Source organism: Notamacropus eugenii, chromosome 1 (genome assembly GCF_028372415.1).
Source record: "Notamacropus eugenii isolate mMacEug1 chromosome 1, mMacEug1.pri_v2, whole genome shotgun sequence".
Lineage (NCBI taxonomy): Eukaryota > Metazoa > Chordata > Mammalia > Diprotodontia > Macropodidae > Notamacropus > Notamacropus eugenii.
Window position 1 is genome coordinate 285,702,176 of NC_092872.1, and position 144,179 is coordinate 285,846,354.

The window sequence follows — 144,179 nt, forward strand, 5'->3', positions numbered from 1 at the left end:
GAGAAGTGAAGAGATAAGAAACTTGCCCACAGTCTCACAAGTTGTGTTAGAGTAAGCATTTGAACACACACATGTACATATGTATGCATGTATGTATGTTGTATGTATGCATGTAAGCATGTGTAATGCAATATACATAGAAAGGGTAATGGAGAGGGCAGCATAGGTATGTACAGGCCACCAAATAGCTAAAGTGAAGAATTGTGCAGAAGAAATAGCAAACAAAGATGCTGCCAGAGAAAGGGGTCACCAGAAAACAAGAATTCAAGATTAATAGGTCACATAGCCAGAAGGAGGGAGACACCCTGGACTGTCTATGAGCTCCATTGCCATCTACAAAACTTTAAGAGAGAAATGAAGACCCTGGTTTATGGAGTGGGACCCACTGATGAGATGCCATGGACTCTAGTTGCACCGGGTGGGTAGGCTTGGCTGGATTGCCATTAGAATCAGTAGAAGGAGAACCCACATTGATGAGATAGTATTCTCCTTGGATTATTGTAAAGTGGATATTTTTAAAAAGTCAGCATGGTGAAGTAAATAATGCGCTTAACATGGGGTAAGGAGGACCAAGTTTCAAATCTCGCCTCTGACGTATTCTGTATGGCCATGGGCTTCAGACAGATCTCTAAAGCCATAAGTTGTAAGTGAATTCCAATCAGGGAATGATCCTAATCCTTGCTATGTTGGTAATTTTCATATTCTTTACTAAAGGTTCATATTTAGGTAATCTATGAAGTGATAATAAAATATTTAACTTCTTTGGGCTTCAGTGTCTTCACTCCAAAATGAGTGGGTCAGGATCCCTAAAGTTCTTTCTAATTGAATTCAAAGACCCAAGTGGAAAGACCATTGGTTTAGGATAATTTGTGGCACCCAAAATTTTAACCTCATAGGTGATCTAGCATCTCTTAAAATTAAAGTTGGAAGATTCTCTGTCCCAGTAGGACAACATTATAAACAATATTAAATTAATTCTTTCACAAGGATTCATAAGCCCAATTTCTCCTTTAAAAATCATTCTCTGATATCACAGCATACAGTTAAATTAACCCTGAGTTTTCAAGGGGTAGGCCCATGAAGCCCAAGCTCTAGATGATTATATCATACAGAAAAAGTTTCAATGGCAGAGTCAATGACAGAACATAGATACTATCTAAGGACCAGTCAATCTGAGTATAAAGAATTAATCATTAGAAGGTTGGTCCATTTAGCAATGCTTTCTTTGGTCATGGCAATTCACAAAACAAAGAAAATTGTAAAATTACAATAAGTCTTATGGACCCTTTCTACATAGGTAGGAAGGATAGTGTAATGGTGGAAAATATTTTGCAGTTTTTTACATCTTTAAACATTAATTTAGAGGTGATATAAGTATTAGATCTTTGTCCATTGACCAGTATGTTCTCCAGGAAGTAACCCATCTTAATGTTCTCACTATGATTGAAACCTAAAGACAAAAGGAAACTGCAGAGAAGTGAAAGAATGGCTCCTAAATTTGACTTGGAAAGTAACCAAAGACAGGGAGATAGGAATTTAAAGGTAAAAGCAATCAGAAGTATCATTTAATAGGACCCTCACTCATCTTGCTTCACAATATTCATGATGCACATTTGCAAAACCACCACAATCAAGATAAATACAGCCCATATGCCAACATCCACTTCAGAAAATGCAGCTGTGGAGATATTCTGTGAAGAACATTAGCAGGTCATTCAAAACAAAGTTCATGTAGATCATTATTGATTATGGTACAAAGGCAGGAGCATAAAAATGTGTAGGAAGATATGACTCAGAATCAATGAATGAAAGGAAATAAATATTTTGAAAATTATTTGGAAACTTAAGCTTGCAAATTATTCAGAAATCTGGTTCTTGATCCAGAGAAACTGGGCATGTTTGGCACTGAGCGATATCACATGCACAGAAATAAAATTTCATTTTAATAGACAGGAAATTGTGGGTATAGACAGGAAATTTGTCTCTGAATCTGCGTACAGGCAGACTATCAATTAGTTAGAACAAAGGTCAAAATTAACATTAATTTAGAGGAGGGGAGAGAGATGAGACAACACTACTTGCAATTACAACAGTGACTTACTCAGCTGCTCCTGCTAAAAACTGGGAAACGGATAATGGAAAAGGCCTGGATCCTATTCATCCTCATTTCTTTAGCGCATCTTCGCTAGTATATAGTAGGTATGACATTAAGGGAATGTGAAAGTCCCAGAAACCATGGCAGACGACAAACAGTTGATCTCTTTGACAAGCAGAGGGATATGGTCACAAGCAAAATTTGTTGAAGGAGAAATTCATTTTTTAAATTCTGGGATAGAAGCTAATAAAAGATTGCTAGAAGGAATGTCCCACAAAACAGTGAAAAGCAATGCAAAGGGAAAAAAAAGTCTAGAAAAAAATTTCTGTGCAAACCAACCAAATAAGATCATTCCACAAAGGACACACAGATAAGTAGACACAAAGTGAAATAACTAGACTCAAAATTAAACAAGTTTACTAATATTTTTAGAGCAAGTTCCTCTAATTATCACTGAAAATACAATTACCATATTTAGGCACCTAAGATTTCAGTACCCAAAATGCCTTATGAGGAAGCAGAAATATTAATAAAGAAAGTGATGTTTGGGAGAACATCTGGACCACAGAGAAGAAAGCTGACCCAGAACAAGTGTAAACCATCATCACTGTCATCACACATAAAGTTAGCACCTGGTGGATATCTAGAAACTCATGATCAGTTTGGCTAGAATTATGTACCAGAAGCTCAATGATTTTGTTTGACAGACTACAAATGCCTATAAATACACACATCAAAATAATCCATGAGAACACAATAAATAAACAGTGCTGAAATCAGTCCATGATCACACACACACACACACACACACACACACAAAACCACTACCATCACAACAACAAAGACATGTCACCTCTAATCATCTGGACCTAACATTGACCCACAAAAATTCACCAACAACATAAGATACCAGAATGAAAACTTTACAACCAATCTATGTGGAAAGAGGATGCCTTCACCAGCATCTTGTGTACTACTAGAATAGTCTTGAAGATACTTCAAGTGTGTCTACAGAGAATGAACCTACATCATGGTATTTTCATTCAGCTGCCAAATTAACCATTTGGTTAATTTGGTTAACCATTAACCAGTAACCTCCTGCAAAAGAGCTGAATGAACTCCAAATGCAGAATGCTAGCAGCATAACAACTTGTGGCAAAACCGAACTCCATCTAGCATGAAATGGAGAAGGAAACCAACAAATGACTCATGTAGCAAGATTTAAAGCTCTCAGATTCTTCTGCATACATGGTGTTCTGGTGAGCTAACGTGAGGGATAGGTTAGCCCAAAGGGCCAATGGTTATCGCTGAAGTCAAAAAGCCTTGGATTTGTGTCCTGCTTCTGACACATTAGCTATCTCACAATAGGCATGCCACTTTAGGTGTCAGGGAATCTGTTCATCCTCCTTTCCTATTCAGAGAGGACCAATGACATCACGATGTCAGTGCCTCTAGGCAATGTCTAAGGCTGTAAGTCTCAGACAAGAGGCTCATCTGCCTTAGCAGAGGAAATTTCATTTGCATGGGCCTAGACAATGCTGCTGGAGATAGCCTTAATGAGCTTACTATCCCTAACTCTTCCACATTGAGCACAGGATAGGGTGGTTACCATCTGGCAACATTAGATGGAGTTAGACCTTGACTTCAATAGATGACCATGAAGGATTTAATGAGGAGCTTTCTTGACTGGCTCAGATTTAGTTGGGGTTTGGGTCAGGTTAGGTTACTAAAGTATGAACTCTTCTCAACATCATTAACCAGGGAATCGAGAGACAAAAACACCAAAGTTGTGGAGGCTGAGGAACTGGAAGGAGAGGTTGTTTGAAGTGGATGAAGATTTAACCTTATTTGGGGAAGGAGGCAGAGTGAGCTGGATATTCAGAGATAATAGAGCAAGGAACTGGAGAGAATGGAGGGAAGTTTGAAAGAGGAGAGGCAGCTGCTGAGAGGGAGGGGCAAGGAAAGCCAGGATAGTGGAAGGGGGAGGCAAAGAATGCAGAATTTTCATTCCTGGTAGGGTTTGTTGGACAGTACAAGGAATGGAGCAGCCTGAAACAGTGCTGCCAGGAGAAAAAGTGTCCCTGGAGCTGAAATTCCCTGAAATGTGAATAGGAGGAGGGGGGGGTGATACAAGCTCAGGTAACCCATCCTATGCAGCTCGTCTTATCCCAGTCAGCCATCAGGAAAGGAAGCCAACATCTCCCCAGACATGATACCATCTGCCCTGCCCCTACACAGATACCCTTCACAGTTGCTTCTCCCATTCCCCACCCACTCACAGGATGGAACAATAATAAAATCAGCTTTGTCTTTGCTTCTGGACAGCTGATGACGATGGACTAGCCTATGGCTCCACTACTTCCTGGTGATCACTGAAATCCAAACTCTCATCACCGTGCCTCAAATGTGTCTGCCCTGCTAATGGAATGTAAGTTCCTTGAGGACAGGGACTATCTCCCTTTTATCTTTGGCTCCCCAGTGTTGAGCAAATTACTAAGCAAACAGTAAGTGTTAAATAAAGATTTATTGGTTAATTAATTGATCAGTAGGCTTCATTAATGGCAATTCATCAAAGTTGCCTTAAGTCAGAAGACTCAGAGCAGAACCTGTTTATTGTGGACTTTAAGAAGGGATTCTGGAGCATGGAGTGGCATTAGTCCATTGTCTGTGTTCCCCAAGAGTCATGAGTTTCAATTGGTGCTCAGCATGTGCAGCAACTTTGTAGACTCATAGTCTGAAATCTTAAGTGATACATGAAATGAAGAATTCCTCTCCATCTAAGATAGCAAATGCAGGCTGTGATTGCCCATCCCTGCTCAGAGACAGGCTCTGACATGACTTGCAGCTCTGAGGCAACCACTGGAAGTCACTAACTCCCTGAAGGAAACCTCTTTTATGATGGTTTACCTCTTCAAACCGTCAGCGAACTCAGCATTTTCTATTCACTGCTAAGAGAAGACAGCAGCAACACTCATTCAGCTCCTTCAGCAAACTTCAACACACGAAAAAAGAAGAAAAAAGGTCTCAAAGTGTCTGTAAATGTGGATACATGTGGCAGAGATGTGAAGCTATCCTGGGAGGATGGGAAATCCTCTGGATTAATAGATGTGTGTGTGTGTGTGTGTGTGTGTGTGTGTGTCCATAGGGAGAAAGGAGAGGGGTAGTGTAGGATATTGGAAGAATGTTGTACTTGGAGGCAAGAAAACTGCAGGGGAAAATTTCTTCTGATTACTAGGTACACGAATCAGACTAAGCCACATAACCCCTATATGCTTCGGACACCACTTAGGACTTACCTATTCAATCATCGATGGGATGTGATATGCCTTGGTTGTGGTGGTTACCATAACAAGAGTTCCCCACACAAATAAAATCAAAAGCCTTTTAGAGCATTCTGTAACTATTAATTAACAGTAGATGGGTAAGTGGAGAGATAAATGATAGCTAGGAAGAGAGGAAGGAAGGAAGGAAAGAAGGGAGGGAGGAAGGGAGGAAGGGAGGAAGGGAGGAAGGAAGGAAGGAAGAGAGGACTAATTCAGAAGAGTAGGAAGCTCACTGAATTTGTCTAGATATACAGTATGCACATATATACAAGTGTTCATGTGTATGTATATATGTTTATATCTACAAAGGGAGAGACAGAGAGACAAAAAAAGTGCAGTGAAGAGAAAAACAAGTCTGCAAGTGAGGGAGGAATAGGGAAGGGGGTAAAGGGGGAGGAGGGAGGCAGTGTGATACAATGGGAAGAGACCTAGTTTCCAACCCAATGTCTGATGTTTGCTAACTGTATGAACTTGGACAAGAAACAGCCACTCTGGACCTCAGTTTCTTTACTTGTAAAATGAAGGGCTGGACTAGAGGTTCTCAGAGGTCCCTTCAAGCTCAAATTCTGTGACCTTTTGAGACAAGGATAAGGTTCTGCCCCAGATAATTTCTGGTCATGGGACTCTGGATAGACAGTTTAACTCCTCAGTGCCTCAGGCAGCTCTCTGAGATGGAGTTGTGGCCCAGGTGTCAGTCTTTCATGGAAGAAAGAAATCTTCCCTAGGATCTCCCTACACAGAAGAAATTACAGATCTCTCAAAAAAGTAAAGAAGGAGTGGGTGAGGACACATAAGGGCACTTTATTATGTAGCAAGTGCTTGCTAGGCATTTTAGTCTAGATTGTGATTTCTTCTCTTTCTCCTCCTCCTCCTCCTTTTCCTTCTCCTTCTCCTCCTCCTCCTCCTACTTTTTCTTCTTCTTCATTATTATCATCATCATCACTAGCATTTCTAAAGCTCTTTAAGATTTTCAAAGCACTTTACAGCTATTATCTCATTTTATTCTCACAATAACCCTGGAAGGTAGGTATTATAACTATCCCAGTTTTATGTGGTCTTTCTCTGAGGAAACTGAGGCAACCAGAGATAAAATGACTTGATCAGGTTGGTGCAGCTAGCAAGTATCTGAGGAATCATTTGAACTCAGGACTTTTGGATTATAAGTCCAAATTTCGGTTTCCTTGCGCCTCATACCTGCCCATTTCAACAGTGTGGAAATTATCCATTTCCCAGTAGGGAAACTCCTTCCAAAAATAATTCAGATGTAACTTATAGTTTTGGAGAGCTGTAAGAATCCTAGGAAGGTAGGGAGAGGAGGAAGTATTCTACGAGCTTCTCCCTACTCCTCATGCGAAATAATACAATTTAAAAACCCCAAATATGAAAAGTTCAGCAGTGACCGGAAGAGGAAAAGTGAACAAATTCCACATTCATGGTAATTCCTATGGAGAAACATAAGAGAACTTAACCCAGTAGCCCTTGAATCTTGGCCTTCCAATGGGGCTTGATCCTCTCCTCCCAGCCTGGGCAATTGGGTACTCCTATGACTCCCATGAGGGCTGACATACTGAACTTCAGTCTTTGGAGTGAGTCCTTGAAAGAATCCCTAGGGAAACCCTAGCACCATAGGAAGCTGAGGTGGGACTAAGTGACTCAGATTGGACCTTAGGATTCAGAAGGTAAGGGAGCAGTTGTAGAAGAGTGTGGACCCTGGGTACAGGCAGAAAGTCTATGTGTTTGGAGGCTAGAAAAGAGGCAGGTTGTAAGAATTTAATACAGCATAGGAGGGAAGGAACCAGTAGGCATCTAAGAAACATAGAGAAGAGGTCCAAGTGCAAAGACAACTAAGAGCTCCTTCTTTTAGCAATGTCCTGTGGGACACAATGAAGATGACTAGATGCTGGAGGACAGGCAGAAAAAAGCCAGATGCAGAAATAGCTGTGGAGTCCAGATATGTGGCACTGTGAAGGAGCAATCGAGGCCTACTCTCTATAGTCCCTCAGGGTTCACCTGCAGCAGTGTCCCAATGGGTCCCCCTTCCTTCAGAGTCCCACAAACCAATCCTAGGGGTACAAGAGAAGGAAGGGTTGGGGCCCAGCAATACTGGCCAGCCCAGATAGCAAGAATATCTGTGGCAAAGACACAATAGTCCATTCAGCAGTGCTTGATCAAGGTGAACAGAAGTAACCAGCAAGGAGATATGAGCAAATGTTATGAACACAGAGGCATCTATGCTCAAAAGTGTTTTATAACAAAAGAAAGTGAGTCAAAATCTCATAAGAAAAAGGAAGATAGAATAAACAATTCTTCAAGACTCCTGAAATAACAATAAGAAAACTTCCTGTACCTCTAGAATGGTTCAGAAGAATGATCTAAGAAGTGAGAATGTTCAAAGCCTAAGGATAGGAACCGAGCTCTCAAGGTGCCAAGTCCTGTTGATGTCAGCTTCATAGGGTCTCTTGTGTGAGTCCCTTCTCTTCTCTGACTCTGACACCACTTCATTCCTTCAAGTGATGCCTGGACTCCTGGAATAGCCTATGGGTTGGTCGACCCTCCTCCATCTCTCCCTGTGCCAATCCATTCTCCATTCAAGGATCTTCCTAAAGTGCAGATCTGACTGTATCACTTCCCTCCTCAATAAACTCCAGTGGCTCCCTATCAACTTCAGAATCATACACAAAATCCTCGGTTTGATTTGGTGTCCAACACTCTCCACAACTTGGCCCCCTCCTCCCTTTGTTGCCTGACTTAAAGATGAAATACACAAGTGTAACCATAAATGAGAGAACTTCTAACAAAAGTCAGAACCACTGTCCCTAAGAGTGGATTATCTGAAGAAAAGAGGAGGAAATCAGATACAGAAGGAAACAATGCAGTTGCAGAAAGAAAAAATAAGGGAGCTTTGTTTTTAAAAGACTGAAAGAATACATCTGAGTTGTATAAAACAAGAACACTGAGGTTGAAGAGAGGATGCCAAGAGGTCACCAACAGAGCAGAGGCCTCCCAGGAAAGAAAAGAAAACAAAATCATAAATAGAAAGCCTGATTGCTAAAGTTCAAGAAATCCTTCAGAAAAATGACCCAGAGGAAGGGCTGGGACAGCCCTAAGGGATCTGTTGCCCCCTCCCTCCCCCCTCCCTTTATCTCCTTCTCCCTCTCTTCATCCTTCCTCTTCTCTCCCCTTCCTTGTCCCTTTCTCTCCCTACCCTTCCTCCCTCCTCCCTCTTTCCCTATCCTCATCCTTCTCTTCATCCTTTCTCCTTCCTCTCTTCCCCAGCCTAGACAATGTCATTGTGGAGATGGCTGAAGAGGCCATGGAGCTCGCCAAGTGGGACATCATGAACCTGGGCAAGACATTCTCCAAAATGATCATGTCTCTGATAGGCGAGCTGACAGCCACCAGTGAAGACCATAAACTTCTGGACATATGAAAAAAACTGACTCACTTGAAATGTCTAGAAATGAAAGATACTGGGGGTGGAGCCAAGATGGTGGAGTAGAAAGACGCACATACACATAGCTCCGAACCCACAACCCATAGAACAACTACAAAGAAGTAACTCACGGTGAATTCTGCACCCAGAGGACACAGAACATTGCAGCAAGGGAGATTTCTGTTCCAGAGAGACCTGCAAACCTCTCGCAAAAGGTCCTTTGCACTGTGGACTGGGCGCCGGGACTGGGAGCTGAGTACAGCCCTGCCGCGGCCGAGGCACCGAGAGGAAAAGATCCAAGCGGGCTTCAGGGACGGGATCTCCAGAAGCCACGCAGGTCCCTCCACCCAGAGAAGGACCTGCAAACCTCTCGCAAAAGGTCCATCACGCTGCAGACATGGAGCCCAGCCCAGATCTGCCACGACTGTGGCACCTAGAGAAACAGATCCAAGCAGGCTTCAGGGATGAGATCTCCAGAGGCCTCACAAGTCCCTCCACCCACAGGTGACAGGGGTCGGTGAGAGGGTCTCTTTGGCGGGTCAAGGGGGGGGGTGGGGTGCCCCCGTGGCTCGGGCCCCCTCGGGAGACAGAAGCTGAGGGGTGGCGGCAGACCAGGGCTCCCCAAGCAGGCAGGAGCCTGGATCCATTGTTGAAGGTCTGTGCATAAACTCTCTGAGGGAACTGAGCCTGAGAGGCGGCCCTGCCCCGACCTCAGCACCTGAACTTAATCTCACACTGAATAGCAGCCCTGCCCCTGCCCAAAGCCCTGAGGCTGGAAGCAGCATTTGAATCTCAGACCCCAAACGCTGGCTGGGAGGATCAGGAGGCAAGGTGGGTGTGAGGAAAATATTTAGAGGTCAAGTCACTGGCTGGGAAAATGCCCAGAAAAGGGAAAAGAAATAAGACTATAGAAGGTTACTTTCTTGCTGAACAGGCATTTCCTCCCTTCCTTTCTGATGAGGAAGAACAATGCTTACCATCAGGCAAAGACACAGAAATCAAGGCTTCTGTGTCCCAGCCCACCCAATGGGCTCAGGCCATGGAAGAGCTGAAAAAGAATTTTGAAAATCAAGTTAGAGAGGTGGAGGAAAAGCTGGGAAGAGAAATGAGAGACATAAAGTCAAAGCATGAACAGCAGATCAGCTCCCTGCTAAAGGAGACCCAAAAAACTGTTGAAGAAAATAACACCTTGAAAACTAGCCTAACTCAATTGGCAAAAGAGGTTCAAAAAGCCAATGAGGAGAAGAATGCTTTCAAAAGCAGAATTAGCCAAATGGAAAAGGAGATTCAAAAGCTCACTGAAGAAAATAGTTCTTTCAAAATTAGAATGGCATAGATGGAGGCTAAGGACTTTATGAGAAACCAAGAAATCACAGAACAAAGCCAGAAGAATGGAAAAATGGAAAATAATGTGAAATATCTCATTGGAAAAACAACTGACCTGGAAAGTAGATCCAGGAGAGACAATTTAAAAATTATGGGCCTACCTGAAAGCCATGATCAAAAGAAGAGCCCAGACATCATCTTTCATGAAATTATCAAGGAAAACTGCCCTGAGATTCTAGAACCAGAGGGCAAAATAAATATTCAAGGAATTCACAGAACACCGCCTGAAAGAGATCCAAAAAGAGAAACTCCTAGGAACGTTGTGGCCAAATTACAAAGTTCCCAGGTCAAGGAGAAAATATTGCAAGCAGCTAGAAAGAAACAATTCAAGTACTGTGGAAGTACAATCAGGATAACACAAGATCTAGCACCTTCTACATTAAGGGATCGAAGGGCATGGAATAGGATATTCCAGAAGTCAAAGGAACTAGGACTAAAACCAAGAATCACCTACCCAGCAAAACTGAGCATAATACTTCAGGGGAAAAATTGGTCTTTCAATGAAATAGAGGATTTTCAAGCATTCTTGATGAAAAGACCAGAGCTGAAAAGAAAATTTGACTTCCAATCACAAGAATGAAGAGAACCATGAAGAGGTGAACAGCAAGGAGAAGTCATAAGGGACTTACTAAAGTTGAACTGTTTACAGTCCTACATGGAAAGACAATATTTGTAACCCTTGAAACATTTCAGTATCTGGGCACTGGGTGGGATTACACACACACACATATACACACGCACACATACATAGAGACAGAGTGCACAGAGTGAATTGAAGAGGATGGGATCATATCTTAAAAAAAAATGAAATCAAGCAGTGAGAGAGAAAGATATTGGGAGGAGAAAGGGAGAAATTGAATAGGGCAAATTATCTCTCATAAAAGAGGCAAGCAAAAGACTCATTAGTGGAGGGATAAAGAGGGGTGGTGAGAGAAAAACAAGAAGTCTACTCTCATCACATTCCACTAAAGGAAAGAATAAAATGCACACTCATTTTGGTATGAAAACCTATCTTACAATACAGGAAAGTGGGGGATAAGGGGATAAGCAGGGTGGGGGGGATGATAGAAGGGAGGGCATGGGGAGGAGAGTGCAATTTGAGGTCAACACTTATGGGGAGGGATGGGATCAAAAGAGAACAGAAGTAATGGGGGACAGGATAGGATGGAGGGAAATATAGTTAGTCCTATACAACACAACTATTATAGAAGTCATTTGCAAAACTACACAGATTTGGCCTATATTGAATTGCTTGCCTTCCAAAGGGAAGGGGTGGGGAGGGAGGGAGGTAAAGAAGTTGGAACTCAAAGTTTTAGGATCAACTGTCGAGTAATGTTCTTGCCACTAGGAAATAAGAAATACAGGTAAAGGGGTATAGAAAGCTATCTGGCCCTACAGGACAAAAGAGAAGACGGAGACAAGGGCAGAGAGGGATGATAGAAGAGAGAGCAGATTGGTCATAGGGGCAATTAGAATGCTTGGTGTTTGGGGGTGAGGGGATAAAAGGGGAGAAAATTTGTAACCCAAAATTTTGTGAAAATGAATGTTAAAAGTTAAATAAAAAAAAAGATCATAAAAATATAGCAGAACCAGTCACAGGCCTTCTGTCTAATTAACCTCTCTCTATGACCCTTTGTGATGGTAAGATTCTGAGGGAACAGTTATCATCTGCCCATATTAGACTGTAATAGATTCTTCTATGCTTAGTTCCTTTTGATTGTTTGTGCTTGCCTTTTTGTGATCCTCTCAACTCCCGTGTTAGCACTTCAAAGGCTCTCTTCAGCTGCCTTTTCATCAGAAATGTTTGGAAATCCTCTATTTCATTAAAGGTCCATTTTTTTGGAACTGTAGAATTTCAGTCAGTTTTGCCTACTAAGTTATTCTTTCCTTTAAGCTTCTCTTTCTTTTTTGTTGTTTGGAATATTCCTTTCCAAGCTCTCTGGTTGCTTTTAATGGTATCTGATAACTTACATGTGATTCTAACTGTGACTCTTGGAGAATCAAGTTTTTTTTCTGGATTTTGCAGTATTTTTTCTTGTCCTTCAAGACTCAGCTGGAATCCTATCTTCTACAGGAAACCTTTGTCAATCCCTCTTAATTCTAATGCTTTCCCTAAGGTAATTATCTCCTAATTTATCTTGTATTTAGTTTGCTTGGGGTTTTTCTGGCATATATTTGTTTGTATGTTGTCTCCTCCCTTAGATAATAAGCTCTTTGAGGGTAGGTACTCTTTTTTTTGCCTTTTTTGTATTCCTTGCACTTAGCACAGTGGTTAGCAGGCAGTAGGCACTTCATATATGTTTATTGATTGATTGATTGCCATAGTTGTCACCAAAGGGAAGGAAGAAATCATGATGGACTGGGAAAGTCAGATAAAGTTTTGTGAAAGAATTAGTTCTTGAGTTGGACCTTGAATTAATAAATCAATCCATTAAGAAACATTTATTAAGTGCTTATTGTGTGCCAGTTATTGTCCTAAGTGTTAAGGATACAACAAAGGGCAAATACTGCCTCTGGCCTCAAGAAACAAAAAGTTTGACGGAAGGAAGGAAGACAGGAGGTGGGTTCTGTGAGAGGAGAATACCATGAGCAAAGGTGGAAAGGTCCTGTTATCAGCAGGAGAGGTTGACAAGGAAGGATATGGAGCAGGCTAACTTCCCTTCCCAGTCTATGCTCCAGAGTTGTGCTTATCATTTAGCAATAAGAGATAGTTGAGACAGCTGGATAGTTCTAATCAGGTAATGAAGAAACTATTAGAAAACTCTTATGAGGCAAGAATATCAAAGGAAATAAGAAAAATAGAAAAGGAAGGAGTTTAACAGTATCAGATATCATAAAGTATAAGGCAGTAATTATAAAAACTGTCTGGTACTGGCAAAGACATAGAAAAGTTGATCAGAGGAATAGACATGCGATCTGCAGCAGCAAATAAACACAATAACCTTATATCTGACAAGTTTAAAGACTTAAGATGTTGGGATAAGAATTAATTATATGGTAAAAATTGTTGGAAAAATGGAAAAGCAGCATGGATACATGACCTAGACACAAAGAGAGGGTTTACAAGATGATTAGAATACACGCAAACAAAGTCAAGTGCAAGTCATGTCATCATTTCTCTGATGGCATGGTGTTCTTCAACAATGAAGAATGAACACAACAATCAGTGAGTAGACGCAGCGGCCTGAATGTAACTCAGCTCCTCCTCTCCTCTCTGTCTCCCCCTCCCGTCCCTTCTCCTATCCAAAAGAAGGTAAATTTGGATGACCAGAAGATGCCTAGTAAACTTGGGTTTTACTGGGTAGATCGCTTCCCTTCCCTTCACCTTCCCTTCACCTTCCCTTCACCTTCCCTTTCCTTCCTTTCCCTTCCTTTCTCAAAACCTTAAACCTACTGCACTCTGAAGCTCACACATTGGAGGACACTAGGCCCCTGCCTAAGATCTCTCTTCTGGACCCTCCTGGCTTAATAGTGATTATCAGTAGTAACTATTGCTGTTTCCCTCCCAGCCTGATATCTTCATTTTTCTATGCCTCTTCAAAAGGGCCATCCCCTTCTTAAGGAGGCCTATTCACTGAATGGGCGCTACCTCACCCTAAGTGAGTTCTTGAATAGACCTTGGTCTAAAAGAGGCCAAAGTCTCTCCTTACCTCCTGGGTCATCTCCAGTCATCCTGATCAATATCTGGTCACTAGATTCAGATGGCTCTGGAGGAGAAGTGAGGCTGGTGACCTTGCATAGCTCTCTCTCACTCAAAACAAAGTCAAGTGCAAATTATGTCATCATTTCTCTGATGGCATGGTCTTCTTCAGCAACAAAGGACGAACACAAGCAGAACACAGAACATATTGCTTATCAGACTTAGATATAGGCAAACAATTTATTAATAAATGAGAGATAGAGAGCACAATCAAGTTTAAAATGAATAATTTCCATTATGTCAAATTGAAAAGATATGGTATAAGTAAATAAAATATAACCAAGATCAAAAGAAAAGCAGAAAATTAGGGGAAAATTATAGACAATTTATCAGATAAAGGTCTCATTTCAAATATATAAAGAACTTTGTCCAATCCATAAGAATATGAGTCATTCACCAATTGGTCAAAGGTGAAAGGATATGAGCAGACAGTTTTCCAATGAAGAGATCAAAATGATTTATCATTATATAAAAAATGCTCCAAATCATAATTAATTAGAGAAATGCACATTAAAACAACCTTGAGATATCATTTAACAAATACCAGATTGACTAAAATGATAGAAGGGAAAAGTGATAAATGTTAGAGGGGATATGGAAAAATTGGGGCACTAATTCATTGTTGGTAGAATTGTGAACTCTTCCAACCATTATGAAGAGTAATCTGGAATTATTCCAAAAGAGTTATTGTTAAACTGCCTATACTCTTTGGCTCAGCAACTCTATTATGTGGTCTATTTATGCACATTATTAGGGAAAAAGAGGAAGAACTGTATGTTCTAAAATGTTTATAGCAGCTCTCTTTGTATTGTCAAAGAACTGGACATTGAAGGGATGGCCATTAATTGGGGAATAGCTGAACAAATTGTGGTATATGATTATGATGGGAAACTACTATGTTATAAGAAATGATGAGCTCAACAATTTTAGGAAAACATGGAAAGACTTGCATGAAATAATGAAGAGTGAAATGAGCAGAACCAAGAGAGCACTGCATGCAGTAATAGAATTATTATTTTTAAAATTACTTTGTAGGGAAGTATTTGTGACCAAACAAGAGACAGACAGCAATGTGAAATGCAAAATAGATCATTTTGATTACATTAAATTAAAAAGGTTTTGCAGAAACAAAACCAATGCAATCAAGATTAGAAGGAAAGTCAGCCAATGTTTCTAACAAAGACCTTGTTTCTCAAATATATAGAGAACAGAGTCAAACTTAAGAGAATACAAGTCATTCCCTAGTTGATAAATCATCAAAGCGTATGAACAGACAATTTTCAGATGAAGAAATCAAAGATATCTATAGTCATATGAAAATATTTTCTAAAACACTATTGATTAGAGAAATGCAAATTGAAACAACTCTGAAGTACTATATCACATCTGTCAGATAGGCTAATATGACACAAAAGGAAAATGATAAATACTGGAGAAGATGTAGGAAATTGGAAGACCAAAAAGCATTGTTGGTGGAGTTATGAACTTATGCAACCATTCTGGAGAGAAATTTGGAACTATACCCAAAAAGCTATAAAAATGTACATACTCTTTGACCCAGCAATACAGCTTCTAGGACTGTATCCCAAAGACTGTAAAAGAAAGGGTAAAGGACTCACATGTACAAAAATATTTATAGCAGCTCTTTTTGTAGTGGCAAGTAATTGCAAATTGAAGGGAAGTCCATCAATTGGTGAATGAATGAACAAGTTGTGGTGCATGAAAGTAATGGAATGTTATTGTGCTTTAAGAAATAATGAGCAGGAGGATTTCAGAAAAAAAAAATAACCTAGAAAGAGTTATACAAACTGAAGCTAAGTGAAATGAGCAGAATCAGGAGAGCATTGTACATAGTAACAGCAACATTGTGCAATGATCAACTTTCATAGACTTATTCTCAGCAATACCATAATCCAAGACAATTCCAAAAGACTCATAATAGAAAATGCTAACCACATCCAGAGAAAGAACTATGGAGTCTGAACGCAGATAGAAGCAGACTATTTTCAATTCTATTTTTGGTTTTTGTTTGTTCTTTCTTGTAGTTTTCTTTTTTGTTTGATTCTTCGTTCACATGACTGATGTGAAAATATGTTTAACATAGTTGAACATGTATAATCTATATTAGATTTCTTGCTGCCTCAGGGAGGGAGAAGGGAAGAGAGGGAGAGAAATTTGGACCTCAAAATGTTACAAAAAATGAATGTTGAAAACTATATTTACACATAATGGGAAAAAATAAAATACTTTTAAGTGAAAAAGAGACAATTACTACTATGACAATTATAAATATATGTGCCATGACCTGTCAAATATTTTAAGAAAAATGAATTTTTTTTATTTAAAGAAAAAGAATGACTTTGAAAGAACACATTATTTTGACTATTATAAATATCCAAATTAATCATAAAGGACATATGAAAAAACTATCTGCATCTAGAGAAAGAACTAATAAATAGAAGTTTACATAGAATAATTTTATATATGTGTGTGTACCTTATTCTGGCTAATAATGATAGCCATCTCTAGGGTGGGGGGGAGAAAAAAAGAAATTTGCATGATAATTTTGTTGTATATTTGAAAGGAATAGTAAGTTGTGCAAAGGAGATTTGCAGTTTCAAGTGCAATCATCTTTCTTGACTATACTGTGTTATGGAAATGCTTGTTTTGTTCCATAAATTAAAATTCAATAATAAAAAAGAGAAAAATATTAAGACACTTCCAGAGCAATTCCAGAGAAAGAGAAAGAGGGAGAGAGAGAGAGAGAGAGAGAGAGAGAGAGAGAGAGAGAGAGAGAGAGAGAGAGAGAGAGACAGAGACAGAGAGACAGAGACAGAGAGACAGAGAGACAGACAGAGACAGAGACAGACAGAGACAGAGACAGAGAGAGACAGAGAGAGAGAGAGATGGCTTCAAAGTTTGAAGCTTTGGGAAGAAGACAATATGATTTACTATCTGAACTACATGAACAAAGAATGTTCTCTTGTAGGTAGTGGGTTGCCACTGACACGGGAAGAGCCCTCTACAGAAGTCCACCCATTTAATGATGATCTGGACACATGGCTAATGCCTCATCCTCAGAGAAATAAAAATTGGAAGTTATAATAATAACTAACATTAATGTATACAGTGCTTTAAAGTTTACAAAGCATTTCATCTGTTATCTTATTGATCCTCATAACAAACTTATGAAAGTAGTTGCTATTATTACTCCTCCTTATATATGGGAAAAACTCAGGCAGAGGTTACATGATTTGCCTAGAGTCACAAAACTAGCAAGTATCTGAAGTGTGTGATACCACTACCCTGCAAACTTGATCTAGGCTAAACACCACCAAGATGTTATTGCTCTTTTATTTTTATGGTTTTCCCATACCCATCCACCACCCACACACTTCTAGCAACAGGTTAGTGAATACAGTAATGAGTGACATCATCTTTAGCATGAAATTGACTTTACCCCACATAATATTCCATGACTCTGAAAACTCTTCTGATCCTGTGAAAAAGTTGCCTGTTTCCAAGAAAGTGTATCATGACAGCAACAATAACACTATCCGTCCTCCATCTATAAAGAAATTCAATAATACCCCCCCAAAAATTATTAAGTACCCACTCTGGTGCTGTGCTGGCTTCCAGAGGTATAAACATTGTACTTGCCCTCAAGGTCCATTGCAGTGAGTTCAACCCTATAGGAAGTCTTCACTAAGATTCAAAATTTCCTCCACACTTTTGTAAGTGGTGTCAGAAGCTACTATGCCCAAAGCACAGTCTAAGGTGACATGAATTGATCAGGAGCAGCTAAATTCTCTCTTGCTGCCTATCTTCCAGCTTATCTTGATTATCAACTCCCTGTTAATCCTTTTTTAAAAAACTGTAACTTTCAGTGTAAAGTTGGCTCACCTTAGCAGAAAAAAAAAAATCAAAATGAAAATGTAAGAGTTGTCCTGCCCTCTGCTGTCATTCAGCATTATCCCATCCACCCCAAGCAAGGGGCCTTTGTCTTCTGGGTTGTGTCCCCTCCCAAGTTGTTCTCTTTACCTCAGAAAATAGGTTAGCCAGGAAGTTGAACCCACTGAATAAACAGACTTGTTTGTTCATAGTGAAGGAAAGTTTTAATGAGGATTGACTTCAGGAAATTTCTAGCTCAGTAACAAACCTGTAGTTCATCCATTGTCTAAACTAAAAATATGAAGATCAAGAATACAAATATTCTTCAAAAACAATGGAATTAGGCTAATTCCTCTGGAGCTAGGCAGTTAGTTTGCAAACCAAGCAATGATAATGATGATGACGACAAGGATGATGGTGATGACGATGATGATGACAAGGACAATGACGAAGATGATGACAATGATGATATGCCATTCATGTATTACTTCCAAGTTTGAAAGCTTTTTAGGTCCCTCTCTCTCTAGAGCCTCAGGAGACTCCTGAGTTAAGTCAAGCCAACTGTCTTTATTAAGTACCTGTGTGTAAGGTGCTGGGATAAAAAGAAGGGGATAAAGTTTCCTTCCCTAGAAAAGCAAGTAATGTAATGGGGAGACGACAGGCAACAATCATGTACAGAAAAGATATATACAGGAAAATTGGAGGGAGTGTCAGAGGGAAAACACTAGAACTAAAAGGAATTGGGGAAAGTTTCCTATAGAAGATGGGATTTTAACTGAGACTTGAAGTAAGTCAGTAGGCAGAGATAAGGAAAGAGAGCACTCTGAGCAGGTGGGCAGCCAGAGAATATAACCAGAGTCACGAGATGGGGCATCTTGTCTATGGAGCAGCAAGGAGGCTGGAGTCACTGGATCTAAGAATATGTGAGGCTTCATAAAGTATAAAACAAATAGGAAAGGAGGATAGGGAGCGCATGTTATGAATAGCATTAAGTGAAAAAAAAAAGGGATTTTCTGTTTGATTCTGGAGGTAATTGTTCTTGTTGTCTGTCCTTCATTCTCAAAGAGGGTTATGTCATCAGTGAGGTGATGCCATGGCATGCAAGTGAATTGGATTTAAGTGAGGAAGGGCTGTGCAAAGTCATCAACCTCACTTTCTCCTCCAGAGTCATTTGGATTCAATGTCAAGATATAAATCAGCATGACTGGAAGTGGGCTTGGAATTGGTAGATTTCATGCATAGGTTGTTGCTGGAGTTGACTGAATAGGGAAGGAGGGATGGAAACAGAGCCAGACTTGCATCTTCAGAATATCAATTTAACAGCTGAGTTCAGGAGTGACTGGGAAGAGAAGAGACTTGAGGTAGTGCACCAGTCAAAAGGCTATTGCAGCAAAGCCAAGATGGAGGAGTAGAAAGATGCACATACACTAGCACTTCCCCCACAGCCCACAAAATACCTGTAAAAATGACTCTCAACAAAGTCTAGAGCAGCAGAAGCCACAGAACAAGAGAGATAAAGAGGTTTCCAGCCAAAGATAACCCAAAAGGCTGACAGGAAAGGTCTATCTCATGGAATGCTGTGTGGAGCAGAGCACAGCCCTGGCCACGCAGCACTGGGAGGAACAGAACCTGAACATACCTCTGGGCAGAGATCCTAGCAGGGAAAGTCCCAGATCTCTCAACCCACAAGTGACAAAGAAATCTCCAAAGGTCAATGGGGGAGGGCTTTCCCAGCTGGGCGAGAAGGTTTCTCCAGCAATAGCCCCAGGTGATGGCAGAGGCCACAGCAGCAGACTGTAGGCAGCTACGGAGGGCAGGAAGCAAACTGGATCCATTGTTCAGGCAGCTCAGCTTAAAGTCTCTGGTGCTAGAGAACAGCTGATCTAAACCCCAGCCCTGAATGATGGCCCTGCCCCCACCCAAAGCCCAGGGGAATTGACCAGCTGAGTCTAATCTCTTTACAAAGGATTCAGAAATCAAGCAACTGGCTTGGAAAATGCCCAAAAAAGGGAAAAGAATAAGACTATAGAAGGTTACTTTCTTGGTAAACAGGTGTTTCCTCCCATCCTTTCAGATGAGGAAGAGCAAGGCTTACTGTCACAGGAAGTTAAGACCCCTGCCTCCAGAGCCTCCAAAGTGAACTTAAATTAGGCTCAGGCACTAGAAGAGCTTGAAAAGCGAGTTAGCAACTTGCTAAAGGAGAACCAAAAAAAATGCTGTGGAAAATAGCACCTTTAAAAAAAGGCTAACTCAATTGGAAAAAGAGGTCCAAAAAGTCAATGAGGAGAAGGAGGCATTAAAAAAGCAGAATTAGCCAATTGGGGGAAAAGGTTCAAAAGCTCACTGAAGAAAATAGTTCTCTGAAAGAGAGACTTGAGTTCAGGGAAATGAATGACTATGAGATAAACCAAGCAGTTAGAAAAAAAAAGCCAAAAGTTTGAAAAAATAAAGATAATGTGAAACATCTCATTGGAAAAACAACTGACCTGGAAAATAGATGCAGGAGAGACAATTTAAAAATTATAGGACTACCTGAAAGCCATGATCAAAAAAGAGCCTAGACATTATCTTCCATGAAATTATCAAGGAAAACTGCCCTGATATTCTAGAACCAGAAGGCACAATAAATATTGAAGGAATCCACTGATCACCTCCTGAAAGAGACTTGAAAAGAGAAACTCTTAAGAATATTGTGGCCAAATTTTAGAGTTCCAAGATCAAGGAGCAAATACTTCAAGCAGCTAGAAAGAAACAATTCAAGTATTGTGGAAATACAATCAGGATAACACAGGATCTGGCAGCTTCAACATTAAGGGATCAAAGGGCTTGGAACAGGATATTCCAGAAGTCAAAGGAACTGGGATTAAAACCAAGAATCACCTACCCAGCAAAACTGAGCATAATATTTCAAGGGGATAATGATATAGAGGATTTTCAAAAGGCTATTGCAATGGTCCAGGTGTGAGTTGATAATGGCCTGAACCAGGGTAGCAGCCATATCAGTAAAGAGAAGGGGGCATATTAGAGAGATGGACTCAAGATAGAAATGGCAGAGAAGAAGGAGCCAAGATTATGGAGTAGAAGCAGGGACTTGCTAGAGTTCTCCCCCAAAATCCTTCAAAAACCTGTAAAAATGACTAAACAAATTCTAGAGCATCAGAAGCCACAAAATAACAGATTGAAGCAAACTTTCAGGCCAAGACAATAAGGAAGGTTGATAGGAAGTATCTGTCACACTAGGCAGGGGGTAGAGTGCAGTTTGGCATCGATCACACCAGTAAAGACAGAGCAAGAGCAGGCCTTAGGGGACTGAATCATTGGTGGCTGCTGTGGATTCCAATCTTCACAACCCACAAGCTATAAAGACGACTATAAAGGTCATGGTGTCTCACTTGGCTGAGAAGGTAGCAGTCCTAACCCTAGGGCAGCTGCAGCCACTGCTGAAGTGGAGACTGCCTCTGGAGCCCTCCACTTAACAAAGCTCAAAAGTCAAGTAATTGTTTGGGAAAATGAGAAAACAAGGGGAAAAAAAACAAACTATAGATTCTTACTTTCACAGTGAAGAGGTATTTTCTCACATCATTAATGATGAGGAAGATCAAAACATACAGCCAGAAGAATATAACAAAGCCAAAACTCCAGCATCCAAAGCCTCTAAGAAAATTATGAATTGGTATCAGGTCATGGAAGAGTACAAAAAGGAGTTTGAAAATCAGGTAAGAGAGACAGAGGAAAAATTGGGAAGAGAAATGAGAGTGATGCAAGAAAATCATGAAAAACAAGTCAACAGCTTGCTAAAGGAGACCAAAAAAAATGCTGAAGAAAATAACACCTTGAAAATTAGACTAACTCAAATGGCAAAAGAGGTCCAAAAAGCCAATGAGGAGAAGAATGCCTTAAAAATAGGTCATGTCATTCTCATTTTATAGATGATGAAACTGAGCCTCCAAAGGATGAAGTGATTTGCCTAAGGTCAACATTACTTGTAAGTGTCATTGGTTGAATTTTAATTTATATTTTTTTGGCTTCAAGACCAATACCTTATTCATTAATCCAGCAACCAGGTGACAATAGGTTTCCCAGCTGCAATTCCAAGTGGGGAGACATGATGAGATAGAAAGTCAGACAGAAGCTGAGAGATTGAAAAAGAGAAAGACAGAGGGAAATGAAAGAGACAGACACAGAGACAGAAAGAAACAGAGAGATGGAGACAGAGACAGCTGTATGGTATAGACAGAGCTCATGCAATCATGTACCCCAGGATCTTACCATGTGAGGAGTGCTTTGCAATTTCTAAGGCATATGTGAAACATCAGGGAGATGCCCTCCTATGCCCTTTCAAAGGGACCTGCACATTTGGAATCAAAGGGCACCTATCCTGTCAGGAACAGAAAGCTATCTCTTCCAACCAGTCACTTGCTTCTCTCAGGCCCACTCCCAGAAAACTATTGTTCTAGCTGCTGTTGGGGTAGGGGAGGGGCAATATCACTTGCCCCTTCACCTTCTCTTCAAACAATTTGAAGGTAATGAAGTGTCTGTTGTGATTATGGTATGGCCAAGGATTGCCAAGCAGACATGCTCCTGGCATGTCTAAGCCTGAGTCTGCCCAGATCCCATTGCCTCTGTCAATGCTGCATGCTTCTCTGAGGCTAATGGAGGATGGGGAGAGAGGTAATGGAGACATGGGGGGAGCAGTTAGGAATACCCAGGCCGTATTACAGCAGAAGCCAGAGCCTCCCTGGGGATCCAGGTCTTTGTAGGTTTTCTCTCCTCACACCTGTCCATCCCTTACATGATGGAAGACAAAAGTCAATTAGATTTCACATTCAATTAAAGAGCATTCAGCCATCCAGCAACTCAGCAACCCTCACAACAGTTGAAAGAAGCTGCCTTCCTGGAGAGACACTGATCAGGGAACTGGGAGAGAGGGAGCAGTGGCCAGACCAATAGGAATCAGGAGCTGGAGCCTCCCTTAACTTCTACATGGTACAAGAGAAGCTGTGGGTGTCTGGCAACATGACCAGATCCTGGTGGGTCACCCTTCACCAAGCGAGCAATGCAGGGAGCATGTTCACAGGTGTCTTTCCCAGCTGCAGAGGAAGAATGCTTCTGCTGTTAATTTCAAAGACACAGTCGAAAACTGTCCTAATAATTGAAAGGGGACAGATTCTCGTGTGTAACAGGTGTAGCCCATGTCCCTAAGTTCAATGTCGTACAGTCCACCTGTTAACCTCAGATAAGGAACAGAGAGAGGTTCTCACTGGGGAGGAGGGGCTGCTTTTATTTGTTCTGTATCTCCTCCTTATTTTCAGTCCTTGTATGGCATCCTTCTCATATGAAGGAGAGTAGAGAGCAAGAAGTTAGTTAACTCCAACCAGTAGGAGTCCAGGAGAGAGCAGAGAGGTAGTGATGGAAGGGAGAAAGAAGATACCAAGAAAGAGGAGAGGGAATGGAGGCTGATGTCCTTGATGAGAAGGGGAGTGTCCAGGGGCCTTGGAGCTTTCAAAGGTAATGTTTTGCTTCCTGGCTTGCTGTAATATTAACAATTTACACTTACTAAAGGCTTTAGTGATAGAGTCTCTCCTTGGATGCTCCCCTTAATCCTGGGGGGGAGGCACTAAAGGTCTTATTGTCCCCATTTTTCAGATGAGAAAATTGAAATTCAGAGAGGTGAGTTGTTTGCCTGTGGTCATAGGGCTTGTGTCTAAGGCAGAATTTGAACTCAGGACTTTGCAATTCCAAGTCCAGTATACCACACTGCCTCTTCAATGACCTCGCTTATCTCCAATACCAATTTCTAGAAAGTCATTTTTTGTTCTTTCCTTTCTGGTCCAAATTTAATTCTCCTTGGCATATAAAAGAGAAATAAAATTGAAGATGAATAGTTCTTATTTCCTTCTCTATCCCTGGCCTTCATCTGCCCCTCACTTTGAAGTCAGGGTCTTTTCACTTTTATTATCTCCTCTTTTCTCCAGAAGAATTAAAGATAAAAAACATGGTACTGGTGGTAGTGGCTGGCATCTTTTCTCACCAGCCTCCACTCATTCTGAGCTCCCATACTCTTGACACTGCTGTTTCTTGAAAAGGTCTGCTTTTGCTTCCATCTTTCCTATTTGGAGATAAAGCACAACAAAGAAAGTGCCCATGATCATACCCACTAGCACTCTCTCTGCTATTATTTCAGCTGAAACTTCCAAGGACACTTTATGGTCAGCCAGACAGATATCATGAGTCCCTTCTACCTTTGCAGACTACTCACACCAAGCACTCCCTTTCATACCTCTATGGTCCACTCTTATGGACTCATTAATATGCATCACACATGACACTTTGTCTCTCATCTCCAAAAATTATGTGGTTTACCTAGGGTGACACACCTATGAAGTGAAGTAGAATTGGAACTCAGGACTTCCTGACTTCAGGTTCAGTGCTTTTTCTGCAGAACCAAATCACTGTATTTCTGAAGACCTAATTGAATATCAGCCTCTATGAGATGAGCACAAAACAGTCTCTCTCTTAAGGAACTCAAGCAACTTTTAATACCGAAAAGAAAGGTACCAGAGTACAAATCAAACACATGCTAACATTGTTGGGAATGCTGAAATAATGTAAAACATTTTCATATTAGTCATTTTGTACAAGAAGGCTAAAGAAACAAAGAAGGAAGGAAGGAAGGAAGGAAGGAAGGAAGGAAGGAAGGAAGGAAGGAAGGAAGGAAGGAAGGAAGGAAGGAAGGGAAAAATAGCATGCCTCAGTCTGTATTCAGACAATATGAGTTCTTTCTTTGGAAGTGGATAGCATATTTTATCATGAGTCCTCTGGCATTTTCTTGAGTCATTGCATTGCTGAGAATAACTAGGTCATTCATAGTTCTTTATGATCAATATTGCTATTACTTCTTTGTACAACATTCTCCTGGTTCTGTGCACTTCATTTTACATCACTTCATGTAAATATCCCCAGGTTTTTCTGAAAGCATCTTGGTCGTCATTTCTTATAGCACCATAATATTCCATCACCATCATATACCACAACTTGTGGTATATTCTCCAATTGATGGACATCTTTTTGATTGCCGATTCTTAACCACCACAAAAAAGAGTTGCAAATAGGTTCTTTTTCTGTAATGTATAAATAGGTCCTCTTCCTTTTTTTGTAATGTCTTAGAAATATAGATCTAACAATGGTATTGCTGGATCAAAGATTATGCACAGTTTTATAGCTCTTAGGGCACAGTTCCAAATTGCTCTTCAGAATGGTTGGATCAGTTCACAACTCCACCAACAGTGCAATAGTGTTTCAATTTCCCCACATCTCCTCCAAAATTTATCATTTTTTTGTCATATTAGACAATTTGATGGGTGTAATGTGGTATCTCAAAATTATTTTCACTTGTATTCCTCTAATAAATAGTTATTTAGAGCATTTTATATGAGTATAGATAGTTTTGATTTCTTTGTCTGAAAACTGCCTGTTCATATCCTTTGACCATTTAATCAACTGAAGAATGACTTGTATTTTTTTTACAAATTTGTCTCAGTTCTCTATATTTTTGAGAAATGAGGCCTTTATCAGAAATACTTGCTGCAAAAAATTCCCAATTTTCTACTTTCCTCTTAGTTTTTATTGCATTGGGTTTAGTTTGTGAAAAAACATTAATTTTATGTAATCAAAATTATTTTATATTTTGGAATGCTCTCTATATTTTCTTTGGTCCTAAATTCTTGCTTCATCCATAAATCTGACAGCAAACTATTCCATGGTCTACTAATTTGCTTATGACATCACCCTTTATGTTTAAATCATGTGCCCTTTTTGACCTTAACTTGGTATATAGTGTGAGATGTTGGTCTCTGCCATACTCTTTTCTGGTTTTTTTCTTTGTCAAATAATGAGATTTTTGTACAAAAGCTTGGCTCTGGGAACAACATTTTCAAGAGATATCATAATCCCAAGTACTTCTCAGCTCTAAGGATCATGGAATAGAAAACTTAGAGATGAAAACTGTATGTACAAAGTCTAATAAAAATGTCCATCCTCTTACTCGAGTTGTGGCAAGGGTGCTTTCAGGGAACCCACCAAAGGTAAACTTAAATGTCAACAATTTATTCAACTATGAAAGGCTGTTATTTTATCCACTTGTGTGACATAGCCCCTGAAATATTGCCCCTGATGGAGTAAAAGCAGGTTAGCGACTAATCCGAAAGAGATTTCTATATGAATTTCATTGGGAATAAAATGGTGATGATGATGATGATGATGATAATGGTAAGTCAAACATCACACTGAAGTTGTTGGTTCTTCATTTGGAAAAGAACCAATATTATCATGGGTGATGTCTTGACTTGGACATGATTTGGATTTAAGTGAGGCAGAGTTGCACAAAGCCATGGGTCTCTCTCTTCCAGAGTTATCCAAGTCTAGTGACAAGACAAAAGTCAGGATGGCTGATGATGCCCAGGATACAGTGGATGACCTTGGCATCTTCAATGTCTAACCACATTAAAAGCACTCCACAGCACCTGCTTCAGCTGCCTTCATGGCCCCTGGAACAAACTGTTCCCATCGGCCCATTCTGCTGAAGGAAGTCTACATGCTTGGAGCAGGTACCCCTCTTAAAGCATTGCCAGATTTGAGGTCTGTGAGTTCTTCTCAACCTGGTTTAGCCATCTGCCAAGATGGTTTATCAGTATGTGTTCACTACACATACTACAGCTTCTTGGAGCCACAGATGAGAGTAGGGTGAATCAGGTGGACACCAAAGGTGGATGAGCAACCTTAAAAAGGACTCAGCAGCCTTCACACAAGAGGTGCTAGTACTCCTGAACACCTCATACACCAAGATTGAACCCTCCATAGGCTAGTAGCAAAGTACTTCACAAATATTACCTTGTTTAATACTCTCAATAACCCTCCAAGGAGCTATTATCATACTAATTTGCAAATTTTAAAAAAAAGTGGGGCAAGGAAGACAAATTACTTGCCCAGGGTCATAAAGCTCATCAGTGTCAGTGATGGGATCTGAACCCATCTCTTTCCACTGTGTTTATAATATCCAAAAGACTAAAACAGGGGGAAAATGAGTACAGATGAGTACAGACTCAGGATTTGAACTCTCTCAGGCATTCAAGCGTCCAAATATAGCCCTTCTTCCAGGCATCACTCAGGCTAGTCACAATGAAAAGAAAATAAGCCTCTTCTCTACCAGTGAGTTAGCCCTTCTGTGACTCACCAGTGGAACTTCAAGTCTGGTTTGCTCTATTTCAGGCTTCGATACAATATTTGAGAAGATTCCCCAGAGGGTCTCGAAGTTTGAACCCCATTCTCCCTGGGTCAGGGACTTTCTGAATATCAGTGAGTCTCTCTCTTGCAAGCAAAGGTTTCCATTATCATCATAGAGACTTCCACATGCATGTTTTTTGGCCACTGGGAAAAACTCTCCCTGATCCCACCTGCCTGCAACCCCCATGTCATCGAAACCAGCGAGGCCCTTATGACAACAAGAGACACCCTCTGAAAGGGAGATGCCACCACCCTGCATGTCTCAACATCCTGTCTGCTTGTCCCCTTAATTAAAAGCACTGATACAGCAAAGCGATTTTCTCAATATTAATTAAATCTCCTTTTGAATTTAACCTACCCAGGCCAATCAAATCCAACCCAAACCAACTTATCACCTGCTTGTCAAAGGAAGTAAATTGGACTCTTTATGGGGCATAGACATAGGGCAGCAGGCACCTTTTTTTTTTCTTTCACCCATTTTCGCAGGGCCCAGAAGAAAGCGGCTGACTGTCAATCGAGCCGTGTGGCAATCATTACAGGTTTGCAGTGAAGCAGAAAAATGCTGTAATAAACAGGTCCTGCTGCCTTCTATCACTCCATTCATCCTCCGCTGGAAGTGCTCAGGCCTTCTGGCCTTGCTGAGCGTTAAATCCCCATCCAGCTGTTTGACCCTATTACAAGAGCATGACAGGTACCCCTGTCACTCGGAGCGCCTGCAACAGTCGGATGCACCGAATCTATCTTTCCGACAGGTAAACCTATGGATAATTTATTTTTATGTGCTTTCTAAGTATGTTGACAGCAGTCAGCTTGCGTCTACAATGCAAACGGTGTTTTCAGGTGGCCAGGCTTCATTGCCTGAGAAGCTGCTGTTAACGAGCAGGGCTAAGAGAACAGCCCTCCCGTTGATTGGCTGCTGTCTTTCAAACAGCCATCCTTCGCCACGACCTCCAGACCAGAAAGGGAAGAGGCCCACTCCTCAGAGTCACTGACAACATTGCCCTCCAGGACTCAAGGCCTGGGATGCTCAGAAAGATCTGGGGCTCCCTCCTTTCCAAGCCATTGCCTGGGAGGGACCAGAAAGTACGCAATTTCTAGGATGCCACTAGCTGGGCAAGGAGGCCAAGGCTGTGTTGAGACAGACGTTTGGCATTGCCTGTGGCTGTGATGAATACAATTCTAATAAAACAGCAGAGTCTCTGAAGGCAAGGACTGGAGTGCTTTTACTTTTGTATTTCCAGAACCTGGCACTGCACTGGCAAACTGTTTGCTAGGATAAATTAAATTCCCTGTTTCTGTCAAAAGTAGTGCTATCCTTCTAGGTACCCAGGCTTACAATCTTACCATTCTCCTGGACTCTTCCCTCTCCCTGGCTCTTCATATGCAGGCAGTTGTAAAGACTTCTGAATTTTCCTTCCCTAAATCCTCTTGGCCTACCCCCTTCCCTCCACTCCTATGCCCCCATCCTAATTCAGGTCCTCACTACATATTTGGGCTATTGCAACAACTTCCTAATTGGAGTCCTTTCCTCCAGTCTACCCCTCTTCCAATTCTTCTTCTGTAGAAATACCAAACCTAATGCACACTTCTGAGCACATCATACACCGTCTCCTCGTGGCCTCAGGTGAAGTAAAAGCTCCTTTATGAAGCTGGCATTTAAATCCCTTGACAATCTGGCCACAGCCTCATATTGTAGGTTTTCAGCTACTACCACCAGCCCTCACACAATCTTCCCCTGCCCCACACACACACAGTGTGCTTCAGCCTTTCTGGCTTTTTTCTGTTCCCTGTAACACAACATCCAATCTCCTTCCTCTAAGGATGTGCACAGGCTGCCTGTGTCCCATGCCTAAGAAGTACCACCACTTGCTTCAATCTCTTAGGACCTCTAGCTCAGCTGCCTTCCCCTTAGGAATCCTTCCTAAGCTATTGATTTATAGGGCTCTCTCCTTCTTCCTCCATTTTCCACATATATAAACATAGATATAGATATATGTATGTATATGTGTATATATATGTATCTATGCATACACACATACATACATACATATATATATATATATGTATACGTATATCACACCTTGAATCTAACCCTAACCATAATCTTGAGAGCAGGGACTGGTTTTCAATTCGTCTTTGTATCTCCAGGGTTGAATCACATGCCTTGCACATAGTAGGCATTTAAGAAATTTTTTTCAGACAGATGGTTTAGTAACGCTGAGGATGTTGCTGGATATTGGTTCTGCTTTAGGACCACTTTATACATTTAAATCTGGCTTTGCTTAATCTTTCTTCTAGATGAGCCATGGGATAAAGTAGAGAGGGAAGCTGGCTCTGGAGTCTGGGGGCCCAAGTTCAGATCTCAGATCAGTCTGTTTCTACTTGGGTAGGTTCCTTCACCTCTCTGAACCTGGGTTTCCTCATCGATAATATGAAGAGGTTGAGCAAGTCCTCTTTCAGCTCTAAATCTGCTATCCAGGGACGTCTAGAATTCCTTCTAGTTCAAAGACCCCTTAAGTTCTTCATCTGTGGTTTCCTCTGTCCCATGGACTTCCCGACACAATGGGAAGCTTTTATTTTGTTTTGGTTTTAGCAGAGTGGAGGGAAACAAACTTTCCCCACTGAGTCAGTCGCTACCCAGCTTTCTTTTTAAGAATGTCACCACTTTTGGTTCTGTGACCTCCAACTTTTGCAGCCCCAACCTGGCAGTGGGTACTCAGGAGAGAGAGAGAGAGAGAGAGAGAGAGAGAGAGAGAGAGAGAGAGAGAGAGAGAGAGAGAGAGAGGTGGGGGGGAATGACTTCCAAGTCACCCTCTGGATAGACAGCGGTGTGACCGTACCTTTCCAGCGGCTGCCATTTAAGCCTCGAGAAGCCAATCAGCGCCGTCAGTGAAATTGCTGTTCATCTGTCGAGATTAGGCGGGCGACTATTACCTCAGATTTAGTAGAAGTCGGAGATACTGGCACATCTCACTGAAGCCATTAGTAACACCTGGAATCATTCACATTAGTCTAAGATCTGGCACCATAAATTCCCAGCCATTAATGATTATTCTGACTCCTCAGGATAAATGGCTTAACGTTTTTGATAATGAAAATATACACTCTGCAGTAGTTCTTTCTCCGGCCGGCAGGCATTACGTTTCTTGATGTACTTTCATGGCTGACGGTAACAGGCGGGGTCATAACTCTCCCCAGGATTTTTAGTGGGTTGTAAAGTATTAAGGAGCTGTTGTACAATTAATTTCCAGAAATTTAACAAGATATTTATTTCACTGTTTACCTGCTCAAATTTAATTAAACACATTAATTGGGGCTCCTGTGCACCCAGCCTGATGATATCAGAGCTGGTCCTTTCCCGTCTCTGTTGTTTTCAACAAAAGCCAACCTTAAGGAGAGGGCACCTTTCTGGCAACAAACTTCTAAGGTGGGAAGGAGGGGGGGCGAGGGACAGGGAAGAGATGATCCAAAATAATGGGGAAATATCATTGTGATTGCCAAATGGGTCAGAGGCGTTGGAGCTGAGAAAAATTATTTAAATATCTCAAATAAATCTTTTCATTCCCAGCACATTCATCTCTTTTAAGTACTCATTAAGGTGGGGTGTGACAGTCTCGGAAAATGAAACACTAATTCTTTTCCTCCGAGCCAGAGGGGATGCTCCCAGGGGCAGCTCCAGTGAGCAGGGCATTGCAAGTCCAGAAATGAGCCAGGGAGAGCTCCAAGGCCTGGTCTGCAGCATCCCAAGCCCAAAAGGGATGGTGGGGTCTCCACTTTGGAGAAGAGATAGCTGCCATTATACCCTTGTTCACCTCTCCCCCATTTATGGTTTAACCAACAGATATCAGCCTTGGAGTGGTGGCAAAGAACATTCCTAGAACTTGGTTGTGACTACCCTAACTCACCCAGGAGCAGCAGTCTGATCAGTCTGATCTTGCCTCGATTTGGGCCAATTCCCCCAAAGATGGACAGGCAGAGGCCTCCTCTGTACACAGCTTCCCTAGCCTCCCCCTCCCCAGTAGTTAGCAAAGTGATAAAGCAGCTGTACCCCTATACGCTTGGTATTAGCACAGACACAGAGTGCAATAAAAATGAGAGCTGGGGCCATGTGATCAAGGGAGGCCCATCTCCAGACCTCACAGCCAGACGAGTTCAATACTCCCTTCAACAATAAAGCTTCATAAAACAATGCTGAGGAACTCTTTAATGAACTAAAAAATGGTTATTGGACAAGGTTAGAGCTACCTTATTTAAATTCTTTTCTACATTCCACAGGCTACGGGAAAAAGGAAAGACTGGGAATGAATGTTAGCCTTCAGAGGGATGCATCTCACCAGTTCCTGGTCACCTCCCCATTTCAGAAGCACACATGTCTTGGTCCTTTTTTTAAACCTTGGATTTTGCTACATCTTTCCTACCATACCTAAAATCTTTCCCTCCCTGGACTTCTTACAAAATCAGGGAGCTTTAGTGCAAGGTTGATTTAGAGGCCTGGATCAAATCCAGCTCTATGTCAGAAAAGAAGTGATCAAATCCATTTCTTAAATGCAGGAAGTCAGAAAGAGAAAATGGAGATAATTTTTCAGCCACAAAGCCTACGGGTGGAGGGGGCAGGGAGTGAGGGGTGATGGGGATGCAACAAGGCAAATTGAGAGAGCAAAGGAGAACTGGGAAAAGAGAGACCAGCAGTCTGAGACTTGAGCACAAGGAACAGAGAGGACAAAAAAGAAATTTAAGAACATGAACTCTTTCTTTAAAAAAAAAAAAAAGGTGAAAGGATAATAATGAACCTTTCTGTAGAGATGTAAAGACATATAGTAATAAAAGACAAGAAAGGGATAATTTAAGAATTGAAAAATCATTAAAGCATCGCACAGAATGTAAGCTCAATGAGGCTGGAAAATGGGGACCTTGGCAGGCTCTGGTTCCACCAAAAAGGGCTCATTGAAACATTAAACCAGCAAAAAGCCAGGGTACCCTGTGGACATTCGATAAATAATAATTGATGATAATGATGATACTCAAATTTAATCCCATGTAACATGGGACAGTCCTAAGGGAGGTCCTAGGAAAATTACCACTACACACGGATATATACTATTGAGTAAAGATAGAGATTGGAACAGAGATCGACACGAAAAGGGAATTGAGATAGAAATAAAGATTGAGATTTTTTTCATATAGGCATTTCACAATTATACATAAAATATTGTATCATGTATATATTTGAAATATATAATGCACTTGGGTATTTTAAAACTACACATATCATTCTGTATCTATGCACTTCAAAGTAAGGTCCAGATGACAAGCATTCACTGCGAGAGAGCATTATGATCATGAAGTATACGTGGTCAGAAAACTTTTTTTATATTCATTTTCTTTCAGAATTTCTCCCAATACACAAACACACACACACACACACAAACACATGCACTTGGCACAATGAATAAAGTAGAATGAAATCACAAACATCAAAAATATTGAGAAGTAATGAGGAGAAAGAAGACTGTCCATCATTCTTCTGGGGCAAAGAAGACATGAAGTGAGGAGGGAAATGTGGATTATTAGGGTGTAGATTGAGGAAAGGTGAAAGGAGGGAAGGAAGGAAAATATAAAAGAATGAAGAAATGAAACGAGAGGTACAAGAACACACACAAGAATTAAGAGAAGAGGGTTTCCAAGCAGGCAGACAAACGGAGGAGAGAGGTTTACAGAAAAGCTAGGAATCAGGAAGGGGCTAGGAGACAAATATGTTAAGAGGAAGTGAGAAAGGTGAAGAGGCAGAAAACACCCAACCAGGATCAAATGCTTCTGCCATTTCCCCACATTTAGCATTTTGTTTTTTGTAGTTGGAGAGAGAGGAGAAGCAATGGAGAGAAGAGCTAAGTTGCCACCACTGACAAAGAAGTGGGAGTGAAAACAAGACGGAAAAGGAGGAGATAGAAAATGGGGGTAGGGGGCATGTCAGAGCACTGTGGGGATCTGTTTCCCCAAAACAAACCTCCGTTGCCTCTGAAGGTATTTGTGGCTTTAATGGGAAAGGTGAAATTCACAAGGAAGCAGGAGCAAGGCAGGAAAGTATCATCAACTGAAGATGAAAGAAATGAAAATGTGGGTATGAGTGTGAGTGTGTGTGAGTGTGTGAGTGTGTGTGTGTGTGTGTGTGTGTGTGTGTGTGTGTTCTTTGTGGGGGGGAGGGAGAGAGAGACACAAGCTCTAAGCTGCTGCTGCTTGTCTGTGCCTGTTCTGGGAACCAGAGCAGAAGCTGAAGAGCCAGCTCTGACAGGCAGGTATTTTTAAACAGCAACTAAATGGACTAATTAAAAAGCAAATGCTTTAACACGGTAGCTGAGAACATTCAAAATCCTCCATTTTCACGGCTCCCACCACTGGGCTTTTTAAAAATATGGTTTCCTTTATTTGCTAACAATTTACCCTTTAATGAGACTGGGGCTTTCCCTTTCTCCCGGGGACCCTGTTATCAGGGGTATAAATATAAATACATACACATACAACCATATTTATAAAACCTACTTTTGCTTAGGAAAAAGGACCAAAAAAAAAAAGAAAAGAAAAGAAAAAGAAAAAGGATGTAGCAGAATTCCCCTCTAGGTGATTCTTCTCCGATATCAGGCACATATTAAAGATGGTCCCATTAGAAGCTGGAAATGCATTAACCCAGATGAATAATGCTTTTTTAGTTGGCGGTGATCTTTTCAGACAGTCTGCCCTACAATTTGGGGGAAGGTGCAGAGAAGTTCTAGAAATAATGATGATGAGGAAGGAAATGGGGGGAAATGGATTGGTTCAATTTCGACTAATAAGTGCTTCATAATAGCTCAAAAAATCTGTCAGGCCTGGACCCCCCTTCGAAATGCAAATGGCTGAGTGTTCTTGGCAAAGCCCGCTGTGCTCCATACACAGACAAGCCTGATACCCAGGCGGTGTCATTCCGAATGATACGGGAACAACTTGGAGCGTCCTGGCTCCGGATAATTACGGAAGAATGACAGGCTGATAATAACTTCTCATTTAGGGATAGCTCAGAAACGGTGGTGGAGGGCTGTTTTATATGCCACGATGCCGAAGTTAGTGTGTAATCCGGGTGAGTAAGCAGCTCCTCAGAAGGATGGGGAGCAGGCTGCTGTACGGGGGAAATGGAAACCTGGGTCTGATCCTTTCAGACGGGAAAATCATAATTTTATTAACCTTGAAAACTAATAGGTGTCCTGGTGATGAATGGGAGCTCGGGCCTGCTGAAGACACCGAGCGGAGGGTTCCCAGGCTGGCTAAATGCTCTCACCACGGGCTTCTATTAAAGAAAGCATGCCCATTAGTGGAGTCCATCCGAAAACGGCAGCTAAATCATCCCCCTGCATGGATTAATTTCCCCAAGAACAGTCTTTTGACTGAATTCCTAATGTGTTTAGGATAGAAACAAGTTCCAAGGAGAAACCGTGGGAGCCTGTCAAGTTTGTAGGAGTCTTCGTAGTATTGATGCATATTATTAATTATCAAAAAATGAGGAGGAGGAATTTTTTACAAGGTATTTAAAGAGAGAAGTGATGTGCTGGATCTCTGCCTGCCTTCTCTGAAGTAACTTGCAATATCCATCATTTACCAGGGGAAATGCAGGAATCAGGGAGCTTGTTTTAGGAGACCCTGCTAGGGCAATTGGAATGATCCGAAACGGATCTGCCCTGGCGGGAGCCATGGACAATTCTGCTCCAAGAAAGGGTCCATTTTTCCAAGAAACCCAGAACACTCATGAAATCCCCAAACACTGCACCACTCTAGATCAAAGGTTGGGGGGTCAGGAGTGGGGGGGGAAGATGCTGGGGAGAGGAATTCGACATTTCCAGTTGTTTCTCTCAGAATGCTTCCCTAGGAGTCCTAAATTGTCCCATAATATAATAAGAGACCACGACCTGCCTCTCTCTTCTCTGAATCTTCTGACTTCTGCTCTCCAGGACAGCCCTGGGGTTTCCACTAAAAATTAGTCAATTTAGTATCTACCTGAAGGAGCTGTTGTGACAATCCCAAAGAAAATGGTGTAAAGTGTTTGGGAAACCTTCAAGAGTCACAGAAACACCAACTCTCATGTTATGGTTGCTCTTAATACGTTTAGCCCTTGATGTTATAGGGTTGTATTTTTCTCCTGTGCTTATGTGTGCAATGAAGTCTTGTCTTCCCAACGCATTTAGGGGTCTTTTGTATATTCCCACATTCCCAGTAAAATTCTGAGATTGATCTTAAATAATCATTCTTTTGTCCTTGTTGAGGACAGAGGACTGAACTCAGAATGTGTAAGCTGGAGTCACCATAAGTGAATTCTAATTCTGGCCTTGTCCCCTATTGGGCCTTGGGTGAACAACTAATTAACATGCATTTCTGAAGTGGCCAGCATATACCAGGCCCTCTGTTAGGTGTCTGTACACAAAACAAAACAGTACCAGTCTTTCTTGTTTCCTGTCTGGCAGTCATGTACATAGACATAGACAACACACATATGAAACAAATGCAAGGTAAATTGCCCTGAAGAAGGGTGCAGTAAGATTAAACCCTTCAGATCTTAGCTTCTTCATTGGTAAAGCAAGGAGTGCTGGCCCAGAAGGCATTGGAGTCATGACCAACTTTACATCTAGAATCCTAGAATGTTTGGTACCATGACACAGTGCAGAGGTATGGCCCAATACCTGAACAACTTAATACGTGCATTTAGAGAGCTGTCAGAGGCCCAAGGAGTTTAATCATCTTGGCCAGGGTCCGACTAAGCCCAGGTTCAAAGGCAGGCCTTGAAGCCAGGCTTCCCTGTACTCTGCCCACCCTGCTGAGTGGCACCTACAACAAGTTGGAGATGGTTTGCCATATGCCAGCCCTCTTGTTTCTATTCCAGCTCACATCCTCACACTTCTTTTCACATGACAGGAGTCAGCAGCTGCTTTTGGTGAATCTGGCCAGACATCTGCATTCTTTGTTGATTGGCCACTGAGTTCAAGTCATTCCCTATTTCAAATGGGTACTCACACAACAATGATTTTTCTCTAAAACAAAGACTCCAGATGTAATGTCACCATGGTTTAAAAAAAAAGGAGGGGAAAAACGATTAACAAGATGTTCCAGATAAGATGCAGAGATGTTTGACCTTACACTCTACAGTAATTATTCTCATTATTCTCCTATGATTTAGGCAGTAAGCCAAAGGTTCCCAAAGGGTACAGAGGAAGTTAATGGGGGGCTTGAAGGAAGAATGTGAGACCATGTCAACATATGTTCATTAAAGACTGTTTCTACTTAAGGACTTTGCATCCAGCAGGCCTGAGACACCAACAGTTCACCTCGGAGTTGGCTTGCTTAGGATTACTCCAAAAGCATCATGATTCTGAATCCTTAGTGCTACCCTGCAGGAGACAGCCGACTGCTTAATGGGCCCAAGACCACCCCCACCAGACCTGACTGCCAAGTGCCAAGTGTGGAATGATGTCTCCTTGTAATGCCCTGCCTACAAAGTTCCCCTCCCTCTGATCTAAGGAGTAAAGAAGGTAGTTCACTGTCACGATGTTAGCTTTGACAATATGTGTTTATTCTGATTTTTCCAGTCATTCATACCTCACCCATAGGCAGCTAAAAGAGGCCTTAGGTATGGTTGTGGGGGATGTGAAGGGATTAGGAGTAATGAAGGTCAAGGTGAGATGGGGAAAAGGGTAGCAGCAGAAAAATAACGCTGAGGCTTCCATTTAGCTCCAGTAAATAGCTCACAGACACACAGAGGTAGCCGTATGCCTAAACCCCCAATGACATCCATCATTATATAAGAAGACTATGAAAGTGAGGAGGAGGAAGACTAAGAGGAAAGGGCTGTGTGGTGCAGGGAACAGAGTGCTGGCCTTGGGACCAAGAAGACCTGGATTCAATTCCCACTTCTCATACTTACAGGTGGTAGGACCCTAGGCAAGCTAAAAAACTTCTCAGTAACCCAGACAGCTGTGACAATCATTTACAGAGAAGGTGTGCATCTTCATTGGTTGGGGGTCATTCCTTACTGACAGTTTCCTACATTTGCCAAGTATATAATAAAAATAGTAAGATCTGACCATTATGTAGTGATTTCAAATTTCCAAAACACTTGACGCAAATCATCTCATTTTATCCTACCCACCAAAAATAGGGTGGAAGAGGGGACAGAAAGAAACATTTATTGTCTACAATCGGCCAGCCATTGTGCTAAGTGCTTTGCAAATATTATATCATTTGATCCTTACAACAACCCAAGAGGTAGGTGCTCTTATTATCCCCATTTTTAGCTGATGAAACTGAGGCAAACAAAGATTAAGTGACTTGCCCAGGGTCACACAGTTTGTAAATCTCTGAAGCCAGATTGTAACTCAAGGTCTTCCTGACTCCTAAAAATCCTATGTTAGGTACCTATAGGCACTATTATTTTCATTTTTTTCAAATAGAAAGGGAAGGCTAAAAGAGAAGATACATGCCTAAAGTCACATTGGTATTAGATGTTGGAGGAAAGATAAGAAATTGAATCTTTCTGACTCCAAGTCTAGTACACTGTCCATGGACAATACCATCCAGCTGTCCCTTTAAGTGACTTCTGTTTGATGAAGTCATGCTCCATCCACTTTGCTGGTCATGTAGGGAGGAATTTTTTTTAAGAATGAATTTGAAAATTCTCAATGGTAGCGAAAATTTTGAGGAAAAAATGAATATGTCAACTAGAGAATGGTTGAAAAAAAACCTTAGTCTATGAATGGAACAAAGTAATTGTGTGAGGCCAGAAAAACATAGGAATATCTGTATGAAGCTTTACCAAGGGAATAATGTACACCCTAAGTACAACAGTGTAAATGATCAGATCACTAAAGGAGCTCAGATATCAAGTAATTAAAGAATGGGTGAAGATCAGGAGAACAGAAAATGAATCAAGATCCCCCCCAGCCCCCAGGGCAGAAGAGAAAGTGACTAGAGAACTTAGCACTGTTTACTCAGCAAAACACACCTTACCAGGTATTTCTACTTAATCTTCTTCTTTGCTCAAAAGAAAGGTCCATTGAGGGTGGGGATGGGACTATGAAATGAAAACAAAAGGCATCAAAATAAAGTATTTTTTTTTTTAAGTATCAAGTGTTGATTGGATGAAATGAAATTCAGTAACTCCTAGATAGAATATCCTGAAATTCACACAGTCCTTCCCTCACAAGAATTCTGCTCCAACACTTTGGATTATGACATCCCCTAGATCCAGGGGTTTGAGTCTTGCTTCTGAAGAGCAGGTAGGTACACAGAAACACACAATTATTAACCAGATTTTACTGATGGAGAAATCAAGGCTTACTCACAGAGTGACAGAGTTTGAGTCACAGTACTAGGAAGGGAGGAAGGAAGGAAGGAAGGAACGACGGAAGGAAGGAAGGAAGGAAGGAAGAAGAAAGAGAGAAAGAGTGAGAGGAGAGAGAGAGAAAGAAAGAGAGAGAGAAGAGAGAGGTGGGGGGAGGGGGAGAGGGAGTGGGGAAGGAAATCAAGTAGAAATTCTTCCAAGTCCTTTCCTGGTGCTAATTTTGTAAATTATTGCCAAAATCAATATTTTCTCATTCAGGAAGCCAAAACTGAAAAGAAATGTGTGTTATGACAAGTTTCAGTGAAAATTCCTTACTCCCACCAACACACACACAAACAAACACAAAGTTCTATGGCAGATGAAACTATCAATCTTCCTTAGGAATTTGAAAGACTTAGGGTCAGTCTTCATTATTGACATCTTTCAAATTTGTGATCTGAGCAGTTTTTGATAAATATGAATTAACCACCAACAGTATGCCAGATCTCATTTTGACCCTGAAAATACAGTAGACAGAAGGGAAGGGAAGAGATGAGAAATAAGCAAAGGGTTTCCTTATATAGAATTATTTTAAATATTCCTTTTTGTTTCTTTTCTTCCCCTCCCTTCCCTAACTTTCCCTTCCCTTCCCTTCCCTTCTTTTCATTTCCCTTCTCTTCTCTATCCTTGAAGTCCATCCATGTTCATGTTCATTGTTTCCATGGCACTATCTCATCCTCTGTCATTCTCTTTTCTTTTTGCCTTCAATCTTTCCCAACAGAATTTTTTCTAATGAGTTCTGACTTTTCATTATATGACCAAAGCATTTAAACATCAGCTTCAGTATTTGGTCCTCCAGTGAATAGTCTAGATTAATATCTTTAAGTTTTGGCTGATTTGATCTCCTTGATGTTCAAGGAATACTCAAAAGTCTTCTCTAGCATCAGAATTTAAAAGCATTGATTCTGTGGTGCTCACCTTCCCTTACAATCCAAAATGGTCCTCATAGCCAGGCATTGTATTAAACTTTCAGGACATAAAGAAATGGCAAAAGATAATTCTGCTCTCAAGGAATGTACAGTCTAATCGTCAGAGATGACATACAAACATATATTTACCAAAAAAGCTGGTAACAGGATATATTCTTCATAATCATGGAAATGATCAGCAGTGGAAAGATACTAGAATGAAAATAAATTAAGAAAGGCATTCTATAGAAGAAGGCATTTTGATAAATGTTGGAGAAGATGTGGGAAAGTTGGAACACTAATTCATTGTTAGTGGAGCTGTGAGCTGGTCCAACTATTCTGAAGAACAATTTGGAACTATGCTCAAAGGGCTATAAAAATTTGCATACTCTTTGACCCAGCAATACTACTATTAAGTCTATATCCCAAAGAGATCATTTAAAAGAGGGAAAAGAATCCACATATATAAAAATATTTTTAGCAGCTCTTTTTGTGGTAGTAAAGAATTAGAAATTGAGGGGATATCCATTAATTTGGCAATGGCTGAACAAGTTGCAGTATATGAATGTAATGGAATACTATTGTTCTATAAGAAATGACTAGCAGGAGGACTTCAGAAAAACCTGAAAAGACTTACATGAACTGATGCTGAGTGAAGTCAGCACAACCAAAAGAACATTGCGTACAGGAGCAACAACACTGTGTGATGATCAACTATGATATACTTAGCTCTTCTCAGTAATGTAATGATCTAAGACAATTCCAAAAGACTCATAATGGAAAAAGTTATTCACATCAAGGGAAAGAACTATGGAGTCTGAATATAGATAGAAGCATACTACTTTCATTTTTTTATTTATTTTTTCTTGTATTTTTTTCTTTTGCCCCCATTTTTCTTTCAGATGACTAATGTGCACATATGTTTAACATGATTATGCATGTATGACCTATATCAGATTACTTGCAGTCTTAGGGAGGGGGAAGAATAGGGAGGGAAGGAGAGAAAATTTGGAACTCAAAATCTTATAAAAGTGAATGTTGAAAACTATGTTTAGATGTTATTGGAAAAAATAAAATACTATTAAGTGGAAAAAATAAAATTAATAAAAATTTTTAAAAGAAAATGGTATTTTATCTAGGAATTGAAAGAAGTCAGGGTAGCCAGGAGGAGGTAGAGAATTCTAGGCATGGGGGGCAGCCAGAAATAAAAAATGTCTCAAGTTGAGAAATAGAGTTTCTGGTCAAGGAACATCAAGGGGACCAATTTCACTGGATTCCAGAGTATATGGGGGTGGGTGGTTTAAAACGAAAGAAGACTGGAAAAGTGGGTATTGGTGGGGGGTTTAAATGGCTTTGAACACCAAACATCAGAATTTATATTTGCCCCTGCACATATTAGTCACTGGAGATTACAACACAGGGTTGGGGAAGAAGATCATTGCAACAATCGAGGCCCAAGGTGCTAAGTGATAAGCTCCTGCTCCAAGGTAGTGGCAATGTCAGTGGAGAGAAGACAAAGAGCTTATGAAGGGAACCATCTACAAGCATTGGTAGCAAATTGATTGTGGGAGGGGAAAGAGTGAGGAGTTGAGGATGAAAACTAGGTGTGAGCCTGGAATGAGTACAGACTAGGATCCTTAACCTAAGGTTCATGACTAGATAGATAGATAGATAGATAGATAGATAGATAGATAGATAGATAGATAGATAGACAGACAGACAGACAGACAGACAGACAGACAGACAGACAGACAGACAGACAGACAGATAGATAGATAGATAGATAGATAGATAGATAGATAGATAGATAGATAGATAGATAGACGGACAGACAACTGTATTTTGATATAATTGGTTTCTTTTGTAATCCAATGTATTTTATTTTAGGCATTTAAAATTATTTTTTCTTAGAAGTGGTCCATAGGTTTCACCATATTGCTAAAGGGCTCCATGACATAAGAAAGAGTAAAAATCCTTGATATCAAGAAGAAAAGACTTGGGGCAGAACCCTAGTGGCAGGAGATGGATGATGATGACCTAGTAAAGGAGATTGAAAAGGATGGGTCAGAAGGTCACATGGGCAAAAGGAGAAAAATGACAGAATAGTATCATAGAAGCCAAGAGGGAGCATGCAGGAAAGGGGAATATCAACAGTGCCAGAACCAGGTCGAGTATTGAGCCAAGACCAATAGATTAAGCCACTGAATGATCATTGGTAGCTTTGTCGACAACAGTTATAGGAGACAGATGAGATCAGAAATCAAATTCTAAGAGGTTAGAGATTGAGAGAGTGGGGGGATGGGGGTGACTTAGAGTACTTGCTGATGATGAAACATTTTATCGATCTCCTGGCAAAGAAATGATCAAAAAAAGGCACAGAATGAAACATCCACTTTTAAATAAGAACCATGTGGAAATTTGGAGGTTTGGTTTGCTTGTTTGCTTGTTTGTTATGCCTGTTTATTACAAGGATTTGTATTTCACTTTGTCTCATTGAGATAAAGAAGGACTGGCAATAGTTCCCTGCCTACCTCCCTAGAAGAAAAAAATAAAGAGAACAGAGAAAGAACAAAAGAATCCATAGAGAAGTAGACAACTTTGAAAGTCACATGTTCAATGTCATATACTTATGAAGACAAGCAAACTTCATATAATATTGTTTCATGTTCCTTCAGGTCTACTATATTCAGTTCATTTAATTTGTTATCATGTGAAAGTTTAAGGAGCTAATACAGTCAAATTTTGTTTTGTTCTATTTTGCTATTGAATGTGGGAGACCTGGGAAAGTTACAGGAAACTAGGAAGCTATCAATGAAAGGGCAAGGTTGATGTGGATGATCAGTAGGGAAAGACTCTGCAGGAGACTAGGAAGACATTTTTCTTACTCACAGTTGCCTACCTTGTCCACACAGTCATAGGGACACAAGATGGTGTAACCCCAGGACTTCGCAACCTTAACCCAGAAAAGAACCCTTTTTTTAACATCAAAGAATTTAGAGGTTCCTCATATAATGGTAGTGGTACTATTATCCATGGAGAAAAGACATGATGCAAAAATTCACTAAGAATTCAGTTACATTTTAAATAAATGTGTACTTCAGTATTATTTGCAACCTCATACAAAGTTATGATAATAATATCATATACACGGGTGAAACAGGACATGTATTCAAGTCTCAGAAAGTACGTCTGTTTATTGAACATACAGAATGACACCACCATTTATTAGCACTAAATAAGGATTAACAAACGATTTGTATGAGATGATGAAGAGCAAAATGAGCAGAAAGAAGAGAACATTGTATGTAGTAACAGCAATACTATTTTTTAAAACATTTTGATCCAATAAATAATTTTGCCTATTACAAATACCCAGATTAAAAATAAAGGTCATATTGGAGGAAAACTAGAAAGATATCCAGAGAAAGGACTGATACATAGAAATATGTAGAAAATAATTTCACACATATATCTAAATATGTCTAATGGTAGCCATCTCTAAGGCAGAGAATAAGGAAGGGAAGAAAAAAAGGAAAAGGAAATGGAAAACAAAAGAAATTTCTTTGACAACTTCATTATATATATATATAAATTTATTTATTTGACATTCATTTTAACAAAATTTTGGGTTCCAAATTTTCTCCCCTTTTATCCCCTCCCCCCCCAAATGCCAGGCATTCTAATTGCCCCTATGACCAATCTGCTCTCTCTTCTATCATCCCTCTCTGCCCTTGTCTCCATCTTCTCTTTTGTCCTGTAGGGCCAGATAACTTTCTACACCCCTTTACCTGTATTTCTTATTTCCCAGTGGCAAGAACATTACTAGACAGTTGTTCCTAACACTTTGAGTTCCAACTTCTTTAGCTCCCTCCCTCCCCACCCCTTCCCTTTGGAAGGCAAGCAATTCAATATAGGTCAAATCTGTGTAGTTTTGCAAATAACTTCCATAATAGTTGTGTTGTATAAGACTAACTATATTTCCCTCCATCCTATCCTGTCCCCCATTTCTTCTATTTTCTTTTGCTCCTGTCCCTCCCCATGAGTGTCGATCTCAAATTGCTCCCTCCTCCCCATGCCCTCCCTTCCATCATCCCCCCTACCCTGCTTATCCCCTTGTCCCCCACTTTCCTGTATTGTAAGATGGGTTTTCATACCAAAATGAGTGTGCATTTTATTCCTTCCTTTAGTGGAATGTGATGAGAGTAAACTTCATGTTTTTCTCTCACCTCCCCTCTTTATCCCTCCACTAATAAGTCTTTTGCTTGCCTCTTTTATGAGAGATAATTTGCCCCATTCCATTTCTCCCTTTCTCCTCCCAATATATTTCTGTCTCACTGCTTGATTTCATTTTTTTAAGATATGATCCCATCCTGAAGGTGGCCTAGCGCTACCAGACCTCAAACTGTACTATAAAGCAACAATTATCAAAACCACTTGGTATTGGCTAAGAAACAGAGAGGTAGACAAGTGGAATAGACTTGGCACTCAAGATGCAGTAGGCAAGGAATATAGCAACCTTCTCTTTGATAAACCCAAGGACCCCAGCTTCTGGGATAAGAACTCATTGTTTGACAAAAATTGCTGGGAAAACTGGATAACAGTGTGGCGGAAATTAGGCATAGACCCATACCTGACACCGTACACAAGAATAAAGTCCAAATGGGTACATGACTTAGGTATAAGGATTGATACCATGAATAAACTGGAGAAGCAAGGAATAGTGTATTTATCAGATCTATGGAGAAGGGAAGAATTCTTTACTAAAGGAGAGATAGAATGCATTATGAAATGCAAAATGGATAACTTTGATTACATTAAACTGAGAAGTTTTTGCACAACCAAACCCAATGCAACCAAAATCCGGAGGGATGTAGTAAATTGGGAAAGAATTTTTACAGCTAAGCTCGGGGATAAAGGCCTCATTTCTAGAATATATAGAGAACTGATCCAAATGTATAATCATACAAGTCATTCCCCAATTGACAAATGGTCAAAGGATATGAACAGGCAATTTTCAGAGGAAGAAATTAAAGCTATCTATAATCATATGAAAAAATGCTCTAAATCACTATTGATTAGAGAGATGCAAATCAAAACAACTCTGAGGTACCACATCACACCTATAAGATTGGCAAACATGACAGAACAAGAAAATGATAAATGCTGGAGAGGATGTGGGAAAGTTGGAACACTAATTCATTGTTGGTGGAGCTGCGAGCGCATCCAACCATTCTGGAGAGCAATTTGGAACTATGCCCAAAGGGCTACAAAAATGTGCATACCCTTTGACCCAGCAATATCGCTACTAGGACTATATCCCCAAGAGATCATAAAAATGGGAAAGGGTCCCACATGTACAAAAATATTTATAGCAGCACTCTATGTAGTTGCCAAAAACTGGAAGTCAAGGGGATGTCCATCAATTGGGGAATGGCTGAATAAATTATGGTATATGAATGTAATGGAGTACTATTGTGCCATAAGAAATGATGAACAAGAAGACTTCAGAGAGGCCTGGAAGGACTTATATGACCTGATGCTGAGTGAAAGGAGCAGAACCAGGAGAACTTTATGCACAGCAACAACCACAGTGTGTGAGAGTTTTTTCTGGTAGACTTAGATTTGTGTAATAACACAAGAACTTCTTACCAAAAAAAAAAAAAATCCCAATGGAGGATCTCAAGGCAAAATGCCTGCCACACTCAGAGAGAGAAATATGGAAGTCACTCACATATTGTAGCAGATCATGTTTGTGTATGTGTATGTGTTTGTGTATCATGTTCTGATTTGTTATACGATTTCTTTCATTTATCTTAGTCTGACTACATAGCATGACTATAGTGAAAATATACTCAATAGGAAAGTATATGTAGAATCTATACAGAATTGTATGCAGTCGTGGGGAGGGAGGGGGGGAGTGGGGGGTAGGTGGGGGGGATAAAATCACAATTGTATGGCAGTGATTGTTAAACATTACAAAATAAAAAAAAAAAAGAAGATATGATCCCATCCTCTTCAATTCACTCTGTGCACTCTGTCTCTATGTGTGTGTGCATGTGTATGTGTTTGTGTGCAATCCCACCCAGTACCCAGATACTGAAAAGTTTCAAGAGTTACAAATATTGTATTTCCATGTAGGAATGTAAACAGTTCAACTTTAGTAAGTCCCTTATGACTTCTCCTTGCTGTTCACCTTTTCATGCTTCTCTTCATTCTTGTGTTTGAAAGTTAAATTTTCTTTTCAGCTCTGGTCTTTTCATCAAGAATGCTTGAAAGTCCTCAATTTCATTGAAAGACCAATTTTTCCCCTGAAGTATTATACTCAATTTTGCTGGGTATGTGATTCTTGGTTTTAGTCCTAGTTCCTTTGACTTCTGGAATATCCTATTCCATGCCCTTCGATCCCTTAATGTAGAAGGTGCTAGATCTTGTGTTATCCTGATTGTACTTCCACAGTACTTGAATTGTTTCTTTCTAGCTGCGTGCAATATTTTCTCTTTGACCAGGGAACTCTGGAATTTGGCCACAATGTTCCTAGGAGTTTCTCTTTTTGGATCTCTTTCAGGCGGTGTTCTGTGAATTCCTTGAATATTTATTTTGCCCTCTGGTTCTAGAATCTCAGGGCAGTTTTCCTTGATAATTTCATGAAAGATGATGTCTAGGCTCTTCTTTTGATCATGGCTTTCAGGTAGGCCCATAATTTTTAAATTGTCTCTCCTGGATCTATTTTCCAGGTCAGTTGTTTTTCCAATGAGATATTTCACATTATCTTCCATTTTTTCATTCTTTTGGTTTTGTTTTGTGATTTCTTGGTTTCTCATAAAGTCATTAGCCTCCATCTGTTCCATTCTAATTTTGAAAGAACTATTTTCTTCAGTGAGCTTTTGAATCTTCTTTTCCATTTGGCTAATTCTGCTTTGGAAAGCATTCTTCTCCTCATTGGCTTTTTGAACCTCTTTTGCCAATTGAGTTAGCCTATTTTTCAAGGTGTTATTTTCTTCAGCATTTTTTTGGGTCTCCTTTAGCAGGGTGCTGACCTGTTGTTCATGCTTTGACTGCATGTCTCTCATTTCTCTTCCCAGCTTTTCCTCCACCTCTCTAACTTGATTTTCAAAATTCTTTTTCAGCTCTTCCATGGCCTGAGCCCATTGAGTGGGCTGGGATACAGAGGCCTTGACTTCTGTGTCTTTGCCTGATGGTAAGCATTGTTCTTCCTCATCAGAAAGGAAGGGAGGAAATGCCTGTTCACCAAGAAAGTAACCTTCTGTAGTCTTATTTCTTTTCCCTTTTCTGGGCATTTTCCCGGCCAATGACTTAACCTCTGAATATTCTCCTCACACCCACCTTGCCTCCTGATCCTCCCAGCCAGCGCTTTGGGTCTGAGATTGAAATGCTGCTTCCCACCCTCAGGGCTTTGGGTGGGGGCAGCGCTGCTGTTCAGTGTGAGATTAAGTTCAGGTGCTCAGGTCAGGGCAGGGCCACCTCTGTGGCTCAGTTCCCTCAGTGGGTTTATGCAGAGACCTTCAACAATGGATCCAGGCTCCTGTCTGCTTGGGGAGCCCTGGTCTGCCACTGCCTCAGCTGCTGTCTCCCGAGGGGGCCTGAGTTATGGGGGCACCCCACTCCCCTCTCGACCCGCCAAAAAGACCCTCTCACCGACCCCCATCACCTGTGGGTGGAGGGACCTGCGCAGCCACTGGAGATCCCGTCCCTGAATCCCACTCAGATCTGCTCTTCTCTGTGCCGCGGCAGCGGCAGGGCTGGGCTGGGCTCTGCGTCCACAGTGTGACGGACCTTTTGCAAGAGGTTTGCAGGTCCCTCTGGAACAGAAATCTCCTTTGCTCCACTGTTCTGTGGCCTCTACTGCTCCAGAATTCTCCGTGAGTTCCTTTTTACAGATATTCTATGGGTTGTGGGTTCGGAACTATGTGTATGTACGTCTTTCTACTCCGCCATCTTGGCTCCGTCCCCCCTTCAATACATATTTGAAAGGAATATCAAGTTGTACATAATAGATTGGCAGTTTCATGTACAATCATCTTTGTTATTATACTACATAATGGAAATGCTTATTTTATTCCATAAATTAAAAATTAAATAAGTTTTGAATTTTTTTTTTTTAAATGACCTTACTCTCCCTTTGGGGTCCAAGACCAAATAGGAAGGTGTCTTGAATAGAGTCAGAAACAAATATGTCATTATAGACCAAGATCTCTCCCTTATGGATTAATTAGACCTTAGCCTGAAATTTAAAGTTCTGTACAACAGGACTCTCACCTGTCTTTCCACTCTTCAGGCATACTCCACTCCATGAAGATTGGGTTACAGTCTCAACTGACCTCTGACTCCATTTAACTAACACTATTCTCTTCAAGGTCACTGGAGAGTGCACTACTAACTCAAATAGCCTTTCCCCACTGCCAGCCTCCTGTGAGTGCCTCTTTGCATCATATTACACTGTCATGGTCAGCCTGGAAGTTATGTCCTCCCTAGTTTTCCTAACCTTATTCAGCTGTGGTTCTCTTCCTATCTTTCGGGATGACTCTTCTCAGTCTGTATCATCTTCACCACTTCCCCTAGTGGGTGTGTCTGCCAAGGCTCAGTGTTGGACCTTCTTCTTTTCTGTCTCTACATTCTCATGATCTCATCATTTCCAAGACGTAGCAGAGTTAACTGGAATGTCTAGGAAGATGACTCCCAGATCTAGTTTAATCCTAGATCCTAGTTTGATCTCTCTCCTGAGGTGTAATCCCACACTTTCAAGATGGCTCTCAAAGAGAAAGAGAGACTGGTGAGGCTTGCACAGCCTTCCCTCACTCTAATCAGTCTACTGCAAGTTACATCATCATCCTGATGTCATGGTCCTCCTTAAGAACAGATGGACAAACACAACCTGGGAGTGAGTAGCAGCTCTTCCGCTCTCCTCCCCTCCCCTCCCCTTCCCTCCCCTACTCTCCTTTCTGTCCCTGCCTGGGGTGCTGTACCAGGGGAAGGTATACTTCTGTGGCCAAAAGCTGCTTTTTTTTATCCCTTTGAGTTTACTAGTTAGATTTCTTTCTCAAAGACCAATCCTTAAGTGCAATTCACTCTGGAGTTCCTAGATTGGACACCAGGTTCCCCACTCACCTAGCACACAGTGAATGTAATTACTAAATAGTAGCTGTTTCTCTTTTACCCAGGAACCTGGAGGGTCTTCTCCCTTTTTTTTTGATTTTTGTTGTTTTTTGTTTTTTTTTTTAAAGGAGCCATCCCTTGAGTCACTACTTAAAGAGGCCAATTCATTGAAAGAGTGTATCTTACTCTGTCTGATAAGACCTTCACCTAAAATGGCCAAGGTCCCACATTGCATCCTGGGCCATCTGATAAATATCAGGCCATTGGACCCAGATGGCTCTGGAGGAGAAAGTGAGGTGGGTGACCTTGCAGAGCTCTCCCTCACTCATTGAATCTCTCCCCCACTTTCCACCAAAAGCCTTCTGTAGTATTATAAGTCCTTATTACACCCTCCTAGACCAGTATAATTGCCCTCAACTGGACATAGATATCCCTAAAGCATAGAGTTGAACATGTTGCTCTCTTGCTCAAGAAGGAAGTTCCTTTGTTCTCTCTTTCCTCAACGATAAAATACAAAGTCTTTTTTGACATTTTAAACATTTCAAAATCTGACCCACCCTACTTTTCCAGACTTTGCATATATTTCTCCCCTTCATTCCATGATCCAGCCACACTGGACTCCTTACTGTCCCCCAAATATAACATTTTATCTCCCACCTTTGACACATGTGCCTAGAAAGACTTCTTTCCTTACCTTCATTTCTTGGGATCTGGAGCTCTCTCCAAGTCTCAGATCCTTGAAAAGTTCTGGCTCGATCATCACCCTGATTCCATGGCCCAACCAGCATGGGTTGGCCTCCTCCTTGTGGCCTATGCATTTGTCTGTATACATGCTGTCTCCTTCCAATCCAACAGAAGGCCCTTGAGATAAGCAAAGATTTTGGTTTTTTCTTTGTATCCCTAGTGCACAGTACAGTGCCAGATACATGGTGGGTGTTTAGGAAACCTTTCATAAACATCATCCCTTTGTGTAATGGCACTGGACTTTCAGGAGAAAGCAGCTCACTGAAATAACTTACCTTGTCTTTGCTCATATTGCATCTATTAAATATATTCTTTGTTTACTGGTAGAAGTCCAGTAGCAAGGGAGGGCCCTTAAAGAGATAGGATTCGAATTCTGAGCCATTAAGATTATTAAGAGACATTGAATCTACCCCATGAGTGCCCGCAACTGAGATCCTGAGCCTTTGTCAGCTGTTTGCCTTTGATAAATTTGTGCTTAGTTTGGAAGCATGAGAAAATAAGTTAATAGTGTTTGTCTGGACCTCACTTGCAGCATGAATGGCTTCATGTTGACCATGCAAATGGCAGAAAGTCTCAGTTTTCTCATCTTTAAAATGGGATGAGAATGCCAGTCACCACCCTGTCTAATTCACAGAGCTGTTGCTAGTTTCACTGAGATGATGGATATGGAAGGACTTTTGATAACTGTTTAGTGTTATGTAAATGTGGGGTTATAATTATAGTCCAATCAAGGAGCTGAGCTAATTGTCAGCAAAAAAGAGCTATTAAGAGCAATGGTGGGCAAAGCAGGCTGAAATTATTCAGGTAGGCTCATGACAATGGCCCTTTCCCTAGTTAAGTGTCATCTCTTGGTTCTTGTAGATACTCATGGAACTGGAAAGCATTTCATGAGAACTGAAGCAATGATCTAGGTTTTTTCAGTATCCCACCAAAAGAGTTTTCCTGGGAATTCCCTGATAATTGTAACTATGGAATGCTTTTTTTTTTTTTATCATAGGTGACTAAAATAACTTCTGGAGTGTTACACTTTTCTGTGGGTGTGAGGGCTGAGTGCCAGCAAACACAATGACCAGACATTAGCTACATTAGTTCTCTGGGTCAGCATTTCCTCACATGTAAAATTAAGATAGAGGTAGCTGGAGTTCTGACCTCAAAGGTTTGCTGGGAGGTTAGGATGAGCCAATGGATGGGAAGTGATTTGCAATCTTTTCGGTGTTCTATTGCTACAAATGCCAGTTCCCTAAGTTCTTACTTAGGAAATGAATTTATGTATTCCATCTGTTCCTGCCTTAGGTCAAAAGTGACCCTCTCCTCAGTTTCCCCTTAGCATCCTCTTACTGTTTCTGTCTCAATTCCCCAGGAGCTCCATGCTCTCCTCTCCAGATAATTGGGTCAGGATCATTCCCTGAATTCCCATCTGGATGAGCCAGTGATCTGTTCTGGGAAAAGCGGCATTCTTCATTCCTCTGACAGCCTCACTCCATTCTGAGTCTCAGCTACTGTATCTCCAATTTATTCATGTTGAGCAATGGGATTCCCCTCCAACTTGTCTTCACCATCCCTTGCCTCGAATGTCTTCCTTAATCAAAATTCTGCTCCCATTGCCTCCGTTGATCAAGCCAAGTGGCCTTCCCACAGACTATTGACGATCTGTCTCCAACAGGATTTTATAAGTTTCCATTTATTCTCTTCCCCAATCAAGAGAGAGGCCTAGCTTTGACCCAGAGCTACTGGACTCATCCTAAGCTTTGGGTTCTTTACCCTCAGCTTTTCTGTTATTGTTTGAGTAAACAAAGTACTTATAACTCAACAAGCAAAGGAGCATTTAAATCATTTCCATTTCTTAAAAAGCTGATTCATCTACAGAGAGAGGAAAACCCATTGGGAATCAAGTGACTATCCTTTTACTCAGGACAGCCTGGCCTCAAAAGTCATCATTTGACAGACTAGATTTATAAACAGAAGGAATTTTAAAATTATTCAAATGCAATGGGGAGAGGGTTGTGAGTGACTCTTATTAAAGTTGACATTGATTACTAAATAATGGGGAAGGAAACAGACAAAATAACTGAGAGCATTGATATGTGTGCACAAATTTAATATTGAAAATTAGCCATTAATGGGAAGGTAGTTATCATCATCACCAGTCATAATCATTATCATCACCATCATCAACATCATCCCTGTCTTCATGCATATCACCATGATCCTTATTACAACCCTGCATTTATTTACAAGGCATGCTCTGCTTCTAAAGAAACTTAGAGCCATTGCCTCCTTTGATTCTGGCAGTAGATTTGTGGAGCACTGTCAGGAGCATCGTCCCATTTTGTATATGAGGAAACGAAAGTGCAGAGAAATTAAGAGACACTTCTGTCTGTCAGTCAAGGCACTTGGTGCTGGGGATATTGAGTTCAAATGAAGCAATTCCTGCCCTTCAAGGTGTGGATTCTACTTATTAAATGGATGAATTGGGCTTGGAGACCATGGCCACCTGATTTCAGGTCCTATGCTATTTCAGTAGACCAGGCTCTTCTCAAATATTGACTAATGGATTTTACTTTGTCCTTGTGACTTTTTAAAGTTTATTTCAATCAGTTTTATTTTGGAGAATGTGTCAACTTATTTACATTAGAGAAAGTTCTGCTTATTTTGCAATCATGAGAGGATTAAATTAACAGTATTTTTGTCTGGATCTCACCTGCCGCACACCAGTAGAGGATCATCAGACAATTCCAATCCACTTTGTCTTGGCCAGCATGTTCAGTTTGGGATACTGCCATTTGAGGATTTCTGTAAGAAGGGGGACATTCAGATAAAAGACAATCTGAATGGTGCAAGGTCTTGAGTTCTTGTTACATGAATACTGGAAGTGGAATTATTTTGCCTATGGAGAAAAAGACAGGACAGCTAGGTGGTAGAGTGGATAGAGCTCTGGTCCTGGAGTTGGAAAGATTCATTTTTGTGTGTTCAAATCCAACCTCATACACTTACTAACTCTGTGACCTTAGATAAGTCACTTTAACCTTATTTGCCTCAGTTTCCTCATCTGTAAAATGAGTTGGAGAAGGAAATGACAAACTGCTCCAGTATTTTTGCCAAATGGGATCATGGAAACAAAACTGAACAGCAACAACAAAGATTTATGAGGAGACATGACAGCTGCCCTCAAGAGTCTGAAAGATTGATACACAGAAAGGGTTCAGATTTTTCTTGGACTTGAATTTGTCAGAGTGAAAGAATTCTATGGTGGACTCAAAGTTCACATTGAGGAGGAAGAAGAAATGATGACTCAAATGGAGAGGTCATGGCACGAAGCATGCTAAAGTTAGCATTCCCATCCAGATGAACCATAGTGGCTTCCCCTCCCCCAGGAGTCATCCTGCAAAAGCCAGTCAATCAATTACACAGGAGGCATACTTTATCAAGGATCTTTCTTCAGGTAATCATTCTTTGATATCCCTTAAGTACCTTCCAGTTCTGAGTTTCTCTGATTCTGTGCCTGGAAGGACTCTGCTGGGTGGACACTGGGGAAGTGGGTTAGGGGAATGCCACTGATCTCTAGTGACTGCCAAAGCCTGTTCCCACTGATTCTTCTGTGTTTAGCATGGGCTGCAAGTCTCTTTGAAACTCCAGAATTTTCCATAGCCAACACTTGTTTTCCCTAAATGGGTCTCTCTGGTATTAAGCCAACTGTCAGAGCCCTCTGAGTTACCCCAAGGCAGGCAGACCTCCACCCTAGGGACAGATGTGTCCATTTTCCTCCCCTCTCTCCCACTCTACCCACAGAGGCTGTATTTATCAGGAAACCTCCCCCAGAACTTGAATGAAACAGCCAGACAATGAAGCTATAAGCGATGCTGTTAATCCCTAGATTTAAGAAAAGTTTATTCAGTGAGAAACAATTCAGTCTTTAAGATGAATGCCAATTTGCTTGGAAATGAGACCCTGGGCTTGAATGAGGCTTTAATTAGCTACAGCATCATTTACAAATAATGATCTTAGGATGATGTATCTGTTCTCTGCCTAGGAAAGAGCTAGTGAACGAGAATGAATGACAAATGGCTCACATTTCCAGGGCCTCTATCTCTTAGTTTACTCTAGGAGAAAGGTCAGGTGGGCATGTACTGTTCAGTCACAAGAAGACGATGAGCTGCTATTCAAAGTGATTAAGACCCATGAAAAATGTCAAGACTGCTTCCCCCATCCCATAATGCCTGATGGAGGTCTGATAGCAGATCCCGACTGCTTCAGAGGTTCAGCTTCATCATGGGATCTTGTGCCCAAGAGACTGAGAATAATTCTGGGCCAGAAATGGACATTGTCATGAAATAATTATTGTGCATTCTGATCACAAGTGACGATAGGATGTAACATTTCTTAATCCATACTTACAAAGATAGGAAAGAGTGACAATGCTTCAACTGGGCTACATTGGGTCATTCTGGGCATGTGGTCATAAGCCTCTATTTTATGATGAGGAAAACCATGGCCTTTCTTGGTAGAGCAACCAGAAGGAAGATCATGAGCTGCAGGTCTAACAGAAACGCTATGATGTATTGAGACTTTATCTTCAGCATGTGAAATACTGGTAAGAGTGTGTTGAGCCCAGGAATATCCCATCCTTCAAATATTTTCTGACTGCTAACTTCAGCCTAAGCCCTGTGGTAGGCCCTGAGGTTAGAGGAGGAAGGAGTGCCAGGTCTCCACCTCCAAGGAGATTCTCATCCCATTGACCTATTCAGGTTTAAGTCTAAAAAAGGCAAAATGAGGAAACATAAAAACAGTAAAAGGGATGGAAATACTTCAGAGACAATCCACAGGACTTTAGTTGCTGATAGAACAGAGAACCATGGAGGGGTTCATGGAGAACATAGCACTTATCTTGGGCCTTGAAGGCTCCTTACTCTATATATCCCACAATAATTAGGTGAAATCATTATTAAGGTACATATGGAAAAATCTTGAAGCAACAAATATCAATGGAAATGAGGAGCCTCTGCCTCTAAAAGCCCAATAATTTAAAATTTGCTCATAATATACTTTAAAAGTTTCTATTTTTCCCTATCACTAAGAGATTCGCCATTTTTAGCATTAGTTTGGTCTCATACATTGCATCTTAAGCTACTAATGACAATTACAATAAGGATAACTCATAGCAGAAGGTTTTTTTGATCCTCTCCATTGATCCTTCCAAAAGATTTAGTTTGTGCTTATATTAGGTATAATAGGTATATTTACCTAGGTGTATTTAATATAATTAGGTATAATTTGTTTGTTAGCACAAAACAAAATGCTTCATCTGTCTGGAATGGAAAGTTCAAGTTCATTGAGGTCAGGCCCTGATTTTAGAGGGAAGATCTGAAACTAAATCCTTGAGCTCCTGGAGAAGGAAATGACAAACTACTCCAGTATCTCCACCATGAAAATCCCCAAATGAAGGCACAGAGAGTTGGACATGACTGAACCTCCCCATCATCTCTGCTTCTACTGATTGTCTACAAACTGCCAGGGGTAGCCCCTTCTTCTGTTAGACTGAAGATTCCTTGAATGATGGGATTATTTCATATTTGGTCTCTGTAATGTCAATGCCCAGCATAGCACCTGGCACATGGCAACAACTTAATAAGAGTTAAGTGAATTGAAATACCAATGAAAGGTTTGTTAATAACGTTATATATACTGTCTCTCAAAGCACCCTGTATGACTTATGTTAGAGTTATTTTTGTTCCTATCTTACAGAAGAAGAAGCTGTGGCTGTAAGGTTAAGGGCCTTCCTGAGGTCACACAGTTAGGGGCTGAGGAAGGATCTGAATCTAGGAATTGGGACTCTTATTTGTATGGAGGTAGGATGAAGGTAGTACTAGAAGTAGTACTGCCTCTAGAGTTAGAGGACCTGAATTCAAATTCTACTTGTCTCTTACCACTAGTGAGACCTTGATGACCTTGAGCTAATCATTTGACCTTGTTGGGCCTCAGTTTCCTCATTTGTGAAGTGAGGGGGTTGGACTAGCTAGCTTCTCAGGTTGGTTCTAGATACTTGTTCCTTATAATTCCATGTTCAGCATTAGGTGGCACTTGTCTGATAATCATGAAACAACAGACATTGTTAAAGAAATGTCCATTTTAACATAAATGTTTACTTAAAGAGGAGAGGAGTTTGTTTTTTTTAATGTCTCAAGCAGAAAAATAAATGGGTTGGCAAAATAATATGACTGAGGAAAAAAATCAGTAAAAACCATGTATGTTCAGTCATTATTCTACTTTGAATGAATGAAAAAAAAAAAACATTTGTTAAGCTCTTACTGTGTGCTAATCTCTGAGGAGACACAAAGAAAAGCTAGTCAGTCCCTGCTCCCCAGGAGTGCCCATTCTAATAGGAGTGATAGTAGAGAGAACCCCCAGCAGTTAACTGGATAAATCAAGCCCAGCACCACCACCCCCCTTACACCCCTCTTCACCATAGTTAGATCAGAACTCTGGGCCAGACTTGGGATCAGTTTCCCAAATACTCATCTACAGTTATCCCTCACAGTTTCCACATATCATAGACCAGCATAAGAAATTAAATGGGAATTTCGGGGGAGTTTGTGAAAACAACATATGACACATGAAGGCCAGCCGACAACACAGAAAATGTTTAGAAACTCAGAAATGAGTAAAATGTATGTATAGTATGGTATAATATCAACCTAAATTTTACAATAAGATACTGTAAACATCCTATAATAGAAAAAGAAAAAAGTCAGACTCTTTCTATGGTACAAAGGGAGGGGCAAAAATTTTATGTGGATTTTCCAGATCAAGTGGGGTGCCATGCCCCTAACCCCCATGATGTGGAAGGGATAATTGTATTTTCTCCTGTCTGGGTAGTTTGTAATTTTTGGGGGGGTCAACATTGCTTCTGTTTCTCCTTAGATTTTTCTTCCCTCTATTCTTTCCCCCTTCGCTCCTTAATTTTCTCCTATTTACATACTCTTTCAATATATGGAGCTCCCCCACTCCTTTTGCTCATCAGTTTTGTTTATTTGTTTAACATGGTGTACCCTTCTAGAGTTTGGTTTTTCAGATTGAAGTGCCCATGCAGGTGTGGAACCATTATCAGAGACAGATTGGAATGAAGGAAAGTTTGGCTTAGCCATGAAACTGATGAGACCCAAGGGAGACAGGTGGGTTATCCAGTGGGCACTGATGATTAGACAGTTGAAATGACAATATTACATAATTCAGTGAGAGAATGGGGATAATGTATTGATTTGAAGTTGTCTATATGGACATGAAAATTGAATTCCTGAGAGAATATGTATTCCCTAGGGGAGAGTATAACAAAGAAAAGTCATAATTACCAGCTCTTGTTCCACACTGTGCCACCTCAGTGTCTTTGTTTATGTCATCCATATTCCTGGACCACCCTCCCTAACCACTCCACTCTTGAGGTTGTTGTCCTTTGTTCTTACAGAAAACCAAAATGAAAAAGAATCCCTGTTTGCTTCTTCAAGAGGCCTATTCACTGAATGGGCATTACCTCACTCTAAGTGAGTACCTGAATAGGTCAAGGTCTCCCAGTGGATCCTGGGCTGTCTCCAGGCATCCTGATAAATATCTGTTCACTGGATCCAGATGGCCCAGGAGGGGAAGTGAATCTGGTGACCTGGCATAGCCCTCCCTCACTCAAAACAAAGTCAAGTGCAAGTTATGTAGTCATTTCTCTGATGTCACGGTCTTCTTTGAAAATGAAGGACAAACACAGACCTGTGAGTAGACTGAGATGCCTGAATGGGGACCCAGCCAGTTGGGTAATTCTGCTCATCGGCTCCCTTCCATTCCCCTCTTCCTTCTCCTCTCCAAAGGAAAGTAAATTTGGATGGCCAGGGGACACCCAATTAACTTAGGGTTTACAGACCAGATTCCTTCCTTCCTTTCTTCTTTCCTTCCTTCCTTTCTTTCTGTCTTTCCCAAAATTTTAAACCCAGTGCACTCTGAAGTCCATGGATTGCACAACAATGGATCCCTGCCCAAACTCCACTTGATGGTGTCAAAGTGATTATCAATGGTAACTATTGCTCTTTCCCTCCCAGCTAGATTAACTTATTTTTTTTTCTTTTGCTCATTAAAGGGGCCATTCACTGTTTACTTCTTAAAGAGGCCTGTTCACTGAATGGGCTTTAGCTCACTCCAAGTGAGTACCTAAATAGGCCAAGGTCTCCTAGTGCATCCTGGGCCTTCTCCAGTCATCCTGATGAATATCTGGTCACTGGATCTGGATGGCCCAGGAGGGGAAGTGAGCCTGCTGACCTGGCACAGCTCTCCCTCACTCAAAACAGAGTCAAGTGGAAGTCATGTCATCATTTCTCTGATGTCATGGTCTTCTTTGAAAATGAAGGATGAACACAGACACAGAACCAAAATGACATCTCTACAGGGTGTCTGATGACTGATTACAGCAACAGAAGCTTGGAAGGCTTTACCACAGGTTGGGCATAAATAGTCCTTATGAATATTTGGAATGGAGATATCTTTGAATTTGTACATCCCATATTTCCTTTGAGCTACAGCAATTTTACTTCACTCATAGCACACTGCCTTCTTTGATGCAGGACATCCTGTGCCAGTATCTGCCATGTCTTACTGTTGATTCCAAAGTTCCTCCAAGAGACCTTGATCCTTTAAAACCCAACTTGTCGTATTCGCCCAAAAACATTCTGTGATGCCTCCAATCAATAAAAGGTTTTTGCTCCTCACACTTGAATTGGGGATTTATCTTAGTGGTGTTAGAAAAAACATTGATGGGGGGGGAGCCAAGATGATGGAGTAGAAGGATGGATCTGCAGAAGCTCTCCCCCCACAGCCCATAAAATATCAATAAAAAAATGACTCTAAACAAATTCTAGAGCAGCAGAGGCCACAAAACAACAGAGTGAAAGAGATTTCCAGGCCACAGCTGCCTGGAATGCTGACAGGAAAAGTCTATTGCACCAGTCTCAGAGTAGAGTGCAGGCCAAGGAGCACAATCCAGCCTTGGCCGTGAAGCGTGGCAGGAACAGGACTGGAACAGGTCTCAGGGTGCAGAATCCCTGGCAGCAGCTGCGGTTCCCAGATTTCTCAACCCACAAATGCCAAAGACAGCTTCAACGGTCAGTGAGAAAGCTCTTTCACCTGGGTGAAAAGAGAAGGCAGTCTGGTCTCAGCCCCAGGCACTGGCAGTGTTCATTTTTGAAGACTTCAGCCTAAAGACCCTGGGGGAATCAAGCTGTTGATCTGGATCTCAGACCTGAGTGGTAGTCTTGGGGTGAGAAGGAGCACTGGCTGGTGGAGCTGGCATAGGCTCTGGACAGGCAATCCTACTTGAAGGTCCTAGGCAGAAAAGTATGTGGTTGCATCCAGACAAAATCACAGGCCAGGAGAGGAGTAATTTCATCTCCTTTGATTGTGCCACCTTGGAGGAAATAAGAACTTACAGGTCTCTAGAGTCAAGTCAAGTAACTGGGTGAGAAAATGTCCCAGAAAGGGAGAAAAATAAGATCATAGAAGGTTACTTTCTTGGTGAAAAGGTATTTTCTTCCATCCATTAAGATGAGGAAGAATAATACATGCCAAAGGAAGATATAAAAGTCAAAAATTTTGCCTTCAAACACTCCAAAATAAACAGGCAATGGTCTCAGGCTATAGAAGAGCTCAAAAAGGATTTTGAAAATCAATTAAGAGAGGTGGAGGAAAAATTGGGAAGAGAAATGAGAGAAATGCAAGAAAATCATGAAAAGTAAGTCAACAGCTTGCTAAAGGAGACCAAAAACAATGTTTAAGAAAATAACACCTTTAAAAATAGACTAACCCAAATGATAAAAGAGATCCAAAAAGCCCATGAGGAGAAGAATTTTTTAAAAAGCAAAATTAGCTAAATGGAAAAGGAGATTTAAAAGCTCCCTGAAGAAAATAGTTCTTTAAAAATTAGAATGGAGCAGATGGAAGCTAATGACTTTATAGGAAACCAAGAAATTACCAAAATAAAACCAAAAGAATGAAAAAATGAAAGACAATGTGTAACATCTCATTGGAAAAACAACTGACCTGGAAAATAGATCCAGGAGACACAGTTTAAAAATTATGGGACTACCTGAAAGCCATGATCAAAAAAAGAGCTTAGATATTATCTTTCATAAAATTGTCAAGGAAAACTGCCCTGATATTCTAGAACCACAGGTTAAAATAAATTTTGAAGGAATCCACCAATCTCCTTCTGAAAGAGGTCCTAAAAAAGAAACTCCCAGGAATATTGTTTCCAAATTCCAGAGTTCTCAAGTCAAGGAGAAAATATTGCAAGGAGCTAGAAAGAAATAATTTGAGTATTGTGGAAATACAATCAGGATAACACAAGATCTAGCAGCTTCTACATTAAAGGATTGAAGGTCTTATAATACGATATTCCAGAAGTCAAAGGAACTAGGATTAAAACTAAGAATCACCTACCCAGCAAAACTGAGTATAATACTTGAGGGAAAAAATGGTCATTCAATGAAAAAGAGGACTTTCAAGTATTCTTGATGAAAAAACCAGAGCCGAATAGAAAATTTTACTTTCAAACAAAAGAATCAAAAGAAACATGAAAAGGTAAACAAGAAGGAGAAATTGTAAGGGACTTATTAAAATTGAACTGTTTGCATTCCTACCTGGAAAGATAATATTTGCAAGTCTTGAAACTTTTCTCAGTATTTGGGTAATTGGAGGGATTATACACACATACACACACACACACACACACACACACACACACATATATACACACACAGAGGGCACAGGGTGAGTTCAATAGGAAGGGATGATATCTAAAAAAATAAAATTAAGGGGTGAGAGAGGAATATATTGGGAGGAAAAAGGTAGAAATGGAATGGGGCAAATTATCTCTCATTAAAGAGAAAAGAAAATGTTTTTCCAATGAAGGGGAAAGGGGGGAGGTGAGAGGGAAAAAGTGAAGCTTACTCTTATCACATTTGGCTTAAGGAGGGAATAACATGCACACACAATTTGGTATGAAAATCTATCTTAGACTACAGGAAAGTAGGTGAGGAGGGGATAAGTGGCTTGGGGAGGTGATAGAAGGGAGGGCAAATGAGAGGAGGGAGTAATTAGAAGTAACCACTTTAGGGAAAGGACAAGGTCAAAACAGAGAATAGAATAAATGGAGGGGCAGAATAGTATGGAGGGAAATATAGTTAGTCTTTCACAATATGACTATTATGGAAGTCTTTTGTAAAACTGCTCATATATAGCCTATATTGAATTACTTGCCTTCTCAGTGGAGATGGGTGAGGAGGGAGGAAGGGAAAGAAGTTGGAACTCAAAGTTTTAGGAACAAATGTTGAGAATTGTTTTTGCATACAACTGGGAAATAAGAAATACAGGTAATGGAGTATAGAAATCTGTCTTTCCCTACAAGAAAAGAGAGAAGATGGGATAGAGAAAGGGAGGGGTGTGATAGAAGGTAGGGGAGATTGGGGGAAGAGGTAATCAGAATACATGATGTTTTGGGGTAGAGGGAGGGGGGAGATGGGGAGAAAATTTGAAACTAAAAATCTTGTGGAAATGAATGTTGAAAACTAAAAATAAATAAATAAATTTTTAAAAAAGAAAAAAAAAGAAAGGACATTGTCAATTTTGGTGTCCAAATGACAAGATGAAAAGGGCACTTAATTAGAAGTAATCTGATGGTGAAGTAAAGGATGGATTGGGACAGAGAGAGGCTAGAGGCACAAAGAATGGCAACACCATTGACAGAAAACAGAAACTGGGATATGGCTCCAATATTTTTCATATCCACAACTCACCCCAACTATATTTTCAGTGGTGGTATTTCATTTCTTCTATGTTCTGGTTGCTTGAAAATTATGGGGAAATTTGTATCCCAGAAGTTCCAGTCTCCTACTCTAATTTAAAGTACCTCTTATTCTGGATCCATGTCACCACTACCCCACTTAACAAACTTCAGTTACTCCTTTAATTTCTCCAGGATCAAACAAAATTTTCTGTTTGGATTTCAAAGCAAATCCTTTCATATTTCAATTTCCTTCTATCTTTCCATTCTTCTTGCCCCTTATTCCTTAATATGTACTCTTCAATCTAGTGATCCTGGACTTCTGGCTGTGCCATCAACAAGACATTCAGCTTCGAAAATTTTTACTGGCTGTCATCGATGCCTAGAATGCTCTCTCTCCTTACTGACTGTTGACTTCTCTGGGTTTCTGTAAAAACCAATTAAAATCCTCTTTTCTGCAGCCAGCCTTTCCCAACCCCTTTTAATTCTAATGCCTTCCTTCTCTTACTTAGTTCTTACCTAATCTGCATATAGCTTATTTGTACATATGTATTTGCTTATTTTCTCTGCTATTAGACTGTGATCTCCTCTAGGGAACAGAGTGTCTTCTGCCTCTTTTTGAGCCCCCAGCTCTTAGCCCATAGTAAATACTTTAAAAATTATTGACTGAGTTAGGAATAGTTTGGGGGTATCGTGGCAGTGGTAAACTAGTTCCTTAGACAAGTTTTCCTTGCTGTTGATAAACAGAAGGACCTGGTCTTAAGTATTCATCCATTCACCCATCCATTCATCCATCCTTTCATCCATCCAACAAACTTGCATCATGTGACAGATATTCCAGTACATAATGCACTTCTTGGATACAAAACCAAAAAGTAAACAACCTCTATCCTAAGGGGTGTTACCTTCTACTGAGGGGATGACTAATGTGATTGTAGGATCAGCTTATATGCACAGGACACACTTCTGTTGAAAGATTAAGTGGATGGGGTCCTGTGTTCAAGAGGGAGTGCTCAGTATTAAAAACAGTTGCTTTCTGGAAAGGCCTTGCATACATTTGTGTATCATTAGGGAAACTCCTGCATGGGAAAAGGGCAATTGTCACTTGAAGCATAAAAGGCATAGTCTGAGTTGGAAGAAGTAGGAGAGTTAACTTCCAACTCAGGCCAGGCTGATATCAGGAAGTCTCTAGAGCCCTTATATCTGCAGGGCTGAAACAAGAGAGGCAGGTGCCAGACAGAGATTCAGGGCAGCAATAGCATAGGAGATAAGGAAGTCATATTTGAGGAGAACCTGCCAGATAGCAGATCACTTGCCCATTTCAATATCCCTGCTGAAAGCCTCCCTTCTCCTTCCTATTTAATGGTGGCTCCTAGTCTTTCCCATCACCCTATCCTAAGCCAAAGGGTCAGTTGGTCAAGGACATCATCTACCCTATTGGCTCCTGACTCAACGGAGCCTGCAGGACTATGGGATCATGCATAAGCAGGCCTTTGCAATCATTATGACTTGCTAATTTTTAAAAAGTTCATGAATTTACTATAATGAGGCTACAGAATATTGAAGAATTGATATTTTAAGCACAGACTGATGTGATGAATGCAGCAATGAGTAGGGGGCCTGCGAATATATTTTCATGTATTTAATAATTTTCCTCCTTGTGTAGGAGAGTTACTGGAGTTGAGAAGCACCCCACCCTGGTGGTGGCAGACGTGGGATCTCACCCATCCTTTATTTTAACCATCCGTCTTCTCTGCTTAGGCATTAAACTGGCCAATTAGGGTTGCCAAGCAACCATAACTTCTGCATATGTGCCTCCTGTGGCTTTGTGTGACAACTCCAATGTTAACCTAACAGGATTTCTTTCCAATCCCAGATTCTCCTTTATATGCAAATTTATGCAAGAATTGTTTATTTAAAAATTATTTTCTATGAGTAATGAGCCTTAGGTTGGGCTTAGGTCCTTTTTGTTTTGTGGATATTTTTTTCCTTACATTTCCTTTCTAAATTTTGCTGCCATAAAAAATGGCCCCAAAGCAAGTGAGACTGGTGACTTTGGAGCACAACAAATCAACAGGGACAACATCTGTGTCTTGCACCAATGGTGATGGACTTCTCTTTTGTGAATTTAGACTGCCATGTAGAGGATGCATGGGGGGTGTGGCTCCTGGGGAAGCTTACATGTTAAAATGCACTAGCATTCTCTCAAATCCCTCTCAGACAAGACTGATGTTTTGACCAGTGCTAAACAGGCTGAACTTCTGAGGACCATGAGCTAGGACTAGCCATCAGCTCATGTGTTGTCTCTCTGCACAAAACAGCAGTCCTTAGGAGTTTCTTCACAGTCTCCAGCTGCTTCTGAATGCCCTAAACAGAAGGAACCATGGCAACATGGGAACCTGGGCGTAGCCAGGACCTTCATAGCTATATAGCAGTCCATACCACCAAAGTAACACACACCATTGTTCATTGATTCACTAATAATTCACCATGTTTTCCTAAGAGGTGAGTGACTAAGAATATAGCTATTAATTATAATAATAGGATCATGGATTTAGAGCTGGGAGGGACCTTATGGGTTGTGTATCCCAACCCCCTTTTAGATTTGAGGAAACCAAGGCAGAAGAGCTGTTATGATTTATTCAAGGTCACACACTGAGCTATTGACTAAGGCACGTGTTCTGCCTTCTTTCTTTGGTACCATATGAGATCTGGTTAATATTGAAGGACTTCTTCACTTGTTTTTGGATCATGGACCCTTTTGGATGACTGCTAAAGTTTAGATAGATATTATGGTAAAATATGTAATTATTTTTCCATCCAAGTTCATAGACCCCCAGAAATTGATCTATTGACTCCCATAAGTACTAATAACCTATGGGACCCCTGTTAAATGCATTAAAGTTCACACAGGGATTTCTTTCCCACCAACTTGTGGAGGAGGTACTTGAAATATTATCTTCCTCATTTTACAGAAGAAGCCAAGGCACACAAAACTTTGCCCAGAATTACACAGGTAGGGAGTGTTTAAGTCAGAATTCCACCCCAGATCCCTTGACACCAAGTCTAGCCCTCTCTGCAAGTGACCAGTTTCAGGTAATTGTGAGCTGTCTCTTCCTACATTGATGGAGAACATGGAAGTGATCAGAAAGTCCGTACACACCAGAGGAGGGTTGAGAGATTATTTCATTCTCTGATTCTCTTTCAAGTTGCTGAGTTAAGTGAAGTAAAAACATTTACTAACCCACAGAAAATCATTGACAGGTCTATTCTCCAGCTTGTGGGAAAAGACATTCTCTACTTTTTTCCTCCTTTCAGAAAAATTTAGAAATATCTGGGGATGAGAGAAATTCTGGATTGTTGAGATGACACAAAAAGATATCCAATGTTAATCATTCCCAGCTTTGGGAGAAAAGATAACTTTTTTGAGTTTTTTTTAATTATAAATCAGAATTCACACACACACACACACACACACACACACCATGTTTTCCAGAAGCTACCACTGTCTAGGTCCCAAACTTGCCACTTTCCTGATAACCCCATCTCTCCCTGTTCTTTGAATCATCTTACCAAAGAGATAAATGTAGATGAGACCTTCACTCCTGACAGCCAATCAGAAAGGCTGGATCAGGACACTCCTATAAATATGGATGAACACATCAGCTTCAAATTAACATTTTGATGAAAAGCTTCACAGGCCAGAACTAGTTTCCAGTTTGAGAAAACAAGATCCACTCTCACATCACCACTGACTCACTTCCCCCAAACTTTTGTTCACATTTTCTGGCAGAGGATGCAGGTTGAGTCTGAAGGATCAGACTTTCTTTATTTCTTTATCCTGAAACATCTTTACTAAACCCAGAGCCCAGTACCAATGGCTTCGGAGGTGATTCCTATCCTGTGGAAAGGGGTGGACACAGATTCAGACTCACTGAAGTATGGCAATAGTCTCTAACACATGATCTCCTCCTTTTAATTCTTATCATCTGCACCCAATTAACAAAGTTCAGAATCACCATTTGGAAAGAGTTGCTTGGAGACATCTGCTATCATAAATCTAAGCTCTGCTGAAACTTCATTCTTCCACATTGCTAGGACTGCTCTTAAAATCAATGCAAGTCTCTCCTGCTCTCAATTGTGGAGAGCTGAGTGAGGGCCTGGAATGATTCTGGCTGTCTTTCCCTTCAGCATTGTCTCCAGTAATCCTCTAAGGCACTGATCATGGGCATCACAGGCCCCTGAGATTCATCTTTTGGAAACTCAAACGCTGAAACAGTTGGTGACAAACACCAAATTCCAAAGAAAACCGAATCCAATTTTTCTGATTAAAAAGACATGTGGTGAGCTCCTTGAACAGCCCCTTTTCTGTAACCTATGCAAATGCTATAGATATAATGGATACCAAATGCAGGACATACAGAGAGACTCTGAAATTGGGGTCCAGAGTCAAATATGGGAGATACTCCAGCAACAAAGAAAATCAAAGCAGAAGGATGGAAAGGGGACAACAGCCATTCTTTAGTTTTACTTTGATTCTAACCCTAACAGCTTCTCTAGAATGGCAATGCAGCTGTGATTTTGTGAATATACGCAAGATCACTAAGGATACAGCTTGCTTCATGCTGCTTACCCTTCATGATTCCCATCCATGTTCTCCCATGAAAGATCTTCCTTCCTCTAGAATTTTTAACTTTCTTCAGGTACCCCATGTCACTCACATTAACCTTTCATTCTTGATTTCAGTCTCCAATTCATTTTGCAATCATACATTTCCTGGTAGGTACATAGATGGTTTGGTGGATGAAATGTTAGACTTGAATTCAGAATACTTGAGTTCAAATCCAGCCTTGGACACTTTTGAACTGTGTGAACCCAGATGAGTCAATCAAGTTCTCTGTTCCTCAGTTTTCATCATCTATAAAATGAGTATTTCTAAGCTTCCCTCCAACTCTGTATCTATGATCTACAATCTTTTATGCCATTTCCTATGCTAAAGTCATCTTGTGTTGACTAAGTCTCCCAGCCTACTTGTGCCCAGCCTGTCATTTTGCATTACTCCTTGGCTCACTCCAATTTGGCCTCTTTGGTGCATATGGTGCTATATGATTTGCCACCTTGCATCATGACACAGTCAGGGAAGCCTGGGTTTTATCCTACTCATAATGTTCACTAGCTGTGTGACTCTGGGCAAGTAACTTAGCTTCCTATACAAAATTATGCTAATCACATCCACCTGGAAGATTCCTGATTAGGATCAAATACAGTGGAGTGTGCAACTCACTCTATGAATAATAATGCCCTATAAATGCCCATGATTATGATTGTTACCATTGCAATAATATTAGTAGGGAAAAACATTGCGTGTGTCAAAGAGTAGTTCAGAATTATTCAAAGCATTATTAAAAAGTTATACAAAATTTCCTAAAGACAAGCCAGTTTTTTTCTACCTCCTTTTCAATTCTGGACCCAGCTCACTATCTAGCTACAATCTCTTTCCAACATTATTGTACTGAGGAAGCAGCTCTATGGAAAGCCATAAAACTTAATTGTAACTCCATAGATACTAAAACTAAAATAAAAAATAACCAAAGTAGAAAATTATTCTCTCAGAATAAGGTAAAAATTCAAAGCATTTGCCATTTAACCAGCCAATCATTGTCATCATCAGATGGGATTTCATTTGAAGACATACTCCTCTATATTTTTTTTAGCAAAAGAACAACAATAGAACATTTATTTGATCCCCTTTGAATCTGGCTGACCTTGTATGAAGCTCCCCTGCTTTGAAAAGTCACAGCTTTCCTTCCTGGTCTGTAGTCTATAAGTGGCTTGTTCCCCTCCACTTACCTCCCTGTAATTTGCCTGGCGTACTTCTTGACATGGCTCCCTTCTCATCCACCATTTTGATAGCATAGTCATTTCCCATTACCTTCAAATGCCATAATTTGTTTATTCAATCCTTTTCCACATGCTGGGAAAAATATATAGCATCATAAGATCATGGGTCTAGAACTGAATAGGACCTGTGAATGAAAACATTCAGTACAACTGCCTCATTTAAAATATGCAGCAATTAAGGCCCAGACTGTGATTTGTTCAATGTCACAATGTTAGCATATCTAAGGCTAGACATGAACCCAGGTCTCCTTTATTCCAAGTCCAAGACTCCATAGCCAATATATTACACTACCTCATATACACACATATACATATATATAGATATACACATATGCACATATATATGTATATATGTATGTGTATGTACATATATATGTGTGTATAGAGATTTAGATAGATACAGATATAAACATTTTCACTTCCAAGAGAACATTAGAATCAGGAAAATGATTCAAGCAAATCAGTGGATGATCAAAAATGTTGAGAATATAATTTTCATCTCTATTACAGGACTTCTTCAGGTTGCTTCTCTGTAAGCTAAAGCCTGAGTAAACTGGATAAACTTAAAAAATTCCTTTGGAATTAATTTTCTAGAGCTAAAGGCCTCCAGAGCACTCTACCAAGAAAAGTCCTTAACAAAGCAAAGAAAGACACTTGCCACCAATGGGATCACCATTTACGTCCCTGTTGTTGAATCTGCGAACCCAGGTTTCAATAATCAGAACCTTTTGATCTATGCAGGCCACTAAGACTACTTTGACTCAACTGCCCTGCCAAAACGTGATCACTCACTACTTCTGTGGGACAGTAGATTCTGGGTATCAGCAGGGCAAGTTGGGTACCAGAAATGGCATCTGGCACTTAATGACCTGTTAGTATCTGCAGATGCTGGGATTTACTAACAGGACTCAGAAGAATGTAACTGACACTTTTTGGCACATTGGCATCTTCTTCCAAATTGATACAGATGTGGTGCAAGTCAAACAGTGGCCCCCATCTGAAATCTCAGCGGCGGTAGAAAGTGACATTTTTTTCTGATATATCCACATGAATCACCTAGTACTGCTGAATTGTTTTTAAGATAAGCAATGTTGAAAGCATAAAAGCAAAATTTGTCAATGTATTTTGTTTCTGTAACAAAGAACATTATTTGAAACTCCTCAGTCTTTTCCTTGGGGTGTTTGGGTTCAACTTCTAACTCCAGGGATTGTCAGCAATACATAGGATACCCACTGTGGAAGGATTAACAAAAGCCTTTTTGCCAACTCTCACTTGGTTTGTCACTGAGGTTTCTAAATACCAGAGAAAGCCAGAGCCTTAGACACAAGACAGCAGGTCAATATATAGTCCCAGAGATTAGATCAGGTAGTATGGAGCTAGATTTTCTGTTTTCTGGTTATGGGCTTCTGAGAGAGCGAGAGAGTGAGAGAGAGAGAGAGAGAGAGAGAGAGAGCGCCCTATATTTAGGGGAAATGATAACAAATACTATAATAAAGTCCAAAGAGTACATGAAAAAGAGAAATTATAAGTCAAAGGACTTGTATTCAAAATCTACTTTTACTTCTTGTTCCCTGTGAAATTTTGGTTGCAATGCTTCCCCCACCAGAGGGTCATCAGGATGCACAGGATTCTAGAGTTAAGAAAGATTTTGAGCAAGAGTCCTTTATAACTATGCCTGGAAAGTAGCTAGTCGTGGCATGAAAACCTCCAGGGAGGGTAGCTGGGCCCAGCATTCCTTTAAGTATTCAAAAGTAGACATTATGTTCCCTCTCCCAACTCTACTCTTTTCCATTGATACTGCTCCCTGTCTTTTCTAGGCAGCTAGGGAGTCCCAGAGTGCACAGTCCTGGGCCTTAGGAATGCAGAAGATCTGAGTTAGTTCAAATGTGACCTCAGGCACTTACCAACTGTGTGACCCTAGTTGAGTTTTTCAATTCCCTTTTATTTCAATTTCCTCATCTGTAAAATGGAGATGACAATAAAATCTACCTCCCAGGATTGATGTGAGGATCAAATTAGATAATAATTGTAAAGCACAGAACACAGATAACTATGATGATATGATATGATACAAGACATAATGTGAAATGAGTTCTAAGGAGAGGCAGGGGAAGACCATGACCAATTGTGGAGAAGGAAGATCTCATGGAGAAGGAAGCATTTATATCAGGTTTTAAGGATGGGTAGGAAGAACCAGTAAAGAAGGACAAGAATTGGGTTTCTGGCTTAAGGATTGTGTTATGTTTGTCCTTCGTTCTCGAAGAGGACCATGACATTATTATGATGACATGACGTTCACTTGACTTGGATTTGAGGGAGAGAGGGCTGTTCAAGGTCACCAGCCTCACTTTCTCCTCCAGAACCATTGACCTAGGAAACAGTGTAAGTGAATGTCCAGAGGTAAGAACTGACCTCAGGGCAGAGACATGTCCCAGTTTGGCTCAAACATAGATTATATGGAAGATAGTAATATGATATTAGGCTGAAAACAAAGTATTGAACCATATTGTGGATTTCTAGAATGACAGTCTGAGCTCAAGCTTTGATCAATAAGCAATCAGGGGCCGTGGAAGAGTTTCGAGCTGAGGTTGAACATGATCGGTCAGCACAAATGGAAACTGATTCTGGTGCTGAATTCCAGGAAGAATGAAGTACAAAGGGAAGGGAAGAAAGTTGGAAAGAATTGTGAGGAGCATGATAGACAGATGGGCAGACCAGTGGTCAAGACACAGTCAATAGGACATGATAACTCATTGGGTACAAGAAGTAAGGTATTCAAGACATGAGTCAAAGACAATTACAAAGTTCTGAACTCATGAGACATTTAATTCACACAGTCAACTATCAAGTATTTATCTAAGATCTACTATGTTCCAGGCTCTAAACAGTTCCTGAATTCAAGGTATGTATTGTGGAAAATATATACAGTGAAATTGGAAAGAGGGATATGCTAAGAAAGAAAGATGATGCACTAAGATGGGGACATATTGAGTCTGAAGTGTTGTGAGATGTCCAAGGGCAAGGAGAATGACAAATTGAAATTATCTCAGGTGACAAAGTCTCCTGCCAAGCTCAAGTGATCCCTCGATGTTCAATATAACTTGTGAGATAAATAAAGGCCCTATGATTCCAAGTACCATGCTTTTCCCCTATGATTATCAGTTGCAAAATTAAATAGATTCCTCTGCCTTATTTGCTTGTAAATCATGTGATTTTTGACACTTTCATTGGCAAAATCTGAATTTCAGTAAAAATCAAAAGGCTATGACATCCCGCTAGCCCAAAGATCAACCACCTTAAATACACATCTCTTCTACAGATGACTTTTGAAGGAGACAGTCAAATACTGGAAGTTTTTTTTCCAATATTTTTATCCCTTGCTGATCATAGACTTGGAAGCTTGAAATAGAATTCTGTCTCCTACCAGTTTTTGACCATTTTATGTTTAGTAAATATTGATTTTCTTTTAAAACTGGAGTTTTAATGGACCTCGAAATTAACATGCTGTTGATTTCTTTCCTAGAACCCTGCCATCATTGATGATGTCAATCTACCTTCAGTGTAAAAATGTTTGCTAACAAATGCCCTCTATGGATTGCCACCAAAGGGCAATTGAGCACCCTTGAATAGATTTACTCATATGTTAGTCACCCAGACATTTCCCCATCCTTTTTCGGACGTGGAATTCAGTTTTTAAAATAGTCCATACAAGGTCACGATCTCTTCTGCTCACCAATGACTTCTTAGAATATATTCTATAATTACCATTTCTAAGTGATGACTCTTAGTGGAAATTTACAACCAATGAACCAAAGTGGGAGGGATACCCAATGATCACTCATTCTCTTCTTTCCCTCTACTCTTTAAGCAGCAAGACACAGCTGTCCAAGACTAGATTTATAGAAAAGGGTTTACATTAGAGAAGCCCTCATACTTGGGTCTACACTAGGAACTTTGAAACTAATAGTTGTTTACTCTATGATTCACATTGTATTTCCATCCTTTTAACAAAACTTTTCTCATGCCACTGCAAACTACAGACTTATTAGTAGAGAACTGCATTAATGTACCAGAGTATACTATGCATAAGTCTCCCCAATTTTCCCAGGCAGTCATTATGAGCCATGGAAATGAAAAAAAAATCTAAAATAGACCAAAATGTTTTGCATCCATGTTTTGTCAGAGAGTCTCTGAGAAAAGGGCTTCAAGCCTAGTAAAGCTACAACACTTTCTAGAGTGGCAAAACTTCTCTTAAAGAATGTCACTACCGGACAAGTCTATAGTGGTCATCTTCCTTAATTGGTCCTGTCATCTCCCACCAGTATTGTGATTGTCGTGGCCCTTGTGTGAAACTGCTTCTCTGGTCCAGGCCCACTGTGAGAATAGAATCACCATTCCAAGATTCCCTCAAAGATTTGACTGATGAGCCTACAGCAATAGCAGAAATAAGATGAAGAGAAGATAAAAACAAATGAAACGTACCCTTTAGAGGTTAATGGTTTCAGAAGGCACAGGAGACACAAACTGCCTGGGATGTGCAACACAGACAAGAGAAGGAATGGCATATTTTTTTCAATAATGGGGTGGTTTGTGTTTGTTAGTGCAATGGAAATACAAACACAAGGGAAAATACCTTTGTAGAATGTAACAATTTCAGGAAAGATTACATCCAGTATATAAAACATTCCATTCCACCACTTTGGACAGAGAGAGGGGGGGGAGGGAGGGGGGGAGGGAGGGGGGGAGAGAGAGAGAGAGAGAGAGAGAGAGAGAGAGAGAGAGAGAGAGAGAGAGAGAGAGAGAGAGAGAGAGAGAGAGAGAACAATAGTTCTTCACTGGAACACCGTGACATCTTCTATTAGGCATAGTTCACCACCTTGGTGGCTTCAAAGCTGTTTAGATTCTGGTCATTACAGCAGATCCCAGCCCAGCCAGAACTTCTTAGCCTTAGCCACTTCTACAAGGTCCTCCCATCAATGTTCTCAAGTATGCCTTAGGTTTTCATGGAGGTTTTCAGTTATCTTTCCCTCCATCCCACCACAGTATTGTGCTCTCTACCTCTTTTGTTAGAATCCTCCCATATAACTCCCATATAACTGACTTATCTCCATTTCTGGTCCATCATTTCATGGATGATATGCTAACTCCACTCCTTGTTGATGGGTCAACATTGAAAATAAGTTTCAGTGCTTGCCACATCATTAGGATTTCTCATGATCCTCTTCTCATTAAAAATGTTAAATTCTTGCTAATTCCTGAGTGGGAATCTATCATGATTGATGTGGCTACTATATCCATGTGAAATAGATTACTTTCAGCCCAACTACAGATATCTAGTCTGGAAAGAACCAGCACCATTTTCTTGGAAGTGAGGTCTTTGTTTCAAAAAAGGTAGACTTTGAGATTAGGAAGACTAGCCAGAATCACTGGTAGTCTCTCAGTAGACATGGAAATCTGAAAAACATCTAGCTGTCTCAAAGAATTCTCATTCAGACTTTGGCCTTCAAGGTTCACTCTTATAAACCTTAGAAAGAATTCTATTTTTCAATTTATAAGCATTTATTAAAACCTAAGATCATAGCAACTAGTCCCATCTCTTCCTGGCAAATAGAGGTTGAAGAAATGGAAGCAGTGGCAGATTTTATGTTTTTTGCAATCAAAGATCACTGCAGATGGCACTTAAAATCATAAAATTAAAAAAAGACACTTGTTCCTTGGAGGGAAAATTTGGGCAAATTGACACCACACACTAAAAACAGAGATATCATCTTGCCAACAAAAGTCTATGGTTTTTTCCAGCCAAAACATAAGGCTGTGAGAGTTCGGCCCTCAGGAAAACTGGGTGCTACAAAAATTAAAGCTTTCAAATTGTGGAAATAGAAGAGAAGATTTTTGGAAATCCCTTCAAAAGCAAGGAGATAAAATTAATAAATACTTAAAGAAATTAATTCAAACTATTCATTGGAAGGGCAAATACTGAAGCTAAAGTTTAAACACCTTATCCACGTAACAAGAAGATGGAACTTATTAGAAAAGACCCTGATGTTGGGACAGATTGAAGGAAAAGAGAGAAGGGAACAGAATGACAAGCTTGGACAGACTTTGGGAGACAGTGAGGGATAGAAAGCCCTGTCATGTTATGGTCCATGAGGTTATAAAGAGTCAGACATGACTGAATGAATGAAAAACAGCAACAAAGCATAGAAGTCCTTTTCCTACTTATTCCCTGTCCCCCTTGGCAAAAAATGAAAAGATAACATATAATTTATATGAAATCAATGTAGTCAGGCAAAGAAAATGTTCACAATTACCATGCAAAAATGTATATCTCTTTCTTCATCTGGAGTTCATCATCTCTTTATCAAGAGGTAGATAGCATTATCCAGATTCTTAGAGGAGAGGTCAAGGGAGTTACAGGAAGAAACAGGCTGCAAAACTATACTGATGGAGGACCTCTCCCTCTCTGAACTTGACAAAACTAACCTCAAAATGAACAAGAAAGAAGTTAAGGAGGTGAATAAAACTCTGGATAAGGTAGATATAGATCTCTGGACAGATCTCTTGAATGGGGATAGAAAGGAATACACCTTTTTCTCAGTGGTACATGACACATATGCAAAAATTGACCATGTACTAGGGCACAAAAATCTCACAATTCAGTGCAGAAAGGCAGAGATAGCGAATGCATCCTTCTCAGATCATAATGCAATAAAAATTATATGTAATAGAAGACCATGGAAAGATAGACCAAAAATTAATTGGAAACTAAATTTAATTAATTAAATAATCTAATCCTAAAGAATGAGTGGGTTAAACAATAAATCATAGAACAATCAACACCTTCATTCAAGAGATGGACAATAATGAGACAACCTACCAAATCTTATGGGATATTGCAAAAGCAGTTCTTAGGGGAAGCTTTATATCTTTGAATGCCTATATGAATAAAATAGAGAAAGAGGAGATCAATGAATTGGGCATGCAATTGAAAAAGGTAGAAAAAGAACAAATTGAAAATCCCCAAGTATATACCAAATAAGAAATACTGAAAACCAGAGGAGAGATTAATAAAATTGAAATTAAAAAAACTATTATAATAATAAATAAAATTAAGAGTTAGTTTTATGAAAAAGCCAATAAAATTGATAAACTTTTGGTCAATCTGATTTAAAAAAAAGAAAGAAGAAAACCAAATTACCAGTACCAAAAATGAAAAGGGTGAACTCACCTTCAATGAGGAGGAAATTAAAACAATAGTTCAAAATTGCTTTGCCCTACTGTATGCCCATAAATTCAACAATCTAAATGAGATGGATGATTATTTTAAAAAATATAAATTTCCCAGACTAACAGAAGAGAAGTTGAATACTTAAATAACCCCATCTCAGAAAAAGAAATTGAACAAGCCATCAATGAACTCCCTAAGAAAAAATCTCCAGGGCTGGATGGATTTACAAGTGAATTCTATCAAACATTTGAAGAAAAGTTAATTCCAATAATATATAAACTACTTGGGAAAATTGGGAAAGGAGTCCTCCCAAATTCTTTTTATGATACAAATATGGTTCTGATACCTAAATCAGGAAGAGACAAAACAGAGAAAGAAAATTATCGACCAATTTCTCTAATGAATACAGATGCAAAAATTTTAAATCAGATTTTAGCAAAAAGAATACAGCAATTTATCATGAGAATAATACATTATGATCAAGTAGGATTCACATCAGGAATGCAGGGCTGGTTCAACATTAGGAAAACTTTTAGCATTATTGATCATATAAACAATAAACGTAACAGAAACCACATGATTATCTCAATAGATGCAGAAAAAGCTTTTGACAGAATACAACACCCATTCCTATTGAAAACACTGGGGAACATAGGAACAAATGGAACTTTCCATAAAATAATAAGCAGTATCTACCTAAAACCTTCAGCAAGCATTATATGCATTGGAGATAAGCTAGATTCATTTCCAATAAGATCAAGGGTGAAACAAGGATGTCCATTATCACCACTATTATTTAATATGGTACTAGAAATATTAGCTGTAGCAATAAGAGAAGAAAAAGAAATTGAAGGAATTAGAATAGGCAAAGAAGATACTAAGTTATCATTCTTTGAAGATGATATGATGCTATACTTTGAGAATCCCAGAGAATTAAATAAAAAACTACTTGAAATAATAAACAACTTTGGCAAAGTTGCAGGTTGCAAAATAAACTCACACATATCATCTGTATTTCTATATATTACTAACAAAGTCCAACAGCAAGATATAGAAAGAGAAATCCCATTAAAAGGCAAGGTAGACACTATAAAATATCTGGGAATCTACCTGCCAAAACAAACCCAGCGACCATATGAACAAAATTACAAACCACTTTTTGCACAAAGTCAGATCTAAGTAAGTGGAAAAACATCAGCTGCTCCTGAGTAGGACAAGCCAATTTGATAAAAATGACAATTCTACCTAAATCAATTCACTTATCCACTGCCATACCAATCAAACTATCAGATAATTATTTTCTTGAGCTAGAAAAAATAATATCAAAATGGAAGAACAACATGTCCGAATATCAAGGGAACTAATGAAAAGAAATGCTAGGGAAGGTGGCCTAGCCCTACAAGATCTCAAATTGTATTATAAAGCAGCAATTATCAAAACCACTTGGTACTGGCTAAGAAACAGAGCGATAGACCAGTGGAATAGGTTAGATACTCAAGACATAGTAGTCAATGAATATAGCAATCTACTGTTTCATAAACCCAAGGACCCTAGCTTCTGGGACAATAACTCACTGTTTGACAAAAATTATTGGGAAAACTGGATAACAGTGTGGCAGAAGCTGGGTGTAGACCAATGCCTGACACCATACACAAGAGTAAAGTCCAAATGGGCACATGATCTAGGTATAAAGATTGATACTATAAACATATTAGTGGAGCAAGCAATAGTGTATTTATCAGATTTATGGAGAATGGAGAAATTCTTGACTAAACAAGAGATAGAAAACCTTATGAACTGCAAAATGGATAATTTTGATTACATTAAATTGAAAAGTTTTTGTACAAACAAACCCAATGTAACCAAGATTAGGAAAGAAGCAGAAAACTGGGAAAGAATTTTTGCAACTAGTGTCTGCGATAAAGGCCTCATTTCTAAAATACATAGAGAACTGAGTCAAATTTACAAGAATGCAAGTCATTTTCCTACTGATAAATACTCAAAGGATATGAACAAGAAGTTTTCAGAGGAAGAAATTAAAGCTATCTATAATCATATGAAAAAATGCTCTAAATCACTATTGATTAGAGAGATACAAATCAAAGCAACTCTGATGAGGTACCACATCACACCTATCAGATTGGCTAACATGACAGAGCAGGAAGATGATAAATGTTGGAGAAGATGTGGAAAAGTTGGAACACTCTTGGAGTTGGAGATGTGACATGATCCAACCATTCTGGAAAGCAATTTGGAACTATGCAAAAAGGGCTACAAAAATGTGCATACCCTTTGACCCAGCAATGCTGCTTCTAGGACTGTATCCCCATGAGATCATAAAAATGGGAAAGGGTCCCACATATACAAAAATATTTATAGCAGCACTCTTTGTGGTGGACAAAAACTGGAAATCTGAAGGATGCTCATCAATTGGGGAATGAGTGAATAAATTATGGTATGTGAATGTAATGGAATACTATCGCATTATAAGAAATGATGAACAGGAAGACTTCAGAGAGATCTGGAAAGATTTGCATGATCTGATGCTGAGCAAAAGGAGCAGAACCAGGGGAACTTTGTACACAGCAACAACCACAGTGTGGGAGGAATTTTTCGGGTAGACTTAGAACTTCATTGCAATGCAAGGTCCTAAAAAATTCCCACTGGTCTTCTGAGGCAAAATGCCTTTCACACTCAGAGAAAGAACTATGGAATTCAATCACAGAATGTAGTAGATCATTTTCTTTAGTATTTTTTTTTGATTTGTTATATGATTTTTCTCATTCATTTTACTTCTATGCAGCATGATTATGGTGAAAATATATTTAATAGTAATGTATGTGTAGAAGCTGTATGGAGTTGTGTTCTGTCTCGGGGAGGAAGTGAGGAGGAAGTGTGAGGGAGGGGAAAAGGTCTGGGATGTATGGAAGTGATTGTGGAACAGTGAAAACAAATGAGATAGTTATAAAAAAAAGAGTTAGGTAGTATTTTTCACCAGAGTCTCCTGAAATGCTACTTGGTTATTATTGCATTGAATTCTAAGTTATTATTATTATTGCAGAATTATTATTGCAGAATTCTAAGCCTTCCAAACCTGCCTGTTCTTCCAAAATTGTTGTTGTATAAATTATTCTCCAGGCTCTGCTCATTTCACTCTTCATCAGTTCATACAAATCATCCAAGGCTTCTCTGAAATCATCTCTTTCATCATTTCTTAAAACACATTTCAGAATCACTATATGTTATCCTTTCATATGTCTTTTTAAAATCATCTGTTCATTTCTTATTGCACAATAGAACTCCATCACATCTGGGTGTGTACTTATTATAGGTAATCATCCTCTTAGTTTGTGATACTTTGCTACCACAAAAAGAGCTGCTATACACACAAATATATGTGTGTATGCATATGTACATATTATGTATATGTATGCTATGTATTGCATGATCTGATGCTGAGCAAAAGGAGCAGAACCAGGGGAACTTTGTACACAGCAACAACCACAGTGTGGGAGGAATTTTTCTGGTAGACTTAGAACTTCATTACAATGCAAGGTCCTAAAAAATTCACACAGAATGTTTGTGTGTATTAATGTATGTGCTTCTGTGCATACATACATGCATATACATATACATGCATGTATATATGTGTGTGTGTATGTCTGGGAAGCAATTTGAAAAGAAGAAAGACCAACAAGAATATAAGATAAGAATTCGTCATTTAGTAAAAATTGTTGGGAAAATTGGAAAGCAGTATGGCAGAAATTGGGCATACACCAATATTTTGTATCATTTGTTAAGGTAAGGTCAAAATGTATAGATATAAAGAGAAATATTACAAGAAAATTTGAAGAACATGTAACATATTACTTATCATACTTGTGGACAGGTGAACAATTTATAAATAAACAAAAGACAGGGAACACTGTAAGGTATAAAATAAATATTTTTGATTCCATTAAAATAAAAAAAAGTTTTGTGCAAATAGAAGGGAAAGGAAAGGAAAGCAGAAAATGGGGGGGGGAGGGAATTTTATAGATAGTTTCTCATATAAAGATCTTATATCTAAAATATATAAAGAACGTTGTTAAAGCTATAAGAATACAAGTCATTCTCCAATTGATAAATGGTCAAAGGATATGATCATGCAGTTTTCTGATGAAGAAATCAAAACAATTTGTAGCTATATGAAGAAATGATTTAGGTCACTATTGATTAGAGAAATACAAATTAAAACAATCTTAATATATAATTTAATATCTACCAGATTGTCTAAAATGATTGAAAGGGATAGTGACAAAAGTTGGAGGGAATGTGGGAAAATTGAAACACTAATTCATGGTTGGTGGAATTGTGAACTCATCCAACCAGTTTGGAAAGTAATCTGAAATTATGCCCAAAGAGTTATTCAACTGCCTATACCCTTTGACCCAGTAATTCTACCACTAGATCAATTTCCAAATAGAATCAGGAAAATCCATATGTTCTAAAATATTTATAGCAGCTCTCTTTTTGGTGGCAAAGAACTGGAAATTGTGGGGATGCCTGTCACTTGGGAAATGGCTGAACAACTTGTAGTATGTAATAGTGATGAAATACTATTGTTCTATGAGAAATGATGAATTCAGTGATTATAGAAAAACATAGATAGACTTGCATGAAATAATGAAGAGTGAAATGAGAAGAACCAAGAGAATGTTGTATACAGTAACAACACAATTGTTCTAAGAGCAACTTTGAATGACTAAGTCATTTTGACCATTATAAATACACAGATTAACCTCAAAGGACATATAAAGGAAGACACTATCTGCATCCATAGAAAGAATTCATAAATAGAAGCATGTATAAAATGATTATATGTGTATGCGTGCATGTGTGTCTGTGTGTGTGTGTGTACACACATATTTGTGTCTACTAGTAACCATTTCTAGTAGAGAGGAAGGAAAATGTGAAAAACTACATGATAGCCTTATTATATATTTATATTATATATTTATTATACATTTATATTTTTAAATTTAAAAGTATAATAGATTTTTGAATTCTTGCACAGAAGGAAAGGAGAGAAAATGATCCTTCATAGGGAATACACACATATTATAGGAAAGATATTAAAATTATATTAAACGAATATAAATCTGTTTACATTAGATATGGTCTCTCTTCTTTTTTTTTTTACATGAGGCATCTTTTCCTCTTTGATCTCTTTTTTGATCTCTTTTGGATCTCGCCTTAGCAATTACACAGCTGTGTCAAAGGGCACACACCCTTTAGTAACTTTCTGTACATAACTTCTAGTTCCTTTCTAAGAGTTACATTCATGTATAGATGTACCAACAGTACATCAATGTCCCCATTTTCCCGTGAGTCTTCCAACATTTATCATATGTCTTTTTGGTCATCTTTGCCACTCTGGTGGGTGGGAGGTGGAATCTTTTAATTGCTTTCATTTGGATATCCCTGCGTGGTAGTAATTTGAAGAATTTTTTTTTTCATATGCCTTTAGGAAGTCTGGGTTTCTCCCTTTGAAAACTGTTCCCATCCCTGGACCATTTATCAAGGGGACAACGGTTCTCTGTCTTACAAATTTTAGGAAATTCTTTGTGTGTCTTGGAAATGAGACTTTTATCAGAGAAACTTGCTGCCAGATATTTCCCTTTTAATCTTAGCTTTCTTAGAATTATCTGTGCAAAAAAAGTGTTAATTTTGTGTAACCAACTTTGTCCATTTCATCTTATGTGATCCTTTCTTGTCCTTGCTTGCTCAAGAACGTTTCTCCCATCCCTAGACAGAATGTGTCATGTTTTCCATGTATCTTCAATCAGTTTGTGATTGTAGCCTTCTAAATCTATGCCAAATATCCATATGGAACTGTTCTTTTTATAGGTGAGAGATATTGATCTAATTCTAATTTCTTCCTTTCTGCTATCTAATTCTCTTAGTTGTTTTTGTCAAATAAAAATACTAGGATATTACATCAATTTGCTTTCGTATGTTGTGTATCTGATCTTTTTCACTAAGTAATCTATTTTTAACTAATACATGTCATTTTCATAACTACTTCTAGTATTATTTCAGATCTGGCACTGAGAACTCCCTCTTCATTCTTTTTTTCTTTATTTTTCTTGAGATTCTTGACCTTTTTTGCTCCCTCCATATGAATTTTATTATTTTTCTAGGTCTATTATGTAATGCTTTGGTAGTTTGATTAGTATGACATTGAATAAGTGAATTAACTTTGGTAGTATTGTCATTTTTATAATATTAAATCATCCTACCCATGTGTAGTTAATATTTTTCCAATTAATTGGGTCTGTATTTCGGTAAACAATAATTTGTAATTCTGTTGATGTAATTCTTATATGTATCTTTGCAAGTATCTTGGTATCTATAGCAATTTTAAATATAATTTCTCTGTCTCTTCCTGCTGAGTTTTATTATTATTATATAGAAATGCTGATGGGTTTGTGGATTTATTTTATATACTGTAAGTTTGTGGGAGCTACTGTTTCAATTACTTGCCTAGTTGACGGTTTAGGTTCTCTAAGTATACCACCACATCATCTACAAAAAGAGATAATTTCCTCTTTACCTCTTCTTATTCCCTCAATTTCTTTCTCTCGTCTTATTGCTACAGTCACTCTTTCTAGTACTGTGTCAAAGAGAAGTGGGGACAATGGACATCCTTGTTTCACCATTAAAGGATTCTAGTTTATTCCCATTACAGATAATAGTAGCTATGGTTTTAGATAAATATTTTTTGTCATATTAAAGAAAATCCATTAATTTCTTTTTTCTAGTGATTTTAATAGAAATGTGTTTTGTGCTTTGTCAAAGTACTACTACTGATGTAATTACATGATCTCAGTTGATTTTATTATGAATTTAGTGAATTTAGTTTATAGTTTACTATTATTAAACCAACCCTGTGTTCCTGGTATAGATTCACCTTAGGCATATTGTCGAATCTTTATATTTTCATTTATCTTTGTTACTAATAGTACATTTAAATTTTTTCCTTCCTTGTTTACTGGATATATTGGTCTATATCTTAATTTTTTGCTTTGATCCACTCTGATTTACATATCAAGACCATGACTATGGCATAATAGGAATTTGGTAGCATCTCTTTTTTTACTCTTTTTGAAAAACATGCAATATTGGAATTAATTGTTCTTTGAAAGTTTGACATAATTCACCTGCGAATCTCTCTGATCTTTTTTATCAATAATACTTAGAAGTCATCTATTTCATTAAAGATTCATTTCCTCCATTGGATTATACTCACTTCTGCTTAAAAAATCACTCTTTGATGCCAGTTTATATTTTTGCCTTTTGGAATATCATATTCCAGACTCCTTCCTTCTTTGTAATTTTGGCTGCTAAATCTTCAGTGATGCTGAATATGTATCCTTACAACTTGAATTTCTTTTGACTATTTACAATATTTTTTTCTTTTAACATGGAAGCTTTGAATTCCAGAAAGTTAACAATTTGTGACTTCTTTCAGGAAGTGACCAGTGGGTTCTTCCTATTTTTTCACAGTCTTCTGGCTATAAGCTGCTTTGTATGATTTGTTCATATATGATACCTAGGATTTTGGGGGTTTCATCAATTTCTGGCAATGCAGTTATTCTTAAATTATCTTTCCTTGATATATTTTCCAGTTTTTAATATGAACTACCTTAAATGTTCTTCTATTTTTTCAATTATTTGATTTTATTTTAATATTTTTCATTGTCCTAAGCAGTCATTAATTTCTATTCAAATTTTCAAGGAATCTATAATTTGGGTAAGGTTTATACTTCTTCTGCCAAGTTGTTAATTCTCTTTCCAATTCTTTCTAACATATTTCTCATTTATTTTCTGGTTTTTCACCTAAACACTCTCATTTGTTTTCCAGTTGTTTCCTGTAGTACTCTTATTTCCTTTCTGAAGTCATTTTTTAGCTCTTTATAAAACCTCTTGTTTTATCTTTTCTAGAAATTCTAGTTGAATTTGTGCCCAAGCTGTGTTGTTATTGGAGGCTTTGCTTGTATGTACTTTGGAGTCATTATCTTCTGGATGTTTGACTTGAGTCTCTCTGTCACCATAAGAGTCCCTTATGGTGGGCTTTGTTGGTTCGTTTATTCTTCTGTCCTTCCTTTCTTACTTCAAACTTTGTTTAGAATTGACCAGACCTATGCACTGCTACAGAGAGTAACTGGGCTGGGCTCAAGATTATTTTTGGTCTTCTTCACTCTTTCTGCTGCATTCTCAGGTGATTGAGTGTTATATTATTTCAGGATCTGAGGTTCACCTCCTGCTGAGAATCTGCAAAATTTCAGAATATGCAAAGATGAAGTCTGAGTGATCCTCTTCTAGTCCAAGCTCTACTACTTTCTGACCTAGGTTTAGATCTGACCAATGCAGTCATGAGCTTGTCCCTGGCTGAGACTCCAGCATAACTGATGCTGAATTTAATCACTGTCAGCAAGATAGAAAATTCTGCACGTCCAGAGTGACAGAACTGTGGGTTCCCTTTGGGGGTGGGGCTTCCTACCATGGTTATTCCACTACAGGCTTTAGACTGAGCTAGGAGGATGGAAATAAAAGCCTACTCTATTCCTAGGATCAGAACTATACAACTACTACTTATTTGCTCATTTCTACACAGTTCAGAGCCCATATTCACTTCCAGACATGAACCACTACCCCTAATACAGGTCCCCTCCTCAGTCTGCCCTGGATCTGTACCCTGGCATTGAGTAATGAGTGACTGAGCTATCATGGGGCCCCATTCCTATTCTCTGCAAACTGTTAGTTAGGCCCCTCTGGCCCCTCTTCTTCCTCTACAGCCTCAGGATGGTCTCATTTGGTCTCTGTGGTGAGGATCCAATGAAGGAACATTTGTAAAGAGCTTTGCAAATCTTAAGATTACCACAGAAATGTCCACTCCTACTTCTGTCTCTCTGGGTCTCAATTTCTACATCTCCAACATGAAGGCTTTAGCCTCAATGACTTCATAGGTCTTTTCTACCTCAAAATCCTACCATCTGACAAGTCATTTTCCCAGTCTGTCTCAGTTTCCCCGTCTGTAAATATGAAGTTGGATTGGATATAAAAATAGGTAAAGGATTTATGTATTTATGATGTGCTAGGTCCTGTGCTGCATGCTGGGTCCCTGCCTCAAGGAGGTTACCATTTGATGAGAGAGATGACTTGCAAACACATGTATATGAAGAAAGTGCATACAGGAAAGGACAGACAGAAAATCAGTAAGAAAGGGATTAAGAGGAGTTGAAGAAGGCTTTCTGGAGGCAGTGAGACCTAAAGGAATTCAGAGAAGTCAGTGGTTGAAGTGGAAGGTATTTTAGACATGGGGAACAACCCAAGAGAGTTCCTGGAGCTGAGAAATGAAGTGTCTTCTTAATGGTACAGTCACTGGGGAGTAAGGTAAGAAGATGCTAGGTTAGGAATGGCTATAAATGCCAGAGTATTTTGTGTTTGCTCCTGGAGACAACAGGAAACCAATATAGTTTAAAGTAGGGAGATGACAAAATTAGACTTACAGTTTAGAAAAACCATCTTAGTAGCTGAATATGGAGGATGGATGAGAGTGAGGAGAAGCTTGAGGTAGGCAAGTCATTCAGCAGGCTACTGTTCAGGTGTGAGGGGATGAAAGAATGCATCAGAAAGGGGGCAGTGTCAGAAGAAAGAAGGGAAACTATTTGACAAATGTTGTGAAGCTAAAATTGACAGATGTTGGCAACAGCTTGGATATGGGGAACTGAGAGATAGTGAGGAGTCCAGGATGAAACCAAGCTTCTGACCTGAGAGTTTAGGAGGGTGTTGTTGCCCTCTACAGTAACAGGAAAGGCTATGTGGGGGGAATTTAGGGGGTAAGATCATGAAAAATCATGTCTGGTATTTGTTGAGTTTAATATGTCTATCCATTGGACATCCAGTTTGAGATATCTGAAAAACAGTTGCATAAGTGAGATTGGAGACCAGCAGAGATTTTGGAGTTGGCTAGGTAGATTTAAGAATCATTGGCAAAGAGATGTTCATTAAATTCATGGAAGCAGATGATATCATCAAGTAGTAGGGGGGACAATAGAAGAGAGCTCAGAACAAGATCCTGAGGGACACCTCTGGATGAGAGGGTAAGAGGACTGGGGAAAGGAGACAGAGAAGGAATGGCCCAATAGAAGAGAAGCAGGACAGCGTGGCATTGTCCCTGTCTGGGCAGCACCCTGTGAAGTGTCTGTGCTTGGCTCTTGGTTATTATGTGGCAGACGGCTCCATTCTAGGACACCTCTCTGCCATTTATCTCCCAGGGTTGGCCATTTATTTTCTTTCTTGTGTTTGTGACAGATAAAGAAGACAACTCAAGAGGAATCTCAGATCTCCAAGTGTCACATTCCTCTTGCTTGCCTCTGGCTCTCCAGTGACATGGTGGGAAAGGGGTTCCAAAGGCAATAAGAGATTCTCACTCCCTGGTATTATTACTACAAACTTCATGCATAGCTGTCATAAGCACTAGGAGACTTCTAAGCGGCTTTAATCATTAAGTTATTGTTTTTCTTTTTAAATGATTTTCTGATAGGTTACTTAAAAACAAAGTAACATCACTGATGAACAGCCAGTTGGTGTAACTGCAAAATTTCACAGAATCATAGTGCTCCCTGGGTTCCATGTCTTCCACACAGCATTTCTTTCATTAAGATGGTCTTTGAAATCCTCACCCTGACTTGAATCAGTCTCTGTGCAGCTCAACAAAGACATGGAGATTTTTTAACTCTTTTGAGGCTCAAATCCCAGCAAGGGGAGTTTTATTGGTCTGATTGATTTGAAGGCAATTGTAGTCATTATATTCTGCCCATGATATGGAAGAAGGAAAGAGTAGACAGAAATGCCAGCAAGAAGAGGAAAGATGCTGGTGAACTTGAAATCCTAAATTAGACCAGGTTACCCTTGTCTTTCAATTCTTTCTTCAATGTTTGAAAACAACAATAAAAGCATTGTAGAATAATGTTTTGCATTTATATGGTTATGGAACAGTGTGTTGTACAATAGTATATAATAGTGTATTCCATAGTATAGATTGTATATTGTCATGTTTTACAATTATTGCTATTTATTCTTCTTTGTTGAAGAGGACCTTGACTCATGAATATATTGGATCTAAGTGAAGCAGAGCAGCATGAAGTTGTCATTCTCACTCTCTCTTCCTGAGTCATTGAAGTCAAGTAGCTGGACAAAAGTCAAGGAGACTGATGCTACCCCAGGATGCAGTGATACTGTTAATATAACATACTTTAGAAACATGCAAGGGGCGGAGCCAAGACAGTGGAGTAGACAGACACACATATGCTAGATCCGAACCCACAGCCCATAAAATATCTGTAAAAAAGAACCCCCGGTGAATTCTGGAGCAGCAGACGAGATTTTTGTTCCAGAGAGCCTGAAAACCTCTCCCAAAAGGTCCTTCGTGCCACAGACCCAGGAGCTGAGCCCAGCCCTGCCTTGGCCATGTGGCACCGAGAGGAGCAGATCCAAGCAGGCTTCAGGGATGGAATCTCCAGTGGCCATGCGGGTCCCTCCATGCACAGGTGACAAGGGTTGGTGAGAGGGTCTCTTTGGTGGGTCGAGAGGGGAGTGGGGTGCCCCCATAACTCAGGCCTGTTTGGGAGGCAGCAGGAGAGGCGGGAGCAGACCTGGGCTCCCCAAGCAGGCAGGAGCTCGGATCCATTGTTGAAGGTCTCTGCATAAACCCACTAAGGGAACTGAGCCCCTGAGGCAGCCCTGCCCCAACCTGAGCACCTGAACTTGATCTCACACTGAATAGCAGCTCCACCCCGCCCAAAGCCCTGAGGCTGGGAAGCAGCATTTGAATCTCAGAACCCAAGCGCTGACTGGGCGGATCTGGAGGTAAAGTGGGGGTGAAGAGAATATTCAGAAGTCAAGTCACTGGCTGGGAAAATGCCCAGAAAAGGGAAAAAAAATAAGACTATAGAAGGCTACTTTCTTGGTGAACAGGTATTTCCTCCCTTCCCTTCTGACAAGGAAGAACAAGGCTTACCATCAGAGAAAGCCAAGGCTTCCATATCCCAGCCCACTCAATGGGCTCAGGCCATGGAAGAGCTCAAAAAAGGATTTTGAAAATCAAGTTAGAGAGGTGGAGGAAAAACTGGGAAGAGCAATGAGAGACATGCAAGCAAAGCATGAAAAACAATTAAACACCCTGCTAAAAGAGACCCAAAAAAATGCTGAAGAAAATAACACCTTGAAAAATAGGCTAACTCAACTGGCAAAAGAGGTTCAAAAAGCCAATGAGGAGAAGAATGCTTTCATAAGCAGAATTAGCCAAATGGAAAAGGAGATTCAAAAGCTCACTGAAGAAAATAGTTCTTTCAAAATTAGAATGGAACAGATGGAGGCTAATGACTTTATGAGAAACCAAGAAATCACAAAACAAAACCAAAAGAGTGAAAAAATGGAAGATAATGTGAAATATCTCATTGGAAAAACAACTGACCTGGAAAATAGATCCAGGAGAGACAGTTTAAAAATTATGGGCCTACCTGAAAGCCATGATCAAAAGAAGAACCTAGACATCATCTTTCATGAAATTATCAAGGAAAACTGCCCTGAGATTCTAGAACCAGAGGGCAAAATAAATATTCAAGGAATCCACATATCACCGCCTGAAAGAGATCCAAAAAGAGAAACTCTTAGGAACATTGTGGCCAAATTTCAGAGTTCCCAGGTCAAGGAGAAAATATTGCAAGCAGCTAGAAAGAAACAATTCAAGTATTGTGGAAATACAATCAGGATAACACAAGATCTAGCAGCTTCTACATTAAGGAATCGAAGGGTGTGGAATAGGATATTCCAGAAGTCAAAGGAACTAGGACTAAAACCAAGAATCACCTACCCAGCAAAACTGAGTATAATACTTCAGGGAAGAAATTGGTCTTTCAATGAAATAGAGGACTTTCAAGCATTCTTGATGAAAAGACCAGAGCTGAAAAGAAAATTTAACTTTCAAACACAAGAATGAAGAGAAGCATGAAAAGGTAAACAGCAAAGAGAAGTCATAAGAGACTTACAAAAGATGAACTTCTTACATTCCTACATGGAAAGACAATATTTGTAACTCTTGAAATTATTCAGTATCTGGGTACTGGGTGGGATTACACACACACACACACACACACACACACACACACACACAAACAGAGACAGAGTGCACAGAGTGAATTGAAGAGGATGGGATCATATCTTTAAAAAATGAAATTAAGGGGTAAGAGAGAAACATATTGGGAGGAGAAAGGGAGAAATGGAATGGGGCAAATTATCTCTCATAAAAGAGGCAAGCATAAGACTTTTTAGTGGAGGGAAAAAGAGGGGAGGTGAGAGAAAAACATGAAATTTACTCTCATCACATTCCACTAAAGCAGGGAATAAAATGCACACTCATTTTGGTATGAAAACCTATCTTACAATACAGGAAAATGGGGGATAAGGGGATAAGCAGGGTAGGGGAGATGATGGAAGGGAGGGCATGGGGAGGAGGGAGCAATTTGAGGTCCACACTCATGGGGAGGGACAGGGTCAAAAGAGAGAATAGAAGTAATGGGGAACAGGATAGGATGGAGGGAAATATAGTTAGTCTTATACAACACGACTATTATGGAAGTCATTTGCGAAACTACACAGATTTGGCCTATATTGAATTGCTTACCTTCCAAAGGGAAGGGGTCGGGAGGAAAGGAGGAAAAGAAGTTGGAACTCAAAGTTTTAGGAACAACTGTCGAGTACTGTACTCGCCACTAGGAAATAAGAAATACAGGTAAAGGAGTGTAGAAAGCTATTTGGCCCTACAGGACAAAAGAGAAGATGGAGACAAGGGCAGAGAAGGATGATAGAAAAGAGAGCAGATTGGTGATAGGGGCAATTAGAATGCTCGGTGTTTTGGGGTGGGGGGAGGGGACAAAAGGGGAGAAAATGTGGAACCCAAAATTTTGTGAAAATGAATGTTAAAAGTTAAATAAATAAATAAATTTTAAAAAAATTTTAATAAATTAAAAAAAAGAAAGAAATATGCAACCCATGACTGAGGGTTCCTCCAAGGATTATAGGTTTACATTGAACCCAGTCCTCAAGATCTGACCCCAAGAGGGCAAAATATCTTTCTTTGCCTCTTTGTCTCTAACTCAGAGCTTTTCCTGTATATTTTTCCCCTGAATGTGGGGAGCAGGTTCCCCAGCTCCTACAAAGGAACTCAATGTACTGTATTGTTATTGGACATAGTACAGCCTTTATCTTACCCCATATTATCCCTTCTCCCTGGACCCACACAAGTCAAGTATGTCACTGTCTTTTCTCTAAAAGTAGAATAGCACTTAGGAACAAAATAGACTGCCCACTTCTTTCTCCTAAGAGCACTTGGCTGTGTTCACTAGGAGGCCAGTCTGCAGGAATTTTGTAGAGTTCCTTGTTTTTCTCCAAAGAGCACATGGCATCAGGAAATCCCAAGAGGAGCTGAGATTCACCAACATCGTCCAAGACTTGTTTTCTCAGGCTACAGGAAAGGACATGTCTACAATCACTATGTATTTCTTCAGGCATTCTATCAATGTCTCAGCCTTTGTCTGATGCTGGGCAGGGAATGTGCATTGGTAAGAAGCAGAGTTTTTGGCCTGTGCTCAGAAAAGAAAACAGAAAGGCAGAAGATGTTCAGATAATCCAATTCCATGAGCGATCTTCTTAGGCCACCTAGGCAAGAACAGGAAGCGTAGCAGTGCTTCTCTTGCTAGGAGCCATTAGTAGTCTTTGATAGAGAGGAACCTTGTATGGGCATGGCTTTCTATCCCCTTCTATAGAACATGGATCCCCTCTGCTTTTCTCCAGGCTGAAAGTCCAAAGGGACAAAGGGAAATACAACACCTCTCTCACTCTCAGGATTGTTGTGGGGATCAAATGAGATCAGAGATGTAAAGAGCTTGGAAAGCCTTGAAATACCATATAAATGCTCACTATTTGCTATTGGCCAGGGGCCAGAGAAGCAAAGACATAAAGCCCCTGCTCTTCAGCAGCCCTCTTTCTGTTGAAGGAAGAGTTACAGGCACATTTCAGTCACTGCAAAAGATAGCACCAGCATGATCACTGAGAAGCACCAAGAAAGACTTCTTTAGGGAAGGGCTATTTCTGATGAATCCTGAAGAGAAAGTAAACATTTAAAGATGTGGAGGGGAGGAAAGAGGGTATTCCAGGCATAGACACAGAGATAGAAAATGGAATATCCTATACAAAGAAGAGTAGGAAGACCAATTGCACTAGAGAGTAGAATGTATGGAGGAGAATAAGAAGTAAATAGCCTAGAACCATGTTACAGAATTTTAAATGACAAGGAAAGGAGTTGGTATTTTGTCTTAGAAGCCATGGAAGTAATGTACCAATAGTAGCACCATGCTCTTCCTCCCCTGTCCCTCTTTTTCAAGATTATCTCCTGCTCTGGGGCCTCAGTACTATCTTGCTGACCCATTCTTCCAGAGAAATACATCATTGCCTAATCCCTTCATTTTTTTAACGCTACCAGAAGCATTCACTTAAAGAACTACAAAGTACTAATGGTAGAGTGCTCCATAGCAAAATTTGGGGAGCTGTGAGTAAAGGTCCTTCCTGCTGTCTGTCAAATCACATTGCTATCTTTTTTTCATAAAGCCAGAGCGGAGTATCACATGGTCATCTCACAAGGACCTTGGGCTTACATGCCACAATACATTGAAGTCATAAAACGCTTTGGATCTAAGATGCTCAGCACCCCTAACCCGGGGGCCCCAAGATGTCCACTTTTATTTACTGACCTTTCACCTTAACCTATCTTGTCTTGGAATGGCAAGGCACCACCATTGTCAGTCACCTCCTTGAGACTTTTTAGGAATGCTTAATGAGAAGGCTGTCACCAAAAACTACCATCATGGTCCTCTCCCCATAATTCAAGGATATTTGAAGCAGAGTAGAGAGATTATTGGGACTTTCCCAAAAAATTCTGCCTTCTATGCAAGAATATCATTTGGGCTCCCATGAAATAAAAAGTCATCACCTATGGTGTTGGCCCATTAGTACTATAAAAAGATAATAAGCTGGAAGCAGGAATGAAGAGCAGAAGGACCTCACATTGAAACACATTGTGATGGTAAGTGGACAATGGGAAAGGTCCTCAAGAGACCTCAGGAGTAGCATACGATGATCACTCAAGGGCAAGAAATGGCAGAGACGGCATTCTTAAGACCACATATAACCAGGAAAGAAACTGAATCAATCAAGGAGTGAGAGGGACAAGAAACAGGTGGGCCCAGAGCCTAAAGAAGGAAGTCATGGTTATTCTATGGACAGTAAGTGCTGTGTCTGAAGGCTGTTAGGGAATAACATGCTCCCTACTTTTATACAGTAGGGTTAGATAGATACATACATATCTAGACATGTGCAAGCACAGAGAGAGACACTGAGTCAAATAGAGACTACATTAAAAAGAACCCAATGCACAGTAAATGCAGATTTCCACAAACCTACTGTACTGTGAATACCCATTTAGCTAGAAATATCATTATCAAACATATGACCCAAAGTAGTCAAAACTGGAAGGAAAGCACCCATCTGTACAACAATATACATAGCAGCACTTCTTGTAGCAAAGAAATAGAATCAGATGGGTGCCTATGGATTGGAAATGGCTGAATAAATTGTTGTTTATGGATTCAATAGAATATTATTGGTGCCAAGGACAAAGAGTTGGACTTGGAGTCAAGAAGTCTTGGATTCAAATTCTACCTCAAATTTTTATTAGTTGTGTGATCTTATGAAGTCAATCAACCTTTCTGGATCTTGATTTCCTTGTATGTTAAATGCAGGAGTTGTCTTACTCTCCCTTTCAGCTCTCAGTCTAGGATCCTAGGCTATTAAGTGATGAAAGGGAAAGCTTTGGAGAGCTCTGGGATGATCTGAATGACTTGCTGCAAAATGTCAGGAGCAGAACAAGGGAAGAAAGGCATGCAGTATGGCCACAAGAAAGTTAAAGCTCTACAACTTGTCAAGATAGCAGAAAACTGATCAATGAAGAGACTAACCTTGACTTTTGAGGGATGCTGATAAATTGTGCTTCCTACCTTTGGACAGAAAAGCAATGGGTTAGAGGGGAAGAAAGGTGCATTGCTTTGTTTGATTATGAATATCTGCTGAGAATCTGAATTCAAATCTATCTCAGATACTTACTGGATTATGACACTGGGCAAGTCATTTTATTTCTGTCTGCCTGAGTTACCTCCTCAGTTACATGGAAATGATAAAAGCATGTACCTCACAGAATTTTTATAAGGATCAAATGAAACAATAATTGTAAAGTATTTAGAATACCACCTGGTACATAGTAGGCTTCTATATAAAAGTTAGCTATTAGTATGATATTTGGGCCTTTCTCAAAACAAAACAAAAATAAATAAATGGCAACTCATCATGTAAGCCTTTTCTCCCTATTTATTTTCTCTTTCTTCTTGTTGGAGATGAATCTGGAGTCATTCATTTCATGTGTCCTTAATCCCATGCTTCTATCTGCTAACAAAATGTCCCCTAACCAAGTGACAAGGATTAAGGAATTAATTAATATGAGGAGATACCCAGGCACTGGCCAAAGGAACTGGGACCCAGCACATTTGGGGTGGAGAAGGGCTCAGGAATCCTGATGTATACATTAACCAACTTCAAATTAATTCATTTCTCTATCACAGATAATAGTGAAAGGATGATAGACTAACCTGTTAGATAAATAAGGCCATTAATCAAGGTTGTCTTTTGAACTTCTGACCTTCCTAAGAAAAAACTAAGTGAGAATAAGATGCACTGACCTTTGGGAGCCACCTGTTGGGTGAGAGGAAAAGCAGCGGAGCCTAGGGAAAGCCGATAGCATCCCACAAAGGTGTTGGGGACCTATCTCTGAGGGTTTCCCTCCCTAGTTCATGTCCAGCCTCTTCACCTTCACCTGAGTGGGAGTTGGATTTCCTGGCCATAGTTGGTTAAATGTGGTTCCTTCCACAAACAGGACCCATTAACATATCATTTGGGTTATCATGAGAGCTCAGGCTAGGATTTCATTTCATTTTGGAGTGGAGTGCCTCCATTCCCATGATCTTCTTCAAATAGCCCCTTTTCCCAGCAGCTTTTCAAAACAATAATTATAATGACAGCAGGAAAATCTCATCCTAATTTAGCCAATGTGAGGACCTCAAAAAAGGCACTCTTTTGATCCATGTCTATGAGCTACCAGTGAGTACATAGAAATGGGAATTCCAAGCCCATCCCATACATATAATTGAATTAATTTATACATTTCAAAATGCTGAACCAAGCAAAGCTGAGAAAAGATTCTGTGGGTAATTCAAAACGTAGAAAGTCCAGGAACCTGACCCAAGTTCAAATTCTAGGACACCAACAAGGATTTCAGAACATTCTGATTGCTCATTTTAAAATCCCGTTTTATTAAGCCCTTAAACTATGCACAAAGCAAGGTAACTTAGAGCCTCAGACTTGGAGTTAGGAATGTTTAGGCTCAAATCCTGTGTGTAACACTTATTAGCTGCGTTACCCTGGCCAAGTCACTTTCCCTAAAAGTGCCTCTAGTAAGCTCCTATGACTTCCAAACCGAGTCCTAGGTGGTCTATAGTCTGCATGTTAGGAAGGTAGGGAAAAAGGAACAGCTTTCATTGAGTGCCTACTTAATAGGCCTGAGCTACTTACTTTCCAGATGTTATCTAAGCTAATCCTCACCACAACCCTGGGAGAGAGGTGCAATTATGAGTCACACTTTATAGTTGAAGAAACTGAGACAGACATAAGTATTGACATTAAGTGTTGTCAAAGTCATCCAGCTGGTAAGAGTAAAGAGGCCAAATAGGCATTTTGGCCTTCTTGACTCCAGGTCCAGTGCTCTATCCACTGTGGAAACTCCTAGTTACTGGGAAGGACTTTAAGAAAAGAGTTACCACATTACTTGGACTGGTGGATTCACCAGTATTCCCAGGGTTGGAGAATTTGCAGGGTACTATGTGGTGTAGGTGGCACGGTGCATAGAGTGCAAGGACCGGAGTCAGGAACATTCATCTTTGTGAATTCAAATCTAGCATCAGACACTTACTATCTGGGTGACCCTGGTCAAGTCACTTCAGCCTATTTTCCTCAGTTTCCCCATATGTAAAATTAGTTGGAGAATGAAATGGCAAAGCACTCCAGTATCTCCACCAAGAAAACCTCAAATGGGGTCATGGAAAGTTGGACATGACGTAAAAGTGACTGAATACCAAGACAATATGGGTGATGTACGTAATAACATGATGAGAGTACCAAAGGTGCTTGCTGACACTGCTCTCTAGAATTCAAGGTCTTTGTGGACAGTCTTCACTTGCAGTCCAGATGTTCATTAAAACCAATTTCACCGTCACTCTGATCTTGAAAGCTTCCAATTTCAAGACTCCCTTCCTCTTGTTGTTCCAACTTGTACAGTGGTCAGACCTGAACACTTCAGTGCATAATGAAATAGTTCAAAACATCTCCTTCAAGTTTCCTATGATGGGCACCCAAGGCATGTATTAAATGTACATTATAATTCCTACAAGTTGATTCAATTTAGCAAATATTAAGAGGCTACTTAATGCAGAGCAAGGCACTGTTCCAGGCAGCAGGCATACAAAATTAAAAAGAAAATTGCTCCTGTCTTCAAAAAGGTGTCATCATAATGTGGGGTAATCCAACTTGGCACCCAAGTCAATAAAAAACAAAATATATACAAAGGAATTCAATGGGGGAGAATGATCATGGCTGGGGACATGGGGAGAGGCTTTACATAAGATGTGGCATCTGATCAGTGCTTTGAATGAAATCAGAGATTCAGAGAGAAGAACATGAGAAGACCATTCCTAACCTTGGGAGACAAAAACACAGAGGATAGATAGATAGACAGATAGATAGATAGATAGATAGATAGATAGATAGATAGATAGATAGATAGATAGATATGCATATAATACATATATACACACATATAGTATATGTGTGTATATATGTGTATGTGTTTGTGTATGAGAGACAGACAGAAGGAGAGAGAGAGGGAGAAGAGGGAGAGAGAGTAAAAGAGAGAGAACCATTCTCTGGGTAGTAGGACTGGAACAAACGGTGCATAAAGGAGAAGAATAGAAATAAGAGGAGAGAAGTGGACTGACATCAGACTGTGAAGACTTTTAAATGCCAGGCTGAGGATTTTGTATTTTATCCTGGAGGCCATAGGGAGCCATTGAAGATGTTTGAGTAGGGCCATGACACATGGCAATCTGTGCTTTAGGAATATCAATTTGGCAGCCGTGCAGAGGATGGATAGGAGAGGAGGGGAAAGCTGGAGAATGGAAGCAAAGAGAGAAAGTTGTCCCCCTGTGATGTGCTTAAAAAGGCAGTTCCAGAACACTGCGATCACCTTCCTGGGGCTGGGCTGGCTCCTAATGAGCATGATGAATAGATCCCTGTTTAGCACGCATCTCCAAATGTGGGCCATTTGGACTGCCCTGTCTTCTTTCTGTACAGGGTGATTGCCTGGTACAAAGCCCATGTGATTCTCCCGAAAAGCTAGTAATACAAACCGCCCAAGGAGGAAAAATAGGTGAGCAGCATCCAAGGCATTTGCCCTGTCCAGTGCCAGGGGGTGGGGGCAGAAGTTGGTGGGAGTGAGTGCTTTTTCAACTAAGCAGAAAATTTACTAAGTGCCCAATGTCCTTGACGGCAGCGCACATGTATAAAATATGCATATCTGTGTAGATGTTTTCCCTAACAATGCTCTGAGAAATTACATTAAATTTCCAAATTATCCCCTGCTTTACGGAATTGCCCACAGAGACAGACACCAACAGCACCATTAAGTGTCAGGAAAGGAACTGGCTTGTTACAGCTCGCTTTATGAGAGCCAGGGATCAAATATTTTTTCACAGTTTTATGTGGATAGTTTCATGAAAATTGATCAGGTCTAGAAAGTCACAGTCCAAATGAAGGTAAGGTTAAAGATAATTTATACATGATATTCCTAATTTTATTCCGAGTCCTTTTATTACTATGTAGGCCTTTATGACTTTAAAGAAAATGTCAGTGGCGGCAAATGACATTGTACTGAATAATCTCGTTATGAGGGAAAAGACATTTAAAACTCTTCCATATCAGCCCTGCTCTGTTCTGCTGAACTCACACTTTTCCCGACCTAGCTGTCCAAAACTCCTGACTGTATTTTTAAAACCCTTTTCATGATTGTAAAACTTAGGCATGTATTTTCAGGTGCCTATTTATCCTCCCCCCCAGCCCCAAACTCCTTATTTCATTCAAATCCTTACTTCCTAGTCAAGTATTTTTAGAGAGCTGTATCTTTCTGTTCATCATGAGCAAGGAGATCCCCGAATATCTGAGAATATCACATAGCTGAATGAACAGAATGAAATTTGCAGGGCCCATGGAGACATCCTGGGGAAACCCCATTCCTGCTGCTTAGGGCAAAAAGGCAGCCTGTACCATGACAGACCCTGTCTGGAAAGGGGCGACCAGAACCAATATTACTTAGTTTATAACAAGCAAATGGGGACAAGCCTTCTCAGGATGCTCTGACTTTTCAGGGATCCTGAGATACTTGCCATCCCGCTTAAGGACAGTGGTGTCACCTAAGCCAACCAAAGAATCCAAAAGTCCATCTTAAAAATGGCCTTATACCATCAAGTGTCCCTGACATATCTGATTCTACTTTCAGTATCTGGAGGAAATTATTTTTCAAATAGGTTAATACCATTCCAAAAACATGTTTGTAAGGGCGAAAGTTTAAATTACTTATGAAAAATGAAAAAGTGCTTTAAAAATTTCTGCACAATGTTGGAATACAAATGAGCTATACCAAATACCAAGTAATCTAAACTTTGCAACAAAACAGAGATTCCCCCATAGGGAACCTAAAGGAATCTTTCAGCCCATCTGGCACATTCTGCCCCACCCACCCTGATTTTTTTCTTTTTAATCTATGGAATAAAATAAACATTGCCATAACATAGTACAATTTTTTAAAAAGATGATTGTACATGAAGCTGCAAATCTATTATGCTCAACTTGATATTCACTTTAAATATACAACAAAATTATCATGTCAATTTCATTTTTTCTTCCTCCATGACTACCCTTGGACACAGATAGGTGTGTATATGTATGTATGTATTGTGTGTGTATGTGTGCACACCTATACATGTATACATATTATTTGTATACATATATAGAATTATTCTATCCATACTTCTACTTCTCAGTTTTTTTTCTAGATATAGATACCATCTTTCTTCATTTGTCCTTTATAGTTAATGTGGGTATTTATAATAGACAAAATAGCTTATTCACTCAAAATCATTCTTAAAAGAAAAAAAATTTCCATGATAACTTTACTACAGATTTTAAAGGAGTAGCAAGTTGTACATAACAGATTTGCAATTTCATGTGCAATCATCTTTTTTATTAAAGTATGTAATGGGCATGCTTGTTTTATTCCATAAATTAAAAAGAAAATAAAGAAAACATAAAAAAGAGAAAAGAACGGCAGCATTGCCAATTTTGCATTTAGGGCATTCCAAGCATTTCATTTGGACTTTACCCAAAGCCACGGACTCAGTCATCATCCATTCACACGGAGAAGCAAACAAATTTATGGAGGATTTTTGTCTGCTCCCAATTAATGTGTCTGGCTATTGACTGACCTCAGTGAGAAGGATGGAAATGCAGATGTGCGCTTCACAAGAGGAACATTCTGAAAACCAGAGTGTTCCCCATCCAAATGCAATTCTTGTTGGTGTTAAAGGAAGAATTCTCAAAGTCCAGAATTTCCTCAGATCTCAGAAAAGCATGTTCAGTGGAACCCATGATCCCCGAATTTTCTTCTCCCTCTACTGCCTGTAGAAGTTCAAGAATCCAGTGGAGCTCGCACAGTATATTGAAAGATACTGGCTTAGGAGTCAAGAGAGACATGGATTCGAATCCTGTTTTCGTTTCCTACTAGCTCTGAATCCATAAGCAAATTCTTTAACTTCTCTGAACCTCAGATTCCTCTAACTTAAGATGGAATCAATAATCCACATAGTATTGACTCGACAATCCTCAACAATATGGAGTTGTCTTGCTCTTCCCCTCTTCACCCTGGCTCCCTTCAAGACCAAGCTTAGATGCTACCTTCTTCATGAAACCTTTTCTTCCCTCCACCCCAATTCTCTCCAAAGCTAACACCTTCTCTCTCTGATTACCTCCCATACAGAACCACCCATACCTTATGTGGACGTAGTTTCTTGTGTGCTGTCTTCCCATTGAGAATGTGAGCACCTTGAGGCCAAGGACAGCTTTTTGCCTTTCTTTAGATCCCTAGCACTTAGCACAGTGCCCAGAGCACAGTAGGCACTTACCAAGTGCTTGTCGTTATTGATGTAGATGAGGATGACATGAATTTCCACACAACTTCAAGGTTTCCAAAAAAGCTTTCTACACAGCCAGCCTGAGGCATGGGGAGCACCATTTCCCCTTGGTTTAGTGACTTGGAAATGGAGGTTCTGGCAAGACAGTACTTTGCAAGTTTCTAAGTAGAAACTGAGCTATTATTTATTTTCTGACTATAATTAAGAGTGCAGAGACCTCCATTTACTCCCCAATATGTGTTCTTGCTATGGTGAACATCAAACTCCGTTTTAGAAACCACTAACAGCCTCAGAAGGTATGCGGAGGCAGTGGGAAAATTGTTCATTGTGGTAGTACCCAGGGCAAGGTTTGACTCTGCTCAGCATCTTACTCCCTGAGTGACCTTAGGGAATTCCCTTGAACTTCCCCAGCCTCAGTTGCCTTTCTGCAAAATGTTTGAATTGAATCAGATGACCTCTAGAGTCCTTTGCACCTTGAAGTCAATGATGCTGCAAGTTCTGCAGGCAGTAGATAATGAGAAAGTTCCCTCCTATTCTTATCCCCTTCATAAATCTCCTTGTCCAAGGCTCTGCACATGCTGAGCCCTGACTGAATCTCTTCTTTTATTTCCTCCCACTTTGCCCAATTCCTCACTTCCCAATTCCCCTTCCTGAGAATTTTCTTGATCTCATTTCACAACTCTTAGCTCCTGGCAACATTCCCTTCATTGCTCATGTCAAAAAATAAGCTTCTCCTGGACCAGGCACCTTCCCAAATTCTGAGAAAGAGCAGCACACTAGGCAAGGAAGCTTTGTGCTGCTGTCTTGGGGTCCTCCAGAATTCCGAAGCAAGAGTGTACTTTGTGCAAAGAAAATTCTCCACTTGCCATCTTGAGATGAGCCTGGCTGACATTCCTCCTTTCCTCAGATGCTTGGGGTTTGAATCAGGACATCTCTACATCTTGGGAGCACCACTCACCCTGTCAGCTTCCTGCGAGGGGTTAAGGGAGCTGTGGGGAAGGTTCCCTAACCTTTAATGCTTCATTTTTCAGCATACTGGCCAAGGCTAACTTGGGGAAAATAGGTTGATATTTGTGTTTCAGAATCTTAAAGGTTTTGCTGTCAGAGGCTCAAGTGAGAAAGAAAAATGATACCTCTGATCTCCAAGCTCTTTTACATTTGAGCTAGATGAATGCAAAATAAGCTAAATTGTACATAGGAGCTTGGGGAATGAGGTGGATTTCCATGGAGGAGGATGTTCTCTGCAGCCCAGGAAAGAGAGCATGGTTTCCACAAATTGCTGCCAACTCAAGAATTCTGATCAAGGCATGGAATTATCATCTTGGAATGCCCTTCACTGGTGCTAATCATCACCCAACTATATCTCATCTTCATCCTCTGCAATTCTTGCCCATGATACCCCTTAGCCCATCAATGATCTGAAAGATTTCTTCTGTTTTCTTTTGTTTTTGTCACCTGGGTAGCAACCCCATCCCTACCACTTATGAAAGACCGCGAGCTCGCATGAGCTCAGTTCAGTCCTGGGAATTCAACCCCAAAGAGTCAATTTGTCTTGTTGGTTTATGGTCACACCCCAGAACTCTTATGAAAAGCTCCTGAATAAATCTGAGACATATCATGCATACAGGATTCCCAAAAATGAGTAAGAGGGTTACCAACTTATTTGTTCTCTCTACAGAAAACTCATAAGATGCAAAAAAAGCTTATAGGAATCCATAACCAAATAAAAAAATATAAATTACTCACATAGTCCATTAAACTCCATTTAGAAGGTGAAGAGGCATTAGAGGACTGCTCAACAAGTATTTCCCAATGCCATAAACCTGCTTTGTCCAAGTAGGTCATAACAGGAACATTGCGGGCAGAGCTTCTCTCTGTCTCCTACCATCCCTCACCTGGAAGGCTATGGCTCCAGTCCTCTATTCACTGGTGAATCCTCTGTGAACAATCTTCTTCTTTGTTTGAGAAGCACATTGTCAAGGAAGTCTTCTCCCTAGACTTGGGGGTCACTCCTACGTTGAAATCCAGAAATTCAGGAATTTGGGATTACCTACAAAGCAACTCTTCAAATTGATGCTACCCAGGAAATCTCTGGTTTGGGGCTAGAACAGATTTCCAGTATGATGACATTGCCTAAGGAAATCAATTCCTCAACTCGTATAGATATAGACAGATAAATAGATAGACACATATCTATATATGTGTGTATATGTATATATGTATCTGTATGCATGCATACATATATGCACATGCATAAGTATGCTTATACACACATATATCTGTACATATGTGTGTATGATATATGTCCAATGTGAGAATTAGTTTTGCTTGACTATGTATATTATCAGGGTTTTGTTTTTCTTTTTTCTTTTCTTTTCCCCAATGAGTAGTAGGAGGTAAGGTAGAGATAAAATAGATTTTTGTTCATTGAAATAAATGTAATTGAATTTTACAAAACTGTGTGGAAGGAGATGTCTACACTATCATGTACTTCTCTCATAAGTCAACATTACTACTCCTGCAGATGGGAGGAGGGGAGAAATCCTTCTCTTTCCCTTACTGTACTCTAGAAGAGAGTCCCAGAGGATGAGAAAGTGAGTACATGTCTACCTTGGCCACTTTTATAGTCCAAGGTCAAGGCAGCCTCTCTGTCTTCTTGAGTCTTGGTCACTGGAAGCCAATCAGGGTGACTTTCTGTGCCCTTTCAAAAGGAAAGTGAGAGCACGGAGAGCTGCCTCTCAGATACCTACAAACGAAAGGGCTGCAATCTAGACAGGTTGACTGGGGAACTCAGTAACAATTCTTATCATTTCAATAACTCTCTTTAAAAGATTACGGGTACTAAAAATATATATGCTTTTCTTATATTCTCCATGTCTCCATGCATATGTTATAACCTAACCTTTCTCCTTAAATATAATATGTTTTTGTTGATTTCAGGGAGTTGAGCTTTTGTCTTTCTGTTTTAAATGCCTAGCACATAGTAGGTGATTAATAAATGTTTACTGAATTGACTTGAATTATGAGGCTGTTTATCTTATTTACATCCCATTGGATGAGACTTTAGAATTCATCTAGTCCAAAATATACATGGAAAAGATTACCATTCATCCCCTACCTGACAGGTGATGATCCAGCCTCCATTGAAGTCTTCCCACAAGGGGAAGCTCACTAGCTCCCAAAACAACCCATTGTACTTTGCGAGTCTCCAATCGCTAGAAGATTTTGTGTGGGAGGAGGGGTTCTTTTCCCTTAACATCAAAAATAAATCTGCCTCTTTGCAACTTTCCCTCCATGTGTTAAGTTCTGTTCTACAGAAGCACAGGGAATGTCTACCATCATCCATATAAGAATCTTTCAGACATTTAAAGGTTCTTAGTTCTTTCCCTTCTGAGCCAGCCATGTCCCATCCCTTTGTGGGATTCTCATATGCCAAGAACTCCTGGCTCTCTACCACCCTGGCAGCCAGCCTCTGGATGCTCTCCAATTTATCAATGACATGAAAATGGGCCCCCAGTCCTGAATGCCAGATCCATCCTGACCAGGACAGATGACAAGGATATGATCACCCTCTGACCTGGGAAAGCTGTGCCTTTGTAAAAGCAATGGAAAGCTGACACAGCTTCTGGACCTGTTAGATCACATTGACTTCTCCTAGTGAGTTGGACTGTCCACCCGTCCATCTTCTCTTCTCTGATTCTTGTTGCCTCACAGCTGATCTGATTCTTTTTCCTATCACATATGCCCCTAATGATACCTCTCTTCTACTTCATGGGGATAAATCCATTTGTTTTGCAGGTCAAGAGGGTCCATATAATTTCATTCACCGTATTTTTACTGCCCTTTGGCTTTCCTACAAACCTTAGGCTCAGAAATATGAATCTCATAAACTTTCCCATTTGAGTTGTGAGAGGGAAGAGGAACACTGAGAATGGTTTCTCCTCACTGCTTTCTCTACAAATGGCAACTAATAGTTTATTTTAGAAAAAAAGAGTTAATATTTAAGATTAGCCTTTTATGTGCATTCAGAAACATTGATTGACTAATAAGCAAAGCCGCTCTGAGGATCACATCTCTATTAAATTCTCTTGGCTTTTTAAGATGGAAGAAAGGCCAACTTTTTTCTTTCTCTAAATGCAAATCTTTCCATGTAACACTGTGCCTAATCTACTACATCTAATTAATCTGTTTGAGCTGATGAAATGTTACCTCTGCATTTTTTGTTCCTTGTATACAATTATTGTACCAGTAGTGAATAAATCAATATTCCCAATCCAACTGTAAAAAACAATCAAGAAAAGCAGGGCTTCTCAGGGAAAAAACCACCAAATAATATTTATTAAGTCTGCCTCAATCCACAGCAGAGCCTGACGCCGCTCAAGCATTTTCTGCAAGTGTAATAAGCAAACTCCAATACATGATGAAGGTGGCACATGCCAATAATTTCACCATTTTACACTGCAGAGTAATTGAAGGATTTAATGAGAAACAAACCAATAAAAGTAAATAGACCATGTTAGAGGAGGAGAAACTGATCTGAAATGGAAGTGACTCCATTGTGAGTTGAGGTTTTTCGCTTGATGCCACCAGAGAGAAACTGGGGTGGGGACAGTGGTTCTTTATCCACTTTTTAAAGGGATGCACACTTTGCTCCCTAACAGATGCCCATTCTTGGAGGAGGAATACACAGAGGCCACATGGGCTTGGGCCAACACATCCAGACACAGTGGGGCTTCACCTGCCCATTCTGAAAATGCCCCCTTTGGCTATGGGCATTTCATGTGGCCCAGACTTGTTCAAAGCCAGGAACACCACAGCTGAATGATTCCTTTAGTAGTTCTGATTAATCCAAAGCCAAATTAGAGGCAGAGTAAGCCTGACCTTTGTCCTCTCCCAGGTTCAGAGCCATGTCCTTTCCTACATTTGAAAAATTGGAAATACATCCCTAGGCCCTGGATTTGGTTTTGGAGATAGAAAAGTCAGAGAGCTCCATGGAGTTGTAACTATTCACTCTAGTGTCCAGAGCAAGAATCTGAAGAGAAACCATCAAGCCAGATGTTTAAGGAAATTTCAGCTGAGGTGGAAGGTAACCTCAGAATGAAGGGAGGCCATTGCTGAGGAGGTCAGGGCTCCAGGGAGACTACAAGGCTGTGCTGAGGGAGGCTGAGGGAGCAGGGTGGGTACAGGCTGTAGAGGCTCACACTTGGTCTTCCACTGCAGGGTGGAAAGGGGTTGTAGCTTCCTGTCTGAACTATTTTTACAAATAAGGTCCTAATCTCAATTGTTTCTGAGTGGAGCAGCACCCTCTAAATTCTGGTACCCAGAGATGACACCATGGTCACTCTACCCTAACTACAGCTCTGGCAAGTGAACCAAGGGCTCCTTTCAAGACTCAGAATCAGGAGGATGTCCCTGATGTACACTAGCTTTGCTCCTACCCACCATCAAGACCACGTTGCTCAGCTATTGTGTGTGTTCATCCTTCCTTGCCAAAGAAGACCATGCCATCAGAGAAATAATGACATGACTGGCACTTGAGTTTGTTTTGAGTGAGGGAGCGCTGTGCAGGTCACCAGCCTCACTTCTCCTTCAGAGCCATCTGAATCCAATGACCAGATATTCATCAGGATGACTGGAGATGACCCAGGATGAGGCAATTGGGATTAAGTGACTTGGCAAGGTCACACAGCTAGTGAGTATCAAGTGTCTGAGGTGAGATTTGAACTCAGGTCCTCCTGACTCCTGCACTGGTGTTCTATCCACTGCACCACCTAGCTGTCCTGACTTTGCTGAGCTATTAGTCATCAAGTGAAGGAGTCATTTTGAGAAACTTTAAGACTGCATGGACGGGTCACATGCAGGCCTCCTCTCCATTGGATATTGGAAAAATTCATCTGAAAGAACCAAAAGACATCAAACATCTCCCAAACCAAAGCTCAAGGCAGAAAAATGATAAATGCAGAGCCACAAATCCAACTAATCTAAAATTCAAGCTCCATAGATGGAAGAGACACCAGGTGCCATAGGTACCAACCCTTACATTCCTCAGATGAGGAGAAAATTGGGATTCAGAGGTACTAATGATTGTCCAAGGCAACAGAGCTACTAAGAAGCAGAGATACAATTTGAACTCAGGTCCACTAACTCCAGAACCTGGGATCTTTGGACTGCACCACAATGCTTGCTTTCTGTACCACCTTTGGTGCTCTGTCTTGGTTATTTATGACCTTTAACCTACAGAACCCATGAACTATTGACATATATTCCAAGAATATGGGCCACGAGAATCTCAGATTGGTTATAGAGTGGTAGAGCTGGATGGAAACTTATCCCACAGAATGTCAGAAGGGGAAGGGGCCTTAAAACATTGAATGTCAGAGCTGGAACAGACCTTAAAACATAGACTATCAGAACCAGGAGGGACCTTGGAAGGTGGAATGTCAGAGGAAGGACAGATCTTAAAAGAGAGAATTTTTTAGAAAGGACCTAAGATATTTTCATATTCAATGTCCTCATTTTCTTTTTATTTTATATTTTTGTTAATAAGCATTTTCTTCTATTCATCCCACCCTTATCTTTCATTGAAAAGGAAAAGAAAAGAAAATTTGAAACAAATATTCCTAGTCAAGAAATGCTTCATCTCTGTTTATCCGCATCTTCTCCTGAGTCCTGAGCCCCACCCCTCCCTGTCAGGATGTGTGGGCCTGCTTCATCATGATTCTTCTAGAACGGTGGCTGGTCATCTCAGCAATCAGGGTCCTGAACATTTTTCACAGTGATTTATCTTGAAAATATTGTAGTTACGATCTTTCTATTCATTTAACTCTGCCTCAGTCTCCACAAGTCTTCCCCTCATTTTTGAAATGAAGAAACAGGTGCAGAGAGCTGAATATCACTACCCAGAGACCACATGTGATGAGAGCAGAGGCAGGTCTAAAACCCAAGTGTTTTAGCATTTAGCCCAATGACCTTTCCACAACTCAACTCCACCCCTACCCTACCCACTTCCACCCAGAGGCATACATTTGCACAGGCACAGATTCATTTTCTCTCTCTCTCTCTCTCTCTCTCTCTCTCTCTCTCTCTCTCTCTCTCTCTCTCTCTCTCTCTCTCTCTCTCTCCCCTCTTCTTTCCTCTCTCTCCCTCCCTCCCACCACAATTAGAAGGGGAAATTTCCCATCTAGGAGTTTCTCTCTCCTCTTCCTTAGACATGACATCCTCTCATAGCAAAGCCAGATGGCCTGCCCTGGGCCTTTACCTAGCAAAGGAAGCCTCATTTTGGCTTAGAAGCCTTCATTTGTTGGCTGCCTGAGTCAGAGGGCCAGAGTTAGAGAGTAATTTCCTGCAGAGATGCTATTGCCAGCTCTGAGGTTTATATGTTTTCTCCCCATCTGCACAATGGAAAACACTCCATTGTAATAAGTTATTGCTTTGTGTGGCGCCTGGGGAGTGAGGCAGAAGGCAGGTTCAAAGACCAAGTGTGGAACACTCCCTCCCCAGGCACTTGTGGGCCAAGCACAATGTACAGGTCACTGACCCTTTTATAAGAGCCTTGAAGTGCTCTCTTGAAGAGTATTGACTGGTTGCGGCTTTTTATTTCAAAACCAAGTTCAAGCACAATGATTTTGTGACCAGGAGGCTACAAACAAGAGGAGTGTGTATTCAAATTATTTAGATGAAGCTCGCGGTTGCAGTCAGAGATCCCCAATGTTTAAGGGTTAAAACCTGAAAGAGCCATTCATTCCCTCTGCTCCCCACAATTTTGCTCCCAGGAAGATGCTTTTCACTGCAACCTGCTCTGATCTAACAGAATTCATTATGGCCAGTGAGGATAGCAGGCTTTTTTGGCCCTCCTTGAAACTCATAGGTTCATACAGTTCGAGTAAGAAAGAACCTTAGAGGTCATAGAGAACAGCCTCTCCACTTTTCAGATGGGAAAATTGAGGCACAGATAATTTAAGTGACTTTCCAAATTCACACCACCAGTCATAGTCTGTGATAGGATTTGATCCTGTAGCTTTGGACTCCTAGCCTAAGGCTCCACTATTCCACCCCACTTCTCTACTATAGTTCAGTCAATCAGCTGAACTTCTAGAGCCAGAAGGGACCTCAGAGACCCTCATTCTATAGAAGAGGAAACATGTGACTTGTCCTAGGTGGCAATCTCTGGGTGGGGCAGGAGAGGCGACATCTGAACCCAGTCTTTGGACTCTGGACTCAGTGTTTCTTCTACTGAATCTCATGAGAAGAATTAAGAGCCCTGCAAAGTATTCAGCCTGGGTGACAAGGAAATGATAAATAGTCTCCTAGAAAGAAATGGGCAAACCAGTGTTGTGGAGAAGACTGCTCAGGGATCTCACCCAGGTCCTGGCTGCTCCTGCAGTCCCTGTTGAGATGACTTTCTCTGTCCTCTGTACATGCCTCATCTGCACTTTCTTTACATGGTCTCTCTCTTTATAATGGAAGCTCCTTAAGGGCAGGGCTATTTTTGCCTTTCTTTGAATCCCCATCACTTAGCACAATGCCTGGCACATAGCAGATGCTCTCCCTCAGATAATAGTTGATGCCTGAGTGCAGTTTTGAGAAAACAATGACCTAGTCTTCTGGACTGTGTAATAAGGCTAATCCCACTTGTACTCCTGACCTCAGTGGATTATAAGAATTGAGAGGAAGACAGGGCATGACTATGAGTCTGGTTCAGTTCCCACAGACATTTGAACAGGTTCCTTCTATGAGCTATGCCTGTTGCTCAGTACCCAATGACACATATGAAAGGGACCCAGGCCTCAAGGAATGTTCATCCTTCTGGGCAGAAATAAGTCATACATCAAGGGTTAGCTACAAATGATACACTGGGTAATTCTATGGAAAAGTGTTGGCAACTGTTGGGGCGGCAGTGTGGGGGGAGGGGTTTCCTGGAGAAGAAGGCCACCCTCTAGCTGAGTTGTGGGGGAAGCCTGGTGTTCTGAGGCTCAGATGAACAGGGAACGTGTTCTTGATATGGGGCAAAGCCTTGAAGATGGGACATGGATTGTTGTATATGGTGAAATATTGACTATTACTCTATTTTCACCACTAAAAGCCTTACCCCATGTAGCATGGGTGAAAATTTGGGAGTTTTGAAGGTCTTATTATGCGCTCAGGTCATAGTGGCTGCAACCCTTAGGACCACACAACTCCGGCGCGTCACTTCCCACCAGCAGAGGTCCCTCCATCTTTTCACAGAATGGATCATGGCTCTCTTCCACCCCATGCTTCAATAATGGAATTTAAGTCAGAATAATTTCAAAGAGCAACAGTCATTTACATATTAGTGATTGTAAAGAGGAAAAAATGCTGTGCTGGCAAAGGTTAAATGCAATTAACATTGGGCCCCATATCTGCTGGGCTCTGGGGAGGGGTTCCTGATGGCTTTGGCAGGTTAGTGCTCAGATTTTGATAAAAAAAATTTAAAAAAAAACATTATTGTACAGTATGCCTTGGCTGCAAATATTAGGGTTGCTGCAAATTCCTGACTTCAAAGAGATTTCAGGAAAGTAACAGCACAACAAAAGAATTGACAAATACCAGCAGAAACAATGCATCCTCTAAACAGGATTCCCAGCCAACAGGTACTGGGTCCAAATGGCCACATAGGGAGAATAATGCTAAGATCTTCCCGCCTTCTTGGCAGAGGTAGGAACCTATGGTTGTGGAATACTTATCATAATTGTCATTTTTCTTTTCATTCTTTATTCTAAGGGATTAGCTTCTGGAGGAGAAAACTAGCAACTCTTCAAATAATGGAAGACAGCTAGCTAGCATTTGCACCTTAATGCTTTTCCTCTTTAGGCTAGGCATCTCCATTTCCTTCACTTAATGCCTGAGATGGCATGGTTGCCAGTGTCCTCAGGATCCTCATCCCCACAGACACTATAAAGTATGGCACCCAGAGCAGAACACCACAGCCCAACTGTGATCTTGCCTGGGCAGTGGTCAGGCAAATGGTCACCTCCTTCCTTTTGTCACAGGTGCCTGTGAGGATCCATTGTCTTCAGTGGTAGAATTAGTATTAATACCCTTGAATGTCTGCATGAGGAAGAAAGATAAGAGGTGTATAACAACAGGACAAATTATGAATTCCGTGTCAGGAAAGAGATAAGGCCCAAAGTTTTGCCAGTCCCTCGCTGGCTGCAAGACTTTGATCCCAATCTCATAGTACTCAGGGAGAACTACTGAGCAGATTGATTTCCCCATTTCACAGACTGGAAAAAGGAGGCCCACAGAAATGAAGTGACTTACCCAGAATCATACAAGCAGTGTTCTGTCCATGACACCATATTACGTATAAGGGTCTAAATGGATGACAGACTTCACAAAGGCAATCTGGCCCACCAAACCTCCTTCTGCTCCAGAACCCAGAGAGCACCTGGCCAAACCAGAAGTGGGATGAGGAGATCATAGGTAGCCTCTGATCTGCCTTCTTTCCTCCTCTAATTCTTTCTCTGAAGTACAGGCAATGTTTGGGGCTGCTCCTCCAGTACCTGGAAAATGCACACTATGAGTGGCAAGCCAGTGTGTTCAATTGGTAACAGAACCAAATAGTCATGCATTGAGTCTTTGCTAGAAGGCTACATGATGGCATGGAAGGATGTCAACAATTAGCAATTGTGAGATAAAGGGAAAGTGAGGTGGAAAAATAGTAGTGTAGAAAAATGACAGGAAAGGGATGTGGTGGGATGGTTGTATGGATTAATGGCATTATGATGGGATGATGGGAGAGAAAAATGGCAGGTCAGTGAATTAGGTAGATAGAGGGATGATCAGATAGAAGATAAATGTGATCATGGGAAGGCAGGATGGAGGGATGATCAGAGAATTTAGTGTGATGATGGGATGGATAGGAATCAAATAGAATGGTGGGAAAGAAGGATGATGAGATAGACGATTGTTTAAGATGGTGGAATGACAGGATGATTGGAAAAAAGATTGGTGGAAGGGCAGATAATGACTGACAAGATACAGGTTGGCAAACTGGTAGCACAGTGGGATAAAAGAATAGAAAGACATTAGGATGGTAATGAATTATGATAGGTTGTGAGTTGAGGGAAAGAATAGTAAGGTGGCAAAATAATTGATGATAGAGATTTCAGGGCAGGTTGTTGGGATAGTAGAATGAGAGACATTTTTGCAGCATTGTGGTTGCTTCACCCATTTTTCTCAAAGCAGGAGTAGTTGGTATTCCTGTTACCCTGAGTATGTGGATAAATCCTTCCAACCTCATGGTAGCTTATGGCATAGACCAACATCTTATACCATATACCAAGATAAGGTCAAGATGGATACATGATTTAGACATAAAGGGGAATACCATAATTAGGAAAACAAAGAATAGTTTACCTGTCAGATCTATGAAAAGGGAAGAATTTTTGACCAGAGACAGCAAACATTATAAAAAGCAAAATGGATAATCTTTATTAGATTAAATTAAAAAGAGTTCGCACAAACGAAGCCAGTGAAACCAAGATTAGAAAGGAAGAAGAAAGCTGGGAAACAATTTTTATAACCAGTGTCTCTGATAAAGGCCTCATTTCTAAAATATAGCGATAACTGAGTCAAATTTATAAGAATACAAGTCATTCCCCAATTGATAAATAGTTAAAGAATATGAATAGGAAATTTTCAGATGAAGAAATTAAAGATATCTATAGTCATAAGGAAAAAAATGCTCTAAATTGCTATTTATTAGAGAAAGGTAAATTAAAACTATGGGGTACCATGTAATACCTATCAGATTGGCCAACATGACAAAACAGGAAAATGATAAATGTTGGAGAATATGTGGGGAATTTGGAACACTAATGCATTATTGGTGGAGCTGTGAACTGATCCAACCATTCTAGGGAGCAATTTGAAAGTATGCAACCAAAGGGCAATCAAACTGTATATATTCTTTGATCTAGCAATACCACTTAACTATGTCTATATCCCAAAGAGTTCACAAAAAAGGCAAAAGGACCCACATGCACAAAAATGTAGCAGCCCATTTTGTGGTGGCCAAGAATTGGAAAATGAGGGAATGCCCATCAATTGGGCAATGACTGAACGACTTTTGATGTATGAATGGAGTAGTACTTTGTTATAAGAAACGTTGAGCAGGCAGATTTCAGAAAAACCTTGGAAACACTTACATGAACTGATGCTGAGTGAAGTGAACCAAACCAGAAGAACATTGTACACAGTAACAGCAACATTCCATGCTGACCAACTTGGATAAATTTAACTCTTCTGCAAGGATCTTAGACACTTTCAAAAGACTCATGAGGGAAAAAGCTATCCATACCCAGAGAAAGAAATATGGAGTCTGAATGAAGATCAAAACAGACTATTTGCTCTTGTTTTGTTATTTTAATTTTCTCCTGGTTTTCCCCTTTTGTTCTGGTTCTTTCACAACATAACTAAAGTGGAAATGTGGTTGATATGATTGTTCTTGTATAACCTAGATCATAGTGCTTACCATCTTGGGGAACAGGAGGTAGGGAAGGGGAAAATTTTAGAACTCACAATCTTATAAAAGTGTATGTTGAAAACTAAAAATTCATTAATTTAAGAAAATAAGTAGCCTATGGTCCATGGATTTTCATTTAAAAAGGTCGAGGTCACCTGTGGCATCATGGATCGTCACCAGTCATTTTTACTTTTGTCTTGCCACTGGACTCCGATGACTCTGGAGGAGAGTATGAGGTTGAGGACTTGGCATTGCTCTGCCTCACTTAAATCCAATTCATGCACAAGCCAAGGCACTCCCCCATGATGTCATTGGTCTTCTTTCAGATGGAAGGATGGAAAGCAACAGCAACATTCCAATGAGAATGAGAACTCAAGGATGGTGCCATGGAACCCTCTGCTTAGAGCAGCAACATCAGCCATCACCATGAAGACAAATGTTGGCAGGGTCCCCAGCACCAGGCACAGAGAACTCCTTGCCTTCTGCTTTGCTGCTCCCTCTCAGAGTTTGGGATCTTCAAGGTCTGAAGAGGCTCCAGTTCAAAGGAATAAAGAGCTTCTCCCCAATAAGCATGTGGCTAAGTGGAGCCGCCTGGAATAGGGCTGAGCTCTGGCATTGAAATCTACAGGGGCTCCTCTGTTGAAGAATCTTCCTCTGGTAATGGCTCCTTGCTTTAGTTTTAAATGACTTTGCCCCCATATAGGCTCTGTGTCAAGTGTTAATGGTCTATAAACACACACATAAATGCACCAGGGGCTCTCTACTTAAAGGAAATCCTTGAGTAAAAGCAAAGTATGGTAACACAAATAATCGCCCCAGATATGTTGGCTCTGGAAGAACTGCCTTCCATTGGCTTCCAAGCAGGGCTCAGGCTGAGCAGTGGGAGGCTTATTTATTTGGGTGTGGGAGGTGGAAACAGGGCCTCCCTGCTTGGCAACTCCATTCAAAGTGTCCCAGCAACCTAGATGATTCCCGTCCATGAGTCACACTTACTCCACCCCACCCCCCCACCCAGGGAATAAGAATGACTGGCATTTATGCAGCGGGTGAGGTTTGCCAAGTAGCTTATCCAGCATCCTATCTCAGCCTCAGAACAGCACTGGGAGGGAAGTATTGGAAGTGCTGCTTATCTTGATTTATAGATTAAGCCATGGAGGTTTAGACAAGTGATATAATCTGCTCACTGCCAAGCAGCTAGTAAATATCCAAAGTGAGATTTGAACTCAGGGCTTCATGATTCCACATCCAGCATTCTAGTCACTGCTACTCACCACGACCACCCCTACACACACACACACACATACACACACACACACACACACACACACACACACACACTGTTAATGAATGCTGCTAATGTCTTCTCCCCCAAAATTTCTTTGCATTTATTTTGTATACACCTGAATATATCCATGCTTCACTGCAGCCCCAACCCACACCCCCATAGAATTCGAGATCTTTGAAGGTAGAAACTGGTTCACTTTTGTCTTATTTTATCCTCAGTGTTAATGCAAGTCCTGCTAGATAATAGCCATTTGATAAATGCTTTTTGATTGATTGATTGGGCATCACATTCTGGAAAGGATATTGGAAAGTTGAAATTTCAAGAGAAAAAAACAAGAAGAGTGAAAACTGGAGAACTTTCTATGAGAGGATTCAGTGAAGGAGCTGGAGATGCTTATCCTGGAGATGGGAACACTAAGCATCACGGTTTTTTTAATGGATTTAGAAGGCTGTTGTTGTTGTTGTTGTTTTAACTTCATCTGGATTTCTTGCTGCTCTCACATCCAAGAGTCCTTTAGGACATATACAACAATGATCTTTCATTCTTTGAAAAACTGACTTAGGGAAAGAGGGACTCAAGTTATTTTGTTTGACCTCAAGGAAGACAGCAAAAAGCAATGGGGTGGAGGTAGGGAGGGAGGAGAGGAGACAGAGAGTGTAGAGTCTAGATTCCCAACTGGCCAAGAAGTCAGAGCCCATAAGGTCTAGCTCAAGTTTGAAACTCAATCCTCTGTCCAACGTATATGACAAGTGACCGTGTGGCCTTTGTCTGAAGACCTCCAGTAAGGAGGGACCCATCACATCCCAGAGAATGTTGTTTCACTTTGGAATGACTCTCATTATTAAGGATTTGGTTTCCTTCATTTGTTTTGTCTTGTTTTTTTGACATCAGGCATAAAATGTTTCTCTATAAATTCATTCCATTGTTTTATTCTCCGAGGTTAAAGAAAGGAGTTTAAATCCCTCTTACATACGAAGTCTTTCAAATACTAGATATGAAGAAAATAGAGCTTGGAAGTTAAAAAGTCATACTACAGTCTTATGAAAAAATTCTCTAAATTGATACTGATTAAAAAAATGAAAATTAAAACAACTCTGAGGTACCACCTTACACCTATCAGATTGATCAAGATGATAGGAAATGATAAATGTTGGAGATGTGGGAATATTGGGACACTGATGCATAGTTGGTAGAGTTATGAACTGATCCAACCATTCTGGAGAATAATTTGGAACTATGCCCAAAGGACTATAAAACTGTGTATACCTTTTGACCCAGATATACCAAGACTAGGTCTGTATCCCAAAAAGATCAAAGGAAAGGAAAAAGGGACCTGTTTGTACAAAACTATATACAGCTGGTCTTTTGCAGTGTCAAAGAATTGGAAATTGAAGGGATACCCATCAACTGAGGAATGATTGAAGAAGTTATGTTTTATAATTGTGATAGAACACTATATTTTGCTATAAGAAGTGAGCAGGACAGTTTCAGGAAAAACCTGGGAAAACGATATAAACTGATACAAAGTGAAGAAAACAGAACCAGGAGAACGCTGTACACAGTAACAGCAACAGTATATGATGATCAACTGTGAAAGACTTAGCTACACCGATAAATACAATGATCCAAGTCAATTCTAAATGAGGAAAGGATGAACAACACTATCCACCTCCAGAGAGAGAATTGATGAACTTCAAGTACAGATCAAAGCAATTTTTTTCCACTTTAGTTTCTTTGCATTTTTTGAACCATGGATATAGCATGGAAATGTTTCCCATGAGCTTGCACATGTAATAGATGTCATATCACTTGTTTTCTCAAAGAAGGGGGAAGGGCTGACAGGGGGGAGAGAATTTAGAACTGAAAATTTTAAAAAGCATGCTAAAAATCAATTTTAGAAAGAAAACCAGGAAGAGGTGGGGAAAGCATCTAGGAAATCTTGATGAGTACCTAGGAGGGGGAAGTGTATCCCAAGGAAGGTCTTTAGCAAGGGCTGACTCCCAGAGGTGGCTGTTTGAGGCTTCCTTTCTTCTTCAGCTAGATTCTCTGGCCAGGTGAGGTAGAACTGCCCTGCACAGTTATCCTTAGTATGGGGTGCAGGGAGGAAGCTGAGAGGAAGAACTAAAACTAAGAATTTCTGTACCTTGGGCAAACAGTGCAGAATGTTTCCTCAACTACATTGTTGGGGCTGCAGGGGGGCACTTAAGATGAACAGGATGAGACAGGTCTAGAAAGGAGGTAAACCAAAGTGTGGCCACTGAGTGGAGGAAACTGCTATCTAGTAGTTTCCTCTGGTAACCAGATTTTAAGATCTAGTTTCTTTCTCATGGTTATTGTTGTTCAGTTGTTTCCGGTTGTGTCCAACACGTTGTGACCCCATTTGGGGTTTTCTTGGCAAAGATACTGGAATAATTTGGCATTTCCTTCTCTAGCTCATTTTACAGATGAGAAAACTGAGGCCAGCAGGGTTGAATGATTTGCCCAGGGTCACATAGCTAATAAGAGCCTGGGGCCAGATTTGAACTCAGGATGATGAGTCTTCCTGAATCACTTGTGCAACCTAGCTGCCCATTTTCTGTATTGTTAAATCACACACACACACACACACACACACACACACACACACGTGTTGTCAGTGTGCCGTCGGGATATCACTGTCCTAGGGAATAACTCGAGTTCACATTGGTTACATTTCATCTGTATAATTTGGATATATAGTAAAAATACCTCATTTGGGGTATGCCTGTCTTAAATTCTTGCTTTGACCTATGGCTATGAGCTGCTTAACCCCTTTCTCTGTGTGCACAACTGCCGTATTTGTTCTTCTGTTATGAAAAGATCAAATTTTTGTAGGGGTCAAATGTGCCATCATGGTAAGATATTTAGAGTGAAAACAGTATGAGCATTGGAGTGGACATTTTTGTTGAATTTTACTGGGCATTCATGTATAATTGATGAAAACTTTATTATGAAACCTTCTCTATTTGATTGATTACTTAATCACTCCCTCATGGTTATTGAAGACCATCTCAAATATAATTAATTTCCCTAATAGAAACTCACTGTGTTTTTCTTTCATGGCTGCGTCTTCATAGTTATCTTATAATTTAAGGCTGTCCTAGGGTGACTTTAAATTATGCACATGTTTATATTAATTATTTAATTTAGATAAGGAAAAGACATACATTACTTAAACACAAAAATCTAACAGGGTTCTAGAATTTTCAGTGAAATGGGTATCCTTAACCTCTCTCCTCCTCTTGATTTTTCCAAATGCACCCTTCCATTTCAAGACTGGCAGTGAGTCAATCTGGGCTGAATCTCAACGCTCCCCAGGATTGCTCCCCTGAAAATGAAAGCCAAGGTGCATCAACAACAAAAGATGGTGGCCCATATGCTACTTGTAAGACAGAGAAGTGATATTCCACGTCAAGAGAAAGCTGGTATTATCAATCACCTGTCATGCCAGCAATCTGACAGGATGCTAAGTAATACACCTGTGCCAGTGATTGGTTCTCCATGACAAAACTATTTTGCATATGGCAATCAGGTTTCTGGGCAACACCTCTGAGACATCTCAAATCCCAGCAAACAATGTTGTTAGATCTCAGAGAGAAGAGGAAAAGGGGACGTGTGAAGCCAAGGACTGAAGGACTGACATGAGCCAACATGACCTACTAAGCTCTTGGGTCTCATGCTGTTATTCTCTCCCTCAAAAGCCAGGGTCTCTCTCCATTCCCCTGCTGGGTGTGCAAAAGGCTTATTGGCTTCATGGGGTGTTCCTCTGGCATATTGTGGGGGCAGAGGCAGAGTTAGACTATGAATCTGTGAATCCTCAGGGAAAACCCCTCAGCTGGTAAAGTTTCCAGAAATGAGTTGAAAACCTCAACCATCCTCATGTTGGTTGGCTACAGCTGACTTAGTTGCAGTGAGGGCAAGTCTGCAGTTGAGAAGGCCATACCCTATTGCCAAAAAAGAGAAAATCTGGAACCAGAAACAGATGAGCAGACAGGGTCAGGACACTGGAGATCAGCCTCTTGGAAGAGTGGGAAGCCTATTGAGAAGATGGGAAGGGTGGTAAGGAATGTCTGTTTCAGAATTAGAAGGGACTGAAAAATCATTTGTGCGGTGCCCTTTGTCTTTACAGGTGGGAAAACCAAGAACTAGAGAGGGAAAGTAAATTTCTCAAGGTCATAGGTAGAGAATAACAGAGCCAAGATTCAAATTCAAATCTTCAGACTCTCTATATATTGTTTGAATTTCAGAGTACTGCCTCTGCATGTGAAGGCAAAATTAGAAACACTGATAGTTAGAATCAAGAGCAGTAGAGAATTCAGCCCAGTCCCAGGGAGAGGATGAGTTCCTTTCCCTGGGGATCCATGTCACTAGCAGGGGACACTTACCAGGAATACCTACCCCTGGTTGGATAGATACCATGGTTGGTCATCATGGCATTTCCTCCTATATGTGACTCTGGCTCTTGGGTCAACTCTGGTCATGCCATGATCCCAACACAAGGACTGGTGGAAACCCTGTCTCTGAAGGACCTGGCTCTTCCCGTCCCTATGTCTCAATCTCTTCCTCTGTAGGTTGAGGACTAGGTTATACAATTTCTAAGTCTTTCCTTCTTCCCCCAGTTCTAGATCTAAGATCTTCTGAACCCTTCAGGAGGTACTTTGCCCATAAAAATGTAACATGTGATGATATTGAAAGTTTTTTAATCTTTTTATTTTCATAACACTGTAAGATAAAAATCCCCATTTCACAAGTGAGGAAACTGAGGCTAAGAGAAGTAACATGCCCGTTGTCACATAGCAAATACATCTGTTTCAGAGACAGTGTCCAAACCAAGACCTCTCCTGATTCTGGCCTTCAAGCTATTTCCACTTCACTTCACTTTCTCTGAAAAGCAATTTTCCCTAATAGAGATCCTTTCTGAAACTGGTGAAAAAGAGGATAGAACTCATGAAAGGAATGATTCTGGAATATCCAGAAAAGAAGGTGGTGAGGGCTCAGATTCATTCTAGCTGAGATTCAATCTGGCCCTCTTGTCACTATAAGCATCACAAATCCTTAGACTCCTTAAGAGTCTACCCAATATGGTGAATCTTTAAAAAACTTGGTTTTTCTTTAGCTGACAAAAAAAGGTGGAGAACAAGAAGCACAAAGATGGGTCCAGAAAGTCCTGAGGAGCTAAAGATTTGGATGGGTTGTCAGAATAGGAAGAAGCAGCATGGAGCAGTAGGCAGAGTAGGCCTTGAAGCCTGGAGAGCAGAGTTTAGTCCCTCCTCTTCCTCAAGCCCAGACTTGCTAAAATTCTCATTGCTCTAGATAACTCTTTAGTACTGTGCCTTGCAGAGAAGGTCTTTACCTGCCTTGGAAGCAACATGTTTCCTCACCTGTGAGTTCCCAGCACCAGATATTGCAGGACCAATCCTTTCCCTACAAGACTGGTCTATTAGGCACACACTGTTGATAGACTACCTAGAACTTAACAAAGTGTTGGATAAAGGCTCTCATGTGGATTACGCGGAGAGGGGCAGAGCAAAAGATAGAGCAAGAGGACAGAATGGAAAGGAGTTGAATGGCCACAACCAAAAGGTAGCAAGTCACAGTGGGATGACCCTGTGACAGGAAGTCTATAGTGCCCAAAGACTCAGTGCTTGATGTGGAGCTGTTTCCCACTTTTCTTTCAGGATTTGTATAAAGTCCAAAATGGCAACCTAATAGATCTATCAATCACACAAACGTGGAACAGAGAGCTAGCCGTATGGCAGAGTCTAGAATTAAAAAGAACTTAATTTAACCATCTAGAACATTCTTCTCAACTAAAGAAGATTAAGGCTAATGAGGATAACCATAATACTTTTTTGTAGACACAAAAAACCGTTTCCCAAGTAGTAAACAGAAGAGGATACATGCTTAGACTCTCTTTTGTTTGAAAAGGATTGAAGGATTTTAAAATCTTAATACAAAAAGCAAAAAGGTAAAGTGGTCTTGAGCTTCATTAAGAGAGGCAGGAAGGAAAAAAAGGCGAGAGCCTCTCTGTCCTCTGGCCTGGATGTATTGGAACAGGAGTTTCATGGCCAGGCAAAGGCACCACAAATCAGGAAGAGAACTGATAAACTGGAGAAGGAAAAGGACCTCAAATTCAGGCTGTATGAGAACTGATTGAGGCAGATGGAGATGTTTAGCTGAGGAAGAGATGGCTTTGGAAATCATGGTTACGGCCGCCAAGGTTTTCAAAGGTTGCTATGAGGACAAAGATTTGATTTGATTTTTTCCTTAATACCTAAGGGCAAACCTAGAGACCACGGGTAAAAGGTGTAAAAAGGCTGATTTAGACTTGATTTACTTGTCAAAACCCACTTCTAGCTCCGAAGGCTTCCTCTGAACCGAATCTGCTGCCTTGGAAGTGGCCAACAGCCCCTCCCTGGAGGTCTCCAAAGAGTAGTAGGATAGCCACTTTTCAGCCATAGTGTAGAGAAGACTCTTTTGTGGGTATGATTTGGATTAGGTAGCTACTGTAGTGCCTTCTAACTCTGAAATTCTGTGATTCTATGGTTATTCAGTGGTTTGGGTTGGATCAAACCAAGCACTCACTTGTTTTGCCAGCTGGGCTCTTTTTAAAAGCTAATGTAATTTCATGACTCTATGTTTTGGCTCTAATGCCTCTAAGGCTTTCCAAATGGTAGTTTGCAGATATCTCACAGTAGGAGTCATGAAGGGAAACAAATTCATTGGTCATCACTTTTTAAGAAAATGAGTTATTTTTAATTTTCAAATTACTTCATTTCCCAGCATTTCTCTTCTCCTCCCTGACCTAAAAGATTAAGCCCTTACAACAACAGAACAACAAAATTAAGAAGGAAAATAAAATGTTGAAGAAACCAACCTACTGAACATGTCAAAAAAGTATGATTAAAGGCAATGTTTCAAACTCATCTGCCCCCACTACAAAAAAGGGAGGCAGGAGCATCATCAAATTTCTTTCCTTCCTGGGGGCCAACCTTGGACATCATAATGATACGGCATTCAGTTTCAATTTTATTATTGTTTTCACACACAATTGTTGTGATCTTGTGAATACTGTCTTTCCTGTCCTGCTTACTTCACTTTATATCAGTTCATATGTTTTCCCAAGTTTCTTTAAATTCTTCATAGTAATCCATTCTTACTGTTCAATAATTCCCCACTACATTTTTATACCACAACTTATTTTGCCATTCCCCATTGAATGGACATTTATTTTCACCCAGGTTTTTTCTATTACAAGAAGGGTTGTTATAAATAGTTCAGTGTCTGTGAGAGCTTACTGCCTACCTTCAAAATTTTTGAGGTATAGGGCTGATTTTGTGATCTCTGGGTCAAATTGTGTGGATATTTCAGACAATTTAAGAAACAATTCCAAATGGCCTTTCAGAATGGTTGGATTAATTCCCAATGTATTCAACAATATACTGGTGTGCCCATTGTTCTATTGCCCCTCCCGGTCTGGCCAATTCCAACTTTGGTCATCTTTGTCAGTTTGCTGGGAGACCAATGACACCTTGGAGCTGTTTTTATTGCATTTCTCTTACGATTAGGGATTTAGAGTAATCTTCCATATGGTTATTAATAATTGGTAATTCTTTAGAGAATTATCCTTTGAACATCAATTCATTGGGGAAGAGCTTTTAGTGTTATAGATTCATGTTAGCCTCTAATCTATTTTAAATATCAGTCCCTGATTAGAGATATTTGATGCTGTGACTTTTCCTAATAGACCGTTTCCTCCTTTACCCCAGTTGTGTTGATTTTGTTCCTGTAAAAGCTGTTCGATTTCATGGAATCAAAGTCCCTTGTTTTATGCTTTGTGACCACTTCTATCCCTTGCTTAAGAACTGCCCCCAGAACCACAGCTGTGAAATATGAAATGTTCAGGACTAAGTTTCCTTTCCTTTCCTTTCCTTTCCTTTCCTTTCCTTTCCTTTCCTTTCCTTTCCTTTCCTTTCCTTTCCTTTCCTTTCCTTTCCTTTCCTTTCCTTTCCTTTCCTTTCCTTTTCTTTCTTTTTCTGTTGTGAACTGCAATATTGAGGTTACATAACCATGTAGAACCTTTTGTGACTTTTGTAAGCTGTGGAGATAAACTTAATTTTTGCCAAGCTGCTTCCACTTTTGCAAGCAATTCTTGTCAACTATGGAGAGTGTTCCCTTGACAATTTACACTCTCCGATTTATTGAACATTGGGTTATGAGATTCCCTTGTTTCTGGTTTTTCCTTATTAATCTGTTCTCTGTTTTATCTTTTTAATAATAATAGTAATAAAAAATAATAATGATTGGCACTTATATAATGCTGGAATGCTTGAAAAGCACTTTATAATTATTATCTAATTTAATCCTCACAATAATGTTTGGAGTTAGATACTATCATTATCCCTATTTCTGAGATGAGGAAACTGAGGCAAGAAAGGTTAAATAACTTGTGCAGGGTTACACAGCTAGAAAGTGTCTTAGGAGGGGTTTGAAGTCAGGTCTTCTTTACTCCATGTCTGTCATTCTACCTGCTATGGCAACTAACTTCTTAGTCTTTTTAAAAAATCATGATCAAAAAGTTTTTTTTTTTTAATTATCATTATTACTTTATAGCATAACATAAGGTCTAGAAGCTTTTTTCCCTCTTCATTCTTGCTGGGTTGTTTGTTTTTCTGTTTTGTTGTTTGTTTCTTTGTTTTTCACCTTTTTTTCTTCAGATTCTAATTTTTATCTTTGGCTATCCCTTTTCCCCCAAATAAAAGAAAGTGGGTTCTGAAGTAACAATAAGCACTCATATCCAAAGTTCTAAATCTAATTTCAAACTCCCAATGGATAAACTCTAAATGAGTTGGCAACATGGATACTCCCACAGTGAGCATCACAAGACCTTTGAGTTTCCTTTGTTCAATTAAAATGAAGCTCCAGTCTGCAGGAAAGACATAAGAGTTTGAATCCTGTCCTGGCTAGTGAAGAAGACTCCTCAAAAAATCATGTTTAGGGAATGGTGCATCTGTATCTCCATAAGAAGTTAATTTATTCCTAAAAGGTCAGTTGCCCACAGACCAAGATGGAGGGAAGAGGTTGTCCAGTTGACCTATCTTTTAAGAGTTCACTCTCTCCTTAATGAAGCTGAAACCAACCATAATCTTACCTAGAGGTGGATGAGGACCACATCTTTTCCTTTATTTAATAATACTCCTGGGTACCAAACAGTAGCATGCAATCAGTATTAGAGAAGGACCTTGGAGTGAATAGGACTAGGGTTCAGTTAGTTTCCTCCTCTAATTCTTGTCACTTCTATAATCTTGGAAAATCATTGCATTTTCTGATCCTTAGATTTTTCATATGCAAATGTCAAGCTCAATTGCCTTGGAGGTCTCTTCTAACTCTAGATCTATGATTACATGATTCTATAATCCTACATACTAGCTGTGTGACCCTAGGCAAGTACCTTACCCTCTCAGTAGCAAATGTCTAGGCTCAATAGTCATAAGGAAGATTTTAAGCTACACTGAGACAGACCACTTCCTAACAGTCATATATATATAGCTCCTGAAAGCAGTGACTGTCTTTGCATCTCAAGTGTCCAAAAATACCTTATACATGGGAGACAGACTGAATAAATGTTTAATAAAATTAATTGAATTCTTAATAAGGTCATTTCTAAGGAAAGAGGACCTTATCACTCACTCAGATCATAATTATTATCCCTCGGTACCAAGTGAGTTCCTTAAGAGTAAGGACTTTCTTTTTATTTTGTCTCTGTATCTCCAGGAACTAGCACAGAGGTGGATACAAGTAGGTGCTTAATACGTGCTTATTATTCTGAATAAAATGGAAGAAAATCAGTCTAGGTGGAACCACAGGATGGTCATTCATATCCTTTCCCAATTTTCAAACCCAGAGAATCACTTGCACCTACACACACACACACACACACACACACACACACACACACACACACACACACACACACACACGAAAACAACTGAAGTTGAGTTCCTCTCTCAGATCAGGAAGCATTTTGAAGTGTCCCAAGCCCAGAAGACAGGTGAAGCATAGATGTGTGTTCAGCTATGTTATATGGCTGAATGCAGGAGGCCATCTAGCATAAGCAGTGAAGGAGCAAATCCTGTTTCCCAAGGAGAGCTCCCCAAGGTTTGTTTGATATTGGGAGGAATTGAAGGATGTGCAGTGGAAACACATCCCAGTTCATGATTTTGTGCAATCTGGAAAGCTGTTACTCCTTTCTAATAGTGTCCCCAAAACTTTCCTTTTTGTAGATGTCCAGGATGGCAGTATTCCCCTCCTGGATGGGTATATTCTTAATGTACTTTTTTGCTTAAATTGAAGATTTTTCCCATCAATTCATAGGTCCATGTGACATGCTTAAATCACATGGAAGCCTAAGTTACATGTGGTGGGAAGAACTTGCTGAATAGGTGGAACAGGAAGAGGTGGAACTGGAGCAGAGCTGGGAGAAAGTGAAAAAGTGTAGTCAGAGCTGGGCAGAGAAAGCAGACAGCTGGCTGTGAGTGAGAGAAGGGCATTTTACTTAGGGGAGCTTGTTTGTGGGAAGGCCTGATAATGCACATAGACTTCTTGGTTACTATGATGGATTTCTTTGTTGCTATGATGGATTTGGTTTTCTGGTGTTTGAATAAATATTTTGGTTCTGTCTTCCATGTGCAGAGTCTGTTATATTTTGTGATTCAGAATTGTGCTGGCATATTTATGGCTACCATAGGCACTGTGAATATTGCTTTGGCACTACACTGGGCTCCTGGATTTGAGACTTCATAACCATGCCATTGCCACTGTCTTGTCCTGAATCATTCACTGGTACCTCCTCATCTTTTAACATCCAACTAACTAATTGTACCACCTTCTCCACCAGGAATATACCTCCATAAATCCTGTCTCAGTTGTTGAGTTCCTCTGGAGGCCTCCATTTTGTAGAGGGAGCCAAGCTGGCCTTCATTCCCCTTTAAACTCTGTTTCTGATCTAGGATTTTGAAACTATGGCCCTGCACTAGACACTTTAATACTTTAATTCCTTTCCTCTACCCCTTTCTGAGTGCTGTCTTCCCCCATTAGAATATGAGCTCATTGAGGACAGGCACTATATTTCTTTTTGCTGATATTTATTTCCCCAGTTCCCAGAGGAGAGGAGAGCACGTGGCACTGAAAATTTAAGCATAGTAAATGCTTAATAAACACATATTGATTTCCTTCCATTTCTTGGATATGTATTAGAGACACAGAGAAGGTCCTGGAAAATCCTACCTCTAGGCAAGACCCTCATGATACCGGCCACAAGCAGTAAATTTTTCCACCTCTCTGTAAGAGGGAAGAGTTTGTCTTAGGGGATGTTTACCAAGGTCCCTTGCTTGAAGGTAGATGAGCTACCATAGCCAGACATCCATAAACAATTCTAACTCCTGGCCCCACATACTTCTGGTATGTGGACCTTATGAAGAACAAACCCCACTGGACTTTCCTTTCTTCCCTTGCTATGCCTGGTTGATGGGCCAAAGACCAGGGATGGCTGACAATATAGAAAAAAACTTAATGCTTTTGGTACTAACTCATCTGCACTATGAGATAGCCAAATTATATCTATCTGTCAATATCTTTGCCTTCTCCTGCTCTGTTCATGCACCTACCAAGGTGTCTTTGCTTGGAGGCTACTGAACCCTAAGAATATCAGAGCAGTATTGAGGAGAAGCCAAGACAGGAGGACCCTGCCATCTAAGGGTATTTTAATTTCCTTCTGGCCAGAGAAGGTGCCTCTTCCAAAGTCAGGGGCTTGGTCAGACACCAGCAAAAGCTCCTAAGTTCCCAAAGGACCCACTAGCAGAGTAGCCTTAGCCCATGGGTGACTATCAGAGCAACTTTCCTGGCTACATTAATTCTTCAAGACTGCCTAGAGTAGTCCTCTGCATCCTGCTTCAGACCCTTGAACTAAGGATGCAATCTCTCCTCCAGTGCCCTCTTTCCTGACTTCATAGTGATATGACTGGTCTAACCAACCCCTGTTAATTACACTAGACAACACAGTGAATAAGCTTTGATGTTAGAGCGGAATTGAAGAGCATATATTTTAAGTAGAAAGGAGCTTAGAGATCACTTTGTCCAAATTCCTTATTGAGCTGAATGACTTAGGTCACAAGGTCCTAAGCACAGAAGGTGGGTTTTGAAGATGTCTTCTCACTTCAAAGCTGGCACATATTCTGCTCTCCACCCTAATTCCTGGTGCCTTCTCCTTAATCTTCAAGGCTTTCATGAATTACAATAGCCACCCTAAGTTTTCATAACCCTTTGCCACTATTACTGATTGCATGACTTGACTCAGTCTCAACAGAGTACCTCTTGAGTTGTTAAATCTGAACTGGCATGAAGTTCCATGATGACTCACTGAGTCTGTCACAGGAAATGGGATGAGAGAGAGGAAAAGCTATTCTTTATGTTGCCACAGTAGCTAACTAATAGTAAAAAGGAAACAAGGCTATTGGAACATCTAGTCTGGGGAATCTGTTCAGGAGAAGGTCCCTAACAGGAGAGGGACTTAGTGAGCATTTCTGCATTACGACTGGAAAGGATGAGATGAGATGGTGGGGAATGAGAATGCCATGCTGATGTTTCTCAGATGTACCCATCTCACCCCCACCCCCAACCTCCCTTCTGACCTCCAGTCCTGCCTCTCACATAGGTCAAACTGACTGTCCAGTAGACATTTTAAATTCAACATGTCCAAAACTTACCTCATGACCCTTCCTCCTAAGCCCTCCTACCTCCTATCTTCCCTACTACTGCTGAGTGCAGCACCATGCTCCCAGTTCTTCTGTCTCACAACCCAGGATTTCTTAGATTCCTCACTATATTTCCCATTTCTCCAAAAAAAAATCCCATTTCTTGCCAAGACCTGTAGATTTGACCTTTGCCACATTTCTTAAATACATTTCCTTCTCGCCTCTGACATTGCCACCACCCTGGTCCAGGCTGTTAGCACCTCCCACCTGGACTATTGGAATAGTCTGCTAGTGGATCTGGCTGCCTTAAGCCTCTCCCCACTCCAATCCATCCTCCATTCAGCTGCCAAAGGGATGTTCCTAAAGCCTAGGTCCATGCTAGCTGTCCCATCCCCTCCTCAATAAACTTCAATGACTTCCTATCACCTCCAGAATCAAATCCAAAATCTTCTATTTGGTGCTCCAAGTCTTCCAGAACTCGAATATTTCCAGTCTCCTCATACCTTACTTCTTAATTTAAGCTCTTTATTCCTGTGACCCTGGCCGATTGGCCAGTGAAACTGGGAGCTTTCAGGTATTTTCTCTGGCTGTTTCCCGTTCCTTGAATGCTCTTCCTCCTCCACTTTAACTACAGATTTTCCTGGCTTCCTTTAAGCCCCAACTAAAAACTGACCTTCTAAAGGAGACTATTCCAATCACTGTTAGTTCTAGCTCCTTCCTTCGGTTAATTATTTTCTATTTATCCTCTATATAGCTTTCTTTGTATATACTTGTTTGCATGTGTTTTCTCCCATTTGATTGTAAATTCTTTGAGGAAAGGTACTGCCTTGTGCCACCACCCCCCTTGCCCTTTTATTGTCCCGAGCATCTAGCAAAGTGCCTGGAACATAATAGGTGCTTAATAAATGTTTCTTGGTCACTGAATTAATAAATTCCTTCTAGGACTATTGCCAACTTACAATTTTATGTCTTGTACGAACCTAGTTGTTCACATGTTCTTTCCACAATTAGACTGACAGCTCCTTGAACTCAAGGACTCTGTTTTTAACCTTCCCTTGTAGTGCCAGTAATCCTTACAATGAGCAGCACATAGTTGGCTCTTAATAAGTGCAAGCGATAGTAGTGGTGGTGTTTGTCACACGAACTGGAAAAATCTACAATAATTTGAATGCAATTTCTCTATTTCTTCCTGTGGGTTTTATCGACAAAATGCAGGAAATATTATTTCTATAGCTTTATTTTATGCTTTATTTCCTTGATGCTATTGTTTCAGTTTATTTTCATAGATCCTTTAGGGCTGTTAAGTTACCTGACATACACACACACACACACATATACACATACATTTATGTATATATACACATACATACATATGCGTGTACTTATATATTATAGTAATATATACATAGATTTGTATATTGACTATGCTTAGGCTCTTAACCTCTCTTTTTTGTCTCATTGCTATGGTAGACATTTCTAGAACTAAAGCAAATAGCAGTGATAATGAACATCTTTGCTTTACTACCGATATAACTAGAAAGACCTCTAGCATTTCTTTATTATGAAAAATATTAGATCTTGATTTTAGATAGAAACTATTTATCCAATTAAGAAAAGGTCATTTTATTTCTATGTTTATAAATACTTTACAGAAATATATGTTGTATTTGCTCAAGATCTTTTTTTAACTATTGATACATAAGAAGTGTTGGTTTCAACCCCCCACCTCAATTAATATAGTCAGAGAAAAACAGACATCTCAGATGAATCAATCAATTAAAAGCAAAGTAAAGGTGAATAAGTTGTTAATCAATTTGACAGAATCATAGGCGCTTTAGATCCTTGGATGAAAGCAGATAATGCCATGCAGGAAATATCTTGTGGTTCTCTGAGAGAATCAAACACTCTAGGTGTATGATGAGAGATCATTAGGCCAGTGAAGTGGTGGTAGAATCCATCAGAGAAGAATCTCTGGAAAGCAATTACTCTTCAGTAAAAGGGAAAAGTGAGTTTCTCTCCCCTCCCCCTCCACTGGTCAGGTAACAGCCTTGTGAATACAGAGATCAAAGGCTCTAGTTATGGCTTGATAGCATCCCCATGGTAGCATCTACAATAGCTCATGTTTACAATGGGAGCTGAGAAGTAAAGAGGGCAAATTAGACCCACTAAAGAAAGGAAGTTTGAGGATTTTCCAAGTCACTGACCTTGGGAGCCTAACAGAAAGCTACGCCGAAGGAGAACTTTACAAGAAATGAAGGAATAAAAGAGTTTCACGTATCAGAAGCCATGTGTTTGCCTTTTGGTCACTTGTATTTTCTACTTTTGAGAACACTTTGCCAAAGAACTTTGTGTGTCCAAGAGGAGCTGACACTCATAGTCTGGGAAATATTTCTTTAACAATTATCCTTGCTATACCTATTTGGTAAATGTCTCTTCCAAAAGTGAAATAAGCCTTTCTGATAACCATTGCTAAGACAATCCATCAGGGCTCATGAGGGACACAGCTAGAAATACCGACTCCCTCAAGATTAACCCCAGGGACAAGAATTGACTAATAGTCAGCTGTTTTCTTAGAAATTAACCTGTCAGATTAAGTGCAGGTGGGTTGAGTAAGCCTAGGGTGAGGGTAGCTTCAGATATAATTACATGATTTTTATTGTGTTTTTTATAAATATGGTCTACTATAGCATAAAATTTCCTATTATTGAATGAAACCTGCTTCCATAGTATACTTTGTAGTCAACTTGGTCCTACTGTATGATCTTTTTTACTGGGTAACTATTATCTTGGTTTAATTACAATCAATTTTCCACGATGATATTTATTAGGGATATTTTTATTAAGGATATTTATTTGTTTTCTTCCGTCACTGAATGATTTGGTGTTGCAGAACAAATTTTACAGACTCCTTTCTTTTTATATTTTCTGCAAGCAGTTCATATAATATTAGTATTAATTGTTCTTTCAGTTTGATAGATTTCCCTTATAAATCCATCTGGTCCTGAGGATTCTTTTTCCCTCTTGGAATTCTTTGATGGTCACTAAGATTTCTTTTTTTTGGAAATAGGATTGTTATCTTTTTTCCTGCTTATTTGTGCATTGTAAATCTTTGCAACCATTGATTCATTTCATTTAAGTTATCAGTCATGTTCGCATAAATTATTTCCACTAATTTTATTTCCTATGCATTTGTTGTGAATTTTTCCTTTTAATTTTTTATATTAGTAATTTATTTTCCTCTTTCCTTTCTACAAAAAAAAAATCACATTGGTTAACACTAAGTATGTTACCAGTTTTCTCCTAAAAATAGCTGTTATTTTTTGTATTCAATTAATTTTTTTGAGTTTTGACTTGGATCTTGTTAATACATTATTAGATTTTTAGGATTTTATTTTTGTGTTTAATTGTTTTTTTTTCTTTTCTTTCAGTTGCATTTCAAGTTCATTGATCTGATCTTTCTTTTGTTGTTAAAAACTTTATTTATGTTAACTCCCCACTTCACTCCCCCAATACTTATTTAACTGCATCCCAAAAGTTTTGGTATATTATTTTTCTTTGACAAAATTACTTACTGTTTCTTTGATTTGATCTTTGGCACATCAATTCTTAGAATTAATTCCCCACTCAAGTTTGAATACTTTTCCCTGAGTCATTTTAAATATATGTTTTATGTAGATTGGTAGGTATACATATGTATATATACACAAATATACATGCATGGTGTGTGTATATATGTATATAAATATAAAAATTTTATGTATTTATATAAATATAATATATATTATATGTACATAAATAAATATATATAAATATAAAAACAAGAATATAAAATATTTATATATAAAAGTACATATATAAATATATACTAAATATAAAAATAATAAGGCTATGCTTAATATTTTTTTTCTGTATTTTATTTCCATTCACCATTTCAATCACTAGAAATCTAGCCTATCCAACTCTTTTGAAGTCCAACTTGTATCCTTAACTCCCTTTTAAAAAATATTTTTGTTCAAGTTACTTAAGTCTGAGCAGCGTGCATTTAGGTCTCTAACTAATCCAGATCTGCTTTTCTTTTTCTCTCAACAGTTTGATGAACTTTTGCTTCAAGGTCTTCGATTCTGTGCTACCTGGAACATATGCATTAGAGAGCATTATGTCACTATCTGTGGTGTCTTCATGCAGATTGGTCACTGTTAATCTTTTTTAATCATGTCTGTTATTCTTGTTGCTTTATCTGAGATCATGAAAGATACCCTTGCTTTACTCTGCTTCAGCCTCACTTTCATTCCTTGTGATTTTTTATGTTTCAAGTGTATTTCTTGTAAACAAAATATCTAATGCAATCTGACATCTTCTACTTTGTCAGAAAGCTTATGCCACTCACACTGATCGTTTTGATTCTAGAAGGTGTATTACCATTCATCTTATCCTTTTGTAGATTTTCCCCTTCTTTGTTCCCCCTCCCTTCTTTTCAAAGTAAAAGGGGGTGGTAGGGGAGAAATGTGATCAATATTAGCCATCTGTTACTAAAGGAATCTGCTTTTACCCTGCTGTCTTTTCATCTCCTCATCTGATCACTTGTTCTTACACTTTTTCTTTAGCTCATATCCTGAAACTATTCTATGAGCCCACTTTAATATCTACAGGAGAGTTCTCCAGAGTTACTTTCTACTATAGCTCCACTCAACGTTCTACATGTAGCCCAGAGGCATTGGGAGTCGTTTTCTAATATAATGCTTTAGCTCACAAACCTGCACTGGTATGTTTCACACCATGACTATCAGTTGATTATCAGTTAGTCAGTCAGACTTCATCAGTTTATAGAAAGGCTTATACACTAAGGTGACAGAGAGAGAAGAGTTGATACAAAACATCCGCTCAAACATCTGTGACACACTCTTCCATAACTACAGATGGAGCCCAAAGGAAAGTTGCCTCAAGCTTGGAAAACATATGTAGCCAAAGTGGAATTCCCACGTACCGTGAAATCACTTTGCTGCTGGCCTAACGGTGTTCCTCTTTGACATGGTGCAGATTTTCTGATGGACCCCTTAGAGTCTTGAAGTTGCCATTTACTTCCATGCCCATTTTGTCCTCCACCCTCAATGTATATCCTGCCACCAGCCACTGCTGTTCCAGGGAACAATGAAAAAGCCCAAATTGTCAGTCTCTCTACAGTTTACAAGGCCTTTCCTCCTACCAACTTCCCTGGCTTCCATTAAATCTAAACTAAAATCCCCCCCTTCTGCAGGAAGCCTTTCCCAACCCTTCTTAAATCTAGGACCTCCTCTCTTTTAATTATTTTCCATTTATCCTATATATAGTTTGTTTCTTCATATCTGTAATCTCTCCCATTAGATTGTGAACTCCTTGAGAGCAGGAACTCTCTTTTGCTTCTTTTTGTATCCCCTACACTTGACATAATGTTCAGTACATAAAAGGAATTCAATAAATGTTTATTGATTAATTAGTCAAGGGGATGGGGGAGATTAAGATAGAAGCCAAAGATGAGGCTATGTCTGGGGCTCTTCTCCTTCTGATCCAAGCAATTTTTTTTCTTCCAGGATTGGTTGGAATAGCTCTCCTCTTCCCCACATCCAAACAATTGAATGCTTCAGTTCTGAATTGGCTTACTGTTTGATACAAAACCCTGAGTACATGTCCAAATCCCCTGAAGCAATCCAATTTTACTTCCTGTACAATGTACTCTATTTCAAGGATTTTCTAAATGGATCAAAATCTTTTCACACCAAGTCTAAAGCCATTGATTGATTCTATAGAAATACCCCAGCCTTATTAACACATAGTTCATTCCTCTGACTCAGTGGAGGTGTTCTCTTCCGGCAAAGGTATCAAGGTGTGACATCATGTCAGTAACTTTAAGTGTGACAGACTCAATTGGTTGATTAAAACCATTGTTACACTTAAATTTCTCTCTTTCTATAATGGGCAGCATGGTATAGTACACAAAGATCTGGGTTCGAAGCCAGGAAGACCTGTGTTCAAGTCCTGATATATGCTAGATATGCTGCTGTGAGCATGTCACTTGAGTGCTTTTAATCTTAGGAAACTCTCTAAGGATAAGGTAAAGAAAAAGTGTTGTCCTGGATGGATGGATGTGTTCACCTGTGAGTTTCTTCTTCCAATGAAATCAGTTCCAGTCTCTTCCACAATTTTTTTTTTATCTTTGAATTTCCATATTATAATCCACCTTCTCAAGATGATGCTCATTATTATTATGTTCTTGGTGGGGATGGGACTCATGACTATTCTCTTCCTGTCTTTTTCATCTTCCACCCCTCACTCCAGGTCTCATCTGCTTCTCCCTGTCTATTCTGATGTGTTACTATACCAAACTGGGTGTGAGTATGAGTATATGTTAAATCTTCTTGTCTGGTTCAGAAGAAACTCTGATTATGAGACACAATATATTTTACCCCACCCCTTCCACACTTCTTCCCTCGTATTCTCCTTTCTTCTCACTTTCTTTTATTTACACTTTACCCAGATCAACGCAATACAAAATCACACCCAGTCCCTCTTTTTGTCTTATTTCTTTCCCTCTATGACCTTTAAATGCATTAGGATTGAGGGGTTTTTTTTCTTCCTCATAGAGAATATAAGTGTATCATTGTTCAGCCTTTTGCTTTTCTTCAAATGTATTTGCTTTTCTAGGTTTCTCTTCTTTCTCAACATTTCTACTTATCTCAGGTCTTTTCATAAAAGATGTTCAGAAGTCCTCCATTACTTTAAAGGTGCACTTTCCTCTAGTAGTACTACACTGCTTTTCCAGGGCATGTTATTCTTAGTTATAAATGTCTATGTTTTGCTTTTTGGAATTTTTTTTACAAGATTTTCTCTTTTGGATTGTAGTTGCAACAAAGTCTTGAGTGATCATGATTCAATTTTCTTGGTACTATACATACACACACATGCATATATATATATATATGTATATATATATATATATGTATAAAATATTTGTCATGGTTTTCAGAATGTGTTACAAGTATTTAATTATTTCTCCCTGTCCTATTTTCTGGTCAGAAGATATACCTTTCTTTTTTCTTCAATTAAAAATTATTTAGTTTCTATCTTTCTCACTGATTATTTTAGTTCTGTTTGGCTTATTATAATTTTTAGGGAACATATTCCTAAGGTAGCACTATTAATCTCCCATCCTAATCCATTTGTTCTATATCCAATTCTTTCTTCCAGGGATTTTATGTTGCTAATAGTTTCATATTTAATTTATTGTTTCATTTCTTATTGGTATTTTTATAGTCCTGGTAGACGTCATTTTTTCCCTCTGAAGCACTGTTTGTAGTTATAATAGAGTTACTCTCTTTTCCTCATTTACCTCTTAAGTATTTCTTAAAGTCATAATATTTCTTCATATTGTTTGCTGTCTTTGGTTTACTTATATCTCCAAATTTAAATCCTGTTTTGTGCTTTTGTGTGAGCAGTGGGGTCTGCTCTCTCCCGTAATCTAAGATAGGTTACTCAGGATATGATTGTTCTCAGAACAGTATCATCTTTAATGTCCCTAGTCAGGGCTCTACAGAATTACTTTGGGTTTCTGATCCCTCCCATTTCTGCATCCTACTCTGAACTTCTGTCCCTCTTGGGTCCTCCCATGCCTGAATAGTAGAGCTTCTGTCACTCTCTTATCTGGGAATAATAGTAGGCTTCCAGTCTTTTCACCTGAACTTGTACGTGCTTTTGTAATGAGATATCTCTTCCAAGGCTCAGAACTTTTAACTTTTTGTGAGCTGCTGGACTCAAAGAAGGCTTCTTAGCGTTTCTCTTTGCATTCCTTGATCATCATTTGCTCTTGTGCCTTTTTATAGCATTGCTGGCACATACATAGGAAAGCTAGTGTTCTCTGTGACTTTTCATGCCACTATATAACCAGATTTCCATTTCCTTCATGAGGTGTCCTTGATAAATCCAGGCTGGCTCTTTTTGACTGCCACTTGATTTTCTAGATGTTCATTAACAATATTTTTAAATGAATTATTGAATTTTGTTAGAATTAAAATCTAGATCATTTAGGTAGTAGTTTGCATCTCTCATTCTTTTTTCCTTTTAAAAGGATATGAGATAATATTTGTGTAGCCTCTATATAATCTATGGACAGTGATCCTATCTCTCACTCTTACAGATGAAACTTTGGTGCCAAAGTCAAGTTATATCTTCCTGGTTCTAAGGATACCTCCAAAAGAGTCAGATGATTTTCCACTATAAATAGCTCAAGCTCACACCAGCATACTTCCCATCTTGGAAGATTATCAGTTGTCATTATTCTCATTCTCCCTTTGGTCTAGGAAAGCAAAACTGAAATCAGTACCTGGAGGATTGAGAGGTAAATTTAGGCTTAAGGTAAGGAATAATTTCTTCAGGAGAGGAGATGAAGCATGTACAGAGCATGACCTTCAAAGGTAAGGACCTGCATTCAAGCCCCACCTCCAGTCTACAGTAGCCATTATCCAAGGGAAGTCACTTGACCTTGGAATTCTCCTAATGACTCTGAGAATATGACATGCAGATCTTCATGAGCAGATCCTCATCCCCAATGTCCTAATGATTTCAGGGGGCCCTAAGTGTGATGTGCTACTTTAGGAATAAGTAGGTTCTTCTTCTACTTCTTTGGCAGGCTACTGAAAAAACTTTGGTTGTATTGGTTAGGACCAGTTGCTGGTTTGCATCTCTAATCCTACGACCTTGGAAATTCAGTGATTTAGTGCTTGTGGGAGGCAGCCCCCCAAAGACAGACCTCATTTTTGGAGCAGTCACTCTCATCCAGCTCTGAGATCCTATCAAAAACATAGTTTGACCTAATTTGAATAATTTGACGGGTATTTATTAAACAATTGCTCTATACCATGCACTATGCTAGTCCCTCAGGATGCAAAATCAAAAATGAAAGCAGCCCATGCTGTCAAGAAGTTTACATTCTTAAAGGGACCAACATGTACACAGATAAGTGAATTTAAATTACAAGCAGAGTAAATGCAAGGAGTAAATTGGCCTTCACAACTTCAGGGATCAGGGAAAGGTCTTATATAGGAAGTGATATTACTGTCTTCACCTCCACCACAACAACAATAGGGCAGCTAGTGAATAGAGCACTGGGCCTGAAGTTAGGAAGACCCAAGTTCAAATCCAGCCTCAGATACTAACTAGCTGTGTGACCCTAGGCAAGTCACTTATGCCTGTTTGTCTCGGTGTTCTCATTCATAAAATGAGCTAGAGAAGGAAGTAGCAAACCACTCCAGTGTCTTTGCCAAGAAAACCCCAAATAAGGTCACAAAGAGTTAGATGTGAATAAACAACATTGATAGTTGTCATTTCTGATATTATTCTGTATAGTTAGGTCACCATTGTACAAATAAAGAAACCTAAGCTCAGTGGCAAAATGATTTGTTCTTGATCTCATGGGTATCTGATCTGGAATGAAGCCAGGACTCACACCCTCTACAAAATGAGCATCAAAGGCTAATTCTCCAAGGGATCTTTTATAGCAGCTATCCACAGGAGCAGGAGGGGAAATCCAAAAAGCCCACCAGGCTTCCAACCAAGTCAAGGTTATTTGCTTGTAATGAATCAGACATTTATAGAAGTTCCTCCCACTTTCAGCCCAATAACAAGGCATGAATCATTTCTACACTTTGAAAGTTTTGCATTTAAACAGGTATGTATGTTTGTTGTTCATGGACAGCAAGAAGAAAGTAAAGAAGGTGTGTGTGTGTATGTGTGTATGTGTGTCTATGCCTGTGCATGTGTGTAATATGAATGTGTATGAGGGTGTGCATGTGAGTGCATTGTGTGAGCACATGCATGTACTATGAGAGATATGAGACAATGCATATGGGGAAGTGTATATGTGTGTTTTTACGTGTGTGTGCATAAAATTTAAATGCAGGTGACCTGAATTAACTCCAACCTGGAGTGTTTGTAACAGAAGTGTTCTCACCCTTCTGTTCTGTTCCATAAATATTCCATTCAGCTCCAATTCATTAACCGCCCCAGGGGCAGGGGTTGTGTTTCTCCCAGGTTAACTAGGGGGGAGCTATCCCTTGAATGGCCTGCCAGTCAGCCCACACTCTCCTCTACCTAGGACCATCTGGACACTTAGCCTTCAGATCCCTAACCCAATCACACCGAACCCTCCCAAAGGCAAAGGGGCCAACAGACTTCGTAATAAGTGAATTCATCAGTGTGCATTTATTAAGAGCCTACTATATGCCAGGCATAAAAAAGTGATTTCTGCTCCCCAGGAAATGTCATAACTCAGGCGAAACCTCCTGCTGCTTGAGCACTATTGTGCTCCAAAGTGAAGATAACTGGCTTTGGTGTCAGAGGCCCTGGGTGGAAATTCTGCTTTAGAGGCTTGCTCCCTTTGTGACCTCAGGCAAGCCATTCAGCCTCCCTGGGCCTCAGTTTCCTCATTTGTAAAATTAATGGTTTGGACGTGATGACTTTTGAGGAGACTTAGGGCTGTGGATCTTTGATCCTATCCTGTATGCACGTGTTTATGTCTGTACATAAATGTGCCAGAGAACATTCTCTCTTCTCATCAGTTAAATTTTTAGGTCTGTAAAGGTAGGACCTTCTCTTACACATCTTTGTATGTTATATGAAGCCAGGCTGTTGCCTTGTACACAGTAGATGTTCAATACAATTCTATTGGTAAACTGAATAATAAAGAGAAAAAGCTCTCAAAACAGGATCCCAGGCATGAGTGGTAGAATACATGGAAAATCGTAGCAGGACTACATTTTCCAGTGACTTTTAAAAAATGGATCTTTGGATAGTGCCTTCCCACTGAATGCATCCCAATTAGATGAGAGAGAACTTTCTTTATTTGGCAAGAAGCCTGGCACTTAGGACAATGAGCTGACTCCAATCCTCCTGTTGGCTCTCTCTTCTCTTGTGACCTTGTACATGTTCCCCGTCTTCTGCCCCTCATTGTGTTAACCTCCAATATGAGAGGGGAAGAAAATGGACCAGATGTTCCTGAGGGTTCCTCCTGGTAGAACTGATCCTGCACACCATATCCTGGTTCTCTCTCCATTCAGTAATTCAAACTTCTGTTTATTTCTATGCCCAGTAATGGGAAGTGGCCCCATTTTTCATTGAAAGTCATCAGTGAAAGACCTCACTCAAGGACATTTTTAAAAAATTCTAAATGTGTACATCGTTAGCAAAAAATATCAATAAATACAGCTGGGAAATGTTTGACTTTCTGAAAAGTAATGTGAAAGGAGGTTCTCTATGGCTAATGAAAGTCTGTAAATAATAGTCAATTTATATGCAAGGTGGCCTTGGAAAATAAACCACATTTTTATGTATCTTAAACAGGAAGAAAACTACCCAGGTCTGAGATTTTTATCTCTTGGTACCTCTATAGTCTGAGTTGTACAGGCTAAGGTAGTTTTGACAGCCCAACCTAGCTCTAGGTTTTCTTTTTCAAGATAAAAAGCTCCATTGGAAAAAACAATAATCTTCTCAACACTCTAACACTCTGCAGCACACTGAGATCGGGTCTCCCAAGAAAGGGTTAAAACCAATCTGAACCTCAGTCTCCAAAACAGGTTTCCTAGAGATGTGACACCTGATGGCGGAGAGCTGGCCACTGGTCAGTTGCATCTTGTAATTCCATTAGGGTGTTAGAGTCAAAGGCAGAATTAGCTGTTGCCTACGCAGAATTATGTTAAACATGGCCCAGACTGAAAATCAATATTCTGCTTAAGTAACTAGCCCTCCAGTAATTTAATGAAAGTGAATTGCATTCCGCGGGGGTAAGGTGGAGGGGGACCATTTTGTCTCGAGCCTTCCATTACACAGTGGCTGTACAGCTACACGCCTGAAGAGAAATTAAATCCGTCCCCTCATTTCTTCGAGAAGTTGGAACAAGGCTCTTTACATGGGATTACTTCTCTGTTCCCTTCATTTAAAACCCCCGTAAATAATTTGTGGGCCTGTAATTAGGAAGGAACCACAGGCTCCTAATGATGAAAATAAATTGCTAGTTCAAGACTTTAAAAATAATATTTTTCTCCTCAACTTCACAAGAAAAATCTGGGAGGGGGGAGGAAATGGGGAAAAGAGGCAGGAGGAAACATCCAACTTTAGATCTGAATTAAAAACATAATTTCTAAGAGGTTCCAGTTGATGCCATGTCTACACTGAGTTAATTAGGTTTATGATCTGATTCTGGGATCCGAAGCTACTTTGGACAGAGTTCATCCTTGTTAAAACATTATGAGAGTATCTGTCAATTCTGGACTCTTCCAAAAAGCAATTCTCTCTTTTATTGACCAGGTCCAATAGGCAACAGAATGTAGTTTAGTAGTCTACCAATAAGTAACAGTTGCTCAAGCCCCCAAACTCTTCACTTGAGCCCCAACACTGGAACCTTCTTAATGTGGATTCTGCAACTCAAACTTCAAACCATCTGGAACCTAGTCAGAGGGCACTAATTATGGTACAGGCACCATGTAAGTTTGTGTTAAGGCTGATCGACAATAAAAAGAGGGGATAGTCACATGATACTGAATTGCTGGGAAATGCTTTTATCCATTATTCAGTGGCAAATTCTAGCGACTAGCAGCAAGGCATGCTTCACAGGCTGGTGTCCAAAAAATAAAATGGGAGTACTCCTGTGCCGCTTGCTATAAGATATTACTGAACCCATGCTTCCAGGTCTTAGAATATCCAGATACCCAGACTGACTTTTTAAAAAGAGCTACAGACTGAGAAACTCTGTGGAGTATTCTCTTATGGATAATTGTGACATTGGGACTGAATGTGTGGTTTAAAAAATAATCTGTATATAGTCACTAATTTTAATGGCTCTTCTATGTTTTTTGAATTTCTCAAATTGATGAGAAAAATAAATTAAAAGAATAGCGGCAATAATGAGCTGATAGATGCACTTTAAGATCTGCAAAGGGGTTTTTGTAAATTATCTCATTTGAGTTTCACAGTAATCCTTAAAGTTGGAACTACATTTTACAGTTGAATAAAGTAAGGCGTAGGGAGTTTGAGAGATTTGTCCAAGATAATATAGCAGATAAATTGCAGTGGCCAGATTTGAACACAGAACTACCTTCCTCCAATACTGACATAATTATCTATGATGGAAAATTATAAAATTAACACTTTTTTTAAAAAAAATTATGGTAGCTGTGAGTTAGCCTGATTTAGTGACTATCGAGCCAGCTTTGGAGTCAAGAAGACTGGGTTTCATATTGACCTCTGACATCTGGGCCCGCCACTTGACCTCTTAGTGGTTCAGACAAGCGTCTGAGAAAACTAGCCCTTCTAGTATAGTTGCAGAACTGCATTGGTTGGAGATTTCCCCACTGGGAGTTCCCTATATCAGTCAAATCATAGGTCTCAACAAATATACAGTCACAAAAATAGCAAAATAAAATAAATGTGATTCATTGAATCAGAATGCAGCTCTCAACCCAAAACACAAAGGTTAAATGAGTACAGCATTCAGCTTTCTGTCACATAACAAGGTCACAGCCAACTCAGATGTGTGTCAAGATAGCACTTTCAGAATCATTGCAATAACTGTGGAATAAATGTTAGTGATGTTCTCACTTCAAACAGCACATTTTAATGCTTATTTAAATATGTCCTTCCTTGAATATCCCTGAATGTAGACAACATACAGGGGAAAAAATGATAACTTCTGTCACTATCTATCAACTCACTTGGAAATAGGCTTACTGGCTGCCAAGATCTATGAAATTTAGACAGAAAGTGGGAAGCAACTTCCCAGCACCTACCTCCCCTTCCCCCAACAACCACAACCACCAATTCTTTGTCCCATCCTCAAGAGTACTTAGTCGGAGAGTCAGATCATCTTTTGTAGTGTATCATTGGATGCTCAAAGAAGAGGTCAATAGATTTATCCCTTAACAGACACGTAGAATTGATGGGATAGTCCCTGTCTAGCCAGGCTTTCTAAAGGCTTTATTCTCTGATGAAGTACAGTTTTTAAGAACAAGTCCTCCTAAATGATTTATCTATTTATTACTTCCACATTCATGTTTACACCCATTATCTGAGGAAGGAGCTCACTAATCTCCACAATTAGCCTTTCCAAATAAACAGAATGTATTTAGACCACTGACATTTAACTACAGAATGGGGGTACATTTGGCAGTGAGGTGGTTAATAGAATCAGTATTGAAATGGTGAGAGTTAGCCTAACAGACTGAGGTCAAAGGGGAATGTGGCCACTCCAGGTCTGGGCATTGTTCCTTCTCTCTGCACAATCAGACAACCAAAGTGCATTCTGAATGTTTTCTGCAAAGCTAGAAGACATCTGAAACTAGTGGAGGTTTTGTTTGCTTTTTAAAGAAACACATGACAGAGAAAACAGCAAATACAAGACAACAATTCACCTGCACCTTTATTCCTGTGGATTTTCAAAATGCATACCTTTCAACAGTTCTGTTTTATCATGCTCCAGGCCCATTAGAACAATTTCTCAAGCAATATATTTTTCAAGGCATAAACACTCAGTCTCAGCATGGACTAGAGTGGGTGAGAGTCCCCAGAGCTCAGCCACTCCCGATAATACGTGAACTCTCCCCAGCCCAAAGTGATGGAGGGCCAGCAAGCCTCCACCTGCCCAGTTTGCTTTCATTAACTAGAGCATCCATCACCTGGTGCCAATGCGGGGGCTTGAGAACTTCCTTCGGATCCTCTCTGGGAATGAGGGCTCTGCGGCGTCTTCTTCCCAATTCTTTAGCAAACTGTGCATCATGTTTATAATCCTGCCCAGGCACAGACCAGCACAATAGGGAAACAGCCCTGACTTTCACCCTCATACTGGGATGAGCAAAACGCTGCCCCCACCTTTCACTGCAGTCTGCTACTTACCAAAGTTCTCTTGCAAAATAGTTTTCACTGTTATTCCATCAGGTGACAATCGCACTGTGCCACACATCCCCCCAGCTCCCACTTCTGAAAATATTCAATGCCTGTCCATTTTGGCCACATACAGAGACCTGAGAAGACAGGACATTGTAATTTCCACCACTGAGAAAGACTTCAGAGGTGAATAACTTGGGCAAAAATCATGGCCTGGGTTCCATTCAGTCGGAAGTGAATAGTCCAGGCAGAGCCTAAGCATGAGAACTTCCACTGATTGCGATGGTCTAAAAGGACCAAGGTCCTTGAAATCCAAGACGCAGGCAGGTTTAATCTCTGGATTAAACCGAGGGTCTAAAAAACAAACAAACAAACAAAAAACAGCCCCAAGCCATTAGGTTCTCAGTGTGACAAGTGAGAGCTCCCTGGGAATGGGTTCTGCTTTTATTTTTGTTTTTCAGATTCCTGTTTAAAAGGAAGGCCTTTATGACAAGGCCTTGAGTGATTAGTTTGTCTTGTTCCTTCTGTTCATATTTACTTGGCCTGTTTTCATGATGCTCCCTCCTGCCAATGAGAAATATTGTACATGGGGCTTTCAGCGCCCCCCCCAACACACACACACACACACACACACACACACACACACACACACACACACACACACACACACATGCTTTCCCCTGCTCTCTCTGGCTGATGGCGTGTTGTCAGTGCTGAATGCTGGAATTGTTGTTGAGCAAGCCCAGCTGGGTGAATTAAAACCTCTCCAGTAACTCAAACCAGAAATGACTTCATCTCTAAAATCTCCGTGTAGCTCAGGTCAAAGCCATGAGTGGGGACAGAAATAATGGGGTTAGCAGAGAAGCTCCAGAAAGCATTTAAAGAGCAGACCAACGCTCCAGACGGGGCCGGTTGGAACTGCTCCTTTCCGATGACTGTTCAGGTCCTGAAGAATCGGGAAGAGCTTTCTGACTGTCTGAAAATAACAAGAAAATAAATTGTAGTATTTGTTATAATGTGCCTACGCAATGTAATATGTTTTAGACAGACTCACACCCCTTTATTAAAAGGATAACAAAATAATTAGCTGAAGAAAAATAGTGGAAGAAAATTTAAATTAAAAAAATATTATACCATATTACATAGAATCAGAAGAGACCTAAACCTCATCAGGTCAACCAGGACTAAACAGTGAAGAAAGGTATGTCTTTTAGATTTTTGCTAAGTGAAATTTGATACAAAAACATTTTTTAAAAAATCTTTCAAGGTAAATATTAACATTTATCTATGTGAATTTGCTTAAATAAATAAAATTTTAATTGAATTAAAGAGCAAGAAGGTGTGTCTTCTTTCTGTATTCTATTATGAAGACTGGAAAAATTATAATTCATAACTAACACCAAAATTCAAAAAAGTCTAGATTCAGAGCTCTGCCAGACCTCAGAGATCATCTGTCCAAACTCTTTCATTTTACAAATGAAGAAATGAAACCCAGGAGTATGGGAGTTGGCTTCCCAAGGTCAAACAAGTGGTAAGTAACAGATCAAACATTTGAATCCGGATTCTTTCACTGCAAATAGAATGCTCTTGCTGCTACCAGTTACTATTATGAATTTATATAAACGGATGTTATTATATCAAATTCACCAGAGCAAAGAAACATATTTCCTTTTTCATTAAATTCTTCTTTGAAAATTATAATGTAGTTAACAGCAAAATTCTTCTATGTGCATTTAAATGATTGTTGCAGAGAATCAAATAGTAAATAGAGATTTTTGTCCTTTTACTGATTTCTACTACAAAAAATAAAATAAAATAATAACTCATTGGTAACTCCCAACATGAAAGACCATAGATATAAAAGTAGAGGAAACATTATTTACTATCTCATTCAACCCACCATCTCACAAATAAGGAAACTGAGGTTGAAGGAGGGAATATATCTGGACCAGATACCCACAGGTAATAAGTTGGGGGATGAGCTTTGGTAACACAGTGATGTTCAAACCAAGATGACCACATATCCTCACTCCCCACACAAACAGGCTGCTTTGATTTGTGGTGTAGCTTTTGGAATTATGAATAGGAATATATAGCTAGATAAATGGAAAAAGAAATTAATGACTGCTTTGTATATAAAATATTTATTACATGTATGTAATGCATATGTGTATATATATGTACATTTGTATACTGTATATAATATATAATAGTGTATATAATAAATCTTTGTTGCACAAAAAATGTCGAATATGGAAGTAACAATCCCCAAAACTATACTCTTGTGAGCAATCTATAATTTAAAGTCATTATCCAGAGAACTTTGTAGAATGGACCTTAAGACAAGGAAAGATTCGTAGTCAGGTGCCAAGAGTCATGCCAATGATGGACAGAGGGGACAAAAAATTATAAATTGTTGTTATTGGATGTTGCTGTTGCTGCATTATATGACAAGTGTGGAAGACCATTTATAAAGTGTTCCTGATCATGGTTTGAAAATTAAAAATAAAAAGAGATGACCAGGTCCACCAGAAACAAGAAATTACTACCAGCAGCTTTTGATTACCTCAAGCTTTTTGATTATCTCAAATATAAGTCTAATATATTAGGTTTATATTTGAAGCTGAAGGTACTTTTAGTCCCAGGGGGATCACATATCAAGGATGCTTTCCCAAATAGTGTCTGAAAGGCACCATTTGAGGCCTCCGTGGCCTCCCCCATAAAATGGGTCTCATCACATTCTTCTTCCTTTCCTCTGCCATCCCATTAGGAATGATAATACAGCATACATGAAGCACTACACACTTTTCAGAGGGAAATTACAGTCAATCTGTAGTACGAAGAGTACTGGACTTGTAAGTATGCAAGACATAAGGCTGAATCCTAGCTCTGCTGCTGAATGACCTGTGTGACCTTAGACAGGCCCTTTGCACTCACTGAGCCTCAGTTTCCTTTCCTCTTCTGTCAGTTAGAGTGTGGAACTACAAAATAACCAGTCAGGCTGCTTCTTGCTCCAAATCTTTTATGTTTGGGATCCCGGGATTCTTTATTTCAAAGTCATCTGGGATAAAAAAAAAACCCAAAACACCCTCTTTGTATTATATGACATTGGACAACAAAAATTCCAAAAGATACTTTGATGTTTTCCAACTGAAATGTCCAAGATAGGAGGCTGTAGATCACCTGAGCTCAGAATTTAACGGATGATTCACAAGCATCTTTTAAGCACATTAAGATTGTCTGGCTGCTTCAAAGAGTGGTTTGCAAAAAAAGCCCGTTCTTAAGCCATAAGACACTCTTTAAACTTATCCCTCCGTTTTTGTTCTTGTCAACAACAGCATTATAAAAGTATTTACATGTAAAAAATTTGAAAAACTGTGAAGCTTCAAATAGTCACATTGGGGGTAAACACCTAGGGAAACATGTCTGCTGGTAAATTAGGAATGGAGTGACTCTTAACCAATTAGGGTGATAAGGGATTTGGTGACATTTATTTTGAGAAAAATGACAAGTGTTGTATTTTAAATGTTTTTGTTGTTTGTTCCTCTTCCTGTCACACACACACACACACACACACACACACACACACACACAAACTATTTTCCAGGCCTAGTTCAAAGAGATCTTCCTTTAGTTTTCTGTTTCCTGGATCTTATGGCCACATTTAACCAGAATTAACTGGTTCAATAAGTTAGAAAAACATGTATAGAGACTCTGTCTATAGTCAACTGTATTTCAGGGCTCATCTGAACAGCTTGAGGGTTCCACAGCAGCCACTGTGGGCTCTATGCACTTGCTCAGAACCCACATGCACCAGGCTCCATGAGATGGCTTTGTTTGAATTCCAGCGTTCACCTGGTAACTCTTGCAAGGCGAGAGCAAGAAAAAAGTCCAAGCACCAAGGGGCCCTTGAAAAGACTCCTGCCATTTCAGTCTCATCCATGAACTTGTTTGGGGATTTTGGGCATCCAGGATATGTTTTATCTTACTTTGGAAAAATCTGAGACAGACATTGTATGACCCAATAAAAAGAGTGGGATGTAGAAAAGATAATGGAGGTGATGTCTGACTCCCAGCCGAAGGCAGAAAGAGGCAGAACCCTCATCCAAGTGGAGTTGTTTTGTGACAACTACAAGCATTAGGAGATAAAAGACATTGTGCTGGACACTTCTGGCAGAAAGGCAAAATGTAAAAGGAAAGAGAAGGGAAGAAAAAAGGAAAGGAGAAAGGAAAGGAAAGGAGAAAAGAGAAAGGGGAAAGGAGAAAGCAAAAGGAAAAGCGAAGGGAAGGGAAGGGAAGGGAAGGGAAGGGAAGGGAAGGGAAAGGAAGGGAAGGGAAGGGAAGGGAAGGGAAGGGAAGGGAAGGGAAGGGAAGGGAAGGGAAGGGAAGGACCTTGTCAGCATGCCCCTTCCACAGTAGTGGGAGAATATGACAGGCAAACAAAGAAGTATTTCCATGAAAATTTGAGGAGAAAGAAGAGAGTGATCCCAACTAGGGAAAATGGAAAGATGTCTCCATGCATTAGAACAGCATGAGAGTGGACAGACAAGAGAGTTCAGTGGGGCTTGGCACAGCCCCAGTCTTAAGGCCTCTGGGCCTTTCGTCAAAAATAAAGGCCCTAGGCACAAGTACTGAATAAACTTCTAACCCATTTGCCATAGAAATGACTCTCCTATTGTCTTCAAGCCATGAATAATTACAGCCAGTCTGTGGCCATAATGCAAAAGTGGCACCATCCCCCTTTGTGGCAAAAAAACCCCAAAAAGCAAACATTACACGATAACATCTCAGAAGGAAAGAGACCTTCCCCCCCATATATGTACTCAAAACTGTCTTGAAAATGTGAGCTTCCCAACGCCCCTCCCAACATGAGGAGAGACACTGGGCCCTCCTAGAAGCTGGGAAAGGGCCCCTCGAAAGGTTCTCCCATCCCTCTTTCCTGGCCCCCCCTTTCCTGACAAGCTATGGCCCACTTGAGGATACCTCGGCATTCAATTGCTCTCTCTCCACCCCATCTCTTGTC